Source organism: Lepidochelys kempii, chromosome 1 (assembly GCF_965140285.1).
Source record: "Lepidochelys kempii isolate rLepKem1 chromosome 1, rLepKem1.hap1, whole genome shotgun sequence".
NCBI lineage: Eukaryota > Metazoa > Chordata > Testudines > Cheloniidae > Lepidochelys > Lepidochelys kempii.
In genome coordinates this window covers 270706305-270850483 of record NC_136380.1, presented here as the reverse complement: position 1 = coordinate 270850483, position 144179 = coordinate 270706305, and the positions used below count along the sequence as shown (strand labels likewise).

At 42.8% G+C, this 144179-nt stretch overlaps 2 protein-coding genes across 5 annotated transcripts; both read left to right on the top strand.

Annotated features, from left to right (window-relative positions):
• The first annotated feature begins 22182 nt into the window (after positions 1–22182).
• On the top strand, positions 22183–27378 carry SOCS2 (suppressor of cytokine signaling 2). 2 transcript variants are annotated; one of them, XM_073327551.2, is made up of 3 exons: positions 22183–22270; positions 23258–23526; positions 25196–27378. In XM_073327551.2, the coding sequence occupies exons 2-3, from the start codon at positions 23391–23393 to the stop codon at positions 25651–25653; spliced, it is 594 nt and encodes a 197-aa protein (XP_073183652.1). In that variant the 5' UTR covers positions 22183–22270; positions 23258–23390; the 3' UTR covers positions 25654–27378. The 2 variants fall into 2 exon arrangements, with proteins under 2 accessions (XP_073183652.1, XP_073183651.1); XM_073327550.2 differs by lacking the exon at positions 22183–22270 and adding an exon at positions 22576–22870.
• A 20074-nt stretch (positions 27379–47452) lies between these two features.
• CRADD (CARD and death domain containing adaptor protein) lies at positions 47453–143050 on the top strand. Of its 3 annotated transcripts, none has more exons than XM_073327543.1 (3): positions 47453–47537; positions 50624–50921; positions 142004–143050. In XM_073327543.1, exons 2-3 carry the CDS (start codon positions 50624–50626, stop codon positions 142303–142305), a joined length of 600 nt encoding a protein of 199 aa, XP_073183644.1. In that variant the 5' UTR covers positions 47453–47537; the 3' UTR covers positions 142306–143050. The 3 variants fall into 3 exon arrangements, with proteins under 3 accessions (XP_073183644.1, XP_073183643.1, XP_073183645.1); XM_073327542.1 differs by lacking the exon at positions 47453–47537 and adding an exon at positions 47638–47778; XM_073327544.1 differs by lacking the exon at positions 47453–47537 and adding an exon at positions 47803–48309.
• Positions 143051–144179: the final 1129 nt, after the last annotated feature.

Genomic DNA, 144179 nt, shown 5'->3' with positions numbered 1-144179 from the left:
TTGCCATACTGGATCAGACCCATGGTCAGACCCAGCCAGTATGACCCAAGGCCAGCACCAGCTGGTAGTATAAAAACCCTGCAGTAGGCAGTTATGGGGTAATCTGCCCACAGGCAAAGTTTTCTTCAATTAGTTAGAGATTGCTTTATGCCCTGCAAGTTGTACTGTAGTACTAAATGGCAAAGAGATTGAGGGATAATAGAAGGAGGGATGAATCCCAGCTTCCTCAATGTCACCAGAAGTCTTGCCTTAACCAGAAATAACAGCAGCATAGGAAATGATGATATCCCAAAACTGATGTTCTGACCTAAACCTTTGCCCTTCAGGTTCTGTCCTAATCTCTTTCTACTCCTGATCCCCAACAGGAAGACTCTCCTCACTTAGGAAGGGAAAACAGGATTGGATGGATGGATGGATGGAACTCCTAAACCAGTGACTGATAAGTATCACTATCTCTAGAAATTATAAAGACGCCCAACTAAATGCATGAAAAAAGCTAGAACATAAACACAGTGAGATATTTTAAAATATGTGCAGAGGTTTGTTAAAATAGATACTTGTAAATCTAAATAATCCCATATGAATAATTGGAGATGGGCCTGGCCCAAGCCATTATGACCTCCCCAAGGGCCCTATGGAGGGAAACCAATAGGATTTGGTGTATAGCCCAGAACCACAAAACCAGACTGACCTATAGTGCCATCCCTACCAATGAAAAAGAACTGCAGCTAAAATAATGAATAAAAGAGCTAATATGCAAAAGCAGAAAGCTGTTTTAAAATCCTATGACCCCACCCAAGGCCCACCTTTTTTAGGGAAGGAAGCCAATAGGATTTAGTTCAGGAGCCAGATCCTTTAAACCAATAATTTACATGTAGTGCCAACCCTAGCAATCATAAAGAGCTTCAACTAAAAGTATGAGAAAAGATAAAATGTAAGAAGAAAGATGTGCATATGTACAAAGGAAAAAATACAGAAAAATAAATCTAAATGTTAACTAAAATGCCCCAGTGTGTGTTCACACAGAATAATTGAAGAGAAACAAGCACTGAAAATACAAAACTACATTCTTAGTTGTGGCTGCCCACTGACAAATGAAAAAGAAAACTGCAGACATCTGTTGAGGCAAGGTATGTGGGAGGGCATGCAAGGTCATGTGCCCCCCACCTGCTGCTTGGCTTTTTCTGATCATGCTTGCACAGACTGAACATGCTCAGTAATACTGCTGAAGACAGCTACCCTCACTCTGCCTCCCCACCCACACAAGCAGGAGGCATGGGTCATATGACTGCTGCTTAAACTGTCCCAAACTCCTGAGAAAAGTTTCTTGAAGGGGCAATTGATTTCACTCTTGTAACTTCTCAGAGGGGCTTTATCAGTGATCATCAGGTAGCAGTTTTCCATTATAACCCAGACACCTGTTAAAACTAGTTTTTATAAGGCACAGAGAAAAAGTATTGCTTTCTGAATCACTGGTAGCAAGGGTGCCCAGGTTACCTTCCTATCACACCCTGGTCCCAATTCCCCCTCTCCTTTTCCCCATGTTTTACACCCAGCTTTGATAACATTAATGTAGATAAACCCCAAAGTATGCAGACACACTCATATTTGTTTTTTCAAAATAATTGTATAGTAAAAACACAAACATCCTACTTTAAAAGAAATTAACAGTAAATACCGAATGTATATTTCTATCAGAGAGAGACATTATTCAACTTGTGAGTAAAGAGATGGGTTGAGTAAATTAATGCACACTTTGCTTAAACTATTCTTGGTAAAAGGATTTGATAACATTTTTGCTTGTTCTTATCACAAAGTATCTCCATTCTGCTAACAAACTAACTCTTTCAGAATGGACATTTTAGTATTTGTAAGACTGTAAACACAAACAAAAGGCTTTCTGTAAGATTCAGCTCATCAAATGCTTTAGCAGTGAATATTTTGCTTATGTAGCAAATGACATTCAGAAAACAAAAAGCATGAATCTCTTTTGCATAGGTCTACACTGCAGGTGAAGGTATGATTGTAGACAGAACTGTGCCAGGGTTAATCTAGCCAGCACAGGTAACAATAGTAGTGTAGACATGGTAGCGCATTCTAGCAATCTGAGTTTAAGCAGTCCAGGGAGCCTGCATTGTATACTCAGTTGCTTGCTAGCCTGTGATAAAGCCTGTGTCACCCTGCCTACTATTGTTATCTATGCTGCTAAATTAAAGCTAGCATGAGGTCCGCCTACCCTTGCTACAATCACAGTTTCACTTGCAGTTTACACATAAGGGGTTGATGCTTATTATTTTCTGTTTGTAGTTTGCTACATGAGCAAAATATTTACAGCTAAAGCAGGTAAGATAAGCTGAATCTTGCTACAATCACACCCTTGCACTGTAGACATAGCCTAAGGGTGTGCAATCCAAGGTGTGACTGCAACAGGGGTAGGCAGGCCTGCCTAGCTTGCCTAAAAATAGCAGTGTAGAGGTGGCAGCCTGGGCTTCAGCAAAGATCTGCAGCCATATTCCAGGAGGGTTTGTACAGCCCACACCACATCTACAGTGCTATGTTTAGCAGTGCTAGCATAGGTAAAACTAGCACAAGTATGTCTACTGAGGTGTGGTCACATCTTGGATTGCGCTATACACATCCCCCCAGATACAAACACATACACACTGCTGCAAACTAAACATACGTCATGGCTGATAGTTAACTAGTTTAAAATGAAAACAAATTGCTCACATCACTGATCTTCAGAAAAAGCTGCCTTGCTTTCTTTCTCACTTCTTCTAGTTTGTCAAAAGGTCTGATTGCAAGAGTGCATCTAGCCCTTGTGCCTACAACCAATGAGGCAGAAGTTACAGCCCATACTTGGTAAGCAAGGCACACATGTTTGCGGACTACCTTGCCCCACCCACCCATTCCCTCTCTTTATTCAAAGAGTAGAAAACTGGAGTTTGTGGGAAAGTTAAGGCATATATAGATTTTTACCTAACAGGGCTTTGCCAATTTTGCAAATACATACAGGGACCTCATGAACATCAGCTGTAATAAGGACAAGTCACACAAATAGAAGCACAGAAAGTTAGACATACACATGCAGAGGAACACAAAGAAGCCACTTCCAAACATTTTTTTTAAATTATTAAAAAATACATAAGGCACCCCCACATGTATGCAAAACCAATGTACTCGCTGAGTGAGAGAGAAAGTGCATTGAGCAGGTTAATAAAGTCACCAGACTGCAAAGCGAGCTAGACAATGTCACAGGCCTTCTGAGCCAATAAGAAAGCAGGTCACTCAAGTCCATTGAAGCATTTGTTACCCTACAGTCACATCTTCAGGATACACAGGAGTAGTTGCAGAAAGAGATGTGCCAGAAGCTGAGGCAGAGGGAGGAAGAGGAGAGCTCCAAGAAGCAGCAAAAGGAGGGGGGTAAGACCATGAGGTCCACCTTGTGACTGAGAATCAGTTGCCCAGCTTTGGTGATGGAAGAACAAAAACATGGAGAAGAGAAAGTGGTGAAAGGACACAGTGGAGCTGAGAGGGGAGGTCTTACTCATATAACAATGTGGGTGGAAGAAGAATGGATGGGGGGTTGGTTAAATGAAACCCAAAAGTTTGAGGCAAGGTGATTCTGACCTTAGTAATTGGAAACCCCAAGAGGAGGCTAGATATTGTCACGGTCATTCTCAGTGCTGACGGGGGTTATGCATATTTTGGAAAACTCCCAAAGAGTAGTGAAATAGCTTTATATAAATTTAACCAGTCACAGCCTGACCTTGCTGACTTACTTCACAGGTAGCCCAAGGACTGGATGTTCAAAATATACAGAAAGGTATAAATTATGACATGCCAAGAACCCTTGAAGACCATAGGAGTTGTATGAAGTGCACCAGACACAGTGCTGGCCAAGCTTTGATCACACTGTGGATGCCAAGATGGGGGCTATCAATAAAGATTTACAAGATCTTTTCCTGTCAGAAGTGCCCCCTTGGCTGGAGAATTGACAAAAAGAGTATCACAGAGCCTAACTTTGGGCATAGGAAGACTCTGGGGATGGGGAGAGGTCACTGAATGACTGGTCTCTTTAAGAGAAAGGGGGGTCCAGTGACCTAGGCTGATTATCTGCTCCCCAACTGGGCGAAAGGGAAGGCACCTGGGCCTTACAAAGGAGAAGACAGCTGTAGGTAACCAATGTCTGCAGACACTGCAGGGGCTAAGAAGGCTCCTGCAGTGCCTTGAGTCAGGAGTGGAAAGATCCTAGTTTACGGCTGGAGAAGGCCAAGCCCTAGGCAAGAGGTGCTGGGAGAGAAGGAAGACAGATCCTGGGGAGTCAGCTCAGTAGAAACTAGGAGGAAGCCCTTGTGAGTTTTCTTTTGTAAGGTTTTGTGTAGGACTTAATAAATTGGACCCCAGACGAGGAATGTTTTAAATATCTTGGCAATGTGAACTTTTTAAGGGTTCCTGAGTAAATGGAAAACTGAGTATAGCCTCACCAGAACCATATTTGGCCAGAAGGGAGCACTAGAGGGCAGACATGGCCTCTGACAACATAATAAAGAATAGAGTTCCTAATTTGATATGGACCTATCTCAATCTGTCATACATGGAGTCAGGGTGTCTGGGATAGGAGTAAGAGTGAACTAACAGTGGGATTTTTTGTTTGACTTCCTTTACAGTACTGCACATTCACTGGTATAATAAACATAGCTAAAGACAAAGCATAACAAAACAGTAACTGGTGCAGAACAGGGTAACCTACATATTATTTTAACCTTTAACTTAAAAAACAGGCAGCAGTGTACTCACCTTCTGACAATTTTAGAACAAGACTGTGGAAGCAGGAGAGGTGGAGGTTTATATAAAGGTTCTAAATAGATATAGGAGGTGTTATAAACTTATTCATGACCAAGAATTCACATTTTACTAATGCCGTATGTGGATTAGGATACACAATGGATGGGAAACCTGTAGCCAGACTGGGGCTGCTCACTAAGCAGCCATGACTTGCACTCCTAACAGATCTGCAGTGACTTATTATTCAGGCATGCTGCAACTGACTCATCCTTCAAGCAGAGCCTGCTGCAACTCAGCACTCAAGTGTACTTCAGCAGCCTATCCCTGGGTAAGACCTGGATCAGATGACCCCCAGGCACTGGTATGTCTCTGACCATGCCAGAGCTGCAAGTTAGTCTGCACAACAGCATTTCTTGACCAGGAACCCTCCTGCTTTCTCACAGTGTCACAGACTTCTATGGCTTCCAGCCTGCCCTTGATCCAGTTCCTGCCCAGGCCTTGCCTGAGCTTCATTCATGCCTGCTTCAGCCTTTCCTGTGCCCTACTCTGACTGTTCATGCCCTTTCACAGACCCACTCCAGGCCTGTAGCTGCCTTCTGACCCCAGAGTGACTCCTATCAGGCTTTGACCTTTGCCCTGTGTTTGGACTCTGACTACCATCCTGAATTGGCGCATCTACAAACTCTGATCTTGGTTCTGACCCACAATCTGTGCCCAACCTTGGGTTTCAGCTGCCCTCAGCCCAGTCCCACCGCTACAACCAGCTACAACCCTTTACCTGTTCTTGACTATAGCTCTAACCACCAGAACGGACTGCTTCAAACGCAGACCCTGATCTGTTACCCATCTGTTTTCATTTAGACATTTTTCAGGCTATCAACAACAAAAACTCCTCTGACGAGAGATCTGTCCAAAAGATCAAAGTGATAGAATAATGCTCTTTCGTCATGGATTCAGCTCCCTCTGGGAGCCTCACCACTCTTAAATTTCAGCTATGTTGTCTCTTACTCAGGTCATCCAAATGTGAAGATAGTCATTTTATCTTTCAGCACAGGTGGTACAGTACCCTCAAGGTCAAAGCTACAAGGCTCAGGATCTATCGTTTTGAACTCCAGCTTTTGTACTGATCTAAATACTGGCCAAGGAGCACAGCATAACTCAGGAAGGGACTGCACAGGTGCCCTTTTTGAACTCCCAACTCTGCACTGACTGCGTGCTGGTCTAGTCCTCTGCTCTAGTGTATGTATGTCATGCTGATGGACACAAGGGAAGCTGAGGCGAGCTGAGAAGCAGGCCGCGGCTTCCCGCTCAGGCCCAGGGAGGCGGAAGTGAGCTGGGGCAGGGGGGCGGGAGGAGGGCCGCCTGCACTGCAGCAGGTAACCCGGGGTGGGGGGCACTCAGGGGAACTGCTCCCCACCCCAGCTCACTTCCGCCACCCTCGGCCTGAGCAGGAAGCAGCCACCTGCTTCTCAGCCCTCCCCAGCTTCCCGCTGAACAGCTGATTCGCGGAAAGCCGGGGGGTGGGGTGGGCGGAGAAGCAGAGCGGGGTGGCGCATTCAAGGGAGGAGGCGGAGCAGAGGTGAGGTGAGCTGGGGCCGGGTGCGGGGTGGGGAGCTGCCGGTGGGTGCTCTGCACCCACCAAATTTTGCCCATGGGTGCTCCAGCCCCAGAGCACCCAGGGAGTCAGCGCCTAAGGCGCCACTTTTGATGTGAACAGTGGGGGAGCGGCCGCTCCCCCTGCTCCCCCCCAGTACGTTCCCCCGCCCCTAGGAGCCAGAGGGCCCTGCCAGATGCTTCCTGGGAGCTGCCCCAGGTAAGCACCTCCGGGACTCCCCACCTCGCCCCCCGGGCAGGTGCCTCTGGCTCTTAGGGGTAGGGCGGGGTGGGCACCCACTATGGTGGCCCACAAGACCCTCCTGCCTGGTTCTAGGCGCAGTCAGGGGACAGGGGTCCTGGGAGGGCCATCAAGGGGTGGGTTGGATGGGGCAGGAGTCCTGGGGGACGGGGGTGGGCAACGACCCCCTCGTGGGGTGAGGATGGAACCCGTTGTTAAGATTTTGGCAGCTCATCACTGGAGCCACATATGTGTGGGGGAGCAAATTCCATGCTTTCCCAAGGCTTGCAGTTTGCAAGGGGGGGGGCAATGTCTTCCCTAAACTCCACCCATACAGTACAGTGCTGCTGACACTGGCTCAGAGAATCTATTCTTGGCCCCCTTTTAGACACAGAGACTCCTGGGAGTTTGGCACCTAAATACCTTTGAGTATCTGTGCCAACATCCTGCATGATGTCCAGCCTGTGTCTCAAAAAGTTCATTTAATGGTTTAGTGTCTCTTCAGCGCTTTACCAAAATAAAAACCGTTCTGCAGCAGAAGATGCTGCAGTTTCTTTGGACTTAGACTAATGTGGCCTGAAATTTTACTGTGCCTCAGGCATCTTTCCAGATAAATTATACCTTTATGAATAAATTTGATCGGGCAAGTGAGCTCAGAGACGAAAATGAGTGCTAAAAATCCATAATGCATGAGAATAGCTCAGAGCAGTCAGAAAAGAGATTCTACCAAAACACGTGTGTGCTCACATATGTAGTGTTTTTAAAAATCTCACTTATTTTTGTTATTGTTCAGGGATCTCAAGTTTGCTTGTTTTCGAGTTCATCTTTAAAAAAGACAGTGATGACAATGTCACCTCAACAGCAGGTCTGAATTTGGTTTACACGGGACCAAATGCTAACAACAGTTTACATGGCAATCAGAGATATTTAAGTCCCACATGCCTGTCTACATCAATTATGCTAAGGCCATTACAGCTCAGTAAGTCTAACTTCACTACCAGGCAAATTGATTGAAACTATAATAAAGAACAGAATTATCAGGCACATAGAAGAGCACGTGTTGTTGGAGAAGAGTCAACATGGCTTTTGTAAAGGGAAATCATGCCTCACCACTCTATTAGAATTTTTTGAGGGGTCAACAAACATGTGGACAAGGGTGATGCAGTGGATATAGTGTACCTAGACTTTCAGAAAGCCTTTGACAAAGTCTTGCACCAAAGGTCCTTAAGCAAAGTAAGCAGTCATGGGATAAGAGGGAAGGTCCTCTTATGGATCAGTAACAGGTTAAAAGATAGGAAATGAAGGGTAGAAATAAATGGTCAGTTTTCAGAATGGAGACAGGCAAATAATGGTATCCACCAGGCGTCTGTATGGGGACCAGTACTGTTCAAAGTATTCATAAATGATCTGGAGAAAGAGATATACAGTGAGATGGCAAAATTTGAAGCTGATACAAAATTACTCAAGACAGTTAAGTTCAAAGCAGACTGTGAAGAGTTACAAAGGAATCTCACAAAACTGGGTGACTGGGCAACAAAATAGCAGATGAAATTCAATGTTGATAAATGCAAAGTAATGCACATTGGAAAACATAATCCCAACAGTACATACAAAATGATGGGGTCTAAATTAGCTGTTACCACTCATGAAAGAGATCTGGGAGTCACTGTGGATAGAGCTCTGAAAACATCCACTCAATGTGCAGTGGCAGTCAAAAAAAGCTAACAGAATGTTAGGAACAATTAGGAAAGGGATAGATACCAATACACAAAATGTCACAGTGCCTCTATATAAATCAATGGTATGTACACATCTTGAATACTGAATGTAGATCTGATCGCCCCATCTCAAAAAAGATATATTGGAATTGGAAAAGGTACAAAGGGCAACAAAAATTATTAGGGGATGGAACAGCATAGAGACGAGGAGAGATTAATAAGACTGGGACTTTTCATCTTGGAAAAGAGATGACTAAGGGGAGATATGATAGAGAGCTATAAAATCTTGACTGGTGTAGAGACAGTGAATAAGGAAATGTTATTTACTCCACATACATGGGAACTAGGGGTCACCCAATGAAATTTAATAGGTAGCAGGTTTAAAACAAACAAAATTAAATATTTATTCACGCAACACACTGTTAACCTGTGGAACTCTCTGCCAGGGGATGTTGTGAAGGCCAAAACTATAACAGGGTTCAAAAAAAGAACTTGATAAGTTCATGGAGGTTAGGTCCATCAATGGCTATTAGCCAGGATGGGCAGGGATGCAACACCATGTTCTGAGTGTTCCTAGCTTCTGTTTGCTGGAAGCTGGGAGTAGATGGGAAGATGGATCACCTGATGATTGCCTATTCTGTTCATTCCCTTTGAAGCACCTGGCATCAGCCACTGACAGAAGACAGGATATTGGGCTAGATGGACCATTGGTCTGACTCAGTGTGGCCATTCCTATGTGCTTAATCTAGTCTGGCTTGTGAGTATGATATTCTGTGTCCAACCCTGTCTACAATGAAGTGAGGGAAGTAATCATTTATCTTCTAAATCATTTGATGATTCACAGCACTCTTGTATAATCTTCATCCGCCTGTTTTAGTTATTTTAATGAGAAAGAATTAATTGTAGAGAATTCAGCTTGAAGTTCAACTTATTCAGTGTGCTTGAAACTATCTTCTTTAATACAAGAATTAGAACAGTAATTTAACATTACCATACTCTTATGCAGAACAGAGACCAATGGGTCAGAGACTTTTTAAAGTACTGTCTTTCTCTTACTTTGGGTACCTCCCAGCTCTCTGCTTTGGAACTGTCTGTTGTATGTCCTGTTTTAATTTTCCCTATTAGCTTCAGAGCTGATTTTTTGCCACCAAGCAAATGCTAATTACCCATAGTCTGGCCGGGGACAGGACGACTGCCTACATATTGTCTGCCAGAAAAGCATGTTTCACAGACATTAACTCCTTTCTTCTACTTTGAACAACAGAACTAACAACTGTGAAGAAAAAACGTTTGGGCTCCTTTAAGTGTAAATTCTTGTTTTTTCCTGGCAACTTCTAGAACACTAATGCAGAAATATTGTAATGCATCCAACTGGGCTATCTGTTGGATTTTGGAAGAAAGAGATGTGTGTTTGGGTATATACACACATACAATTCCAAAAATATCCAGAAATTCAAGTAAGTCTATATAGAAGAAACACGATAGTGTCTGTGCCCTCTATCTCAGCCAGAAATACAAGTGCCTGAATGTTACAGCTATACCTCCTTATATTGTGATCTGAGCTTTAAAATTCACATTCAGTGAATATTCACTAATATTTACTTAAAATTTGCTGTTTCCAAGAACATTCTTACCTATGAACTCATTTGCTAGAATATTCAGAGCAACAGAACGTAACAGGGGTGGGAATACATTTGAAGCACATGTATTTAAAAATGTGAACTAAAGTTCACAGACGTTTTGCTGTATTTACCTCCTCTAATGTGTGTTTGTGTATATATGACTCCATGACAGAAAAAAGTCATGGAAAAAAACAGTTACTCACCTTCTCGTAACTGTTGTTCATGTCCATTCCAATCAGGTGTGTGTGCGCTGTGTGAAGGGCAGCCGGAAGATTTTTCCCCTAGCAGCATCCATCAGGTTGGCCTGGGTTCCCCCTGGAGTCGGGCCTCCATGGCACTCAATATAGAGCCCTGCAGACCCGCCACTCCCTCAGTTCCTTCTTGCTGGCTACTCCGACAGAGGGGCAGGAAAGTGGGTATTGGAATGGACACAAACAACACATCTTGAAGAACAAGAGTTATGAGAAGGTAACTGTTTTTTCCTTCTTCGAGTGCTTGTTCCTGTCCATTCCAATCAGGTGACTCCCAAGCCTAAGTTCCGGAGGCGGGGTCAGAGTTCAGATGTCCACCGATTGGAGCACTGCTCTACCGAAGGCCACGTCGTCTCTGTCCTGCTGGGTGATAGCATAATGCAGTGTAAAGGTATGTATAGAGGGCCACATCACTGCTCTGCATATTTCCTGAGTGGGAACCTGTGCCAGGAACCTACTGAAGAAGCCTTCCCCTAATGGAATGTGCTGTGAGTGGAGGGGCAGGCACCTCTGCCAGGTTATAACCCTCACAGATGCAGGACATGATCCACAACAAAATTCGTTGAGAGGAGGCTGGAAAACCTTTCACCATGTCTGCCATTGCCACAAACAGTTGAATGGACTTCCAGAATGGTTTCATTCTTTCAATGCAGAAGGCCAGAGCTCTGCGGACGGCCAACAAGTGAAGCTTCTGCTCTCTGGAGCTCAAGTGTGGCTTAGGATAGAACACTGGGAGGAAGATGTCCTGATTGAGGTGAAATTAGGAGACAACCTTTGGGAGGAAAGCTGGGAGTGGCCTGATCTGAACCTTGTCCTTACAGAACACCATGTAAGGAGGCTCTGATGCTAGGGCCTTGAGCTCAGACACCCTCCTGGCTGACATTAAGAAAGGCCACCTTGTACGAGAGATAGAGCAGGGAGCAAGTTACCAGTGGTTTGAAGGGTGGCCCCATCAGTTTGGAAAGGACCAGATTAAGGTCCCAGGCTGGGACTAGTTGTTGGACATGTGGGTGTAGCCTGTCGAGACCTTTCAGGAAACAGCTGACCATAGGGTTGGCAAAGACCGACCAGCCTGCTGCGCCTGGATGGAAGGCCAAAATGGCAGCCAAGTGAACCTTTATTGACGACATGGACAACCCCTGCTGCTTAAGATGGAGAAGGTAGTCCAGTATAAGTGGTATGGAGGCAAGCGTTGGAGACGGACAGTGTTGCACCAACCAGATTGAAAATCTCCCATTTGGCCAGGTAGGTAGCCCTGGTGGAAGGTTTCCTACTGCCAACGAGGACTTGTCTAACCAGGTCTGAGCAGGAGAGCTCCATCGAGTTCAGCCATGGAGCTTCCACGCCATGAGGTGCATCGACTCAAGGGTTGGGCGTTGGAGAGGTCCGTGTTCCTGAGTTATCAAGTCCGGGAAGAGCGGCAAAGTGACTGGGGCTTCCTTGGACATTTCCAGAAGAGATGTGTACCAGTGTTGGCAGGGCCAGGCTGGAGCTATCAATACCACTGAAGCTTCTTCCCTCCGTATCTTGAGGAGCACCTTGTGAATGAAAGGGATAGGCAGACATGCACATAGGCTTCCCCAAAGGAGCAGGAACGTCTGTGATGGAGCCCAGGCTGTGATTCAGGAAGGAGCAAAACTGCTGGCACTTCCTGTTGCATTGTGTGGCGAATAGGTCTATTTGGGGAAAGCCCTACCATTGGAATGTAACCCTTCTGCCTGTCAGAGTTGGCAGCAACAAGGGCCGGGTTCAGTATCTAGGGGTTCCATTCCAATAACACAATGCAAAACCGGCTCGAGCCCCCACCCAGTGACCTGGGACAAATATATACCACCCCCCCCCGGGCGCCTCCAAGAGGCAATACTTCCCCTCTCGCAAGCACATAGTCTGAGCGTAGCGAAAAGCCTTTTAATAACAGAGAGAAACAATGTGGCATTATGTTGGGGAAACCCCACCAACAGGATTCATAACAGGATTCAAGAATTCATGACCAAAAAAACCCACCCCAAGCAAATTGGGGCATGTCCTTTCCCTTTGGTTCTTGAGTCCAGCAACCCCAAATCACCCAAAGTCCCAAAAGTCCAACGACCCAAAAGTTTCTGTCCCTGGTCAAGGCAGCCCCAGAGTTTAAAAGTTTATCTACAGAGTTTTACCTCCCAACCTGGGTGGAGAATGGGGGGGGGGAAGTTAAGGGGCACCTTACGTGGTCCAAAGCTGATGGCCCCACCTCTCCATGGGGCTCCGCTCTGCCAGCCGCCCCATGAGCTGCTCTAGGCATCCAACAAACTGCTCTGCTCCACCAGCCGCTCCGCGTCCCGCAAACTGATCTGCTCCACCAGCCGCTCTGCTCGCCGTCCCGCAAACTGCTCCACCATATGTCTTCAGGCTCCCCCATGACTTAACACAACACTCAGTGATTTCAGCTCTTAGTAAGTTTAGCTCCTTTATGATTTCAGCTTGTAGTAGGGGAGCCTCAGTGCTGGTGCACCATTAGCCCAAAGTGAATTCAGCTCAGCAGCCTGTAACTAGACTCCTAATGGAATCAAAATTAGCTCTGATATTCCACAGTGGAGGGAGGAGGAAGTGCAATTAGCATGTAAGGCCCTCACCAGGGGACCAATGCCAGCAAGTATTAATATCTGTCCCCAACCTCTCTCCATTCACAGAGTTTTGGAACCCATGTCCCTTGCCTAGCAAGTGCTACTTAGTTGATGGCGAGTCCCTCCATCATAATAAAAGGCCAAGTACAGTTCCACTGTCCTTGATTCCCATAATCAGGGTAATAAAAATTTATTCTTCCTGCCCCAATAACAGAGACACTGGGGATCCCACAGCAGCCACAGTGACCATTTGGGCCGCTATGGCCTCATTCTAGGTGGGATGGGTGTGCCTATGCAAATGAGATCGGCCCCTGAAGTTCTTTTCCACAACTTGCCACACCTCACCACCAGATGTCAGGGTGGAGCTCATCCTGACTCTGCTTACAGGAAGATGGAGTTTGTGACATCCAGGCTTAGGGACCACTCATGGCCATGGAACAACCTGCTGAGATGGTCCACCAACTCGTTCTATACTCCAGGGAGGTACGATGCTTGCAGGTGTATTGAATGCTCCACACAAAAGTCCCACAGCCTGAAGGCTTTCTGGCACAGGGGAGAGGAGCGTGCAGCCCCCGTCAGTTGATATAAAACATCACTGTGGTGTTGTCTGTCATAACTGATACACATCTCTCTGCCAAGTGGGCTCAGAAAGTCTAGCATGCTAGGTGGACTGCTCTCAGCTCTCTGACATTGACGTGGAGAGGAAGTTCCGCCTGAGACCAGATGCTTCCCCTCCTCCATCAGAGCGGAAAACTCAGCACAGGAGTCCTGCAGGAGCAGCTCCATAAACTTAGCCATTGCTCCGCAAGTATTATACCAGTACCTGCTAACAATGGCCTGCTGGTTAGAAATACGGAGCTGCAAGCCGCTGGTCGAGTAGACCTTTCTTCCAAAGATGTTAAGTCTTTTCGCCTCCCGATTCTTTGGGGAGGGTCCCTGGTAGCCTTGGCGCTCGTGCTGATTGGCAGTGTCCACTACCAGGAAATCTGGTGAAGGGTGGGTGTATAAGTGCTCGTAGCCCCTTGAGGGCACAAAATAATGTCTCTCATTATGCTTTGCTGTAGGGGGCAATGAGGCTGGGGTCTGCCACAAAGTCTTTGTGGTGTTAGAGATGGCTTTTATGAGGGACAGGGCAATGCGTGCAGGTCCAGAGGGGATGAGGATATCCACCATGGGATCTGCGTCCTCCAAAAACTCCTCTGCCTGGATGCCCAGGCCCTGGGCAGCCCGCCACACAAGCTGCTGCAGAACGCTGCTGTCCTCTAGGGCCGGGGCTATAACAGTGCCCGCCAGATTCTCATCTGGTGAGGAAGAGGAAGAAAACCCCCAAAGTAGTGGCTGTTCCCATCCCTCCATGCCCCGGGGGTCCTGCGGCACCTGTGGTTTCTGGGACGCTGAAGTCAACCCCAATGGTGCCGTGACTCTCGGTGCTGGGACTATAGAAGCCAGTGCCGGGAGAGTTGGTGCTGACATCAGCATTGGTGCCAATGGCGTCCATGGGATCGGCGACAGTACCACGGGAGCCAACGTCAGTGCCATGTATGGTGGTAACCCGCTATCGGTAAGCGCCAGAGCCACTCCTGGTACTCCCAAAGACAACAGAGCTGGCGGTGGTACAAAGGTAACCGAAGCTACCGATGCCGCTCTAGACTGGGACCCCTGGCTTCGCCCGTGGCTTTGGTGGAAGGCCCAGGGTGTCCAGAAGGGCCACTGCGTCAGTTGTTGCCATTGAGCAGGCTATGGTGCCGGGGAAGCATGATGATCCTGCAGCGACCTTGATCTCCTGCTCATACTCCTGTCTGAACAAATGGATCAGACTCTGACTCGGAGGTCTCTGAAGAGGACTATGGAGGAGCTGCACTGCGGGGCACTGACAGTTTGTGGCATGGGCTAGTGGACCGGTGTGGCTCCTGCATCTGGGCCGTTGCTGCTCCGGGGAGGTTTGGGGATGGTGAGTGCCGTGACATCATCGCTGGCTTTCCCCTTGACGGTGCCGTGGGACTGCCCAGTGCTTGTGATTCGTCCCTTCTGGGAGGGAAAAACGGCACCGTATGGTGTAACAAGTTCTGAGCTGCCACAAATGTCTCAGGAGTCGATGGGAGCAGTAATTGTTGGCTCTGTGAGGCTGGCAAACGGGGAAGGTCTGGACTCAACTGCACCGCCACCAGGGCAGGGGTCGACGCAACCTAGCACATGAAAGGGCCGAGGTGGTGTGGCCTGACTGGGGTCTCACAGCGGCCAGCTCCTTGTTCTTGGCTGGGTGAGAGCGCCCCCTCTCTGGTCTCCTTTTCTTTTGTGGCACCAGCAATTACGACTGGTGCCTGCTCACTGCCTGTACGTGGGAGGAGTTGTGATGGTGCCAAGAGTCTCGAGATGAGTCCTTTCTTGGCACCAATTCCCCTGTAGATGGTGCCGGGATACTCTGCACTGAGGAGGAGGTGCTATGCGCGGGATCCCATGATCTGGAGTCTGACTGGGGCCGGAGCGCAGTGTCCGTAAGAAGGACTTTAAGACGCTGGTCTCTGTCTTTCAAAGACCTAGGGTGAAACTCGCAACAGATCTTGCACTGGTCTTTCTGGCGACTCTCCCCTAGGCATCTTAAACACAAGGTGTGCAGGTCACTTTTAGGCATATACCTGCCAAAGGCCTCACAGGTTTTAAAACCCAGGGACTGTGGCATACCACGGCGCTGGGAGCATTGGCGGGGGGAACCCCCAAAGAAAACCTACCTATATCTACACTACAATTACTAATAACTAACACTAACTAATGTATGAGAACTATATACAATGGACATTGCTAACAGCGCTTGCCAAGGCAAGAGCTATGGGATGTTCCAGCTAACCATCAATGGCAGTAAGAATGATCTGAGGGAGTGGCAGGTCAGCAAGGCTCTATATTGAGCACCGTGAAGACGTGACTCCAAGGGGTGCCCAGACCAACCTGACGGATGCTGCTAGGGGAAAAATCTTCTGTCTGCCATGCACACATGCACGCACACACCTGCTTGGAATTGACATGAATAAGCACTCAAAGAAGAACAGGATTTGCCCCATTATTTGGTAGAGTCCTTGAGATCCTTTAATATGACAAGACTTGTATAAGTGTATGGAATGCTATGATTTATGTTTGATTCTCTGTGCCATCAGATTCCATCTCCCCTGCACCAGCATTTCCAATCAGTTCCCAAAGTATCAAGTTGATGTATGTTTCTAATTTACTTTAAAATGCAGTTAATATAGTTGCAAAACTTATGAAAATACTGAATTTGACATATTTCTTAAAGTTCCTCAAGTATGTTTGTACAGCGCCTAGCACAATGAGGCCCAAACCTGGTTGACGCCTCTAGGTGCTACCACAATATAAACATGATAATATAAAGCATATCATGAGATGAGAGAAGGGTCTTAGTGCCATATCTTCCCCCCACACACTACCACCACCACTAAAGCAGAGGAACAGACAGAGGAAAACAAATTAGAAAGACAAAAGGAAGATGTTTATGTTCAGAGTTCTAGGTTTGCTTGCAACCATTCATCTAGCCATCCAACAAAGGAAATGATCCTTTTCTCTCACCACAATCTCTGCAGGAAAATTATATTTTTATTTTAGAAAGACAAGGTGGGTGAGGTAATATCTTTTACGGGATCAACTTCTGTTGGTGAAAAAGACAAGTTTTCAAGCTACACAAGGCCCTTCTTCAGGTCTTTTTATTTTGTCGTTTAATTTTGCCTTTTAATTCAGATATCTCCTGATCTAGATTTCTTTTATAACTAGAGTCTCTTGACAACTTCAGTGATTTATAAAAGAAAACTGACGGAGTATATTGAATCTATGAGTATTCTCATTTAGCACTTTCATATTCATAAAGAATATTAAGAATTTACATCTAAATAGCTAAAATGGCAGGAAATACTGGTAGCAGCTGATTAACAGGAAAATTTTTTGATAGAAATCATTATTTATTTCATAAAAACATTCTGTTCCTTCAGTGGCTGGAAAGAGCAGGTCAATCCTATTTACGAAAATATTTGTTGTATCTCTGTTGAATTTATTTACATTTTAGGAACTATCTAACTCAATCCATTAAACTGATGGAAAGAACAAAAACAGTTTGTAGAAGAAGCAGCCCTTCTCCTTCTGGCTGCAGTCAGGAACCAAAGGAGTCTTCAGGGGTTCCATCAAAAACCCTGTTCTTGGGCTGGATGTAAAACTTGCAAGGCCTGAAATTTGGCACGCCCATTTCTTAGCTAGGGCAGAGGTGGTCAAACTACAGCCCACAGGACCATCCTGCCTGGCCCCTGAGCTCTCGGCAGGGGAGGCTAGCCCCAGGCCCCTCCCCTGCTCTCCCCTTCCCCTGCAGCCTCAGCTCGCCATGCCACCAGCGCTCTGGGCAGCACGGCGGCATGGCTGGCTGCAGCCAGGCAGCATGGCTGCCAGTCCTGCCACTCTGAGCGGCATGGTAAAGGTGCAGGGAGCGGGGGAGTTGGATAAGCGGCAGGGACTCCTGGGGGGTAGTCAGGAGACAGGGAATGGGGCGGTTGGATAGGCATGGGAGTCCCAGGGGGCCTGTCAGGGTGCGTGGGTGCGGACAGGGGTCGGGGCAGTCAGGGGACAGGGAGCGGTCAGGGTTGAAAAGGGGTTGGGGTCCTGGGGGCACGGTCAGGGGACAGGGGAGGTTGGATGGGTTGGGGGTTCTGAGGGGGGCAGTCAGGGGGTGGGAAGTGGGAGGGGGCGGGGGCTAGGCTGTTTGGCGAGGCACAGCCTTCCCTACCCAGTCCTCCATACAGTTTTGTAACACTGATGTGGCCCTCGGGCCAAAAAGTTTGCCCATCCCTGGGCTAGGGTGTTTGGTTGATTGTTACAAAAGTGGGATAAGGTGGAGGGCTGGTGGTTATAGTATTATTTAAATCAATTCTGGTAAGGAGTTGTCAAAATACAGCAAATAATCAGCAATTGTGGATGCTTGGGAAACAATACTGAACTCTTTAAGAAATATATTCCCTGGCCACGGAGCTATTCCAGTAATTGGGGGTTGTCAGAGTGCAAGGATGTTCTAGTTATGTATCCTGCACTGGGACTTTGAGGGGCAGGGATGGAAAGAATTAGGAAAGGCTCAGTTACACTGTCCATATATTCTCCTTGTTAGCTGGATAAACCTGCTTTACATCTATTTAGCAGCACAAAGCAACCCTAACCTGGCCAATAATCTGAGCGAAGGCCTCTCTCCTCCATTCATTCCATTACACAAATAAAACACTGTGCTAACCTGCCCATAAATTCAGCATAATTTTCAAGAACAAAATAAAAACATTTCCATCAAAGACACTTCATGTTTTTGCCAAAAGCTATTGCCTCCCTCCTTGATTATGAAAAAAAGAATTTTGCTTAAATGAGAAAATACACAAATAAATCCTCCAGTCTCTCACCTCTCCTCTTTGTGAGCACATCACTGAAAGCATGTCTGAAATGCCAGTGTATTCTGTTCCTGATTTTCAATAGCACTTTGAAAATATAAGTATTCTCAGTAGTACAAAAACTATGTTAATCAGTTCAACTATTGGAGAGTGCACTGGATTAAACAAGATTTTTGCATTGTAGAAAGTGTCTGGAAAAGGTTCCCAAGAGACTTCTGAAATTCATGCTTTTAATCTTTCATTGGATGAATTGGCCCTAAAAACTGACTTAACCTGTCTTGAATACTCAGAACTGCTTCAGAATATTAACTAGTCAACACACTCAAAGAACTGAAAGTTTCAGCTGTACATGTATGTGACACTTCCCCTAGAATTGTTCCCATAAAGCACAGAGACAGAAGAATACACTTTTTGGTTTAAGTTGAGATGATCACTTTAAACACCCTGTTTTGTAACAAATTAACTCTTTTTCCCTTCACATCTGTGACTCTTTGACCAGAGGAACCATAGTCAGGGAGTGATTTTAAAATCCTTTTTCCAGTCTGCACTACTCCATGCTAAACTTTAAGAATTGCGTTTACTACTGTTTCTTTTCTCCCCTCTCTCCAATTTTCCTTTTCCTCTAATCTCTATAATTTTGTTGTGTAGGACAGGACAGACCATGTATGCACCTAAAATAGCAGTGTCAAAGAAGATAAAGGGGCACCATCAGCTTGCAATCTAGACAATTTATAGAAAAGAAGTTTAATGTATATACTGTATAGTTTAACATACTGCACATGCCCCCAAATCCCACAGCTAATTTAAATGAATTGTATTTTCCTACATTTAAAAAAAAAGTTTTCTCTCCCCTACTCATTTTGAAAGACTCATACAAGCAAAAAGGAAAACAGACTAACAGATTATAGGTAGGAACAGAGAACTGTTAACTCATCCTGTCAAGCCTACAGGTAGTTATGGGGATCTCAAAACAGTCTATAAACTTAAATATGTACTGAACTACAATAATGAGGCACAAAAGTGTGATAAGAGATCCTGCTGATACACTTTATATTTAATTTTTGTTCTAGCCTTTTTATAGTGATATTTGAATGAAAATAAGTTATTTACTTGTTAAAATTTTCTTTGTCCTTGTGGTTTATTCTCCATCTGAAGTCATAATTTCCTTCTTGTGATATCACAATCATTTTTACAGCAGCCAGTTGTGATTTTACAAACAGCGGATTAGGACTTCAAATGAGAAATAAATAGCAAGAGCAAAGGAAATCTTAAAATACAATTTACATACAAATGCCACTAACAAAACAAGAGAAGGTATGTACAGAAAATCTGTAATAAGGGCAGCTTTTTCTCTAGGTAGGATACATTACAAAGTTTTCCAGCATGAATCAGAGTGGCTTGAAAATGTGGTCCTCATCTGAAAAGCTACCATATTAAAATAGCATTTTCCTGAGCAACAGATCCGCTCCCAGCATATTTTCAGAGACACAATTATTTTAGCAACAAAAATACATTTGCACTACTTTTTTTAAAACTCCTGTTAACAATGCAGAAGCAGCACAGTTCTGAAAGAGTGAGCTAAATCCTATTCAAGTGCTCACATCATCAACATCAGAATTGTTAACTAAGTTCCGAACTATATGGACATATTCTGATCCCCTTCACATATGTGCAGCTGGAAACAAATGGGCTCTACAGGAGTAACAGAGAGTGAATTTGAAAACATTTGAAATTGCATAGATGAAAATAGGAGCAGAATACGGTTTTCAAAATCTTTATTACTTTGTATCACTGGTGACGATGCATGAGTCAGAAAGAAGCCTGCTTGATTTTGAACTCCCATCTTGAATTTGAGATGCTAGCAGTAATTAAAACCATCTTTTTGTTCAAACTAAACAAATGTGATCTGGAATCACTGAAACTTTATGAACATGGAAGCCCATAATGCCATATTTACAGTGTCACTTTGCAAAGTAGATTTTTTCAAAGGAGCCTCATGAATTGTATGAGTGGCCAGCTAAATATTAACAATTCTCTTTGGCAACTAGCAAACTAAACAAAACTAACTCAGATCTTTCTCTCCACTTGTCCACATCCTCCACACAGCTGTTTGAAACAGTCCCCCCTTTCAGATGTTAAAGTAATTGTTTCAGGAGTTACCCCAAAAGAACTCAAAAGACATTTGACACTCCCAGAGCTTTCTCTCTGTATTGATAGTGAATCCATATGCATATTCTACCTACATTCTTTTATTCAGAAGTCATATTAATAGTAAAGTTCACATTACCTTATCACTAGACCTCACCCTTTTGCTTGCTATGCCACAAAACCGAGCAATGTTATACACGTTTGCATCTTTCCCTGTGCCACAGATTTTGAGTTTTTTTAAAAGACACAACTAAGTCTTTTAATGGAGTCTCTAGGATTTTTTAAAAAAATCTTTCTAATCCTTTATCTCATGATACCTAAAAACAATTTTCCATCCCAATTTTGCCCTCTTCTCTTGGGCAATTGGTAACATTTTCCTGTTTTGAACAGAGCTGATATTAATATGGTTATTATTTTGTTTGCTTTTAAATAATAAACAGGGTTGGCAGAAATCAATATTTATTTTATAATTTTGACAGATAATTTTTATTTTTAAGCATAATTTTTCTATTTTTATCAATTTTAAATGTTCAGAGCAGTCAGAAATTATGGTGGATCAGACAATAGGGGGGTTCAATAATAATTATTCAATGACAGTAGATGTTGAGACATAAAGTTATAACTGTTAAAACACTAGCTGTCAACTCACATCAAAATATACAAACTAAATACCCTTAAATCAAACTATAAAAAGTTATCAAGCAGCATTTTTCTTACTTTGCCTATCTGTAAATTTCAGTTATTATCAACGGAAATATTTTTCACAGGTGTCTGTCCAGAGAAATCCACATTTATCAACATTTCCAGGCAAAAATCTAATCCTTACAAGCCTCCTACCAAAACATCAACAGCCCTGAGCAATGCTGAAGGGTGTTGGTTACTTAGGAGCTAATGCAAAGCCAGGGGAAGGACTACAATGCACCATTTTTGTGAGCCCCACCAAAAGCAGTTTACAGATTATATAAAAATGGAATAACAGCCTAGTAGATGGTTGTAATAATGAGATATTTTAGTGTCTGGATGTGTGGGGGCAGGAGTTTCAACTATAAAAACATCTGTATAAAGAGTTGCTAACTCTTGGCAAAAAGAAAAGGAGTACTTGTGGCACCTTAGGGACTAACAAATTTATTTGAGCATCACAGACACCAGTGCCAGCTTCCAGGTCCCAGGGGAGACGGGCCTGCCCCACGTGGCTATCTCTGATGCTCAAATAAATTTGCTAGTCTCTAAGATGCCACAAGTACTCCTTTTCTTTTTGCAGATACAGACTAACACGCTGCTACTCTGTAACTCTTGGCAGTGCCCCTTTAAGCACCTCATGGGCCTGAGACTGATTTCCCCAAAGGAAACGCCGGAGCACTTTTATTACTGCGCAAGGAAGGCTCAGGTGCCGCTACAGCTCCCGAGTCCCGACTTTCCCTGGGAAAAAGAAGCAACATCAAGCGTACAGAGAGGCTGGGACGCCCAACTCCTGAGGCGTGCAGGCAGGGCGAGGTTCCCCACAGGTGAGGGCGACCCGCTTGCTGCGGGAGTCTCTCCAGAAGCGCCACCCGGCTCTTGAGGAGGGACCCTGTTTTGTATCCCGAAAAGCAAGGACTGCGCCGGGCGGAGAAGAGGGTTTCCTGGGTCAATCAGCCCAGGGACAGAGGGAATAGCTAGTATGTGTGGGCTGCAGCCGGCCATGCGACGCTGGGGCAGACGGCGTGGGAGGGCGGCTCGACCCTACAGCGGCACCTGGCCCTGGGCTGCGTCCGCCAGCCACACGGCGATCACAGCAGCCGCCTGACGCGCTGCCTCGCCCGCCGACCCCAGCCTATCCTCCTCGACCTCCGGCCGCGCCCCCGACCGCGTGGGCCCGAGGACGGGGCTCCGCAGAGCAGCGATGCGCCGGGGTAGGGAGGATTCACTAGCCTTGGGAGGCCGGCCCCGGCCCCTAGCACGGCCCAGAAGGGTCCGCGTCGTACCCCAGCCGGGTGTGTCCCCTCCCGGCCCTGCGGGGTGGGAGGGGCGGCTGCTGGGGCTGCTCCACGCCTGGCAGCGGCGGCGGCGGCAGCGGCGGCAGCTCCGGCCCGACTCCCCTTCAGCGCGGAGGCGCCAGAGCTGGCGCTGTCACATGATGCGGTTCCTGGAAAGTTCCTGGAAAGCAGCCTGTGCAGTCACCAGCGCGGGGAGGCGGGGGGCGCCCTGGGCTGAATACGTGCACGCGGCCCCGCGCTGCCCGGGGGCGGCACGAGCCAGCTCCCCTTCGCAGAGGCCTGCGCGGTGCGGCGCGGCAGAGAGGGGCTCCCCGTCCGCCTCCCGCTTCCGCGCGCGCGGTTCGCCCTGGGGGCCCTGCCCGGCGGGGCGCCGCCTGCTCTGCGCAGTAACAGCCCAGAGGATAAGAGTAACCTGCTTGCCCCCCCCCCCCGAGCCCGCCTGGCGGCCCCCACCTGGCTGCTTGTCTCCAAGTCCCCCCGCCCGGCTACTGACCCAGGGACGCTGGTGAGGCGAAGGTAAGAGCCGGGCTCGGTTCCCCGGACGCCTTCCTCTGCGGCCGCCCGGCTCCGGCCGCGCCAGGCGGTTTTGTTGGCGGGGCCGCGTGTTCCTCGACAGCAGCAACGGCGGCGGCGCCCTGGCTGGAGCGAGGCGGCCCCTCCGCTCCTTCCCCGCGCTGCGGACTCGGCCCCTCGGCTCGAGCTGCGCCCCCGGGGCTCCTAGCCAGGTCCGCCGCCCGGCGGGAGGTGAGTCTCCGCGCCGAGTGGGGGGCTGCCCCGTTTGCCTGCGGGCGGCTCCTTCCCCTGCTGGGCGCGGGCCGAGGTCGCTCCGGCACTCGGGAAGCGGGCGCGGGGAAGCGCGGGCTGGGGCTCGGCGGTAAATCTCGCTCTCCTCTCCGCTTGCAGGCTGCGGCGGGCGAGCGCGGCCGGGCGCCCCGGGCAAGGGGCATGTCCGAGCGGTGCTGAGAGCCGGGCGCCGCGGGGCTGGAGCGGAGTCTTCCCGGGCTGTCACCGGCGGGTGACTTCTGCCTCCCCGCAAATGACTCTGCGCTCTTCCGAGTCCTCGGATGGTGCGGAGCGGGCCGGGGCCGAGTGGCGGGGTCCCGGGGCTGAGGTGACCGAGAGGGCGGCGGCGGAGCGCCTGGCCGCGGCCATGGAGGAGCTGAGGCGGGCAGGTGAGCGAGCGAGCGAGGCGGGGGGGACAAGCGCTTTTCCCGGGGAATCGGCCGGGCACATGCATCGCGGCTGAGCCGGGCGACCGCAGGGCTTGGCCCCGGGGCACTTGTCTGCCGCCTGGGGAGGCGGAGGTAGCCGCGGCGTGGAGGTGCCTCAACCTATCGCTGCCCCTTGCAGAGCCGGGCTTGCTTCCCCGGGAGTCTGGGCAGGCGGCCGGCCGGTGGGAGCGTCCCGTATCTCCCTCAGTGGCAGATAAGCTGCCTACTAGCCCAAAGGCTGGGTCACATCCCCATCTTGGCGGGGGCTGGCTTCGCTGCCCTCCCCTCCGACTCCGCGGGCAGAGATGCCGCTTCCTCCGGCTAGCCCCGGCCCGATCAGCCTCTGCGCCAGATGGCGGGGCGCGGGAGACTCGCGAGGAGTCGCCTTGCCCAGGCTCCCTTCCCTCGGGCTGCGGGCGGACTAGCGATTTGTAGCAATTTCGTGCTGATCCGCTCGCCATTGGGTCACCCAGCGCTGCGCGCCCTGGAACCACGTCGCTTTTAACTGCTCGTAAAAATTTTTTTGTTTTGTTTTGCTGCGGTGACTGCTTCTTAGAAACCAGCTCGGGGCGGGGGCTTTGTTTCTTATCTCTCTGTCTTTAGGTAGAGGAGAAGGAAGAGACAAAACCTCAGTTCTGTACGCAGCAATGAACGGGGGAGGAAACTAATCCAATTGTAGATTACTGGGTTTCTATTTTAAAAATAAATAGAAAACTTTTTTTAAAAAATCCTCTAACTTCAAGTTGCCTGTTTTGGAAAGATGGTATCTGGTGGAAAAACTACTCTTACAAATTCTCTGTGACAACCATCTTTTTTGTTAAAGATCGCTTCACTTTATATATAAAAATTAAGCCTTAATAAAATCATGAAACACTTAAATTGCATTGTTATCCCAGATGGAATTCAGAATTACTGTCCAGGGAAAAATAAATGGTTAAAAATAGTATCAAACTTGAATTTCCCAAAGTCCAGAAGAGTTTAGCTTAGCCCTCTGAAATTCCCATGCACTTTTTTTAAAAACCTCTTCAGTTATATTTATATCACTCAAATGTGGAAAAGGAAAAATAGCTCATCATACAGCTGTAGAAATTATTGTTTTTTAAAGTGAAGGATACTTGTAGGTCACAGGACAATCAAAGGCATTACAAAATGCAAGATTTTTATCTTCATTAGACTGCCAGAATGGAAGCCTTGTTTCTCAACATGGATTTCCTCTTACTTGTACTGTCTTATTTCTAATTAATACAGATATCATTTGACTAATAAGCTAACCAGAATTATTAAAAGTAGGATCATTCTTGACTTCAAGCATTTATGTAGTTTGATATGAACTTATTTGGGATGTTGTACACAGGATGGTATATGATGGTTTCCCCCATAGTTGTCAGCAAATTTTGAAATCTAATACTTATTCACACAGGAATACACATGGAAATAGTGACCTGACAGGGTCAGGATGACACATTGTACAATAAACTAAATTAAATATTTAATAGACATTCTACGATGCTTGCTTCTTGGCAAGTTATAGTACTTTTTCTAGTGATAAAGGAAATAAGATACTATAAAAACTTTTTGCAATTTTTGTGTGGAGAAAAAACAACAACCAACCTTCTCCCTCTTCTAACAGGGTGGTACTGGGGCAGTATGAATGTTGCTGAAGCCAAAGAGAGATTACAGGATACTCCTGAAGGTACTTTCTTGGTTAGAGACAGCTCCCATTCGGAGTACCTACTGACTATCTCAGTAAAAACATCAGCTGGACCAACCAATCTGCGTATCGAGTATCAAGACGGCAAATTCAGACTGGACTCCATTGTGTGTGTCAGATCTCGGCTTAAACAATTTGATAGTGTGGTCCATTTGATTGAATACTACGTTCTTACATGCAAGGATAGAAAAACTGGGCCTGAAACTCCATCAAATGGAACAGTGCATCTTTATTTGAACAAACCTCTATATACTTCAACTCCATCTTTGCAACATCGCTGTAGAATAACTATAAACAAATGTACAAATAAGATCTTGGAACTGCCTTTACCAACAAGATTAAAAGAGTACTTGAAAGAGTATCAATACCAGGTATAAATATCTTTTCTAAATATGTCTCACATAGAGTAACTTTGAATGCAACTATTAAGATCAGCCAAAGAACTGAGTATCCAGCTGTACAATTCAGCATGGAATTTATTATTAAAATAGGGTCAGTCGGGGGGGGGGTGGGGTGGGTGAAAAGGGAAGGTTTGGATTTTAAAATGCCTCCAAATAAGGTTCTGCACAGAGCCTTCCCAAATCATATTTTTGATGGGAGTAGAGGGGGTGAGGCTGCAGTCTCTTTAACAAGGTATGTTGGCATCATATTAACTTGTGAGGACTTGGGATCCTGTCCAAAATATAGTGTTATGTTTGAAGAAAATGGTGTAGAGCACACTAATGGCCACCATTGGTACATAAAATAGCAAAGATGATACTTGTATTGCAGTAGCTCCCAGAAGCTGTAAATGGGATGAAGACCCTACTCTCATAAGTGTGTGTGTGTGTACACACACATATGTAATTTAGACTGAGGCACAGATGCATTTGCGCACACGTGTGTGTGTGTGTGTAACAGTAGGGTAATAGAAATATGTGTTTACATAGGGGAACTGGTCCACAGTTTGTTGCTCAGTCATCACTTTTATAAACAGGCAAAGGATTAAGATTATCTTAATGTCTGCTTTTTCAAATAGAACAGAGTTTGAACAAGGACTGCCAAGACTCACTATAAGCTAAACCTGCCCAGTTTGAAATGCTGCAAAATAAACTGGGGTTCTTGTTTTTGAGCAAAACTCCTTTATGCTACTGTCCAGACCCAATATCCACTAATCTAAAGAGACTTCAGTCTATATGACAAGAATCCCCCAACTCATGCTCCAAGGCCCACTTGAAGCATTTTTAGAGTAGCAGTTTTTCTTTTTCGTTGGGTTTTTTTTTTTTTTCCTTTCTGTATTTGATTTCCTAGAAGTGCGCAAGAGTAGAGCTCTCTGATCCCATCATGCCTTCTTGATCTAACCACTGGTCTGTTTTTTGGGGAACCCTAATTCTGGAGTACCTTGGGACCAAGGCCTCATGTATGGCATGCTGGACCTGGAGATTGCTGCAAGGCTCTGTCTCCCAGTAGCAAACCAGAACATTTGGCAGCAGCTACCAAAGCACAGTCTCCCTCTATTCTGCTATTTACTTGTTTCATGTATATTTTCAGTATTTGCAGATTCACTTGTATTGAAAACCCATGACTGCACTACCGTTGTTGGCTGGAAATTTGAGTTGGGTGGGGGATAGTTTTAGCCCCAGTGGCATTTAGTGCTTTCTGTCTCCTCCCTTCTCTTCTTCTTCACCCCCGCGCGATCCATTGAGAGATGCTACTACTGCCAAAAGCAAGATCTTATGCTTGCTGATAACTAACTGCTGGTGGTGTGGTTTGTTATTGTTTTTTTTGCTTTTGGCAAATGTGATATTTAATGGTCATTTGGCTTCAGGGATGCCACAGGGTGGAGGGGAGGTATTGTACTAAGTTGTGGGGGGAGGGGAAGGAAAGACTACACACTCCTAAAGATAGTCCTTACCCCCACAAAGAATGGACCATGTGTTAGAAAAGTGGATCAAAAAATTAGAGTTGTTTTGGGGAGTAGGGTTGTTAGGAGGCAACAGTAAGTTACTGACTTAGTACAATGAATGTGAGTCATGGCTTGCCAGTGACAATGGGCCAGCAGGTGTCTTGTAGGTCTCGCAGCATAGTTAGATGGGTTTTTGTTGGAGGCTTTTCAATATATATGGGTCAGCAAAAGAGAAGGTGAAGACTGGGAATGTCAGCCAAGTGAAGGAGACAGTACCTTATTATCCTATCAATCAGCTAGGTAGGGTGGGATTAGAAGTGCTCCTTGGCAGGGCTGGATTAACCTTTTGTGGGCCCAGTGCCAAACATATTTGTGGGCCCCCATGGAGGTAATGGAGCATGGCGCGGGGAGGTCAGTCCCCAGAGCGAGGGGCCAGCCAGAGGCAATGGGGCATGCCATGGCAGGGGTGGCCCTGCTCTGCCCAAAGCGAGGGCACTGTTTACAAACTGGCAGTTGCCAGATGCACAGTGGCCTGCCTAGCCCTATGCTGCCAGGATGCCCCTTCCCCTTGGGGGCAGGCCCATGCCACACCACACAGTCCCCCTGCCCAACAGCCCCGCAACTCCCTATGGCCAGACCCACCCACAAATGCATAGCACCCTGCACAACACTGCCCCTGCCCACAGCCCCACTACAACTGCCCAGCACTCTCCCTAGTGCCCTAACACACACACCTTCCCCACCCCCTCACAGCCCAGCCCCACCCACAGCCCCCAAGAGACCCACTCCCCCACACCCTGCTTCCTGGCCACACTCACTGGCCTGCTGGGAGGCAACTGTGTCTGCCAGGCTGAGCTGGCAGCGCAGCCAAGGCTGGTCCCAGGGCCAGGAATTGCTCTGTCCCTTCAGGAGAGGTGCAGTCAGCCAGGCCAGGCCTGCCCTGGCTAGGCTCTCTCAAGATGCACTTGCCTAGAGGGGCCTAGCCAAGCCCCCCCCACATTGTCCTCCTGCTGCGCCCTCTCCCTCCTCCCCTCCTCGTCTGAGACTGGCCAGACTTCTGCACCAGCTCAGCTCTGGGGAGACGGGAAGGGCCCCACAGGTGGTAGGAAGCAGAGAGGCGGAGGTGCACTGGGGTCCGGGCAGGGGCCTGAGAGGGGCAGGGGGTGGGGCCAGGGAGCGGAGAGGAACCCTTTGCCACCTGGCGGGCAGGCCAAGAGGAGCAAGTGGTGGGCGGGGGCGGGGTAGCTAGCGGGGTCTCGGGGCGCAGTGCAAGTGGAGCAGGCCAGGGCCCCTTCTGAGCATGGGCCCGGCTCCGTGGAGCCACTGGCGCTATTGAAATCCGGAACTGCTTCTTGGTAAAGACAAGCAGCTTGTGCTTAATGTACTGGAGGGACGTAGTGGTGGTGGATGTGATATGCTTTGAAGAAACAGCATTTTGAATAGATTTGAGGGCAAACATCCTCCCTATGAAAGCCTAGGTCAGTGGTTCTCAAACTTTTGTACTGGTGACCCCTTTCACATAGCAAGCCTCTGAGTTTGACACCCTCCACCCCCTTATAAATTAAAAACACTTTTTAAATATATATTTAACACCATTATATATGCTGGAAGCAAAGCGGGGTTTGGGGTGGAGGCTGACAGCTCAAGACCCCCCCCATGTAAGAATTTTGCAACCCCCTTAGGAATCCCAACTCCCAGTTTGAGAACCCCTGGCCTAGATCTTGTCTACATTACGGACCTTAACACTGGTTCAGCTAGGCTGGTGCAAGCCCCTGGTGTAGACACAGTACACTGGTGTGACTTACCACAACTTGAAACCAGGGTTAATTGCACCAGTGCAAGCCCCACTTCATACTCATACAGTACAGCAGGCTGTGGTAAATTACATTGATGTAAAAATCCCTCATGTAGAGATGTTCTTCGATTCTAGGGCACAGTCATGAGGCAAACTTCTTAAAAAGCAGTGGGAGTAGGGTGGCTTTGTGGATTTTGCTGCAATGCTTAGAATGTTAATCTTTAAACTCATAGCTCTCTCAATTCCAAATCTGACTCTAACTGCTGTAATGTTGCCTTGAATCTGTAGTAGGCTCAAACAGACTGAATCAGCATTGCTAATCCTAAATGCTCAAAAAATGAGAATCAGAACACAAATCATGAGATTGCATTAAATCAGGAGACTTAAAAAAAAAAAAAAGTGCTGGGTCTTGTTTGCTTTTTTGAGCATTGAAGTTCCATATTTTCCAGTTCTTCCCTGCAACGGTAAGGGCTAGAAACTTATTATTTTTAATTAATTGAAATCTGAGATTCTCTCAATTGCAGGAGGGTGGAACTTTAAGGAAAAAACCCCTCCAAGTATTGAAAGACTCATGATGAAAATTACAAGTTGGCAATACAAATACCGAGTGTACTAAAACTCCATACTGAAGTGTGAATTTGGAGGCTCCACCTTTAATTGTTCAATATGGAGGGTTTCAGTGCTGCTTATACCATAGGCAGGGAGAATAAATGGCTCATCTACAAAATGGGTGGATGGGGTGGAAATGTAACCAGGCAGTTGTATCCATCCCATTAAATTTTAATCTGACCTCTTTAATATTGTAATTTATGTAATATTCTGAGTAAACACTCCTATAATTACTGTGTGGAAGGTGTGGAGTTGAGAGGGGAAAATAGTGTGGTCTTCCGTTCTAATGAGCCAATCTTACTTTGCCCACAGCATGGAAGTATAAGAATTAGCCCTTCCTAAATAAAACAGGATGGGCAATGTTCTATTAGTTACCCACCTCTGTCATGGCTCAGACAAACTTCCAGTAGGTAATTTCCTTTACTACAGAAGCTTATACCTAATAGTGGAGTTAAATGAAGCATCTTCCTGTTTCAGCCCAATTAGTTTTATAAGTTTGTTTTGCATACGTACAAAAGGATCTATTGATATTATTCCTATTGAAGCCTTCTCAGTATATGCAGGATTTATTGTTTTCTTCTCCCCTCAAAATATTTGATAGGAAGAGAGCATTTAGAATTGGGTGTCTTTCATGAATAGTCTATTCATGTTTTAAATATCATTGCCTTTCTATCAATAAAATAAACTCTAGGCATTATACTGATGCAGCCAAAATGCATAAATTAAGTGTTTAAAAGGGTTCTCTAATTTATATTTGTGATTTGAAACCCAAATAAGTTTTAAGAAACCTTTTTGTGCGAGAAGAATGGCTTGAACAACGTTGTAGAAATTGTGATATATTCTATTGCATAAAAACATTCCTTCAATTTCCAAACCAGCAGTATAATTAGAAACCACCTCAACGAGTGAGCTAGCCAGTCCACACAAAGAAAGTGGGTGTGAGAATACCTGTTATCTTTATCTGAAGGTCATGAAAACCACCTTTTCATGCTGCCCAATATTGTCTGATTGTTTCCCATCTGTCTGTATCCATCTGTTGTCTCTTATATTGTATGGTCGTTGGAGCAGGGACTGTTGTTTTGTTCGTTGTTTGTACAGCACCTAGCACAATGGGGTCCTGGGCTGTGACTAGGGTTCCTAGGTACTATAATACTAATAGTGCAGGTGGAGAGTGAGTTTAAAGATCTCCCGGAGAGGTGTGGGTGGTGGGGGAAGAGAAGAAATAACTGAAATCCATATATGGCTTTGCCTGTAAGTCTGAACTTAAAAGACAAAGCACATGGTAAAAATATGTGGCTGTTGGGTTCTCAGCGGGGCCAGAGGGCAAGGACTTAATTGATTAAGAAATACAATAAATACCTAATATGCTGAAGAAGAGACAGTTTACATAGAGCCTACATATTTCCAAGGAGAGCTTTAGAGAGCAATAAGAAACAAAGAAACTATCAGACTTACAATGTCTGACTTCAGTGATAAACCATGTGGCTCTTTATTGCAGTCAAAAACCTAAAAGAAACCCTATTTAAAAAGGAGAGGGTCGTCTTCTCCCCCGTTCCCTCCAACATGCACCCTTGGGACCAACCAAGAATGAATGAATAAATTGAAAAATGCTCCAGAAGCTGAATGCTGAGGCAACAACATTAAGAAAAAAAATTTAAACTACAAGAACAAAAGCTGTTTATTTGTAAAGCCCTGCAAATCTGTAGCTATCTACTTTATATCCACAGACGATGTTTGCAGATACAAAATTTGTTATCAGCACAGGACTCTCTGTAGTTGGGGATGAGCAACAAGCGGAGATTTTATTAGAAAAGATTGGGATGGCTATTATGCAGGAAGTTTTCAGTGTTGACTCTGATACACAGAGTTAAAATAAGAAAACAACCAAATTAAATGTGTGCCTCTATTTTTCTTTCACTGGCATGGCTTATGTAAATGATTATTTTGTTTTGGAGCAAATTGGCTTTCAGCATTACATAATTGAGGCTTAAATTCTGCCTGCTGCAGAAAAATAGATGTCTGAAATATGCTTCATATAGGACCAGTCCAAAGTCCATAGAAAAATTCCTATTGACTTCAATAGGCTTTAGATCAGGCTCTATAGTCTCTGTGTGAGAAACAGTTGCATGGTATTTATTGCTTTGTCAGAACCACTGTAAGATAACTTTAGTTTTAACAAATACAACCACATTTAAATATACATGTTCAGGCCCCAGTCCTACAATCAGATGGAGTCAGTCTTTCATTGAGTTTAATGGGCTTTGGATTTGTTCCATAGTTCAGGGTGGGCTTTTCTGTTACCCTGCAGTACTCATTGCTGAAAATTTCCCTCGTAATATCTGAATCTCCACAAAACCTCTACTTATTTCTCATCCCATAATACATAGCACAGAGGTTCCACATGTACAGTTCTAACTCTGGAACTGTAGCCATAATCAATGATATAATGGGACAACTTTCCTTCTCCTCCCCAGCAAAGATGGACATAATTAAAATACCATCTTTAGTAAGGAAAAAGTCATGGACCATTATTTCTGAGATTTATTTTTTGTTTTGTTTATGGAATTCCTTGTTGTTTCACTTTCTTATATGAAAAGCAGTTTTATACAGGACTTAGCCTTTATAAGATACAATCTATGTGTGCTTATATGTAAGGATTGTGAAGGTTTGTATTGTTAATTATTACATTTTTGTTAATTGTTTTAACTCAGTTATACTTTAATAATACCTGCCATGAATTTAAGCTACAGTGGTGGTAATGTCTTTATATGGGTATGCTTTGATGGGGAGAGATGAAAATAAGACACCAAGCATCATATGTGACTACATTACACAAGCAATAGCAACAGAATGCCTGTCTGAGGAAAATTAGTTGAAGTACTTCAGAGGGACGTTATCTGTAAAGAAAATTACTTGCATTAAGATCAGTGTTTTGAAGACCTTCATCTGCTCTTTCTCTTTGCTCCCTGATTGTCTCTGACAACATAATGAATCCACAGCAATGTCAAAGAAAACAGTAGTTTCACTACAACCAGGGAATAAATAGAGTAGTAGAGAATTGGAGGAGCCCGGTTTGTTTTAAAATGGATCCTGTAGAAAATGACAAGTCTCTGAATACACTACTTTGCAAAACTTTCTATGAGTCATGAATGTCCTCTTAAAATGTACCCTGAAAGTTTTAGCCTTTTAAAAATGTAACATATATTGATTTGGCCATTTCAAAGTTGGGATAAAAAATATAAGCTTACCAAAATAACGTACTTAATTTCTTCCTTTAAATAATAAAACCAGGTTTCTAATCTTCCCTGTATTTAAAATGCCAGGCAACTAGTTTTATGTTTGATATGTTGTAATTTGTAAATAAAATAGGGCTGAAACTGTATTTCAAACTCAACCTGACTCTTAATTTTCTTTCCCTTATTGGTCAAAGTCAGATGTTTAGGGTTAGTTTGTTTATGTGGTTCCATATGTTTAATTCACACACTATTAAAATAATTGCTTTTCATTTTAATTTTTTTCTGTAAGCCTGAAACATTAAACATTGAGATTTTTCAATATTTCATCCATAAAGGTACTTTTCAAATTCAACTTGTAGGTTCACTGCACAAAGAACATTAAAAAATGAAATTTACAAATAATTATGTATGTACTTTAAACAATGAACTAAACATTGCTTAGGTGGAAAATATCTATCAGACTTTGCAAATATCTGTGGCAAATGTTTATTGCCATGCATTCGAGGGATTTCTTCCTGTAAGGAATATGCTATATGTGCACACTTGAAGGTTGTTCTGCTCTTAGACCTACACAATATCTTTTTTTGGCCAGAGATTATCCATACCAGATTAAATATAATTAAGAAAAATTCCTTCCAGTACTGTTCATCAAGAGTTACATTTTGTAGAAATTATTTTAAATTTAGGTATTATATGAACAGTTCAAGCTTTATTCATGGATTCTAAGGCCAAAAGTGACCACTGTGATCATCTAGCCTGACTTCCTGTATAACACAGACCATAGAATTTCCCTAGAGCATATCTTTTAGAGAAACATCCAATCCTGATTTAAAAATTATCAGTGCTGGAGAATCCACCATGACCCTTGGTAACTGTTCCAATTATTAATTACTTGCACTGTTAAAAACATATGCATAATTTCCAGACTGAATTTGTCTTTGTTCAACTTCTAGCCATTGGATTGTGTTAAACCTTTCTCTGCTAGATTGAAGAGCCCATTATTATATATTTATTTTCTGTGTTAGGTACTAACCAAATCACCCCTTAACCCTCTCTGTGTTATACTAAATAGATTGAGCTCCTTAAGTCTATCACTATCAGGCATGTTTCCTAATCCTTTTAATTATTCTTATAGGCCTGCTCTGAATCCCCTCCCATTTATCAACATCCTTGAATTGTGGATAGCAGAACTGGACACAGTATTCTAGCAGCAGTCCAAATACAGAGTTAAAATAATCTCTCTTATACCTACTCAAGATTACTCTGTTTGTGCACCCCAGGATTACATTAGTCCATTATTTTACACTGGCAGCTCTTGTTCAGCTGGCTAGCCGTTACAATCCCCAAATCTTTTTCTGAGTCACTGCTTTCTAGTATAGAGTCCCCCAGCCTGTAAGCATGACCTACATTCTTTGTTCCTAGATGTATATGTTTACATTTAGACATATTAAAATGCATATTGTTTGCTTGCGCCCAGTTTACCAGGCATTCAGATCACTTAGTATCAGTGACTTGTCTTCATTATTTACCACTCCCCCAATTTTTGTGTCTTCTGCAAATTTTTATGTTTCCAGGCAGGTCACTAATAAAATGCTAATGCACCTAGGGCCAAGAACTGATCCTTGCAGAATTCCTCTAGAAACTCACCTGTTCAATGATGATTCCCCATTTACATTTTGAGACCTATCAGCCAGTTTTTAATCCATTTACTGTGTGCCATGTTAATTTTATATTTAATCTAAATGTCATGCAGTACCGAGTCAAATGTCTTATAGAAGTCTAAGTATGGTACATCAACACAACTATCTTTATCAACGAAACCTGTAATCTCAAATAATTTGTTTAAGATATATTTTATCAACTTAGTCTGTCTGGATCTATTTTCCATAAACCCATGTTGATTGACAGTTAATTATAAAACTTAAACCATCTATTGTCCTTAACTCTCCTGGCTATAGCTTTATGTCCCTTTGCCTCCCTTATCTATTTTCTATGGTTACTAGTTTAGTTTATTTTCCTTACTGTCAACTTCCCCTTTCTTCCATATTACTGTTTTTTATAGCTGCCTTCACTTCCATTTTAGTCCAAAGTGGTTTTTTAACAGCCATCTTCCTCGATTGTGGCCTTGGGGGCATCTAGTGAAGATTTCTTAAAGAATTCCTAATTATTATTTACATTTTTCTGATTTAAATTCTTCCTCCCAGCTGATTTTTGGCTCAGAATTGTTTTCAGCTTTGTGAATTCAGTCCTGTTAAAGCAGTGTGTATATATATACACACTTTTTTTATTTTATTTATAAACACTGGTCTGAACTTTGTACATTAAAAATGTCATGATCAATTTGTACCTAAAGTACCATTAATTTTTATATATCACTAAGACATCCAGCACATTTTGAGTTAAGAAACTAACCTAAACGTTAGAAATTCCAAGGATTTTTTTTTTAATGGCTGCATGAGATTTCAAGCATATATCACTCAAATTGAAGTCCTCCATGATTATACAGCTTTTTGCTATGGAGCAGAATCTCAGGCCTGGTCTATACTACAAACGTAGGTCGACTTAAGCTGCGTTAAGTCGATCTAATAATGTACAGATGCTCTCCCACTTACGCAATCATTCTGTTCCAGAAAGCCTTGCGTAACTTGAATTTTGTCTAAGTCAGAAACGTATACCCGAACGTTACGCCAAAAAAACACCTCTTATTTCTAGCTTACAGAACTTTTTCCGTAAGTGCAGATTTGCGTAAGTCGGGTCTTGCGTAACCTGGGGAGCGTCTGTATGTGTCTACACTACCAAGTCCCTTCCACCGACTTAAGTGGCTGTAAAGTTGACTTCTGTACTCCACCTCTGCAAGAGGCATAGTGATTGATTTGACATCCATGGGTCAACATGGGGATAGTGTAGACACTGCGTTGTGCAATTTGAATGAATTGATCTCCAGGAGGTGTCCCACAATGCTCTGCTGTGACCGCTCTGGAGAGCGCTTTCAACTCTACTGGATGTGAGCCAGGTACACAGGAAACAATCGCTCCCTGTTAAAGCCCTGGAAACTTTGGAATTTTCAGTTCCTGTTTGATCAGTATGGAGAGCTTGCCAGCACAGCTGATCATGGAGACTCAAGGCCGCAAACCCACTCCAGCATGGAGGACACAGGAGGCGGTGGATCTTATTGCTTGGGGGGGAGTGGGGGGAGGAGAAGAGTCTGGGTAGGCAGAGCTTCGATCCAGCAGAAGAAATGCTGACATCTATGCCAAGATTGCACAGGGCTTGGGGGAGGAGCACTATACCAGGGACATGCAGCAGTGCTGTGTGAAAATACAGGAGCTTTGGCAAGCATACCAAAAGACAAGGGAAGCAAACAGTCATTTTGGTTCTGCCACTTTTGTGACCCTACCACTCCCCAAAATGCTCTATGGATACCTCCCAGGGGTTCTTCCCCACAGACATGCCACTTTTATGAGAAGCTGCATGCAATTCTCAGCGTTTGTTTTTTTTAATGTGTGGTCACTTGTAAAGTCTGGCATTTTGATCTCTAGTAATCCATGTTTAAAGAAAATAATAGCATTATCAGCGTGGGAGGCTGAGCAGTTTGCTTCCCACAGATTTTGACAGGCCACCCTAATCTAGATATTTTAGCCAAAGGAAGTCATGCAGTCCTGAAGTGTTGCTTCTGCATTCTTGCCCTAACTACAGGGGAAACACAGAGATAATCAACTTCCAACGTCTGTTGCTGCTGATGAACTTAAACAACCAGAACTACATTTACTATTTCCAGTTATTGCTTTATATTTAAAGAAAACACCAAGACAAGCACGTGCTTTGAATGGATTAACCACATGATCATCTTGATGTTGCTCTCATTGTTTCCTGCCCCATCTTCTCCTGATTGTCATTCCTACTCATTGCTTCATGTCTACACTTACTTTGGCCAGGAAGGATCTATGAAGGGACTTAGGCATCGCATCACTGAATGTTGCAGTATCTAACTTTTAGGCACCTAGAAAAGCACACGAACAACACTGTGATCCAGAAAGCTGAGTTAGATACCTAGCCTCCCTATATAGTGTTTGAGGAGAGACAGGTGCCTAAGAATGTGATCCACAAAAGGCAACACACTAGGTGCAGAGCCACCTAAGGTAGCCAATGGGAGATGCCAAGAAAAGGGTGATAGGTGCTGGGGAACTGGATCCAGGGTCTCCCACCTCGCAGGTGGGTGCTCTAACCATGGGATTATAGAGTCATTCTCTCTTGCTTGCTCTCTCTGAGGCCCAATGACTGTTCCACTGTGGATACTTACTTAAATGGTCTTTGGACCAGAGTGAGAGAGAGAGAAACTAGTCCAGTGGTTAGGGCAGCCACCTGGGAGGTAGGAGACCCCTGGCTCCAGTCCCCCAGTTCCTATCACTTTCACTAGTTAGCCACCAGGGAACAGCTTCAACAGGAGAGACTGAGGGAGTCCCATAGCATGGAGTGCCTGAGATGGGGGAGAAGCCTGTTTAAATCCTTTCTCCCCTCTGATAGAAAGGGGAGAAAGTGAATCTAGGTCACCCACATCCCAGGTTAATATTCTAATCATTGGGCTAAACTTATAAGCTGGGCCTCATCACTACCTCCAGCCATTTTGAATGGCATCTGATCCCATAGGAGTGTTCAAAGGCTACCTACTGGATCAGGCCCCAGGCATGACTATGAATGCCTATCTTTCCCAAGTCTGTGATTTGCCCTGGGGCTTAGGTGTGACATACCTAGAGGGAGGCAGCAGCACTTGTGCCCAGAGGCAGAAACAATCACTTATGGAACTTCTACCCTGAAAACTGAGGCGCTGAATGAGTTTAGGCACCTACAGAGTTTGGTTGGGGTTTTGTGGATCGCAGTGGAACCTAAAACTGGGACTTAAGCATGTAAGTACCTTTGTGGATTTGGGCCTAAGCTCTTTGGGTCAAAGACAATGGGTAAAATCCTGGCATGACTGAAGTCAGTCAGCTTTGCTATTGACTTCAGTGGGGTCAGGATTTTACTCTATGAATTTCTCTCTCTTCTGTGAAGTACCTGTGACACTTCTGGGCACTATACAATAAATCAAAGTAATAGTTTGCATCATGCCAAGGAAGGCACAGGTCCAGTCAGATGTTCATTTTTTTAAAATTTTCAAATGTATGCACGTTAAGTACAGTGGTCAGGCTTCCAGTGCTATAACATTCCAGGTCTCAGTGTTTGGTCATCCCAGGCCTGGATAATATGATTCCTTATGTTCTGTATACATCTGAGAGAAACAACCAGGCCACCAGAAAAGTGGAAAATTGTGAAGGGAGGCTTTCAGAGACCACATGACTCTGCTCTGAAGAGTGACTGTATAAATGGATCCTGAGGTTCCTTGTTTATTGTTGTCCATGATTCCATGTCAGTTTTGCTCTGTTTACAAATATTGGATTTCCTCACTGCCAGCCCTACAAACTCTCCCTGGTATCTGAAAGACTGACAAACATCTCAGTTGCATTTTAGGTACAATTATAATATACCTCTTTCGGGTCACTGGTGTTGCTGCACAAGAAGGAAAAACTTGTCCATTTGTGTGATTGTCTACCTCAATAAAATACACTAATGTGTAAATGATATATTGGTACACCAGTCTGAGTCAAGTAGTAATGATTTTATTAATCTCAATGTCTAGTCTTGAAAAACTGACAAATCTGTACATGTATGTAAGGTAAAAACATTCAGTCACATTTACGGAAGTGTTAGAGTAAGATGCTATTTAACCATTATTTTAAAATAATTTAAATGCCTCACATTGAAATAATCCCAGAAAATGGGCATGCCACTTTTTCAGGGGCTGACTACTTTCAAATATTCTTTTAGATTTGCTAATAGACTGCCTCTCCAGAAATGCTACCTAAGTGATAGTATATATACTGATAAAATATATTGTAACTCTTTTAAAACACTTCTCAAACCCAGTATACCTTGAACCTTGCCTTTTAGGTTGTAATGTGTCCTTGGCCCACATAAAGTATTAACTTTGCTGTAAGCCATACATCAGTGAAAAAATTGAAGGAAAAGAGGCATGGAGGTTTGTTGGGTTTTTTTTTAGTCAGACTCAACTCGATAATGCAAAATACACCTAGCATATGCAGTAATTAGCTCTAACCAATAATACTTTGGTTTATATATTCTTAGCTTTGTCGCAGTTATTTCTGGAGTACAGTCTCCAACAAATAGCTGAGAAAAGTTTCCATAAACAACTTCAAATATGCTTAATTGTCTGAGTGATTTAAACTGTATGTACAAATTAGATTTGCATAACAAGGCGGCAAAATTTTCAGGAGCAGCTGCAGCAGCTGCTATTTTTGTTTCTTAAAGGAGAGTTCTCAGCACTCAGAGCAGCTGGTAGCAGGCTCACTGTGACTGCCTACATCTTCAAGGCAACGCATTCTGGTAATATAGCCGCTCTTTTCTTTAATCCCTAGTGCAGTCCCCAGATACAATATGTGCTGCAAACCGAGTTTAAAAAATAAATTAGGTTATAAAAAGCAAGCACCTGTCATCACTCAAGCACACATGATGTCGGACACCTATCCTCACTCAGAAAAAAGTACTTTGATGACATGTGACAAGAAATGACATTAAATCACACTATTGGATCTATGGATCATAGGCTCCTGTTGTTTAAGTATTACATTTTCAACTATCTAGATAAAACAGATTCTTGAGAAAGATGTTCATATTTAATAAGATACTATTAATAACAAACAAGTATTGGTTTGTATATGGCATCTGAAGTACAGTAAATACAATGTAAAAATACCAGTGTTTTTGTTGAGATGGGTCCTAGTTTACCAATATTTCTCTTATATGGGAAAGTTTTTTTCATTTGTTTTAAGTTTTATGCAGCTGTTCAAATGAGGTGCAAAGTAGGTAACTGTGTATAATACTGTATACATTACAGCTCTGGGTGTGGTACTTTCATGTGGCTGAGCGCACACTTACGATGGAAGTCAATACCTCCACTGAATAATGAGTCCAAATGGTTGTTACAAAACCCCAACAGATTTCAGGTAAGTAGATTTAAAAGAAAGCAGAAATAAAAAGATCCATGAGGACTAAATATTGTTGTTAATCGTTTAGAGAAACATATTGATAGACCCCCCCCCCCAAAAAAAAAAAAAAAAGAAAGAAAAGAACATGAACCTAGGCCCAATCCTATGTACTTCTGAGCACCTTCAATTCCCATTAAAGTCCACAGAAGCTGGGCAAGTGCAGAACTTCTCAAGATCAAACCTAAAGTATATTACAGCGATAGTTCACAAAAAATATAAATTGGCTAGTACAACTAACCTACTGCCCCATGTTCAAATATGAAACACACAGAATCATTCAGTTGCACGGGGGGAAAGAATGCAATAAATACTACTACTAGTGGTCCTATTTTTTAACACTTTGAGAGTTTTACATCTTCAAAGAATTATGTAAACAATACATAATGTGATGATCAGAAGACAGGAAATTACATACAGCCTTCTAATTAGGAAACAAGCATGTAGCAAGGCTTTTTGAAAGTTTATCCCCTCGTGCTATTATGAGATCATATTTATTAAAGTTATGTAGCATGTAGATATCGAATCCTTTGGGAAATCTTTGTTACTGTTTTTTTCTGGATATCATGTATCAGGCTGAACACAATATATTGCTTTCTGCTTCCAAAAGAGGAGTTTATAAATGAAGATATATTCTGGATACAAGTTCAGTTTCAACAAAAATTCACTTCTCATATATAAGCTCCCCACCAAAATCAGTTTGAAGTTTTGAGTGGGTTTCTGTACTATTGAAACTAGTCACCGTTTTTGTTAAATGTGGCTCTAGACAAGGAGGGTAAGGTAATATCTTGTACTGGACCAACTTCTGTTGGCTCAAAGAAGAGCTCTGTGTAAGCTCATCCTCTCACCAACAGAAGTTGGTGCAATAAAATATATTCCCTCACCTACCTGGTCTCTAATATCCTGGGACCAACATGGCTACAACAACATTGAATGTTCTAAAAAGTTAACAGGAGACAAGAAGTGTTTAAAATAGGAAGTTTAGAATGTTTGTTGAATGTCTTAGGGAGAATCCAAGAAGTTGGCTAACGAATTTCACTTGAGGGAACACTTGTACCCCATGAGCAACTATTTATGTAATGGAATTTTGTACTAACATAGGTAAAATAAGAATAACTTGCTGAAAATAGGTTTCTCAAGTACAAGACCCTCCCCAAGTAGCAAAAAATATCTTTTAAAATTGGGCAGTCTAATTTAATCTAATAGTAGTAATATCAACTAGCCTGTAAACAGAATTTTGAAGCAGCAGTAGAGAGCCATTCCTCCTAGAACAATTTTCTTGTTATATGTGGTATTTATATTTAATACTATTGCAGAAGCCAATTTAAGATGTTTATTCCCAGGCAATGTATTAGTCAATAGGAAATGCTGAAGGGAGATCTAAAAACAGTGAATGGAGACTAAATTGATTTGCAATGTTACTAAAGAAAGGAAGAACAGTCAAAAGACTGGGAAATTGCTTTCTCTAGGTCCAACCATTTTGGTATTCTATAACTGAAGAGCAACCCCAAATTGCTCCTTGTGGCCTTGATCCTGCATCTGTGTCTCATAGGCAGACTAATGGGCCCGACCGAAGCCCTATTGACTTCTCTCTTAGCAGTATCAAAAAAAGAGAAAGTATGGACATCTGTGGAATATTTTACCTGACTGGTGTTGAAGGACTGCTAACCTGGGGGAAGGTATCACCATGTATCTCTGTGCAGGGGTATAAAGATCCCACCCCCAGCTACTCCAAACAGGGTGTGTATGAAGATTCTGCTACTGCCTGCTCTCTCTACCCCTTCCCAGGGGTGAGATGAAAATTCCATTGCTGGTGAAGAAGTGTACAGCAGTGGCTGCCTCAGTGGGCTACGTCTCAAGACAAGACTGCTTCTATGAAGAGCAACAGGTTAGTGGCTTAATGCTTCCAACCCATTGCCCAAGAGCACCATGACAATCTTGTGCCCCTACCAATCACAAAACACTAAGGGGATCTGACACACACAAAGGCGAGAAATAAAAATTAGGGCTGATATATATATATATATACACACACACACACATTTTGAAAATGGTCAGTAAGCTAAAAATAAGTAGAAATAATAAATGGGAAAGGGCTATGCAAACAAATGCGGGGTGGAGGGGGGGGGAGGTTCTGAACTAGGAAAGGGTTCATAATAATTTATAACAAAGTAAGCAATGAATGAAAAAATTAAGAACTAATAGTGGCCAGCCAGAGAGGCAGTTGGGGATTTTATATAGACATATAAAAACATTAAATTATATAGAATATATAAACATATATTAAAAAAAAACAAACAAAAACTAACAATGACATAAACCCAATGGAACTAACCAAAGATGTCAGTCATCACTCTCATCCCTTTGCTTGTTTGCTATATCCTTTTCTCCCACCTTCTTCATTTCCTTTAGGCCCCAGTACTGCCAGGAGCCCCTTGCAGGTGCACCCACGAGCCTGCAGAGAGTTTCATTGATTGTAATAGGACTCCATATGATCACTGAAGTCTCCCTGCAAAGATCTAGTGCAGGTGTGACACTGCACCCCATATTCATCATAGTAATGTTGTTATGATAAGATTATGACATAATTATGATGAATTTTGTACAAGATAAGTCATGAGGTATCATTGAAAATGTTATGATTTGATGAATATGATTATCCTTTTTGTATGTTTGTATAATTTTTGTATCTGAATTTATGAATATTGACTACTTATCTGTATTTCAAATGTAGTTACACCTGGGTAACACCCACTAGACAAGATGCTTTCAGTCTAGATCTGTGATTGGGAAGGGCCTGATCAGGGAAATGGGCCATTAGGAAAAACAATAGGCCTTCGGAGAAGCTTGTCCCCTACTTGGTGAGCCTTCTTGAGAATGCTATAGACAGCCTGTAAGTAATGGCTGCTATGACTCTACAAGGACATGTGACAAGACCATATGATGCTGGACTCCCATCTTGGGATGTTAATATCTTTCCACAAACTGGTCTGGGAACCAAGCTTTGAAACAAAGGGTTCCCAGCATATACTAAAGCTATATAAAGCAGGGAGTGACATCATCTGGGATTCTTCACTCCTCATACAAGAAGACTCCTGGAAACACCTGAGGAAGTGGGGGAAGTGCTGGATCCAGGCTAAAGGGATTTTCCTCTGTGTCTGAAACACCTGGGGATTCCAAGCTGCAAAACAAGTGTAGCTTGTGCCATAAGAATCTACAAATCTGCCTGTACCATCAGTTAGGGTGAGAATCTGCTGTTCATATCTAGTCTTTGTAGTATTTTAAGTTTAGGTTGTGCTTTTGTTTATTTGCTAGGTAATCTGCTTTGATTTGTTTGCCATCATTTATAATCACTTAAAATCTATTTTTTGTAGTTAAATTTATTTTATGTTTTAATCCAAATCAGTGAGCTCTGACTGGAGTGCTTGGGGAAAATCTCTGCTTGGTCACCACAAGTGTGTGTTGTTCTCTTCACGTTGAGGGAGAGGCAGACTGGGTATTAAACCCATACCAATTAAACTGACCAGATTTGACCAGGGTAGAATGGTACTGCTCTGGGGTCGTAGGCTGGGAAGTTGGTGGTTAGAGAGCCTGTGTGTCCCTATTTGTGTGAATGCTGGTGAAAGTGCAGGCTGGAGGGCTTGGCAGCTTGTCACAGCAGTACAGTGTGAAAGGGAGCCCAGGCTGGTGGGTTAGAGGGCTCGGGGTACCCCAGTGCCAGGTGGCACCCTGGGGGTAACCCATCACAGTGGCATAGTTGGCAGGATTAAATGCACAGCTTGTTGTTCTGAGTGAGCACTCTATACACTGGTGGTGATTTTAAGTGAGTTTTAAGTGTGGTGGCTTGAGATCAGTCAAAGAGGTTACCAGTTTGTTATTTTCTGTTTGCTTATTTTGGGAAAGGGAAGTAGGGACAGAAAAGGAGCAAAATGAGTGAAAGTGAAACTAGTAAGAAGCTGGCAGGGCTGCTGATGGGAGGGGCGCAAAAGGGGCAGTGATGACCCGGCAGGCCCACTGATGGGGGGCACAAAAGGGGTAGCGATGTTAAAGCCCCTTTAACGTTATTGTCCCTTTTTCCCCTCCTCGGGCTGCTGACCCGGGGAGTGGGGGGAGAAGTAATTCCACTGAACACCTGAGGAATAAATGTCCTGTGCTGGGAGGGAACAGGCAGCAAGCAACTCATGTGAATGTTGCCACCCAGAGCACAGAGGCACCTCAGGCAATTGCCACTGATCGTACAGGGTTTGTAAAAGTAGCCTTTTCACAGACGGGCATAAAGCACATGAAGGCTGTCAGGATTAATGGCAAGGAATGCCTTGGGTGGGAAGACGGGGGCAGAAATTTCTGTGGTTAGAAGGAATGTTGTACAGGAAAGTGACTTATTGCAAGGACAGATGGCAGAGCTTTTATTAGTAGGAGGTTATAAAATCCTTGTGCCTTTGGCTAAAGTGTACATAGAAACTGAGAATTTGGAAATGGAAGCTGTATTGGCTGTGGCTGTGGTAAATGATAACCTGATTGCCTTGTTGCTGGGGAATGATTTCTTCTGTGTAGCTTGGGCTGTCAAGGAGAAATGTTATGCTTGAACCCCAGAGAGAAAGGGTAGAATCTCAGGAACTACTAGAAGAATGGGAGTGTCTCTTTAATTCCTCTGCAGCAGTGGAAAACTGTATGCTTCCTGGGGTGGGTGTGGTTGAGATCAGCTCCTGCTGCCCTGTAGCTAAAGGCGGCATCTCCTCCTGCGGGGGAAGGGAGCGTGTTGCCTCTCAATGAGAAAGCTCTCCAGGTTGCTGGCTCCCAGCACGTTGCAGGTGAGCAAGGGACAGACCTCACTCTAGGATGCATAGAGAGATGAGTCCTAGAGCAGGGGTGGCCAACCTGAGCCTGAGAAGGAGCCAGAATTTACCAATGTATATTGCCCAAGAGCCTCAGTAATATGTCAGCAGCCCCTCATCAGCTTCCCCCTCCCCTACTCCCAGCGCCTCCCACCCACCAGCAGCCCTGCCAATCAGCACCTCCCTCTCCCTCCTCACACTTCCTGATCAGATGTTTTGTGGCATGCAGAAGGTTCTGGGGGAGGAGGGAGGGCACGGCAGGCTCAGGGGAGAGAGCGGGAAGGGGTGGAGTGGGGGCAGGGCCCGTGACAGAGCCAGGGGTTGAGCAGTCAGCACCCAGCACCCACTGACACATTTGAAAGTTGTGTCTGTAGCTCCAGTCCCAAAGTCAGTGCCTGTACAAGAAGCCGCATATTAACTTCTGAAGAGCCGCATGTGGCTCCAGAGCCACAGGTTGGCCACCCTGTCCTAGAGGGAAGACCAGTGAAGGGTGATGGAATCGTAGAGACCACTGAGGTGGGTGACGGATCCATTGATTCTGTAATTGGAGGCAAACCCAACTCCGAGAGGGAGGAGGGTATAGTGCTTGCCAGTGAAAGAACTGTTCCGGCTGTTAGCTGTGAGCCCTTCACAGCTGAACAGGGGATAGATCCCACTCTAGAGAGCACAGAGATGTGTGTCTTACCCGGGGACCCAGAGAAGGAAGCTGAGAGAATTGGTGGGAGTACAGGAATGTCTCCTCACTGATTACATGCGGGGGGGTTTGCCCCGGGCAGAACAGCTGTTCCAGCATCTGTGGACCTAGGCACCCAACCAGTGGGTCAGGCTTTGAAAGGGAGCTGTGCAGCTGATCTCCCAGAGGGAAGCAGTCGCACAGCTAACCACTTAGGGATAGAGAGACGGGTGACAGAGGGTATCCCTATCCTGGTCCCACTTTTGCAAAATGCTGTTCCTGATGTACTTGTGGAAACTAACTCTGTCTCTGTCTCTTTATGACAGAATTGGAATCCTACTGAAGACTTAACAGATTCTGGTTTTTAGATTGTTGTCTCCCTAAGTGCTTATACAACACCTACCACACTTTGGTACATAATATATGAATATCACACTAGTATATGGGCAATTGTGCTGTGAGGACAGACTTCTGTGGCTGACAGCAGCTGTGAATCATTGGAATCCAGAAGGGAAAGTCCTGGACACTGTAGGCCTTGAGAAGCTTTGGAGGCATAGGAGCCAACAGAGACTGAATGGGTTGGGTTGAGGGAGACAGATAGACAGGCAGAGAAAGCCAGCATCTTTTTAGCCAATCAGGGTCCTAAAGGAATATAAAGAATGGCAGAGAACAGGCATTACTCCATCCTCTCATTCACAGACTTGAAGATGCAATCATAGCACATTTATGCATCACTTCCCTCTTATTCCCTTTCAGATGTAGCCCTATCAGAAAGTTTTAGTACTAGAATGCAGACACCATTCCCACTCTCCTGTGTGCATAATCATTTCAGTGCTACAGCCATTCTTCCCATTACTTGTGAAACAATGATCATTCATTAAAACCTTAAAAAAAAAAAAAAGGAATTCCCAGCATTTTTGGTGCTTGTTTTTTTGTTGTAGGGTTTGTTTGTTTTTTTATTTTAAAACAAGGTTGCTAAATTCATCTCCATTCACAAAAACAGTTGTGAAAGAACATTACAGGTATAAAAAAAAAAACCCTGAACACCCCAAAGTGAGTTTGTCCATAAATATGAATTCTCACTATAGTCACTTGGTAAATTTAGTAATACCAAACTAATTCTGGAATAGGGAGCCTTAGTTCTGTCTATCTCAGTTTAAAAGGGGCACTTCGAGTGAAAAGTCATGTGGTGTGAGGAAACATTTTGTTTTGCCTATGGACTCCATCCTACAATGCAGAAGGGGGCTCTGCTGTGCACATGCAATTGCAGGCTCACTGATGGCCCAGATCCTGTAAAGACATGTGCTTACTTAACTACTTGCCCTCATTGTCGTTAATGGGACTACTCACAGTGAGTAAAGTTAAATATGTGTGTGTGTTGCAGAACTGGAGTCTGTATTACTAATAATGACATCTTAGATTTTTAAAACTGACAACATTTTAAAAACTCAATTTGCTTTTCTCTTACTATGTTGTTTACTTTTTTGAATTTCCCTCAGTTTGGACAATCAAGTCAATTTCACCTTTGTTTACAGTCAGTTTAATTTGTACATTTTTAGTACTGCATTTTTTGAGTTGTAATCACTGTAGAAGTTTGTTTAAAAAAATTTTCCATTGGAATAAAACGTAGCAGCATTTGTAATAAAGGAAGGTTTTCTTAATTTGTGCAAAATCTAAATATTGAGCCAAACTGTTCCCTTCCAATGGATTTTTTGATATTATAATTATACTTCTATAGATTTTACAGTTTGCTATTGATTAAAATTAAATGACTGTACTTTAATGCATATGCACAATGGGGCAGAATTAAGGTTACATGTTCAACCTTAACTATCACAGTTCTGACTTTTGACCATTTTAAATAGTCATCTTGTTTCATGGATGGACATATGAGCACTGTAACAAATCAAGTTGGCTGCTAATGACAAAGACCAATCTTCCCCCCCCTCCCCCCCGGCAGAAGTGCTCTGTGTAGCTAGAAAGCTTGTCTCTCTTACTAACAGAGGTGTGTCCAATAAAAGATTTTGCCTTTGCACTGGGACTGCTAGGGCTACAACACCGCTCCAGACAAAGAACAATCTCTCAGGGGTAGCGATTACAACTCATGTTACACTTACATGGCATGTTCTAGGTAAGTGCTCTCTGCTAGTCTAACACTTGGGAGTGCCTGTGTCCACAACACTGATGGCTGCTGCGCTTTCTACGGCAAAGCATTTGACCTCAACAAACATGGCTGCTGCATTTCCTCTGGAGGACTCGTCCCCTTAAGAAGGATGGAGGCAGGGCATTTCCTGTTCAGCCCTTTTGCCTTCAACAAAGATGGTGCCTCCAGCCCCGGGCCGGGAGCGTGTGTAATCCCCGGCTTTCCGGCTGTAAGTACGCTTCAGTGAGCGGGGAGAGAACGCCGGCTCCGCAGTGCTTTCCCCAGGCGCTGGCTGGGAGCCCTGCTGCCCCTGCCCTGGGGGCTGGCCTTGCACGCTCCTTTCCTCCGGCCTCTTGTCTAGCCCGCTTCTTATGATCTCTGCACCTTTCCTGCTGCCCCCAGCGGCGCTGGCTTTGGAAGATCAATCCAGGCACTTACAGGCACACGCACACACCAAGGCAGGTCCAGCCATGGTAGGCTGTCCTCCCGCAGCAGCTTCCACAGGACTGACGCATCCTGCTACCGGCTCAGTTTATAGTGATGTGGTGGCTTTGCGGAGACACGCAGTGCTGCTGTGATTTATGGTGCTGCTGCTGCTGACCCGGGTCTCCGGTTAGCACGGGAGGCTACAACGCTCCTGCCTTGCACCCCTCAGGGCATGAGATCCACTCCTACCCAGCTACCGTAGCTACGGGCTTTGTCCTGTCTGTTTTACGGACACACGGCTGTGAAAAAACAGCCAGACTCAGTCTGATGTATAGTAAGTGTAATTTGTTGGTGGATTCCTGTGTTGCTAGAGTTAAATTACCAGCCACCCCAGAACCCCTGAGACAGTTTCATCTCCTGCGGAAAAGCTATAAAGTTCTCAATGAATTTCAGGTGGCGTTCTGGAGCTATGTGTATTTACACAGTGTCTGAGACAGTAGCCGCATATATCGATTCAATGAAACGACAAATGTCTCCCTACAGCTTTATGACATTATTCCTCTTGCATAAAGTAATCATGAGGAGGGGGGGAACCCTAAATCTTACCTGCTAGATTAGATGAGCTACAGAAAATACTAGACGTGCAGCGCGAGTAATATGAATGGCAATAGCCAATCTGTTTGTTCTTTATTGTAATGGATGCACCTGTTTTCTAAATTATGTATTGATAACTTCTGAAGTGTGAATCTATGTCGTTTATGGAGCATTTTCCAACTGAAAAAGCTGGGAAAAACCTTCCAGCCCTGATAAGATAATAATGAGGCCGTTTGGAGTTAATGGCTCACATCATTCCTTCCTAACCAGGCACTAACTTCCCTATTGCAACGTGCCAGGAGTCCTAGGGATCCAATCCAAATTATTATTGACTTGCAGAGAAACCAATTAATATAATATCTATTAAATCCGGGGAAAAGCTAGAGTGTTTATTTCAAAGGTTAAATAAATGGGTATGAGGAAGCTAGTCAGAGCCAGATTTTCAACTTTCACTTCTAGTGTGCTTCCACATCAATGTATGCATGCAAATAGTGATTTCCCCTGTGTCTATAGCAATACCAATGTGCAAGTCAGGGACTGTACAAGTACCACTGAGTTAGTGAATGTTTCTTAGTCTGGTCCTGAAATTGAAAAATCACAAATATTTAGAAATACTTGGGAAATTTTTGACTTTACTGTAACTTTGGTCTTCTTGCTTGGTGGACAGCAGTTTTCTGTAATAGGGATGATGTGGTGTTTCTTCTCTCTCTTCCCCTCCACCATCACTATTATTTACTTTAAAAAAAAAAAAAAAAAAAAGCCTCCTCTAGCTTGATCTTGGATCCCTTCCAGACAGTGGTTATAGTAGATTGGAACAGGAGGGGGAGCTCTCACTGCAACAGTCAGGAGGGGGAAATTAGTGAGAAAGGGGGAGCTCTTTGCTTTTAGTTGTGCTCCATCTTTAAACTCTCCTTCTAGGCTGATTTCACCTCAGGAATGGATCATGGTAAGTCTCCAGGTCTTCTGCTTGGTTCCCTGTCTAGCGCCTTCCCCCTCCAAATATCTAGACTTTGGGAGCTCTCTTCCCAGCCTGAAAGACACTGGTATTTAAGCATCATTTAAAAACACAAAGGGGTTGTTGGTCCTTTGTAAATATCTAAGACATGTACACACCTCACTCCATTTCCCCCTTCCCCCAGCAGCTCTTGGCAAGGATCAGGACTGCTCATCAGTGCAATCTTGGCTCCTCTAATCTCTTACAAACAGCCTGAGTGGCCTTGGCTTTCTGGAAGGGAGCCATGTGGGAGGGGAGTTGTGGAATGTTATATGCTGGGAAGATGGGTGTGTGTGCGGCAAAAAGAGTTCAACTGAGGTTGAGAGGAGAGGAAGCGAGAGCAGCACTAGCTTTTTCTTCTCTCAGGAAATGGTTGACTCCATGCAAAAACTGTCTTTCATATAGGAACTACCAGGTTAATCCTTGAAATATTTTGGTTTATGGGGCACCAGGAGTGTTTCTAATGGGTGTCTTGCATTGAGTGTACACCCAAGTAATTAAAGACAACTAATTCTATTGTTTTTAATACAAGCTGAGCTGTTTCAGATACAGAAAAGATCTTGAGCTCTTTCCTTTTAAATCCTTTCGCAGTAAGTCTGTCCTGCCCTAATTCTCAGTTTTTCACTTCCTGCAAAAAAAGCAATTGACTCAGAAACATGCTATTTTAATCTCAAGGCCCCAAGCCTGCCAGTGATCCAGCTGCATCCCTGTTCCAAGGAGTTTACAGGATTGTGGCCTTAGTGTTTCAGTTCTGCTCCCATCTAAGTCTACACTAAGGCAAACACACATTAACTTCAGTGGGAGAAGGATCAGGTCCCAAATTCATGGCCCCAGGTGCAGTCTGAGAGGTAAGAAATCAACTCGCAGCTGAGGCGGTACATGAAATCCCAGCAGAAAAAAAGGTGTCTGAGCAGTGATATATGGTTCCCACTTTGGCTGATCAGAGGGTGGTTTTCTTTTTAAACACTTTGAACAGTAAAATAGCTTTCTTTGATCTTAAAAACTGAAGCATTTTAATATCTCACGTGTCCTGCTTCTTCTCTCACACGCCTCGTGACAGATGGATGCCAGAGACAAGCAGGTTCTGCGTTCCCTGCGGCTGGTGCTCTGCTCAGAGGTGCTGGTGGAGGGGCTCATCATTCACTACCTCTACCAGGAAGGCATTCTAACAGAAAACCACCTTCAAGAAATAAAGTCCCAAGCCACCAATCACAGAAAAACCATGATGCTTCTAGATATCCTTCCTACCAGAGGACCCAAGGCCTTTCGGACGTTCTTAGATTCCTTACAGGAGTTTCCATGGGTGAGAGACCAGTTGGAGAGAAAGCGTAAGGAAACTATGGCAGAGGATCTTGTAGGTAAGACCAGAACTATCACTGTGGTTTTGACAGGTTTCAGAGTAACAGCCGTGTTAGTCTGTATTCGCAAAAAGAAAATCCACAAGTACTCCTTTTCTTTTTGTGGTTTTGACGTTGGCTTTGATGTTAGTAACCAAAGAGCTGCACTTTCTTGACTGTGTTGATATCATCATTTGGGATGAGAGAGGCAGTGCCACGTAGACCTGATGCATGGTGCCCATGGTTGGCCACAGACCATATTTCTTGAGAGTCTGCTGAGTGAGAGGAAGTAATGCAGATCCTGTGAGATGAGCAGAGGCTAGGCTAGGTTCCTAGGTCCTGATAGGCAGCCCAGCAGAGGGGGGAAAAAGATGAGCGTTGGTTCAGGAGGAGCAGAATCTGGAGGGCCCAGGCAGGAAAGAATCAGGGGGTTAGAAGAGTCGTCTAGGCTAACCCCCTGTCAAGATGCAAGATTTGTTGTGTCTGAACCATCCAAGAGAGATGGCTATCCAGCCTCCTTTTGAAAACCTCCAGTGAAGAAGTTTCCACAGCCTCCCAAGGAAGGAGACACTAGACCTCCTGGCCAAAAGAGGACTCTGCTGTAAGCTTAGGAATGGTGTTAACTAGCTGAAGAACAGGTCTATAAACCACCTCATCAGTCACAAGGGTTCAGTCCATAAAATATATGTTGTGTGCGTGTGTGTGTTTTTTTTTTTTTAATAGGGGTTTTATTCTGTTTTTTTGTTTTGTTTTAATGGATGGATATTTGTTAGCTTTTTTGTTGTTTACTGCTTGATAAACTACCTATAGCATTACAAGTAGACTCCAACAGCCTCTATGGAAGCATAAAAATATGATAGTGACACAAGAACAGCTAAGAATGCAGCAGGTCCCAGTGAGATCAAATGTACATTAGTGTTTAGTTTTAGGAATGATGCAAACTTGATTTTGGGTTTGATTCTCATTTACACTAAGGCTGCTTTTCCCCCACTTTGACAGTGTAAGGAGGTGTAAATGTACGTTTATGTCAACTTTAAGTACCCTTTACGCTCCCAGAGCAGTGTAAAGTAGGCCTTGGTGTAAATGGGACTCATGCCCTCCATCTTAAATATCTAGGACCAGTCCCGCAAACCTCCTGTCCATTGCTCAATTACAGCAGGACAAGGAGCTGAGAGACATTAAAATTGCACAAATTTGTATTCTAACCCTTAGTGTCTTGACACTTACCAGTATATTTCCAAAACCTTCTACTTCCAGTCTGAAATTTTCTAGGGTTCAGCTTTGCTTGAAAGTGATTAAAAAAAAAAAAAGAAAAAGTATGTATGAAATTATTCAAATATTTTTAAGTACAAGGAGAGTGAATAAAATGCACTTCCCTCATCATAAAAAGACACTGGCAACATTTTTTTAACAGCTGTAGTGCCAAAATGGTGTGAAGTTAGCAGGGAATTAGTCCTTACTTCCGAGCCTTTGAGCGTTTGGCTGGAAACTGGCCTTGATTTGGCCATGTTACAATGCACTGAAAGAAAAATGTTCTGTGCAGGTAAGTTTTTTCACAAGATTTTTCTCTCTACACTTGTGAAGGTGCATAGCTAAGGAAGGCTACACAGCAGGGGTGCTCCCAGCTGATTTAGCTACACAGTGATGGATATTTATTGAAGGTACTCAGTGAAACTCCTCATTCGCTGCACATCTTACGGGTGGAGTAATCAATGAGGCAAAGCAAAAAACATTTTCCTCGTTTGTTGTGCACCTTCAGCATAGGCCTGATCCAAAGGCAATAGAAGTTGAGTACATTTTTCTACCTTGACACATTTCCTTTGTATTGTATAAGGCAGTGTTTCACAAAAGTGTGGCACTCGCTGCCCTGGGAGGAGGTAAAGGGCTAACCTGGTGGGTGGGGAGAGCAGGGCTGTCCCTACGGGGGTGTGGGGCCCGGGACATAGGCACCAAGTTTCTATCTGCTGGGGGGTGCTCCCACCCCCGGCTCTGCCCAGGTCCTGCCCCTACCCCACCCCTGCCCTGCCTCTTCTCCACCCAGTTCTATCCTCTCCCCAGCACCAAGTCCAGATGCTACAAAACAGCTGATTGGCGGTAGGCACTGGGAGGGAGGGGGAGGCACCGATTGACGGGGCCAGCTGGTGAGCGGGAAGCTTAGGGGGGAGGGGAAGGTTGGTAGGGGGGCTCCTCCTCCCCCCTCCCTGCCCGCTGACTCCCGCCTCACCTCCCTGCCCGCCTCCTCATGAAGCGTGGGTCCCCACAAAGCGGGGGGCCGGGGCAGTTGCCCCAATTTGCCGTGCCCTTGAAACGGCTCTGGGGGAGAGGGTGCAGAACAATGTAAATTTCCCCCGTGGTGCCCTTCTAACATGGTGGGATTGAAGTAGGATGTGCAATTGGTTTCATTCTCTTGAAACTTTCCAAAGTTTGGAAATGAGCTAAGGTGGAAGCAGCACCATTCCTAAAAGTTACAAGATGCCACAAACGTGTATCTGAGTTTTGGGGACGGGGAAGGGGCATGGAGAGGAAGGAATGATAATATATGGTGGAGGTTGAGAACCATTATGTGATTAAAGATTTTTGAATGATTCTTTGACTTACACCGGTGAAAGTGCATTGGTTCAGTGGTGTTACCCCTGATTTACACCCATGTAAGTGAGATCAGAATCAGGTTTTGTATCATCATACATACATACCGGGAAGTAGATTTTTAGCATGAATGTGCAACTTTAAATTTTGGTATTTCTTGATTTTATTTTTTGAGTGCTAAATTTGCATAATTTAACATTCTCATCATATTCCATCAAAAACACAGTCACTTTTTTTGCTGGACCTGTGTAGACAGCATTTTATGCTTTCTCTCTTACTGCAGAAATGGCTCAATAATGTTCACCATTTATTGAGAATAAAAAACATATATAATGGGTGGGCATGAGTTGTATGAGCTATAATCACAGTGTGTACCTGCAGTATTAAACAGTGTTGAAAAATGCCTCATTGCTCTGACCCATCATGGTAATATTTTTGCTTGTTGTAGATTAGTGGTATATACATTTGCTACTTATTTATCGTCTGAATAATCTTTACAGTTACATGCATTGGACCCTCAAGTATGTTCAGCAGCATCATACAGTTTGATATTAGAAGGACAGTTGCAGATTCGTATTCTTTCTTAGATTGTTTTTTTCTTACAGTAAATAGTTTGTGACTAATGTATTTTATCTATGTACATTATGTTGTTTGGTTTCAAGTGGTTGCCTCTGCTTGATATTCCTATTGCCAAACTCTGTGTGTAATCTAGAAAAGGGCTCCAGACTAGATTAGTGTGCCTTTTTATTTTTATTGTAGCAACACGGAATATGAAAACAAGATAGCAAGCAAATAGCCATACCTGATATCTGATTCTGTACTGCAGGAGTCCGAGAACAGAGCACCCATCGCGCCTTAAGCAGCGGATACCCTTAAAATAGGATGCTAACTGTGGTGACCTCTCCAGTGCTGCTTGTATGCAAACAAAGACAGTTTGGCATGAATAGCCTTGTTCTGTGTTTTTAAACAACAAACATTCATTTCTGTTCCATTTAAAAGTCTAGAAAGAGAGAAAAACCCTACGTTTGCCAAATGAAAAAGAAGGAATTGTTAGAGGAGAGTATTTTCCAAGCTCATTAAATGAGTATCAAGAACCATGAAAAATAGAATTATCCTATTTAAATTATATGACACTATATACATTTAAATACTTTGTACTGTTTAGAATAATAAACTTTAAGCTCATCTAGAATGGACTTTTAAGGAGTTTAAACACAGTTCCTGCTAAAATGATTTCTGAAGTGGTTTGGCTGGCCAATGTGGAACCCTTGAAGTATAGTTTTTAAATGTGGGTTTGAAATAGTATGGAATTGTCCACACTGGTTGGACAAAGCACGTTAAAACTTGGAATGCTGGGACCCTACTTAAACTGACTGTGGAATGGTTAAAAATCCAGCATGGATGGGGGTCAAAGACTCATTTACTGTTTACAGCTGTTTGGGTGATCAGGATGGATAGCGCTGCCACTGACTTGTGTGTCCATGGGCCCCAGTCCAACAAAGCATGTAAGCACATAACTAGTTCTTGCTGACTTAACGTTAAGCATGTGCTTAAGTGCTTTGTTGGATCAGCACCTATATTTCTCTGCCTTGGTTTCCCTGTCTGTAAAATGGAGATAAGATCTTACATTGGTGTGAGGTTTAGCTTGTTGGTATTTTTAAAGTACTTTGAGATGATCAGCTGAAAATTGCTTTAGACATGCCCCGTATACTATAGCTAATGTTTCCTTAAATCTGTTATGAGAATTTTAAAGAAATTATGTTTTTATTTGCCAGCTTCCTAGTTCTTTCTGGCCTGAAACATGCAGTCTCTTCCTGTTAGGTAGTAAAGACAAAAGGTATTAACAGAACAATTGAATATTTTCCTATGTGATTCGTAGTCATGGAGGAGATTAGTTTTGTGGCTAAGGCACTGGACTGGCACTTAGGAGATGGGGTTCCTACTCTAAGACTATGTCAGACATTCTGCATAGTCCTGATAAATCACATAATTCCTCTGTTAAACCTTCTGTAAAATGGAGATAACAGCACTTCCCTCCTCTCAGGCTGTTGGCTGATGTTTGGGAGCTGCACAGATCCGATGGGGAGAGACGGGGGAGGGACAAAGATAGATTTTGATGAGATGTAAAAAGTATTCAGGAGGGGCAATACCACCAGTAGCAAAATGCTCTGCAGATCTCTGCAATCTATGGTTGCCTGAAGTTCTTAATATATTTCTACTTCGGTGTTTTAGGTACAGCAATTCACATTGTTGGGCATTGCTTCGTTATACTAAAATCTTGATTGTTCTGATGAAATGACGTGTAATGTCTTATTTTCACTTTTTGAAATTTCTCTTGTAATAATTATGGAGTATAGAAAACAAGAAAGTACTTTAAAGTGACTGATTCAGTTCAGTTAGGCCATGATTAAGGAGAACATTTAGGCATGTGTTCAACTTTACCCATGTAAATAGCTTCATTGCAGTCAATAAGGCTTCTTGTGCTTCAAGTTAAAGCACATGTTTAAGTGCTCTTTTGTGTCAAGGCCATAGTAGGTAAGATCCTGAGCCAACTCCTTTCAAAGTCAATAGAAAGACTCCCACTGACTTTTGTGGGAGCATCATCTGTGAATCATAGTTTGTTAATGACAATATGTTTGAGAGAATCTGTCTAAATGAAAAGAACCTGCAGTATATGTATTTAACGTTATTTACACTCTGATCATTTGAAATTCATTTTATGAACCAAATCCTTTATTAATAGGAGAAATGCTTACCCATGGAAATAATCCCACTCAAGTCAGGATTTACCTGGATTTTGTTGGCTCAAGCCACATAGCCCCAAACTGTGCAAAGCTTGTTGGCATATAATAATTTGTTCCTTGAAGGCAGGTTGAATTTCATAGCTGATCAAGATTTGTTGTTGATCATATTTAAGACTGCTAAATTCAGTGTACTAGTCTCCCCCCATCCAAAGAAGCAAAAGAGTGAACATTGTTAAATATCTTGCTAAGCAGAACTCTGAATTATTCAACATTTTGTTTCACTAAATCAACCTCATTCTATCTCTGACTCAGTTAGGAAATGCATTCTGGTGGTTTCATGGTCATAAAAGAGTGCTGCTTCAATTACTGAGAAGTTGTTTTATTATTTTTCCCCTTTCCAAGTAAAAAAATTTTTACAGGAATTTTAGAAGAACAACTACTATTATAAGATTTGTAGTGAGGTTTTCTAAAAGCTCTATAAGTGTACTCTAGTGGACTGAGTAGCTGTGGAATAGAAGCCAGGAGTCTGAGTTTTAAACAAGACTCTGCCACTGACTCATCGTGTAGCATTAGGCAAATCACTCTGAGCCAAATTATGTAGTGATGTACAGCTCTTATAACTCACTGTGATTAGTAGTGGAGTAACTACACAGAATATAGCTGTAGGTCATTACAGAATTTGGCCCTATATGTCTGTTTGGTCATTTGTAAATAAATACAAAAAAATTTGCAACACCTCTGAGTTTTAATAACATAAGGGAGTCAGTTAACTGACAATTCTGCTTGGAAATATTTTACCTACTGTTGTTACTAGAAACACTAAAAGGCCCCAGTCCTACGACTACATAAGAAAGGGGGGTATCCCCACTGCATGCTTGAGTTTACGTATGTGCGTGCCTGTAGGTATGGGATTGGGGGGTCTAAGATTGCTAGACCTGAAAGACATGAGAAGAACAATATATTTTTCTCTCCCCGTCCCATCCCGTTTGTTTACTTTGGGCATTTGACAGCCCTTTGTGAATAGTTAGTTTCCTCTGTAGGTTTTTTTGTTTTTTGCTTTTTGGTTTTGTGTGGATATATCATATGGCAACAAACTTTTTTTTTTGCCCCCCAAACGGGAAGGTATGATTGTAAAGCCAAAAAATCAGCAGAGAGATTCAGAGTCATGTAGTTCGGTTGCTAAGTTAAGTTGCTGATGTCATTTCTTGTTTGTAAAGTAGCTAGGGTGAAACAGTTCACCCCTGGGTGGAGCACTAGCTCAGGGCTCATACATCATTTAAACACGCAAGGGGTGAAGTCCGGGGTGCTGGAACAATTTTTATAGTGGGGGTGCTAAGAGCCATTGAACCAAACTGTAAACCATATATATGATGGAAACCACTTTAAGCACCCCCTAGTTCCAGCACCTATGGGTGAATATCACCCTTTGAACAGAAAACCCACTATTGTGCTCAGTATTAAGGACAATCTAGTAGGGCTATTTTGTAAGAAAAAGGCTTTTTTTCTACTGTGGACAATGTTATGGCTTTGTCAAAAGTGTAAATCTTCTATATAATGTTTATGATGCCTATGAAAGGCTACAGCTGTTGGCAACAAAATGTAATTCTTTCTAGGAACAGCAATCCGTTACCCAACGTGTGTTTATACAGAATGGAAAATGCATGTTAGGGAGGGGATTTGTTTGTTTGATAGAATGTTTTTGTATTCTGGTCTCTGTTCAGGAATGTCTTCTCTTTATTACATTTTTCTCTATATTTTAGATGTTTGTGTAAAAATTTATTTCTAAAACCTCTTTTAACCCACTTCTCTTCAGTTTGTTTTTTGTTTGTTTGTTCCTGGAAGAACCTGGCGTATCAAAACAGATAGAAGTCTGAGGCTGAAGTTGGACTTGTGAAACAGCGATTGCTAACCTGCTATATTGGCTTACGTTACTGAATTTTGGAGATGGAGTCAGATTGTGTTTCTTCCCACTAATAAAGGAGGTATTTTCTAATGCATGGTCTGTTTGCTGAAGTGTGTGATCAGCAAATTGTGTTTGGGTCTTGGAAATTTGGATGTATATTTTTTTCTTTTGAGTTGCAGTTTTGCCTTGTGTGGGATGTGTGTCCTTGTATGTATTTTAGAGTTTTGGATAAAGCCTATACATTTCAGAAAACAAATTTGTTGCTGGTAAAGATCTTCCCCAGCTCTAAAGTTTGTTCTCCACATCAAAACTGTGCGTGGGTCACACACTTTGGGAGAATTCCAATTCAGGACCAGTCACATTTGGGCTTTGTCAGGTTTACCTTCTCTCCTTACTTTTTGTGGGATGTTGCTGCTGCTAAGTACTTCTCACCCTGTTCCTGCCCTGCCTTGGCCCACCCATGGGGTAGTCAATGTATACCTTCAAGTCAATGGCACTGCTATGGGTACTCGCATGGCCCCACAGTGTGCTAACATTTTTATGGCTGACTTAGAACAACGCTTCCTCAGCTCTCGTCCCCTAATGCCCCTACTCTACTTGCGCTATGCTAATGACATCTTCATCATCTGGACCCATGGAAAAGAAGCCCTTGAGGAATCCCACCATGATTTTAACAATTTCCATCCCACCATCAACCTCAGCCTGGACCAGTCCACACAAGAGATCCACTTCCTGGACACTACAGTGCTAATAAGCGATAGTCACATAAACACCACCCTATACCCGAAACCTACTGACTGCGATACTTACCCACATGTCTCCAGCTTTCATCCAGACCACACCATACGATCCATTGTCTACAGCCAAGCTCTAAGATACAATCGCATTTGCTCCAACCCCTCAGACAGAGACAAACACCGACAAGATCTTGATCAAGCGTTCTTACAACTACAGTACCCACCTGCTGAAGTGAAGAAACAGATTGACAGAGCCAGAAGAGTACCCAGAAGTCATCTACTACAGGACAGGCCCAACAAAGAAAATAACAGAACGCCACTAGCCATCACCTTCAGCCCCCAGCACATCAAAGATCTACAACCTATCCTGAAGGACAATCCCTCACTCTCAGATCTTGGAAGACAGGCTAGTCCTTGCTTACAGACAGCCCCCCAACCTGAAGCAAATACTCACCAGAACCACACCACAAAAACACTAACCCAGGAACCTATCCTTGCAACAAAGCCCATTGCCAACTCTGTCCACATATCTATTCAAGGGACGCTATCATAGGACCTAATCACATCAGCCACACTATCAGAGGCTCATTCACCTGCACATCTACCAACATGATATATGCCATTATGTGCCAGCAATACCCCTCTGCCATGTACATTGGTCTCTATGCAAAAGAATAAATGGACACAAATCAGACGTCAAGAATTATAACATTCAAAAACCAGTCAGAAAACACTTCAACCTCCTTGGTCACTCAATTACAGACCTAAAAGTCACAATTATTCAACAAAAAAACTTCAAAAACAGACTCCAGTGAGAGACTGCTGAATTGGAATTAATCTGCAAACTGGACACCGTTAAATTAGGCTTGAATAAAGATGGGGAGTGGATCATAGAATGCTAGAATATCAGGGTTGGAAGGGACCTCAGGAGGTCATCTAGTCCAACCCTTTGCTCAAAGCAGGACCAATCCCCAACTAAATCATCCCAGCCAGGGCTTTGTCAAGACTAACCTTAAAAACCTCAAAGGAAGGAGATTCCACCACCTTCCTAGGTAACGCATTCCAGTGCTTCACCACCCTCCTAGTGAAAAAGTTTTTCCTAATATCCAATCTAAACCTCCTCCATTGCAACTTGAGACCATTACTCCTTGTTCTGTCATCTGCTACCACTGAGAACAGCCTAGATCCATCCTTTTTGGAACCCCCTTTCAGGTAGTGGAAAGCAGCTATCAAATCCTCCCTCCCCCCCATTCTTCTCTTCCGCAGACTAAACAATCCCAGTTCCCTCAGCCTCTCCTCATAAATCATGTGTTCCAGTCCCCTAATCATTTTTGTTGCCCTCCGCCAGACGCTTTCCAATTTTTCCACATCCTTCTTGTAGTGTGGGGCGCAAAACTGGACACAGTACTCCAGATGAGGCCTCACCAATGTCAAATAGAGGGGAAAGATCACGTCCCTCGATCTGCTGGCAATGCCCCTACTTATACAGCCCAAAATGCCATTAGCCTTCTTGGCAACAAGGGCACGCTGTTGAGTCATAAGAAAGTCATAAGATGAGTCATTACACTAACTAAAAACTATTTCCCCATGCTAATTTTCCCCCTACTGTTACACCTTCTTGTCAACTGTTTGAAATGGGCCATCCTGATTATCACTACAAAAGTTTTTTTTTTCCTCCTGCTGATAATAGCCCACCTTAATCGATTGCTCTCGTTAAGAGTTGGTATGGCAACCCCCATTTTTTCATGTTCTGTGTGTGTGTGTGTATACCTACTGTATTTTCCACTGCATGCATCTGATGAATTGTGCTTTAGCCCACAAAAGCTTATGCTTAGATAAATTTGTTAGTCTCTCAGGTGCCACGAGTACTCCTCGTTCTTTCAGGAAACAAGGTTGGTCTTCTCCTCAATGCCTATCTTGAGATCACAAAGGGTAACAGCAGGTGGTTTCCTTCTCTCACTGACAGGCATTAAAGTGGTGGGGACAGTAGGGTGTGTATTCTCTCTCTCCTGTTTCTCCCCCACCTCTCCTCTTAATTGCATGGTCAGGTGGCAACAGGGTTCATTCCTTCTCTCTGTCGTCTCCCTATAAGTGCTGGAACTAGGAGTGTGGGGGCTGCTGCCACACCTCCTGACTTGAAATGGATTCCATTGTATACAGGGTTTACAGTTTGGTTCAATAGCTCTCAGCAACTCCGCTATAAAAATTGTTCCAGCACCCCTGCTTCCCCCCACATGTTTGGAGGAAGGAGGTGGGCTTTGGCCTCACTGGGTTGATCTTTGTCAGATCAAGAGCATTCTGTTTAGCGCTACATTGTATGCCTGAGGGCTGTAGGAAATGATCCTCTCTCTCTGTTGAGAGGATCAAGTGTACTCTTTTAGGAGCACTTCCCTACCTCTTCTCCACATCCCAAACCCGCCTGAAAGCTAGATATGACATTCAGGGCTTTGACTTTGGTTCCAACTGCAATGAGATATGTGAAATCTGACATTACGATCTGTACATGCACTCAATAAACATTTATCGTGATATGGACAAGTGACTTTCTTAGGGCTGCAGGGTGTTCCATTTGAATCATGTTTCAATTTAGTGTGTGTGAGTACAAACTTACGATCTTTTTGTAGCTAAAGGAAGTTTGTTTTGTAGCTTTTGTTTTATGTAGTTTCAATAAGCAGCTGTGTTTACATTTCTGTCTCCCTTTGAAAAGCCTAGAGCATTGACAGCACCAATAAGAGCTTAAAGAATGTACTGTGCTGTCTTAAACTATTTCCTCTAGTTAAGTGACCGGAAAGATGTAACCATACTTGGTCAACTCCAGAGAAACAGATAAAAATATTAGTTGGGGGGGAGGGGAAGAATGATGGATTATTTGTAATAAAGTAAATTTAGTGATGAAGGGTCCATTTTGACTCCCCTGAAGGCCTTTTATGTATCCACAGAATAGGTACAGCCTGGGCAACAACAATGCAAGCTTCCTCACACTGTCCTATCATCATCCCTTCACGCTGTCTTGGAGGGTTTCCTCCCAGGATGAGAGGGAGGATACTTACAGTGTGCCATTGTAGTCAATGGGAGTTGGATGAGGACCTAATGCTTTAATCCAGAGTTTAGCTGGTGTTGAAAACAGGAAACTTTTTGGGCTAATGGATGTAGTAGCCTTGCCCATAAGCACAAGCTGTCTTGGTACCATGTTTCTTCCTCCCAAAACATACTGTGCATATTTATATGGTGGCAGTGATCTTACAAAAAAAAATTAAAAGCTTGCTTCTGTTAAATTTAAGAAACAAAACTCTCCACTTAAACTATTGTACAGTGCTTCTCTCCCCCCATCAGATGTATCCATTTCTAAATAGCTTGCAGATTGTATTACCTATAATTTTCCATCAGACTGTGTTTTCATAATACTGTCTTGGGTCCTTTTTCCTTCTTAGCTTTCACCAAAGCTGTTGGGCATAAAATGATAAACTCATGCCAGAATCTTGTTTTATTTTAAACAAACATAGGCCTGTGTGATCCTGGGGATCCATTGTTAACTTGCTGCCAGTGTCTCATTGTTGCTCTTGTCTTTAATTGGATATGGAAAATGAGCCATTGAAAATTATTTGGATAGATGGCAATAATTACATTAAAAAAAAAAAAAAAGATTAAACTCTCTCTTTAACCACCTGCTCTTAGAGACTGATTAAGGTAGCAAATGAGCCTGAAAAGGCTGGAAAAAGTTACTTGGTCTTATGCATACATACTGCCACATCCTTGATACTAATATCTACGCACACAGGGGTCAAAGTGACCCAGAGAAGTCCTTGCTCATGATTTTCTGGAATTTATTTCATAGAATTTTTCATCCCCAGTATTGAATATTTTCCTTCGTAATGGCCAGCTGTTGTTTCCACCTCCTTCTGAATTGCATGGGGTACCATCTGATGATGATTTTCATCTTTGTTTGTATTCCCACTGCTGAGAAAGAGGCAACAGGTCTTCTAAGTAATGAAGAAATTCAGTTTGAAAAATACGAAATGTTGTGAATGCTGTTCCGTTTGTTTTAAAAGCAAGCGTATTGTATGTGGGTGAAAATTCAGGGATGCTCTAAAGCTGACTGAAGCCAAGGAAAAAACTGCCAACTACTTCAACAGGCATTGAGTCCAAGCTCCTATGGCAACTGAAAATTGTGCCATGTATCCTGGGGTGAAATCCTGGCTCCATTGAAGTCAATGGCCAAGCTCCCATTGACTTCAGTAGGGCCAGGATTTCACCCCTGGAGACTGCTGTGGTCTGTTCATCCACAGAACAGATACAGCACAGGCTTCCTCGCACCAACACGTCAATATGCCACCTTGACCTTGCATGTAGAAAGACCATCTCTAAGGGTGAAAGGGTGTTAATAATTTAGTTTATAGACCCATTCAGTATGTGTTCTCTCTCCTGAGGTTGTCAACGATCTGACAGTCTCTCATCTGAGAACTGGACTGAGGTCACAACTCATTTGACACAGGTCACCGAGCTCCCATAAGGCAGTAGTAACTTTGGTCATTATAAACCTGGACCCCAAGCCTGCAGTGCAGTCTGCTCTCAAGTTCAACCCACCCCTGCCACTACTCTTTTTCTGGTTCTTTTTTATGTATTTTTAATTCAGTTGGTTGTATATCTGTGATTAAAAAAAAAAAAAATTAGAACAGATACCCAAGTGTATTTCACCTCAATCGCACCAGGATTTGATTGCAGTTTATCCTGTTAGTACTGTGAACGGTTTATATGCAAGGCTTTTTAAAGCAATCATTATCTATTTGGCAGTGATTATGTAAGCAGAAAACCTATCTTGTTGCTTCTATGAGACATTTTTCTGATGGGTTGTTTTTTCTTTTATTTTGAACTTTTTTCCTGATTCTTCTTTGTCTGTAAATAGATTTCTATCAACTCATGTACTGACACGTTGCCAAGCAGTTATGCATGTACTTTGCAAAGCTCTCTTAACTCGTAATATCTAGAGCAGAAGATAAGACGTTTTCAGTGTTCCTTCATATTTGCCTTTTAGGGGAGCAGCTGGTTTGATTTTTTAATTTTTTAAGGGAATCAGTGTTAAAGCCATGGGGCTGAAGGGAATAAATTGCCATTAATGTACCTTTTATTCAGAATGCTCTTTAATCTCTGCATTTAACCACCTCAAGTGGGATTTTCAAACTGATCAGTTGGCCTAAATCTGCTGCCATTAACGTCCATGGGAAAGCTCCCATTGACTTCAGCAAGGGCAAAGTTAGGCCAACACTGAGCGCTTTTGGAAATCTCACCCTTCATTTGTAATTTAGTGTGTGTAGAGATATTTAATGAACAGCCCAGTTCCTCTCTCTCCCTCTGTATCCACAGCAATATGTAATACAACATTTGATAGGAGGAGGTGAAGGGATTTAGGTTATGGCAGGTATGGAGTTAATTAATCAAGTAGCGAGCCAGCCCTACACTTTTCTAACCAGCTCTAGTTGCAGGTAAGCCTCATTAATAGCAGGCAGCTAATTCTCTAAGTAGCAGTATATGAATCCCCAGGGAAAGAGCTGCAAGAAAAAGAGGGCTGGAGCTGAGAGGAGAACCAATATTTTTCCTCCCTGTTGTCTGAAGAAAGCTTCTACGTATACATTTATTTGCTATCCTTGATAAAGCTGTTATTTTTACTTGGCTATTTAAAGGAGCATGACATTTACATTTACTCCGTTTTAAATTAAACAAATCACACAGCTGTCTGTATTCCATTTCTGCCACCTCCTGCCTTAGATTATTTCCCCCTTTTTATCCTCTAGCAGTGATTGTATGCTCATAACTATCTGAAATGTTCACCTTCAGTGCAGTTTTGTTTTAAAAGCAAGCTGAGTTCAAAGACAATGTTTTATGTTATTGTAGGAGCTGGTAGACCCTTTTTTTATAGGGGAAACTAAATAAGACCCTGATCTTGCATTTAGATCCACTAGCACTGACTCTAAAACTGTGTGGTTACATTTTATAACAGTTAGGCTTGAAAGGATTAGATTTTTATCACTAAATGTCGGTAAATGTCTATTTCACTGTACACTTTCAACCAACGAAAAAAGTTCTATATTAATCCAAAATTTACACATAGACAAAACAAGAACAAATGCTGCTCAAGAAGTTTGATTTCATATTTACTTTGTATGTTTTGACATGTGATGACAATTTGTGTTTTAATGGTTTATAAAGCTTTAACTTGAATCTCAATGTCTGCTCTTATTAAATCATTGTCTGACCCACCCACCCCCAGTAATTTCCTACAACTGAATATCAGACTATTCCGTAGCTCAGGGGTTTGAGCACCCACCAGAGAGGTGGCAGGTCCCTGTTTAAATTCCTTCTCAGACAGAGAGGGGACTTGAACTGGGGGGTCTCCCACATCCCCTGTGAGTACTCTAACCACTATAGACTACATTTTATAAGGGGAGAGGTTCTCCTCTTCTCCCCACGCTGTTTTATGTGGAGTTAGGCAGCTTCTGAGCATGCCTAGCAGACAGGGCCACACACATAATTTAGTATTCTAATCCTTCCCCAGGTTAGAATCACTCAGGGGCTTAGTCAGGAGATGGTGCCTGGACTCCTAGAGAGAGACAACAGTGTGCATAGTCAGATGCAGAAACCTAGGCACCGAGGGAACTTGTACTTCAAAAATTTGGGTAGGGTTGCCACCTTTCTAATTATTAGTAGCTGGATCCCTGAAGCCCAACCCCCTGCTCTGCCACTTCTCCCAGGCTCTCCCCCCTGCTCAGCCTTTCCCCCCACCCAAGGCCTGGCCCCTGTCTCTCCTCTTTCCCACCTCCCCTCCCCATCAATCGCTGGATTGTCTCAAGGAACCTGCCTGCAGGTAGGAGGTGGCCCCAGCTGAGCAGGTGCTGGTGCGAGTTAATGAGTCGGTACCTCCCTCCACTCCGCAGTTACTGGACTCTTGGTTTGGGTGCCATTTAGGGCTGCCAGGTCCCTGAAAACCAGATACCTGGCAACCCTAAATTGCACCTGGACACAAGTCAAAAACTGGACTGTCTGGGTAAAAACCAGATTGGTAGCAACCCTAGCGTTGAGTGACTTTAGGCACCTATTGGCAGGTGGCAGCTGAGAAGGAGTTCCGTGGATCACAGTGGAGCCTGAAAATGGGGCTTGTTTAGGTGCTTAAATATCATTGGGTACCCTTAGCTGGCCCGTGCAACCTACTCGGGCTTGCGAGGCCCAGGCTGCAGGGCTCTTGCATTGCTGTGTAGACTTCTGGGCTCTGGCTGGAGCCCGGGCTCTTGGGGTAATGAAACAGCCCCTCAGCGTAAGCCCCAGTTGGCTGGCACTGGCTAGTCGACTGTTTTTCTTTGCTGTGCAGACATGAGGTTTGTGTCTCAGTTTCTTCCTTAGTATTATCCTTATTTTACAAACATACCTAACAGGGAGATTGTTGAGGATTTGATTAATCAGTTAATGTTTGTATAGCATGTAGATGGCACAAAGTGCTCTGAATGTATACGAAATTGAGTTGGTTGCCAAATGGAAACAAATTATTGCAATTTTTTACCAATTTTTTACTGTTTTGTTGAAAACTCATCTTGAAGGAGATTTTCTGAACAGCTGTAAGATTAAGTAATATTGCAAAATAAATCTTATTAGAATCAGCATCCTATAATTTGGACATCGTAATGGTATCTAGGCAGTACTTCTAAGGACACAGTGACTGCATATACCTTGTCCATGTTTTACAAATCAGTATTACTGCTAATAATAAGGTAATCTCTGGGTGTATATTTTTATATATAGCTACAAATTGCTTGTTCAGTGAACTTGTTAAAAAAAGAAATAATTCAGACTTGCTGTTTTTTCTTGAGCCACAATTTAACATCTAAAAATATCTTAATTAGGAATTAGAATGCATTTGGAAGCAACTGTTCAATCAGTTTGGTTGAATATGCTAAGAGAGCTATATGTGAGGGCAGAATTCTAAAGAGCTAATTTTTTTATCTCAAGGATTGATGCTCACTAACTGTTTTTAATTAGATCTCTTGTATTGTTGGGAGGGATTTGCTGGGATGTATAAAAAAACTTTACTAGAAAAATTCAGTTTTTTTTTTTTTTTTTTTTAATATATAAGCTAAACAGAAATGGGAATTAACTTCCTGGAAAGAGTAGATTTCTGTTTTTATAAACTGAGTATTCTTTATGGACTTCATAGTTGAAGGCTCTGAGCATGCTGGCCCCAATCCAGTGAAGCATTTCAGTACATGCTTAATTTAATCACATGAGTAGTCCCCTTGCAGTAAATAATAATATAGGCCCCATTCTTCAACCAAAGGAGACAGCAGTGTCTTAGGAAGGTTGTGGGACTGAAAATGTGCTGTGAAGGAGCTGAAATTACAAGAGAGAACTTAATCAACAGTGAAGTGAATTATAGCTCCAAAGATTCATTACAGTGCTTAACTACATTATTGCTGCCAGATTATTAGGTATATCAATTAAAATGCACTTACTGTGTGCCACCTCCCCGTCCTCCATTTAGTGGAGTGGATTTTTTCTTAACGTTTTCAATTTAAAAAATTCTGAAAAACATTGTTTTTGGGTCTACTCATGATTTCCCCCTCTTTTTGGCATCATTATTCTTATTTGTGCTAGGCAAAGAACAAAAAGACAGCTAGTGAACCAAATTTGTTATTCAATACAGCTCTATTGCGTCTCCTGCGTTTCACTTTTTCTACCTTAAGTATTATGTATTGGCACCCATCATCTCAGTGTCTAAGCAATTAAATTTCAGGTTTGTTTTTAAACCCTATTATGGCTAAAGCAAAACTCAAAGTGAAACTGGTAAGCTTTGTATTGCATGTGGGTTTGCCAGGGCTTTGTAATAATTCCTGCAATCTATAAAACCTATTTATTGGTAAGGTTTTATTATGAAGGCTTGAAACATAGTCTAAAAAGTTCATTCCTGTTCAGAGATGTCAGAACTCCATGAGAAACTTATTCCTAAAAGTTTCATAGATGCTAAAAGCTTGTCAGATCTACAAAAGGTTTGCACAGCTCTGTTGAAAAGGTGCTGTTACTGTATGCTAGTCGCAGTTCTCAAGTTCCCCTGCTCTTCCCCCACCATATTCCCTGTCTGTTCTTGGGGGTTTTTTTTGTAGACCACCAGAAAAGCACCAATAAATCATTGTTGGAATCTATCCTTTAGCTTCTTTGCCAAAGGCTTCTCAGTAATACTAGTATGCTTCTGGGAGCTACTCTAAACTGTCTCTTCTATTTCTGTTGTCCTTTTTTAATGGGATCGTTTCTTAGTTTGATTCAAATAGTGGATTGTAATTTGTTACAGAGAATAAAAAACTATGCACATGGGCCTCTTTCAATATTGACATGAAGATCATTTGGCTTCCTTATATTTTTATTTGAAAACCTTTACTACAGAGCTGTATACAAACTATAATGTGGGAAAGGTCAATAAATCACCTTTAGACTTTAATTACTATCTGAACAATATATTTATAATTATTACTTGGTATAATATCTCAAGGTGTGGGTGCTAAATTCCAAACCAAGACTAAACTGTCCTAAAAGAAATGCAGGCAATAGGAATTTGAACTTCAGGCTGTTAGTGTCACACAGGTCACAGGTATCTGAGAAAAGAAACATTTCCCTTATTGATACCCAGAAATTAACAAGAGCACCCAAATGCTTGGCAAAGGATCCTCACTTTTATAAAAACAATTGATTATAAAGCAACAAAAACTAGCCTCCATCTTATAGGTGAGCAATGACACTTGTGTTTCCATAACAAAAGCTCCCAAACCATTGCTGTTAAACTAAACCAAAAATCCTTCAAAGGTTTGGTCAAATAGAGAAGTCCTATCTTTTGCCTTCAATCTTTTTATGATGGTTTGGATTTAAAAGGAAATACAAGTAACCTTTGGAGATCGCTGTTGCAAGATATCACTGAGACCAGGAGCTCAAGATGATTACAAAAAGGATTAGCCTTAGGGCAGGGACCCATTCCAGAGGTGAGAGCTTCGTTGGAAATACCCTCACTGGCCATGGGAGTTAAATACCAGGAAGGAACTGAGAGCACCAGAGATGCAGGTGTTTGTAACTTCTGCTGTACGAGATACATGATCTCTGGTAACTCTGTCCCAGATTATGAGGGTTTCAGAGATTGTGACCAACACCTTGACTTGCACTTGGAAATAAATAGGTAGCAACTATAGAGCATAAATACTTATTTTACTGAGCTTTTGTTCTCAATACCTATGTGAAGCACAGGGGTTTTGTTTGTTTTGGTTTTGGTTTTTTTGTTTTCCTTTCACAGAAGTAGTGTGGATTTCACCTTACCAGTTACATGCTTCCTAATGTTTTAGCCTTTATTTCAGTTTCCCTGCAACTGAGGTTAGGTTCTCTATTAGTAACACCTGGGGTGTAATTGTCATGGTCTGCCTGGATGTACCTATTTTTAAAAACAGGCACAACATAAATGACTTTTCAGAAACAGTTGCTGTTTTAAAGGTTACAGTATGCTCTGTTTCAGTCTGCATCTCTGCTGTTTGACATCTTATCTTCAGAAATCTCCTAACAATTGCCACTTACACCTGGTGATTTGCAGCACTTGAGTTCTGTCTAATTTAATCCATGGACAGTTTAACCTTTGTTCAGGTCACACTGTTTTTCTAAAAAATTGTGTTTGGAAAAATTATTTCTCCTTCAGATTCTACAGTAAAGAATGATATAAAAAAGTTAATTTAATTTATTTGATGCTTCTACATTCTCTGTATATATTATCCCTTCTTTTGGATAGCCTAGACTGTTTTCAGTTAAGCATGGAACCTTCTTGTTTCTAATACTTTGAAAAAAGTTATCAGAGAAAGCTATATCTTCTAAATGATTATGTACATTCTAGTAATGCTAGATGATCCAGCCAAGACTGGGACTCCATTTGGCTAGGCATCATAAAAGCACTTAGTGAGAGAGTGTTCCAGACCCACAGAAATTGCAATCTAAATAAGACAAAGGGTATGAGGGGAAACAGAGTCACAGAAAGGTGAAATGACTTGTCCAAAGTCACAGAGCTAGATAGTAGTAGTGCCAACCCAAGCATACAAAAACAGGAATCAAGCCCACCAAAATAAAGAGATTTTTAAAACAGTCCATTTGGGGTTCTTTTTGTTTGTTGCCTTATTTTTGACCCTTTAGGAATCAGATTTTCAAGTTTTTCCTCAACCACTAGAACTAGAAGCTTTTTAAAAAAATGCAAACTGAGAGTCTGATGTAATAACTCAACTCCAGGAGTTGGGGCTTTAAGAAGAACACCGAAGAGTGTGTGACTCATAATAAAAATCAGAGTTGGCAACACTGTCGGGAATAGAACACAGATCTCCTGACTTCTGGTCCAATCCCCTGTCCCTCAGGCTAAACTGCCGCCTGTGTCTTAATTCTTTATAACTGTCTCTCTCATTCACACCTGGTGTGGCACTGTTAATGTTGTGTGGATTGGGCAGGATTTCTGTTTTGTGAAGATGCTTTTGTAGCTCTAACAACTAATGTATTTCTCTACTTATTAGGTACACATACCATTCTCCTAATGTATTATTCTCAAATAGCTCCTAAACTGATTGTGTTTTTTGGAATTTTCGCTTTGCTTTACTCTCAACCATTTACCTGAAGGCTGAACATATGCCCTTTGCAAAGTTTGTCTGGGCGTTGCCTCAGGGCAGTTGCTTCCTACTAAGCAAACAAACCTAGCTGTGCACTGACTGCTGTCACCCACCTTTTACTAGTGCAGTCATTCTACTGTATTAACTCCTGCCTCTTAAGACACAGTTGGGGGATCCTTCATTGTAGGCCCCAAAACAGGCTGGGTTGTTTATGAATTATAGTATCAATAAATGACTTCCCCAAACCATGCCCTGATATGCCATCCATCCAGGTAACACTGGGGTTGTTAAACTCTGTCAATATTATGATGCCAGCAAATTTTGCAACATTTTGAAGCTTGTGACATGCAGTCTCATTATCCGTATTCTAGTCTGGGAATCTGCAATATAATTTTACAATTACTATTTCTGGTACCTGAGATTTTAGATCTAAATAGACTCTACATTGAAATGAAGTATCTGCAGAACATTCAGTTCATCTTTATATAGGAACATAGGAAATGCTGTACTGGATCAGACTTATGGGCAGCCATTGTCTGTAATATTGGCCAGTTCCAAATGCTTCAGCAACAGCTGAAAGAAACACCATAGGGGAGGTTTCTTAACTGACACCAGTTAATGGTTTGCTAATGTCAAGAAACATGAATATGCTTATCTTATTTTTAAAAAAAGTCCTATCAGATGTAACAGTGCGTGATCTCTTGGCATGAGTGATATCTTGTGGCAATGAGTTCCACAGAATAACTCAGCATTGTGTGAAAAGCTGTTTTCTTTCATCAGTTTTAAAATGTTATCTTTTCAGTTTTACTGACTGTTCTTGAATTATCAGAACAGGTCAATGTACTGTGCCAGGCCCCTGAAGTAACTCTCCCTGCCTATTCCTCCCAATCTCCCCCAAGTAACCTTAACCTATATTTTCTGTATATCTTATAGCTGAGGTTCTCTGATGATTTATGATGGCACCACATATCTGAGCCCCTACTTATGTCAAGTCCTGCTTCCCCTTCTCTCTAGCCCTGTTACCATGCCAAATAATCCAGCTGTCCCATTTGGGGTTTTAAGACTATAGAATTATCATAAAGACATGTATAATTTTTATTCCAAATAGTATAGTATAGCTTTTACTATTAGCCACATGCAACTGAAACCCTGCTGTTGCTTGGACTGATACATTGATGCCCCTTGGAAATTACACACTTCTCTTTTTGTGTCCTCCACCACTCACATTTAGGAATAGAATTGAGCGTGCGTTCCATGGCACCTTCTAGTTTTGCCACAGCTCCTAGCGGAAATAGTCTCCCCCTCTAAATCTATTAACATTGTCTGTAGTCTGGTTTATTTGAGTTGCAGTCTAGTGGATTGTGCAGGGAGCAGGAAGACAGGTCCACCTGAATTTTAATCCCAGCTCTGCCACTGATGTAGTGCATGGCTTTGGCAAATCAACCCTGTGTCTGCTTCCCCTTTTGTAAAATGGAGGCAATGATACTTATTCATTATCCCTCCATGAGCTACTCAGATGTGCTACGAATAAAAGGAGAGAATGGGCCTGCAGGAACTGCAGTTACCTAATTATACTGGTTATTATGGAGCTTCAGTGGTTAGCATACTTGTAAATCACTCATTTTTATTGTCCCCATCCCATGCCAGATGAGTTTGAAGTGAGTTTATAATTCTGAGAAACTGGAGTGCTTTTTCATATCGTTACATTTTTTGTGTGGATCAGGTATCCCACTAAAGGAGTCAAGTGGCTGGAACCTGAAACATTTGAAAGTTACACATAGCAGAAGGTTCCAAAAGAGGGCCAGATGCATGATTCCATTCTGGGAGGAAGAAAGAATGAGACAATTGCAGAATGAGGATCTACCTAATCTGAGTATTTATATATTCCCCCGTCACTTGTAGTATATCATGGTGTCTCAAACAGCTCTTTAGTATTTTACTCTGAATTAGGTTTAACTCTTAGTGGAAATTATGGCATAAGAAAATCAATCAAAAGAACCCTGGAAAAGCTGGCAGACTTTGTTCAGGGGAAGGACCAGTTTAAACTGGAGATTGAATTACCCTTCCCCCAGGAGAGGGCTGTGCCTCACCAACAAACAGAAGAATACTGAGGTGATTGGTGGCACAATATTGACATTGCAGTTTCCCTCTGTTTTCTCTGGATAAATGGAGGATTTCTGTTTCCACCACTGCCAGACTCCTAAACCTCATGAACAGCCTCAGTGATCCCCATAATTGTATCTCAAATAGGCAGGAAAAGATCATCAAGAGATTATTATGAATTGTTTTGAAGTATGAATGCTGCTGTTCATGCCTAAATACAGGTGCTTAAGTATCACTTACCATATGAACATGGGTTTGTCACTTACATAGTATGCCTATGATTTCTACATCGAACACTAGCTCCTCTCCCCCCTTTGCATTTTATTCAGTGAAGAAGTGAAATGAAAGGGTTGGGGGGCCTGATCCAGCTTTACTGAAATCAATGGGAGTCTTGCCATTTACTTCAGTGAGTGTTGGGTCAGGCCTTGGATATCTATATTCATGGACAAAAGGTTTGATGTTTTGCTTCCACGTTGAAGTGGATAAAAGCAACAATTTAAATCAAAGAGCAATGAGATTGAAAGAGCTTTCAAAGAATAGACCCCTAAAGCTGTTCTGCATTTAGTGATGTATTCTTCTGTTGGATCAAATCCTGAGCCATTTAATAAGAAATAAAAAGGTGCAACCAATGTATAGAAAAAGATGGAAAGACAGACAGGAAAGGGAATTTGGAAGCACAGGCAAAACCATCCTCGGACTTGTGCCTGGGTGGAAAGTGAGCAGAGTCTGCAACAAAATGTTAGTGCTAGATTATAAAGAGCTTATTAGTCGTGAAATGTGCTAAGCTAAAATAAGAGCCCCAGCGGTAGGTTAAATAACGTGAGGTGCTACGGGCTAGGCACAGGCAATACCAGTATTCCTCAGGATACCCATTAAACTTGATGGTAGTTAGGTACTTAGGTCATGTCTACACGGCAGCTGAGAGTGAGCCTGGCTAGACGGACTCTCACTAGCAGGGCTCAAGCTAATGCGCTACAAAAAGCAGCGTGGATGTTTGTGGCTCAGGTGGCAGCTCGCTAGCCCAAGTCTCTGCCGAAGCCACGATGTCCACACTGCAATTTTAAGCAGGTTAGCTCGAGCCCCACTACCATGAATCTGTCTAGCTGGGCTGGAAGGCTCACTCCCAGCTGCTGTGTCGGCATATCTTTTGAGGTAGGTCTACTTATGAAGAGTGCTCTGTAAATACTAAGTATACTGGGTAACATTTTCAAAAACACTGAAGGGACTTAGGAGTCTTTAATTTTTACCCATCATGCATATATGGTGAGAGGAGCCTGTCCTAGCACTGTGTCCTTTGATTTGGTGCATACAAAGGGTTAAAGTTTGCAAGCATTGCTCTGAGACAGCATGCCCTCCCTTATTGACATTATGCACTTTGTAATATAAAACAGAGCTATCAAGATGAAATATCAACAACAATCTATAAAACTTTCTAGGAAAAGATAATTAAAACCATTAAAGGCCGTTTCCCATAACTCTCTACGGTGTATTATTGACTTCTGTCCTATTGTTGGAGTGATATTACTGACTTCAAGTATGAGTTCTGTTTATTTTAAAATGAAAAAAAAAAAGTTGTGAAAGCAGTGGTAGTATTTATTTTAATAGAAGTCTTGTCACCAAAGCTGAGGATTATATAGCACGGGTTAAAAATTCATTGATTCTTAGATTCCAAGCCCAGAAGGACCACCGTGATTGTGTAGTCTGACCTCCTGTATAACACAGGTCATAGAATTTCCCCAAAATAATTCCTAGAGCAGAACTTTTAGATGAACATCCACCCTTGATTTACAAATTGTCAATGATGGAGACGCCACCATGATCCTTGATAAATTGTTCCAGTGGTTAATTACCCTCTCTGTTTAAAAATGTACATCTTATTTCCAGTCTGAATTTGTCTAGCTTCATCTTCTAGCCATTAGCTCATGTTACACCTTTCTCTGCTAGACTGAAGAGCCCATTATTAAATATTTGTCCTCCCACACAGATATTTATAGACTAATCAAGTCACCCCAGAATCTTCTCTTTGATAAGCTAAATAGATTGAGCTCCTTGAGTATATCACTGTAAGTAAGGTTAAGATTTTGTCATGGTTATTTTTAGTAAAAGTCATGGACATTTTGTGGGCAAGAAACAAAAATTCACGGGAGCCCTGACCAGTGTTCCCTCTAATTTTTCCCACCATGTACAAAATGAATTTTGTTATGTGCATCATCACCTCCATATTGGTGTACATAACAAAATTCATGTGGTGGAGTGGGGCCAATGGGTACAGAGTGTGGGAGGGGGCTCAGGGCTGTGGCAAAGGGTCGGGTGTAGGGGTGTGAGGGCTCCAGCTGGGGGTGTGGGCTCTGGGGTGGGGCCAGGGATGAGGGGCTCAGGGCTGGGGCAAAGGGTTGGGGTGTAGGGGTGTGTGGGCTCCAGCTGGGGGGGTAGGCCTTGGGGTGGGGCTGGGAATGAGGGGTTTGGGGTGCAGGAGGGTGCTCAGGGGCTACAGCGGGGAGAGAGGACTGGAGCATCAGAGGTGGAGCACCCATGGAAAAATAATAGTGGGTGCTCAGCACCCACTGTTGGGGTCCTCCTCCCCCAAAGTGTCTCTGGGCAGCGGTGGGCCCCACCGATCAATGCCTCCCACCCATCACGATCAGCTGTTTGGCAGCATGTGGGAGGTGCTGGGGGGAGAGAGAGGAGCAGGGGGTAGGAAGAGGAGGGGAGAGGGTGGGGCCGGGAAGGGCTGGGGGTTGGGCTGGGCGATGCATGCCCCAGATGCCAGGGAGCGGAAGGGGTAGGACCAGCTCCTTCTGGCCGCTAGGATGCTGTTCTGCAGTGTGGTGGGCTGGTGGCTGCCTGAAAGAGCTTGGCTGGGGAGGCGGCTTCTGCTCCCAGCCCAGGCTTGGATGCCAGGGGCAAGAGAGCCAGAGCCCCCCTTCTCTCTGCATGTTTCCGGCTTGCTCAGCTGCAGTCCCTAGCTGCCGAGCCTGGGCAGGGAGTGGAAGCTGCCTCCCCGGTTAGGCTCTCTCAGGCAGCTGCCGGGCTGCAGAGCAGCGACCGGAAGGGGCCAGCATTAGAAGCATCTCCCTCCCACTCCCCACTTGGGTTTCCTCCTGCCAGGAACGTGTCGGGGCGGGGTCAAGCACAGAGGGAGGACAAAGCACACCTCCCCCTGCTGGTAACATAGGTCAGGGAGAGCACGGTGACCCTGGGCTGGGCATGGGGGGGGCACTTCACCCGGGGGACATGTGACTAGGCATGTGACCTCCCCTTTAGATCATGACCCCCCAGTATGGAGAGGCACCAGTTTCCATGGGGCGCCCTTGTGGAGGGGGCAGGAAGAGGCGGGGCAGTGTGGGGCCTTGGTGGAAGGGGTGGAGTGGGGGCAGGGCCTGGGATGGAGCAGGGGTCAAGCACCCCCCGGGAAATCAGGAAGTCGGTGCCTATGAGAGAAGGAATGAGAGCTGCCCCCCACCCCAATCCCACCACCACAGGGGGGCACAGCCTTGGCTGCAGCCCCAGGCAAAGCAGCGAGGGGTGGGTACACAGCCCCAGCTTGGGCCACAGTTTTTCCTCCAAATATAGAATGGACATATTTATTGAACATTTCTGCCTTTTCTGCATTATTACTGAAAATTGTACCATTTACAACTAGTAATGGATCAATACCATTATCAGGATTCTTTTTGTTCCTAATACAGTTTAAAAAACTCCATCTTATTATCCTTAACTCTGCTGGCCATGGATTTCTCCCTGCGTGCCTTTGCTTCCCTTACCAGTTTTCTGCAATACGTAGTTTCTGATTTAGATTCATTACTATCAACTTTTTATTTTTATTTTTTATTAATTTTTATAGCTGTCTTCAGTTCCCCTCTAAACCAGGTCTGTTTTTTAACCAACATGGCCACCTTTCTTGATTGTGGGAGTGTAGGTTTTGGGCATCTAGTCAAGTGTTCTTAAACAATTCCTAATTATCATTCACATTTTTCTGATTTTAAATTTTTCCTCCCAGTTCATGTGGCTTTATAATTATGAAAATGGCCATTTTAAAGCATCAAGTATTTATATGACTGATTTGGACTTTATTCTGTTTGGACATTATAAACGTGGTGAATTTATGATCCATTGTAAGCTACCATTAATTATTAATTCCGTGATCAGTTCCTCTCTGTGTCAAGACAAGGTCTAATATAGAATTTTCCTGTGTTGGTTACAGCACTTCTTGAGTTAGGAAATTGTCCTCTATAATATTTAGTAATTCCAAGGAAGTTTTAGTAGCTGGTAGCATGAAACCCTCGGCATATGTCAGTCAAATTGAAGTTCCCCTTGAACATGCAGATTTGTTTTCTGCATGTTATAGATAGGTGCGTAAGTTCCATAGTGGGATTTGGTGGTCTGTAGCAGATGGCAACTAATACTCTTATCTTGTGCTTTGTGTACATCGGTATAGCTCCACTGATGCAGTGCAGCTATGTCACACCTCAGCTGAGGATCTGCCCACTGTATATAACCAAGCAAGTCATGATTTTTCATCCTGAAGACTACTATTAACAGTATTGCTTTTGTTTTTATTGTCAATATGCATTGGCTTATTTTCCTACTAAGCATCATTAATAGGTTTTTTAGTAAGAAGCTCATTAAATTGTTTAAAACCATTTCTTTCCTGGTTTCAGAGTAGCAGCAGTGTTAGTCTGTATTCGAAAAAAGAACAGGAGTACTTGTGGCACCTTAGAGACTAACCAATTTATTTGAGCTTAAGCTTTTGTGAGCTACAGCTCACGTCATCGGATGCATTCAGTGGAAAATACAGTGAGGAGATTTATACACACAGAACATGAAAAAATGGGTGTTTATCATGCACACTGTAGATGCAATGAAGTTTGATTTTTTTTTTCCAATTCTCCTCCCCAAAGCATATAGAAATTTTATCATGTAAGATCTAACTAATGCACCAAATGACATTTAACCAAATACATAATTTTCATTACAAATGTATTTACTATATCCTAATAAGTTTTTAAAGCCTGTTATCATATCCTCTTGTAAAATAATATCTATATGGTTTTAAATTAGATATCCTTTTATTACATTATTGAAATAATTTATTCATTAATATGTCCTTATTCTGAAGATTTGTGCTTGAATAGCTTTATACATGTTCATATAACCCTGTTACTGTAGCAATTTGCAGTTGTTATACAGACATTAATATACAATTGCTTCTTCAAATACACAGAAGTTGTGACAGTTGGACAAGAAAATCATTTCTGAGACTACTTTTGTGTGAATGTTAGGCCATGTCTATATGTACAGTGCTACAGCAGTGCAGCTGTGCCGCTTCAGCGTGAGTGGTGAAGACGCTCTATACCTATGGGGGAGAGCTCTCCCGTAGGCATAAAAAAGACACCTATGCAAGCAGAATAAGCTATGTTAGTGGGAGAAGCTCTCCTGCCAACATAGAGCTGCACACACTAATGCTTATGTCGCTCAGGGGAGTAGAATATTCACACCCTAAGTGAGGTAAATTTTGCTGACATATGCAGTAGTGTAGACATAGCCTTAGTATCTTAGCCATTAATGGTTCTCTCACAAATATACCATTATTCCAAATAATGAAAGGAGCCAGAAGACTATAAAAAGATAATCATAATTTAGTGGGTTTTTTAATGGATATAATTTCCCATACACTGGGCCAAATTTGCCCTCAGCTACATTAGTGCAATGTTCTGAAGTCACTTATGTCACTAAAATTAATACTGAAATTGAATAGGTGTAAATGAGAGAATTTGGCTAATTGACTTTAAAACTTAGATTGGATTGCACACTGCATTGGGTCTACTTGTTGCTAGAATATGATATTAATAATTAGGGCTGTCAAGTGATTAAAAATTTATTGTGATTAATTGCACTGTTAAAAATAGAATACCATTTATTTAAATATTTTTGGATGTTTTCTACATTTTCAAATATATTGATTGCAGTTACAACACAGAATACAAAGTGTACAGTGCTCACTTTATATTTATTTTTGATTGCAAGTGTTTGCACTGTAAAAAGACAAAAGAAATAGTATTTTTTCAATTCACATAATAAAAGTACTGTAGTACAATCTCTTTATCATGAAAGTTAACTTACAAATATAGAATTATGTACAAAAATACTGCATTCAAAAATAAAACAATCTAAAATTTTAGAGCTTGCAAGTCCACTCAGTCCTACTTGTTCAGCTAATCGCTCAGAAAAACAAGTTTGTTTACATTTGCAGGAGATGATACTGCCCAGTCCTTTGTTTACAGTGTCACCTGACAGTAAGAACAGGTGTTCTCATGGCACTGTTGTAGCCAGAATGGCAAGGTGCACTAAAGATTCATACGTCCCTTCATGCTTCAACCACCATTCCAGAGGACATGCGTCCATGTTGATGACAGGTTCTGCTCGAAAACCATCCAAAGCAATGTGGACCGATGCATGTTCGTTTTCATTATCGGAGTCAGATTCTTCCAGCAGAAGGTTGACTTTCTTTTTTGGTGGTTCGGGTTCTGTAGTTTCCGCATCAGAATGTTGCTCTTTTAAGACTTCTGAAAGAATGCTCCACACCTCGTCCCTCTCAGATTTTGGAAGTTACTTCAGATGCTTAAATGTTGGGTCCAGTGCTGTAGCTATTTTTAGAAATCTTACATTAGTACCTTCTTTGCATTTTGTGAAATCTGTAGGGAAAGTGTTCTTAAAATGAACACCATTTGCTGGGTCATCATCCAAGACTGCTATAAAATGAAATATATTGCAGAATGTGGGTAAAACAGAGCATGGGACGTACAATTCTCCCCCAAGGAGTTCAGTCACAAATTTAATGAATGCATTATTTTTTTAACTAGTGTCATCAGCATGGAAGCATGTCCTCTGGAATGATGGCCAAAGCATGAAGGGGCATACGAATATTTAGCATATCGGGCATGTAAATACCTTGCAGTGCTGGCTACAAAAGTGCCATGCAAATGCCTGTTCTCACTTTCTGGTGACATTGTAAATAAGAAGACTGCAGCATTATCTCCTGTAAATGTAAACAAACTTGTTTGTCTTAGCAGTTGGCTGAACAAAACTAAGACTGAGTGGACTTATAGGCTCTGAAGTTTTACATTTTTGTTTTTGAGTGCAGTTATGTAAAAAAAAATCTACATTTGTAAGTTGCACTTTCACGACAAAGAGATTGCACTACAGTACTTGTATGAGGTGAACTGAAAAAATACTATTCTGTTTATCATTTTTACAGTGCAAATATTTGTAATTAAAATATACACTTTGATTTCAGTTATAACACAAAATACATGATATATATGAAAATGTAGAAAAACATCAAAAATATTTAATTTCAATTGGTAGTGTCTTGTTTAACAGTGTGATTAAAACTGCAATTAATCACGATTAATGTTTTTGAGTTAATCACGTGAGTTAACTGTGATTAATTGACAGCCCTATTAATAATATAACTTTAACACTGTTTTAACAACATTTAGCGATGGGATTATAGTAGGTTTGATGGCCTAAAAGAGTCATTTGTCTTCTCATATCTTGTTTGGTTTTTTGTTAGTTTATATACTTGTCAGAGCAATGAGCATGCCGAAATCCAACTGAGGTCAATGGGAACTGCAGGTGCTCAGCACCTGTGAAAATCCAGCCCTCAGTGGCTGTCTCACAATTATACTGTTTAAAACAAACAAACAAAAAATTCTTAAAGAAATCAAAGGAATATAAAAATATATTTTGTGTGAATTATTCTAAATTAATTCAGAGCAGAATTGGAATATAGTTAATCAAAATGAGAATAATTTCCATCCCTTCCAATACCTTTTTATATTATGATGACTTAAATGGTATATTTGTGAGATTAGTGGACAAAAACACTCTCTCTGTAAAGATTTTTTTTCATTGTGCTGTCAAAACTGCTATAATTCTGTGGCTGAATTTTTAAAATAATATCTTGAAGGTTTCAGAGCCAGTGTCCTGTTTTGTGACTAGTCAATATCATTTGAATGTCTGACTGCAGTTTAATCTGGGTGGATAATAGAAAATGTGAAAATGTTTGTTTGTTCTGCAAGTCATTTAAAATTACCTCCAGATTCTCATCAGATATAGAAGATGTGGCTCACACTTGACTTTCTGGAAGGATTTTCAAGTGTTTTATTATTGAGTGGAGAATGCTTTACACTATAGATATTTGATCAGTGGTGTAATAATTGTATGACCTGGTGTTAATCTATTTTTATGTGATGCTAAAATGATGTGAAAGAGAACACACAAATACTTGTGAATTTTTAGAGTTTTTGTGCAAACTACATCAGTTCATGTCACTTGTATTTTTTTGTATATGTCTGACGTTAAAAATAAATAAAGGCTGCACAGTTTGACTCCATGCTGGTGTTTATTCTCCTTAAATGAAAGATGATTCTTTTAGCTGTTTGCCAAGATGAATCCACAGAGGATTTTATAAAACTGTTTTCCCCATATTTTTAAACAAAAATATTTACAGTTTAAAAAAAATCTGAGTAAAGGTTTTCACTCAGTTGCTGATATGTGTATTCAATTTCTTTCAATATTCCTTCAATCTGTGATATGTGATTTTTTTAAGAGATAATATAAATTTGCCCAGCATTATGCTACTGGGGAAGTGTATCTCTATTAAAACTTTTGTTTTGTGATTTGATATCTGAGTGGCATTGGGAAATTAAAACCTAACAGACAACTGTTACGAAAAGACAGTAAGAAAGGCAAACTAATCCTGCCCCTCACCACTCCTTTTCACTGTAAAGCAGTCCCATTCTGCCACGTAACCATTCAAAGCTGGAAAAGGCTACCTTTAATAAATGTCTTATGTGTTCATAAAGCTGCTGAAGTCAATTTTTTGTCAAGGTCTGCTTTGTTGACTTTGTAAGCTCTACTCTTATCTATAGTATATGGGAAGCTTTGCTGCATATCTTGAATATCTATTACTGCTTTTACACAGGCAGTAGCATACTTTTCAAAGTACCCATTAATATTTCCTGTATCTCTAGGATTAATATAGAGCCCTCTGATTTTGCGTTGTTATCCCACCTTGTGACACTGTTTGGGTTTTATATAATGCTCTTGTGAGTTCAGAGGCATAAGCAGTTTTAATGTACAGCAGTGGCTGACTGTGGAGACACCCCAAAAATTCCCAGTAACAATTTATTTCCAAGAAGGGTGTTAAATATTTTGCTATCAAGAATCTTTTGTTTTTCCTCTTTAACAGTTCTTGATGTCATCTGAGAATGCCGGGAGCTTTCATTTCAGCTACTTAAAATATTTAAACGTGAATGTAAAAATTGCTGCAGATGATGTGACCCAGGAGCCTTAATCCTGTGGCCATCACCTAAATTTAATTCCCATTGTATTAAAGGGAATGTTGCCTGCAACTGCAATATTAGATTCGGAGTCCTAGATGTATTCAGTCTTCTGCAGTATGGTTCTTATTAGATAGTACTAGGCAACAGATATGTGACTATGCTTACTCCGAGCTTTACTGTGTATGCTCAGCTAGACAAATTCAGACTGGAAATAACATGTAAATTTTGAATAGTAAGAGTAATTAACCACTGGAACAATTTACCAAGGGTCATGGTGGATTTTTCATCACAGACAATTTTTAAATCAAGATTGGATGTTTTTCTAAAAGATCCGCTCTAGAAATTGCGGGAAGTGCTATGGACTCTGTTATGCAGAGGATTGGACTAGAAGATTACAATTGTCCCTTCTGGCCTTAGAATCTATGAGATTACCTTTGAAAGTGAAGATTATAAGGTTAAATTTCAGAGTAACAGCCGTGTTAGTCTGTATTCGCAAAAAGAAAAGGAGTACTTGTGGCACCTTAGAGACTAACCAATTTATTTGAGCATGAGCTTTCGTGAGCTACAGCTCACTTCATCGGATGCATACCGTGGAAACTGCAGCAGACTTTATATACACACAGAGAATATGAAACAATACCTCCTCCCACTCCACTGTCCTGCTGGTAATAGCTTATCTAAAGTGAGCATCAGGTTGGGCCATTTCCAGCACAAATCCAGGTTTTCTCACCCTCCACCCCCCCACACACAAATTCACTCTCCTGCTGGTGATAGCCCACAATTCCTGATTCAAAGGCTGAAGTAGGTTAATGGCCTTGGGGTATTTGTTCAGAACTCATCTGCTTTCCTTTTAAATCATTAAACTATCAGTAGTTTTCAATGTACTTTTAAAAAAAATATGGTCAAAGCAAAAATCAGACTGAAATGCATTTGGAAATAGGACATTCCTTAAATCAAAAATGTACATACTATGCATTTTCCAACAAGGATTGTTTTGCAAAGTGAGGAATGGTTAATGATTGTGTCATGGTAATTTTCATGCAAACGCAGACCTTCGATGTCTCACAGGAGCCTTAGTAACAGTGCAACAAAATGAAGGTGAAAAACAAACTGAATTAGAGAGAAAGTAAACATCATATTTTATAACTGAAAATAAAATTCTTCAGCAGCAACCAGTCCTGTAATGTAATCCAATCTGTTTTAATCCTGAGATTTTTTCCAAGAAGGCAGGAAACAGTAAAGGGTAAGGCTTTCAAACCTCTGCTGTTTCGTTTACAGATCCCTTGTGTTAATTTAATGTTTCTAGGGAACCAGGACTTTTTTTTCTTTTTTTTTTTTTTTTCTTTCTCAGAATCCCTTCTCTAGGAAATACGGAGCATTGGGAAGCAGTCACGGTTTACAACAGATAAGCCAAAGGGCCTGGCTTCAAATACCACACTTTTTTTGAGAAAACAAAACACACCAATGTGTGTTCTTTTTAACCTTCTCTTATGCAGTTCCCATTTCTTTGCTACATGTTATGTAAAAGTAACCTTTGAAAGAGCTCATATAGGCAGCTTTTTTTTTAACCATTTTCAGTGTGTGTCTGCATCTAATAAGTTTGTGTAATATGTCACTGGGAGACAGAGTCCAAAACGTAAACATTAGACAGTTGTGTCTTTTGAAGCACTGTCTAGGATTTGGTCTATACTTAATGACTTTTTCCAGCATAACTATGTTGGTTAGGAATATGATTTTTTTCAAATTCCGAAGGCCTAATGTAGATGCAGTTAGGTCAGCAAAAGAGTGCTTCTGCCAGTATAGCTTATTTTATTTGGGGAAATGGTACAAGCTATACCAACAAAAGAACATCTTTGCCCATGTAAGCTGCATTTCCATTAGGAGGCTATGTCTGTACTAGAAAGGGTATCCCAGTATAGCTATACTAATATAGGTTTTGGTCTTTTAGTATTACTTTTTTTTTAAATTTCTGTTGGCTCAAAAAAAAAAAAGGCTATATGGAATGAAAAATTAATACAAAGTATGACTTTTGCAGGGGGCGAGGGTTACTGGGGAAAGTAAAGACAGAATGAGGGTGGGTGCAATAGTTTTCACTAGGGTTGGGCATTTGACGGGTTAAAAATAATTGGGCATTTGACCAAATGTAAAAAATGGTCAAATATTGTAAAGCACTGATTTATTAGAACAGTATGTACACACACACACACACACACACACACACACACACACACACACAAAAATAAGACTTTATGGTCTCCAGTAGGCCTTACCCTTGGTAGATTATTATGCCTAATTCCAAAAAAGTTACTTGTGAGCTACTGTAACTCAGAAAAATAGATTCATAGATAGATTCATAGATATTTAGGTCAGAAGGGACCATTATGATCATCTAGTCTGACCTCCTGCACAACGCAGGCCACAGAATTTCACCCACCACTCCTACAAAAAAAAACCTCACACCTATATCTGTGCTATTGAAGTCCTGAAATCGTAGTTTAAAGACTTCAGGGAGCAGAGAATCCTCCAGCAAGTGACCCGTGCCCCATGCGACAGAGGAAGGCGAAAAACCTCCAGGGCCTCTTCCAATCTGCCCTGGAGGAAATTCCTTCCCGACCCCAAATATGGCAAATCTGCTAAACCCTGAGCATATGGGCAAGATTCATCAAATCGTTCACAGTGAGACTATCATCTTCCCACCAAGAGCCATATTGCCAGTTAAAAGATCTGAACTGCAAATCATCTTTGTACAGAAGTGGAAATCAGTCCTCTATTAAAGACTGTCAAATGGAAAATGTCATTTTGCTATACAGAAAGGGAACTGATTACTTTGGTTTTATATATAAAGTGCAGTTTGAGATTTCTACAGTGAGTGTTATCTTGCTGAGGACATGCTACCTTGTTCATCGTTGTGTGCATACTTGTAATGAAGACTAGACATGAGGAAATTTGAGGGTGTTTTTTTTTTGTTAATATTACCTCTGAGACAGCAGCATCTGTATAGTAGCTTTATATTTTAACACCGAGACCAGTGAAATGAAGTTCAAAAAATGAACACATAATTATTACCATTTTTAGCAACATTAGGTTAGCATTTAAATGTGAACGTTATTCAAGATTACAAAAGAAAAGAGAAATGAAATTAAACAAATAAAACATGCATAGCAACTGTAAAAGAAAGTCATTTTAAAATGCACTTATGCTAGGTAGGCAGCAGGCCAAATCTTCAAACTGCTTAATGGCTGTGCATCTATTCTCTTTGTGTTGCAGGAGGAGATTTAATGGCGCTGAACCTTCCTCTCCCTTCCACACTCCCTTATGAATGAATTTCTGCATGTTAGTCCACTCAGTTTATAGATTGGTTTCAGAGTAGCAGCCGTGTTAGTCTGCATTCGCAAAAAGAAAAGCAGTACTTGTGGCACCTTAGAGACTAACCAATTTATTTGAGCATAAGCTTTTGTGAGCTACAGCTCACTTCATAGGATGCATTCAGTGGAAAATACAGTGAGGAGATTTATATATACACAGAATGTGAAAAAATGGGTGTTTATCATGCACACTGTAAGGAGAGTGATCACTTAAGATGAGCTATTACCGGGGGGGAGGGGGAGAAAACGCTTTGCATTGATAATCAAGGTGGGCCATTTCCAGCAGTTAACAAGAACGTCTGAGGAACAGTGGGGGGGGGGAATAAACAAGGGGAAATAGTTTTACTTTGTGTAATGACTCAACCACTCCCAGTCTCTATTCAAGCCTAAGATAATTGTATCCAATTTGCAAATTAATTCCAATTCAGCAGTCTCTCGTTGGAGTCTGTTTCTGAAGTCTTTTTGTTGAAGAATAGCCACTTTTAGGTCAGAAATTGAGTGACCAGAGAGAATGAAGTGTTCTCCGACTGGTTTATGAATGTTATAATTCTTGACAGCTGATTTGTGTCCATTTATTCTTTTACATAGAGACTGTCCAGTTTGACCAATGTACATAGAATCCTAGAATATCAGAGTTGGAAGGGACCTCAGGAGGTCATCTAGTCCAACCCCCTGCTTAAAGCGGGACCAGTCCTCAGTGTTTGCCCCAGATCCCTAAATGGCCCCCTCAAGGATTGAACTCACAACCCTGGGTTTAGCAGGCCAATGCTCAAACCACTGAGCTATCCCTCTCCTCCCCAGGGGCATTGCTGGCACATGATGGCATATATCACATTGGTAGATGTGCAGGTGAACGAGCCTCTAATAGTGTGGCTGATGTGATTAGGCCCTATGATGGTGTCCCCTGAATAGATATGTGGACGCAGTTGGCAACGGGCTTTGTTGCAAGGATAGGTTCCTGGGTTAGTGGTTCTGTTGTGTGGTGTGTGGTTGCTGGTGAGTATTTGCTTCAGGTTGGGGGGCTGTCTGTAAGCAAGGACTGGCCTGTCTCCCAAGATTTGTGGGAGCGATGGGTCGTCCTTCGGGATAGGTTGTAGATCCTTGATGATGCGTTGGAGAAGTTTTAGTTGGGGGCTGAAGGTGATGGCTAGTGGCGTTCTGTTGTTTTCTTTGTTGGGCCTGTCCTGTAGTAGATGACTTCTGGGTACTCTTCTGGCTCTGTCAATCTGTTTCTTCACTTCAGCAGGTGGGTATTGTAGTTGTAAGAATGCTTGATAGAGATCTTGTAGGTGTCTGTCTTTGTCTGAGGGGTTGGAGCAAATGCGGTTGTATCGCAGAGCTTGGCTGTAGACGATGGATTGTGTGGTGTGGTTAGGGTGAAAGCTGGAGGCATGTAGGTAGGAATAGCGGTCAGTAGGTTTCCGGTATAGGTTAGTGTTTATGTGACCATCGCTTATTAGCACCGTAGTGTCCAGGAAGTGGATTTCTTGTGTGGACTGGTCCAGGCTGAGATTGATGGTGGGATGGAAATTGTTGAAATCATGGTGGAATTCCTCAAGGGCTTCTTTTCCATGGGTCCAGATGATGATGTCATGAATATAGTGCAAGTAGAGTAGGGGCATTATGGGACGAGAGCTGAGGAAGCGTTGTTCTAAGTCAGCCATAAAAATGTTGACATACTGTGGTGCCATGCGGGTACCCATAGCAGTGCCGCTGATTTGAAGGTATACATTGTCCCCAAATGTGAAATAGTTATGGGTTTAGATTGTGAGCTCTTCCTGGCAGGGACTATCTCTTTGAACTTGTTTAATGTGCTTTGTAAACCAACATATACATTGATGGGCTGGTGTACAAATAAAGATGTAATCTTTACAATATTCTAGAAGATTCCAGTCAGTCAGCTTCCAGTTTATCTTTCTCAACAGGTAGCATTACGTAGTAAAGTGAGTGATCAAGATATGTAAGTAGGCTTGCTAACAGATGGCACTGTGTTGCAATCCAAAAGGTAAACTGCCACCTACCTCAGGGCATTCTTGCCAGAATATTTGACACTATTTTACCATGGTCAACTAACGGGGGTTCAACTGACCTGTCAGTTGACATTATTTGGCTGGTCAACTGACTGTTTTGCTAAATCTAATCTTCAGCATATCTTTGATTTAACTGCTATCTGGCTGCTCTGGGGAAGATTTTAGAAAGACTCTTGTCAATATGATGCAGATCATCCCTCTTTAGATCCACACGTAAAGGGTTCCCACTGAGCACAGATCTCCTCAGTACTGGGTGGAGGTGCAGGAGGGGTCAGCCACCTTTATAGCAATGGTTCCACCCCTCCTCCCTTCCAAATCCTGTGAAGTACCTACTTCATGACTGTGGTTCATACAGAAGGAAGGAGTAGGTTGCGTAGGACAGAGGGAAGAGAGCTGTTGGGGCAGGGCTAGGGCATGCACTTTTTGACCCACCCCCGTGGAGTTTAGGTGAGAGAGAGAATGCAACCAGGGGTGGTTGTATATTTAACAAAGAGAGCAGCCTCTGATGATCAGCAACCTTTTGGGTTGTCACAGGAACTGCCAATTTATAAATGATCACTGCTCCACAGGGTTTCCAGCCTGTCTCTAGTCCTAATGATTGCATTACCTATGGGCCATGGCAGCAGGTGTAGGGTCTCGGTAGGCCCCAGTACATGGTCCTGTTTCTGGAAAATCATTTCTTGTTCCCTAAAAGCCAGGCTTTGATTGGGGATCATCAGATGGAACCAGAGTGTGTCTTGGGGAATAATGTATTCCATGCAAACAGGACTGTTACCAGCTCAATCTGAGTACGGAGATGCTAAAGGAGATAGAGTGCTATGTTCACTGTACTTCAGCAAGATCATTAATGACATAGAAACACATCTCTACCTTATTATTTAGGGATGACTCATTCCAAATGCACTGAAATGGTGTGATTTACCAATTTAGGTCATGCAAGGGACACTTGATAATGCTATCTGTCTAGAAGCACCGTCCATACCAGTTATGGAAACAGACTCTGGAAAATAAATTTGTTTTGTGTCTTGAATTTACAAAATAAGCATGTGCTTCCCCCTCCTTCCCCCGCCCTTCAGATTTTTCTTTATTACAGGCTCAGCACTGAACAGCCTACACACAATGGGAAGCAAGACAATCAGAGATGCAGGCTGCTAGTCAGTGTTGTCAGAGCTCCCTGGTGTGTTAAACATCTGCAACAGCATATATCATGTTTAATTTTTTTACAGTGGAAGATAGGATTACAAATATATAGGTTTTCTATAACAGCAGGAAGATGTGATTGGATTCTATGGCTTGAACTTTTGGATCCATATTTTTGTTACGACAGGGTTATTTATGCTTTTGTGCTACCATATGAAAGGTTCCTTCTGCTCCCAAATCACGGAACTGATACTGCAGTGGAACCTTCTTGTTGTAGCTCAGGTGACTTAAAGGAGCAATGATGGTTTACACCAGCTAAGGATCTGGACCTGTATCTCCATTTTAATGACACCTAACATTGTTTTAAACATATGGGCCTCCGTCCTGCAAGGAGATGCACATAGGCAACCCTGTCCCCCTCTCCCCACCGCCTGTGCTAGTGCAGTTACTGGGCCTCTGCTCCGGTGCAGGGTGTGTCGGGTTTGGTCACAGAGACCCCCTTGGGACTGCCACCTGATGTGCTGAGAACTACCTCCTGAGCCCGTTTTCCCTACCTTGTTGAGCCAGACACGCTAGCCTGCTGCAAACACAGACCCAGGTCTGAGCCACATGTCCTAACGCTGCAGACTTAACTGAAACCAGCTTAAGAAGTGCTCCTGTCTCCAGCACCCAGATACCCAGTTCCCAGTGGGGTCCAAACCCCATATAAATCCATTTTACTCTGTATAAAGCTTATTCAGGGTAAACTCATAAATTGTCTGCCCTCTATAACACTGACAGAGAGCTATGCACAGCTGTTTGCTGTCCCTGGTATTAATTGCTTACTCTGGGTTAATGAATAAGCAAGTGATTTTATTAAATATCAAAAGTAGGATTTAAGTGGTTCCAAGTAATAACAGACAGAACAACGTAAGTTACCAAGCAAAATAAAATGAAAACACGCAAGTCTAAGCCTAATACATTAAGAAACTGATTACAGATAAATCTCACCCTCAGAGATGTTCCAATAAACTTCTTTCACAGACTAGACTCCTTTCTAGTTTGGGCCCATTCCTTTCCCCAGTACAGTCCTTGTTCCAGCTCAGGTGGTAGCTAGGGGCTTTCTTATGACTGCAGCCTCTTTTCTTCGGTTTCACCCCCTTATATAGCTTTGGCACAAACCAGGAATCTTTTGTCTCTCTGGGTCCCCACCCCTCCTTCTAAATGGAAAAGCACCAGGTTTAAGATGGAGTCCAGTACCAGGTGACATGGTTACATGTCCTGTGAGACCCCAAGCCTTCATTCTTCCTGGCCTGACTCACAGGGAAGCTTGCAAGTAAACAGAGTCATTTACAACTCTCACAAATCTTGGGAGACAGGCCAGTCCTTGCCTACAGACAGCACCCCAGCCTGAAGTGAATACTCACCAGGAACCACATACCACACAACAGAACCACTAACCCAGGAACCTATCCTTGCAACAAAGCCCGTTGCCAACTGTGCCCACATATCTATTCAGGGGTCACCATCACAGGGCCTAATAACATCAGCCACACTATCAAAGGCTCATTCACCTGCACATCCACCAATGTGATATATGCCATCATGTGCCAGCAGTGCCTGTCTGCCATGTACATTGGTCAAACTGGACAGTCTCTCTACGTAAAAGAATAAATGGACACAAATCAGATGTCAAGAATTATAACATTCATAAACCAGTTGGAGAACACTTCAGTCTCTCTGGTCACTCGATTTCTGATCTCAAAGTGACTATCCTTCAACAAAAAATCTTCGAAAACAGACTCCAACGAGAGACTGCTGAATTGGAATTAATTTGCAAATTGGATACAATTAACTTAGGCTTGAATAGAGACTGGGAATGGTTGATGCATTATAAAAAGTAACCTATTTCCCCTTGTTTATTATTTCCCTCCCCCCCAACTGTTCCTCAGACGTTCTTGTTAAACCCTGGATTTGTGCTAGAAATGGCCCACCTTGATTATCATACACATTGTAAGGAGAGTGATCACTTTAGATAAGCTATTACCAGCAGGAGAGTAGGGTGGGGGGAGAGAAAACCTTTTGTAGTGATAAACACCCATTTTTTCATGGTTTGTGTGTATAAAAACATCTTCTGTATTTTCCACAGTATGCATCCAATGAAGTGAGCTGTAGCTCACGAAAGCTTATGCTCAAATAAATTGGTTAGTCTCTAAGGTGCCACAAGTACTCCTTTTCTTTTTCTGAATACAGACTAACACGGCTGTTACTCTGAAACCTGAGTGTTGGTACACTGGCGCTTTACAGCACTGAAACTTGCTGTGCTCAGGGGGGTGTTTTTTCACTCCCCTGAGCGAGAAAGTTGCAGTGCTGTAAATTACCAGTGTAGACAAGCCCTTAGGTATGTTACATTGTCATTGGCTTTCTATCATATGCAGTTTTATACTACAAAATATTAGAGAGGTAGTCAGGTAGTTTAGGCCCAGAAAATAAGTCTTGGATATATATAATTCTTGTAGTTATTGCATAGCTTATTCTTTGTAGACATATATATGTGTTTATATATCCTTATACATATGTATGGGCCTGATCTTGCAGATATTTGTTTGTATGAATAGTCCGGCTAGTCAAAATGACTACTTGTGTGTGTAACTGCTATTCATGTGAGTAAGGGTTTGCAAAACATAGTTGTGTGTTTGTATATACAGGCCATGATAAATCATAAACAATGCTTTACTTAATGACAGGTTTCAGAGTAACACCCGTGTTAGTCTGTATTCACAAAAAGAAAAGGAGTACTTGTGGCACCTTAGAGACTAACCAATTTATTTGAGCATGAGCTTTCGTGAGCTACAGCTCACTTCATCGGATGCATACCGTGGAAACTGCAGCAGATATTATATACACACAGAGATCAGGAAACAATACCTCCTCCCACCCCACTGTCCTGCTGGTAATAGCTTATCTAAAGTGATCATCAAGTTGGGCCATTTCCAGCACAAATCCAGGTTTTCTCACCCTCCACCCCCCTACACACAAACTCACTCTCCTGCTGGTAATAGCCCATCCAAAGTGACAACTCTCTTCACAATGTGCATGATAATCAAGGTGGGCCATTTCCTGCACAAATCCAGGTTCTCTCAGCCCCTAAGCCCCCTCCAAAAACCACACACACAAACTCACTGTCCTGCTGGCAATAGCTCATCCAAGCTGACCACTCTCCAAGTTTAAATCCAAGTTTAACCAGAACGTCTGGGGGGGGCGTAGGAAAAAACAAGGGGAAATAGGCTACCTTGCATAATGACTTAGCCACTCACAGTCTCTATTTAAGCCTAAATTAATAGTGTCCAATTTGCAAATGAATTCCAATTCAGCAGTTTCTCGCTGGAGTCTGGATTTGAAGTTTTTTTGTTTTAAGATAGCGACCTTCATGTCTGTGATCGCGTGACCAGAGAGATTGAAGTGTTCTCCGACTGGTTTATGAATGTTATAATTCTTGACATCTGATTTGTGTCCATTTATTCTTTTACGTAGAGACTGTCCAGTTTGACCAATGTAAATGGCAGAGGGGCATTGCTGGCACATGATGGTATATATCACATTGGTGGATGTGCAGAAACTGCTGAATTGGAATTTGTGTGTGTGTGTGTCCCGGGGGGGGGGGGGGGGAGAGCCTGGATTTGTGCTGGACATGGCCCACCTTGATTACCATGCACATTGTAGGGAGAGTGGTCACTTTGGATGAGCTATTACCAGCAGGAGAGTGAGTTTGTGTGTGTATGGGGGTGGGGGGGTGAGAAAACCTGGATTTGTGCTGGAAATGGCCCACCTTGATTATCATGCATATTGTAGGGAGAGTGGTCACTTTGGATGAGCTTTTACCAGCAGGAGAGTGAGTTTGTGTGTGTGGTTTTTGGAGGGGGCTTAGGGGCTGAGAGAACCTGGATTTGTGCAGGAAATGGCCCACCTTGATTATCATGCACATTGTGAAGAGAGTTGTCACTTTGGATGGGCTATTACCAGCAGGAGAGTGAGTTTGTGTGTAGGGGGGTGGAGGGTGAGAAAACCTGGATTTGTGCTGGAAATGGCCCAACTTGATGATCACTTTAGATAAGCTATTACCAGCAGGACAGTGGGGTGGGAGGAGGTATTGTTTCATGATCTCTGTGTGTATATAATATCTGCTGCAGTTTCCACGGTATGCATCCGATGAAGTGAGCTGTAGCTCACGAAAGCTCATGCTCAAATAAATTGGTTAGTCTCTAAGGTGCCACAAGTATTCCTTTTCTTTTTGCGAATGCTTTACTTGGTACAAATAGAAAGCAACCTTCATCTTGGCTCAGCTAGAAATTCTAGTGCAATTTTTAAACACTATGGTGACCTCTGTCTATCCTAGGTTTTTTAAAAAGTGCCTATCGTTGTGGTATGTAACTGGTTCTCTTTCAATATCTGAAGAAAAAATCAGATCCATTTTTGGGAAAGAAACCAGGTGTTTTATTTAAATTTTAAAATTCTATCAGTCTGCTAGTTGGTGGGAGTGGGAGGAGAAGCCGATTTTTCAGGAGTTCAGGTTACTGTGGGTGGAAGTCCGGGCATGGGCAGCAGAATTGGGAGTGGAGAAACCAGGCTGTGATCATAGAATCATAGAATATCAGGGTTGGAAGGGACCCCAGAAGGTCATCTAGTCCAACCCCCTGCTTGAAGCAGGACCAATTCCCAGTTAAATCATCCCAGCCAGGGCTTTGTCAAGCCTGACCTTAAAAACCTCTAAGGAAGGAGATTCTACCACCTCCCTAGGTAACACATTCCAGTGTTTCACCACCCTCTTAGTGAAAAAGTTTTTCCTAATATCCAATCTAAACCTCCCCCACTGCAACTTGAGACCATTACTCCTCGTTCTGTCATCTGCTACCATTGAGAACAGTCTAGAGCCATCCTCTTTGGAACCCCCTTTCAGGTAGTTGAAAGCAGCTATCAAATCCCCCCTCATTCTTCTCTTCTGCAGGCTAAACAATCCCAGCTCCCTCAGCCTCTCCTCATAAGTCATGTGTTCCAGACCCCTAATCATTTTTGTTGCCCTTCGCTGGACTCTCTCCAATTTATCCACATCCTTCTTGTAGTGTGGGGCCCGAAACTGGACACAGTACTTCAGATGAGGCCTCACCAATGTCGAATAGAGGGGAACGATCACGTCCTTCGATCTGCTCGCTATGCCCCTACTTATACATCCCAAAATGCCATTGGCCTTCTTGGCAACCAGGGCACACTGCTGACTCATATCCAGCTTCTCGTCCACTGTCACCCCTAGGTCCTATTCCGCAGAACTGCTGCCTAGCCATTCGGTCCCTAGTCTGTAGCTGTGCATTGGGTTCTTCCATCCTAAGTGCAGGACCCTGCACTTATCCTTATTGAACCTCATCAGATTTCTTTTGGCCCAATCCTCCAATTTGTCTAGGTCCTTCTGTATCCTATCCCTCCCCTCCAGCGTATCTACCACTCCTCCCAGTTTAGTATCATCCGCAAATTTGCTGAGAGTGCAATCCACACCATCCTCCAGATCATTTGTGAAGATATTGAATAAAACCGGCCCCAGGACCGACCCTTGGGGCACTCCACTTGATACCGTCTGCCAACTAGACATGGAGCCATTGATCACTACCCGTTGAGCCCGACAATCTAGCCAGCTTTCTACCCACCTTATAGTGCATTCATCCAGCCCATACTTCCTTAACTTGCTGACAAGAATACTGTGGGAGACCGTGTCAAAAGCTTTGCTAAAATCAAGAACAATACATCCACTGCTTTCCCTTCATCCACAGAACCAGTAATCTCATCATAAAAGGCGATTAGATTAGTCAGGCATGATCTTCCCTTGGTGAATCCATGCTGGCTGTTCCTGATCACTTTCCTCTCATGCAAGTGCTTCAGGATTGATTCTTTGAGGACCTGCTCCATGATTTTTCCAGGGACTGAGGTGAGGCTGACTGGCCTGTAGTTCCCAGGATCCTCCTCCTTCCCTTTTTTAAAGATTGGCACTACATTAGCCTTTTTCCAGTCATCCGGGACTTCCCCGGTTCGCCACGAGTTTTCAAAGATAATGGCCAATGGCTCTGCAATCACAGCCGCCAATTCCTTCAGGGATCAAATGATGAGGGATCAAAGCTGGGTAAAGGATAAGCTGAGTGGAGGAAACCAGGCTGAGGAAGAGCTGAAGCAGGAATCAGCACTGGAGAAGGAACAGCATGAGATGTCAAGGTGAAACAAACTGGGGCAGAAGGAAAGATGGACCTGGGTGGCACACAAGAAAAAGGGGAATCTCAGAACAGCACACCAGGGAAGAGGCCTGATATTTTCCCCCTGGAAGATGTGCAAATGTAAAATTTTGTGGTTTTTTGGCAAGCTATAAGTATGTAAGTTCTTGCAAATTTTCATCTCTGGCTTTTCTATGGTCTGAGGTAGGTAAACCTGCCTGCACTCTAGCCATGCAGCTGGTTCCCTGCAGAGAGGCATTTGTGTGAATAAGGGAATGAGGTCATGGAAGGGACATTCTCTCTTCTCTCACCTTGATCTGCTGCCTTCTCCTCCGCTGTGCTTCTAGGGAGGTGGAGAGGGTGTTTGGGTTTTGAAGACATAGCTCCACCCATTCTCAATTTTATGACATTAAATAACATTGCAAGTTTAAAGCACAGGAGGGTTGCTTGATGCAGATAAAAAGTAGCATTTAGTATTAACTGATTGATAACATTCTTTTGTTGTCATCATTTTTTCCTCCAACTTTAAAACTTCCCGGAACCCAGTCTTATACCTCCTCTCCTTGCAGGATCTGTGCAAGGGTTACTGTAGTCATCCCCCATCAGCCCCATTTTGGTGTGGGGAAGAAGTGTGTCAGGATAGATATGTGGCTTCCAGGGGTGATTGAAGTTGATGTGCATGTTTTCCATTCCTGCACCAAGCAGCTCTGTCCCTGCCACGAATGGAATGGGGGTTTCATGCAATCCCCTTGTGCAGCTAGACCAGCCATCCTTAAATCTGGTCAGGCTACAGTACAGCATCTTTATGCAGTCCTCTGGGGTAGTTGTGCCCTTTAGTGGTGTGTAAACAAGGTTGCCAATTTTGGTTGGATGCATTCTTGGAGATTTCATTACATGACTTAATCTTTAATTCCTGGAGACTCCCGGCCAATCCTGGAGGGTTGGCAACCCTATGTGTAAACAAGGGTCAATAAATAAACAGACGGCTTGCTTTATTCACAAAAGGTCAAAGTCTGGCCCACCACATAAAGGAATCCAGAACAGTGTTAATGTGAGTGTCTGTATTCTGGCTGTCAGTGGCCTCATGCAGAGCATGAGTGGTTAGGCCTACACAGAGTAGGATTAATCTGCAGTATGTGCGTATATCTGCATAATTGCCATTTTGGGCCAGGAGGTGCATATGCACTGATGTGGGGATTGCAGTAGCCCAGAGGTTCTCAAACTGTGGGTCGGGACCCCATGGGGGTCGCCAGGGCTAACTTACTCTTGTTGGGACCCGGGGCCGAAGCCTGGGGCTGAAGCTCTTGGGTCCACACCACCTGGGGTGGTGGGTCTTGGGCTTTGGCCCACCCACCCGGGGCAGTTAGACTCAGGCGGGCTCAAATTTTGGTCCCCCATCCTGGGGTCATGTAGTAATTTTTTTTTTGTCAGAGGGGGTCGCGGTGCAATGAAGTTTCAGAACCCCAGCAATAGCCTGATGCCTAAGCCCCATGCTAGGCCTCTCCTTTGTGGCTCTTGTACACAGCAACTTTACCTCTTTGTGGGTTTGTTGGGAGCCAGAATTAGGATGTTAAATTTTGCCTGGCTGTGTTTCAGGCAGACAGAGTTTGGCCCAAAATATACTATGTAAGGCATCTTAATTCACAGTTGCTGTTTTAAAATTAAGATGCTCATGGGTATTTAATTTATATATCAAATAAAACAATTTATGATGTCGCAATTTGGGCTCTGTCACTGTATGCTAATATAGTGATCCTTATTTCGACACAAGCATTTTAAGAACTGCAGCAGGGTTCTGGTTATTTTTTGTTTTTTGTTTTTTAATTACACATTTCAAGGTTATTTCCCCCTCATGGTTTATGTTTTTTTATTAGGTGGTACTGAAACCGAGAATTTCTAGGCTTTTTTTTATTTATTTTTTTAAAGAGAGTGGGATTTAAATGTAGAATATATTTTTGTAAAAACCAAAGATGATGGGAGTCTGGAGCTAAAATTGGGTGAGAGCTGCAGCTTTACTGTCACTTCAGTGCATAACAATATGGCTGAATTTGGCCTCTTGACTTTTTAGCACTAGGCACTGTTCATTATGGGGGGTTGTGACTGCGACTGAAACCATCTGAAACACGGTTATGTTTGTAACATGACTTTTGTCTATACTTGATACACTTACAAATGATGGTACCAGTCCTGCAAACTGAGCCACATGAGTCGACCCAGATGCCCATGTAGATCAGCTTGCAGAATTGGGGCTCATGTTTCTGACACTGTTATACTATGTTGTAGTCCTGCAGGGGGTTGAGTTTATAGCAGAGCTTGGCAAACACTACAAACGTTTTCCATAAGCATTTAAGCATGAAAGTGGCTTTGTTTGAATCACGCTTAAATGTTTTCCCTCCCCCTTTTGAGGTTTGCTCTCTGTGAACATTCAAGAACGGCCATACTGGGTTAGACCAAAGGTCTATCTCGTCCAATATCCTGTCTTCCGACAGTGGCCAATGCCAGGTGGTTCAGAAGGAATGAATAGAATGGGTAATCCTCAAGTGATCCATCCTCTGTCACAGATTCCCTGCTTCTAGCAAACAGAGGCTAGGGACACCATCCTTGCCCATCCTGGATATTAGCCATTCATGGACCTATCCTCCATGAATTTATCTAGTTCTTTCTTGAACCCTGTTATAGTCTTCACAACATCCTCTGGCAAGGAGTTCCACAGATTGACTGTATGTTGTGTGAAGAAATACTCCCTTTTATTTGTTTTAAACCTGCTGCCTAATAATTTCATTTGGTGACCCATAGTTCTTGTGTTATAAGAAAGAGTAAATAACACTTCCTTATTTACTTTCTCCACACCTGTCATGATTGTATAGATCTCTATCATATCCCCCCATAGTCATCTCTTTTCCAAGCTGAAAAGTCCCAGTCATATTAATCTCTCCTCATACGGAAGCTGTTCCATCCCCCTAATCATTTTTGTTGCCCTTTTCTGAACCTTTTCCTAGTCCAATATATCTTTTTTGAGATGGGGCAACCACATCTGCATACAGTATTCAAGATGTGCATATACCATGAATTTATACAGAGGCAATACGATATTTTCTGTCCTATTTATGATGCCCAACATTCTGTTTGCTTTTTTGACTGCTGCTGCACATTAGTGGATGTTTTCAGAGAACTATCCACAATGACTCCAAGATCTCTTTCTTGAGAGTAACAGCTAATTTAGACCCCATCATTTTGTATGTATAGTTGGGATTATGTTTTCCAATGTACATTACTTTGCATTTATCAACATTAAATTTCATCTGCCATTTAGTTGCCCAGTCACCCAGTTTTGTGAGATCCCTTTGTAGCTCTTTGCAGTCTGCTTGGGACTTAAATGTCTTCAGTAATTTTGTAGCATCTAGAAAAGGAGTACGTGTGGCACCTTAGAGACTAACCAATTTATTTGAGCATGAGCTTTCGTGAGCTACAGCTCACTTCATCGGATGCATGCCGTGGAAACTGCAGCAGACTTTATTTATACACAGAGAATATGAAAAAATACCTCCTCCCACCCCACTGTCCTGCTGGTAATAGCTTATCTAAAGTGATCATCAGGTGGGCCATTTCCAGCACAAATCCAGGTTTTCTCACCCTCCACCCCCCCACACAAATTCACTCTCCTGCTGGTGATAGCCCATCCAAAGTGACAACTCTTTACACAATGTGCATGATAATAAAGTTGGGCCATTTCCTGCACAAATCCAGGTTCTCTCACCCCCCTCACACCCCTCCCAAAAACCACACACACAGACTCACTATCCTGCTGGTAATAGCTCATCCAAAGTGACCATTCTCCCTACAATGTGCATAATTAAGGTGGGCCATTTCCAGCACAAATCCAGGTTTTCTCACATCCCCCCCACCCCCATACACACACAGACTCACTCTCCTGCTGGTAATAGCTCATCCAAACTGACCACTCTCCAAGTTTAAATCCAAGTTAAACCAGAACATCTGGGGGGGGGGTAGGAAAAAACAAGAGGAAATAGGCTACCTTGTATAATGACTTAGCCACTCCCAGTCTCTATTTAAGCCTAAATTAATAGTATCCAATTTGCAAATGAATTCCAATTCAGCAGTTTCTCGCTGGAGTCTGGATTTGAAGTTTTTTTGTTTTAAGATAGCGACCTTCATGTCTGTGATTGCGTGACCAGAGAGATTGAAGTGTTCTCCGACCGGTTTATGAATGTTATAATTCTTGACATCTGATTTGTGTCCATTTATTCTTTTACGTAGAGACTGTCCAGTTTGACCAATGTACATGGCAGAGGGGCATTGCTGGCACATGATGGCATATATCACATTGGTGGATGTGCAGGTATACGAGCCTCTGATAGTGTGGCTGATGTTATTAGGCCCTGTGATGGTGTCCCCTGAATAGATATGTGGGCACAATTGGCAACGGGCTTTGTTGCAAGAATAAGTTCCTGGGTTAGTGGTTCTGTTGTGTGGTATGTGGTTGTTGGTGAGTATTTGCTTCAGGTTGCGGGGCTGTCTGTAGGCAAGGACTGGCCTGTCTCCCAAGATTTGTCGCTATCTTAAAACAAAAAAACTTCAAATCCAGACTCCAGCGAGAAACTGCTGAATTGGAATTCATTTGCAAATTGGATACTATTAATACTGGATTATTAATATTGGATACTGTCTCTAAGGTGCCACTAGTACTCCTTCTATTCACTGGATCACCCTTTTCCACATGCTTGTTGACCCTCTCAAATAATTCTAGTAGATTGGTGAGGCATGATTTCCCTTTAGAAAAACCATGTTGACTCTTCCCCAACAAATCACGTTCATCTATGTGTCTGACATTTCTGTTCTTTCCTATCGTTTCAACCAGTTTGCCCAGTACTGAAGTTAGGTTTACCAGCCTGTAATTGCCGGGATCACCTCTGGAGCCTTTTTTAAAAATTGGTGTCACATTAGCTATCCTCCAGTCATCTGGTACAGAAGCTGATTTAAATGATAGGTTAGCAGTTCTGCAATTTTACCTTTGAGTTCCTTCAGAACTCCTGGGTGAATACCATGTGGTCCTGACTTATTACTGTTGAATGTATCAATTTGTTACAAATCCTCTTCTAATGACACCTTAATCCAGGACAGTTCCTCAGATTTGTGACCTAAAAAGAATGGCTCAGGTTTGGGAATCTCCCTCACATCCTCAGCCATGAACGCCGATGCAAAGAATTCATTTAGTTTCTCGTTGAGTGCTCGTTGTCCAGTAGCACCACTGGTTGTTTAGCAGTCTTCCTGGTTCTGATGTACTTAAAAAAATGTTTTGCTATTACTTTTTCAGTCTTTGGCTAGCTGTTCTTCAAATTCTTTTTTGGCCTTCCTATTATATTCAAGACATTGCATTTCATTCTTACAGATGATGTAGATAGCCCCTTTTAAGCTCACTCATGTGAGTGTTCGTATATGGAATGAATTGCTACTTGACACACCAGGGTAAAAGGATTCCCAAACCCAATGACAGAGCCTGGGCATTGAAATGAACTAAACAAATGAACTAGACAAGGATCTGGTTACACCCCCACTGCAAATTGGTCTGCAAATGCAGTTATTATGTATGAGTGTGAATTGAGTCTAATTTAAATGTGCTTATGTCTTTATCTAGTCAAAACTTACAGTAGACTATTTTCCCCCTAGGAATGATGCCTTAGCCAAGACCTGTATGGCCCCAAAAGAGAGAGTTCAACATCTGCCATCTTGGATTACCTCCAGAGCTGAAAGCATTAGTCTCTACACCTTGAGCTAAATAGCCCAGCTCTGAAGCTAGGGACTGTAATACACTTGCCTTCTCTGAGGGTTGGGTACAGAGGGGAACAAAGCACACTGAACTGTAGGTCACACATGCCTACTTATTTCCTCCTTGAAAGGTTCAAAGCTCCTGGTCAGATTCTTCAAGTGTTGCAACCATCCATTCTGGGGATAGGAACATTGATTTCTATGACAAGTCACAACTAAGCAGCTTGAATTTAGAGTGGTATTGTTCATGATCGAGCTACAGACTTAAAAAAAAGTGTACAAATATTCCAGGGATCAGTATCTGTTTAATTAAAGCTATTGTAATAATTGGATTTCTAAGATTAAACTCCTCCAAAGTTGCTCTTTCAAGTCCTTTAAGGTTCTCTGAACAAAAGAGTGGGGAAAGCACTAGTTGCTTGTTGTGCAGGGAACACGTAAATCACCAGCATGTACATTTTCTAAGCAACCTGCTAAAATAAATTTAAAATTTGCTGGTACAATAGAACTTCCCTATTTTATTAGCTCAAGAACCAATGTTCTTGCCTTTCTCAGTACATTTAAGTTAAGTGCTCACTGCAAAAATTGTGAACAAGGTTTTACACACATGACCATTGTGTTTGTGTCAAAAAAGAGCCTTCTCCCTTCTAGAGACAGATATCTGAATGTTAGACTCCAGCAGGTGTTAAGGATAGATATGAAATTATGTATCTGAATTTTCACTATAAATCAGGAGTTGGAGACAGTGGATACAACTGAAATCAGTAGTTTTGGAGTGCATGAATTTTCACCTGTCATAACGTTACTTGTTTTTTAGTCACTTGTTTTGTCATTTTTAATATATTAGTATTTTAATAATTGTCATTGTTTGATAGTGAATAAGTATAGAACTTTGGCTTGCTGCAATTAATTGTAACTGCAAATGGAAACATGACTATTATGGTCAAATGGCATATACATAATCTTACTGTTTGCATCCTGCAAATGTACCATGCTGCTTTTCACAAACAGATTTTACTTTAAACAATCTATAGGCATGCATCTGTAAAAGACATGACATAATGACTAGTCCTAAATTGGTACTCTAAGGTTCAGTAAACAAATTTGCATTTAACTATGCAGTGGTTTCTGTCTCAAAGAAAACACATACTGTAATCAAGCTAGTGGCTTATAAGAGTGGCTTAAAAGAGAGACTTACATCAAGGAATTGAAACCAGTTGTAGTAAAAGTTGATGATGCTGTCTGGATTTAATCAACCTAGCTATTTATTAGAAAAGCCACTGGCTGATTTAACAGTTCACATGAAAAAAAAAATGTGCACCTTTCTGGAAGAAAAAATTTCTTAACTGCTTGATTTAATAATACAAATCTACTGTAAAGTCTTAAGAATGTTTCTGGCAAGTCTGTTTTTTTTTCTTTCACAAAAAAGGACATCTTAAAGCTAATTAGCTCTAGTACAAGTCTTCAGAAAAGTCTAGTTACAAGAGGGAAAGAACATGTTTTTATTTACTAGATTTTAGTAAAATAAATGAATGAACACATGTTTCTATCACAATGTTTCACAATGGATCACAATGTTTCTACATCTGAATTAAAATTAAAACCAAAACTTATTTGTTATCATGCATTGCAAATAATTTACAATAATCCTTTTGGGTATTTATAGCAAATAATTACCTTTTTTAAATAAGCCTTTGTGTTGGTGGATTTTCAGCTTTAATCTTGGTAGTGGTAAATCCTATTATATCTCTGCACTGTATTTTGATTGTGGGAGATGTAATTCTGAGCATCTGGAAGATCATTATATACCCAGCAAAAGATTATTCTAAAAACAAAAGCATAGAAACATGTATTTATTGATGACTCCAGCCTGAAAGCTGAATATATGTCCAAAAAGTATGTTGAAATTTCTAATACTCCCTGGAGCTATGAAATTACGTAGGTTGTTATAATTGTGTTACAGCTGCTATTTGTTGTGCTTTTGTGGTTCCTGGTTTCTTCTCAGTTATTCTTAGTGTTTTCCAGGAACCCTTGAACTGAGAAATGCATTACTTAGAATTTGAAAACTTGGAGCCACTAATTCAGAGGGTTTTTTTTTAAGTTTCGAAGACCTGTGAAATAGAGATTTGTAATGCGTTACATAACATGCTACCTTTTATAAGCATGTTTAACCAGAACAGAACCACAAACAGTAATTGCAGATATAATCGTGGCACTGAGAAAAAAAACACTACCCATCTGAAGTAAAAAGTGATTCCAGTTACAAACAAACAAACAAGAAAAAAAATAAAGGGAAGGAGTGGGTGAATGAATAAATAATAAAACTAATTTTCAGAAAACATAAAAATAAATGCTGTAATATTTTTCTACATTCTTTCCTCTATTCCTGAATTGCTTCTTTTTTATTCCTTTTAGATTTAATGGAAGGGATAATAAGTTACTTGTTTCCATCTGATTTTGTTTTTCCAATGAAACAATGCCATAACTTGTGACTTCCTGCCCTCCTCCTCCTTTTTCTTTTTCTTCTTCTTCTTCTTTTCCTGCTATTTACTCAGCAGATCCTATTTTGTCTCCTCTGTCTTCCTCCCCCCTCTTCCCACACACACACTTTTACTCATTTTGCTGAGTGCCCACAAGACTCCATTGAAAGTCAAGACACAGATGGCTTTGTCTTTGTGCTAGAGGGCAAATCTCTGTTGCCGATCATCTGCAGCACCAGATATCATATGTATTATAGTTTTGATTCATTCTACCAATGAAACCTGGGTTTGTGGGTCTGTGATGTTGGGAGACCTGCCTGGAGCTGGGTATGGTTTCAGTGGTACAACTCTCCCACAAACCCACTCCCCTGGCAAGTGTGATTAGGTCACTAGTGCAGTTTGTGGTTTGTAACCCTGTCACCTGAGTGTTGCACTGGGCAGACATCTGCACCCCCAAATAAAAGGTTACACAATTTAAAAAATGTATTTGGCCATCATCAGCCATGGAGAAATTAATTGGAAAATATCCCTTTTCTCCTCCCCCCTCCCCAAACCCCCCTCCTCCCCCGGTAGCTGAATTTTTAAAAAATTCAGGTTTATTGTTAGTGACTATTTTAAAAAAACAAAACAAAAAAGGGAGGCCAGGGATCAGGAATAGACTTACCATGCAAGAGAGAACATAAAGTGTGTCATACTGACACAGACAGAAATGAACTGCAAAAAGAAATTGCCCAGTTTCTGAGGTAATGACACCTCTGTCTCTTTTGTGGTCTCCTTGAGGGCACCTGCAGTTTTGATTTCAGGCTTTCTGTCACCTTTCTCAGGGTTGGCTATCATGATCTCCTCCCTCCAGACTTGGGGCTTGGACTGCCAACTCCTGCAATTCATTGTGATTATCTTGGCATGTCTGGGATGGCCATGGAGTCATCCCTCTTCTATGTGGATCCCCTACGAGGGCCTGAAGCACTTTTGCTCTTTCTATAGGGCCTGGCTCTCTTGATCACACTTTGTTGTCAGTTCTTGGATGGAGTGACAGTGACTCCTGTCCCTTCACCGGAGCTTTATACAGTTTTAAGTTCTTTGTCTGCCAGGCCTCTTGAATCAAGTCAAACCAGTATATGCTATTTCCACACACTTGTTACCTGCATTAGGGATTTGTATTAAGTACCCAACAGTGATTTTAGTTCCTACAGGAAACATAGTTTAGCTCATTCATTGAGCCAGGAATATAATACAAGCCAGCCCATAAAGATACATATATTATTTATATAGTTAATACAATAGGCTTTGACTGTTCTATGTGTCCATAGCATTGGTCACATCTCAATATAATAGTCCTTGAACATTCCCTATTTCCAGAGCGATGCATCTATCACAGGAATCACAAACACAACAAAACTCAGCATGATTTTTCAGGAATGCACAACTCAGTAGTCCGACTACCTTAGACATTCTTTGACCAAGCTTCGGATTATTTTTTAATTTTCTAACTGAGATCCATTGTAGTTCCCCTCTTGTGGATTTCAGAGTAAGGAGAAGTTTCAGAGTAGCAGCCGTGTTAGTCTGTATCCGCAAAAAGAAAAGGAGTACTTGTGGCACCTTGGAGACTAACAAATTTGTTTGAGCATAAATTTTCGTGAGCTACAGCTCACTTCATTGGATGCATTCAGTGGAAAATACAGTGGGGAGATTTATATACATAGAGAATGTGAAACAATGGGTATTACCATACAGAGAGCAGCTGCGGAAGATACAAGGTGGTACTACACAAAAGCAATCAAAGCAAAATACCAGACAATTAGTAGATTAGTCACCTAGTGGTCTTAATACCTAGTGGTCCTAGAAGAAGTGTGGCAGTACTATCAAATACATATCACATCCAAATCTGACACAGGCCCAAGATGGTGCAGTTCTGTAAAATTAGGATATTGGAGCATATTGTTGTAACTCTTCTTGGTATGAGTGTTTCTGGAATGAAATAATTTGTGTTAAATGCAAGAAATAATAGGTCAAATCACCAATTGACATAGTTCCATCAGAGGCAATGGAGTTACACCAGTTTACACCATCTGAAGATCTGACTCAGAATCTGAAGGAAATAAATACTGGCCTTGGGCAGTGAATGGATACTTGAACTGTCAATTGGCACATTGACTAAAGGCAAGTGCTTTCCCAGTAGATAATGGATAGTGTCAGGTGATTTATTCCTAAAGCCAACAGGTAATATTTTGTAAGTAAAGGACAATAATGTGTGCAAAGAGGAGCCTTTTTGTCAAACAGCCTCTGTGGGAGAAAAGTAGAAGATTGGTAGTAAAATTGGTTGCCGCCCAGTGCAGGAAATAATAGAAGTGTTTATTTGTAGGAGTGAATTTAATTTTCAACTGACTGACTTTTGAAAGCCATAATCTGATCCTGCAGACTCATGCTAATGTAATCTTTACTCAGGTGAGTAGCCCTACTTTCAGTAAGGATTACTTCATTAATAAAAGCTTGCAGGATTGGGTTTAGTGTTTGTCTTTTAAATATAAAATTCCCGACTGCTGCCAGCATTTGATTTCCTCATTTGCATGGAATGCACTGCCTATATACTGGGAGTGTTTATCAGAGCAAGTCTTATATAAGGGGTATGCAATAGATACATTTCTTTCAAGTTCTGCAACAGTCACTTAAAAAATAAATGTATGGGTAACCCAATGTAAAGACATAGTGCTTCCAAGGTGGATCGGTTCTCTGGCCTACCAACCTTGATAGTTTCTTCCAAAGTGCGGCCTTTGGGCTGGGGCCAAGGGCTTCACAGTGTGGGAGGGGGGCTCCGGGTTGAGCCTGGGGCACGGGGTTGGGGTGCAGGAGCGGGTGAGGGGTGCAGGCTCTGGGAGGGAGTCTGGCCTCCTGGCTGGCACAGGGGCTTGGGGTGCAGGAGGGGGTATGGGGTTCTGGCTCGGGGAGGGGCTCAGGGTCAGGGCAGAGGCTTGGGGTGCAGGAGGGGGTATGGGGTTCTGGCTCGGGGAGGGAGCTCAGGGCTGGGGGTTGGGGTGTAGCCTCCCACCGGGCAGCACTTATCTTGGGTTGCTCCTGGCAAGCAGCGCAGTGAGGCTAAGGCAGGCTCCCTGCCTGCCCCGACCGCATGCCACTCCCAGAAGGGGCCAACATGGCTCCACACACTGCCCCTCTCTGCAACTCCCATTGGCCACAATTCTCCGTTCCCGGCCAATGGGAGCTGTGGGGGCAGTGCTTGCAGGCAGGAGCAGTGTGCTGAGACCCTTCCCCCTCCGCCCCCCAAAGGGCACGCTGGCTGCTTCCAGGAGCAGCATGGGGCCATGGCAGGCAGAGAGCCTGCCTTAGCAGCAGCCCCGCTGCACCACTGGAGATCACGATCGACTGGGAGAGTCTCTAGGATCAACCAGTCGATCGCGATTAACTGGTGACCACTGCTTTAAGGCTAGAAGGGACAGTCATTATCTAGTCTGAACCTCCTGCACATTGCAGGCCACAGAGCCTCACCCGTCCACTCCTGTTATAGACCTCTAACTTCTACCCCCCACCCCCTCCCAAAGCTGCCCATCTTACTCCCTACGATACAGACAATGTTCAGCTATACTCCTCCACCAACTCAGTCCAAACTGCTGGACAGATTCTCATCCCCCTTGTGTTTTAGGTGGGGGGCTTGCAATCCTGGCAGCTATGTTAATTGAAGGATGCATTCACATCCAATCTGAAAGAGATTTGTGACTCATGCACTCACCAGTACCTCTCAGCATAATAGTCAGGGTGAGATAGTGTTGACTATCCGATGAAGTGAGCTGTAGCTCACGAAAGCTTATGCTCAAATAAATTTGTTAGTCTCTAAGGTGCCACAAGTCCTCCTTTTCTTTTTGTGAATACAGACTAACACGGCTGCTACTCTGAAACATGTTGACCTGATAGGTCCCTTGTATTATTGGGGTGGAGGGGAATCCCACATGCTTCTGCCAAGTCTTTATTTGTTATAATTACAGTTTTTCAATTACATGTGGAAGTTTTTTTCATAGTATAGCCTGAACCAGAGTAAAATGTGGAGTCTGTAGTCATTTTTAAGAGTGTTTTGCTTTTCAGGGTTTTCTGTTACAGCTGCAATTGAATTTGCTACTGAACCACTCTGGCAGTTAATCATTTATAAGTATTCATTAGTATACCAGGTTTACAGTGGATAACTTTGGATTGGTGCTGGCAAAACCTTTTTTTTTTTTTTAAACTCTTAATGTGCTCGGAATCTAGTTATGGCTGTAAGTGAGTCCTGGCGTGAGTGAGTCACAGTGCATGATTAGGCCATACAGGGATGTCTCATCTACTTTAGTCTTTCTAAAGCTATGTCTACACGTACCGTGCGGCATGTAGAGTACAGGTCCTGCATGTCCCACTAGCACTGGTATAAAGAGCAGTGTAGGCTGTGAGGCACTGCTTAGGTGAGCACCCGAATCTTAGGGTATATACCCTACATGGCTCTCTACTCACCCAAGTAGTGCCTTCCACATCTACATTGCTATTTTTAGTAGTGTAGTGTCCTGCTGCTAGAGCCTTTCCCTGCTGCCTCCCCATTGCCATCTGTAGTGACACATCACAGTGTGGACACAGCCTGCTTTTCACTCCGGTGTGTAGCTATGTGTACTGTAAACACCACCGCCAGTGTAGATAAGGTCCAAGGAAAGAGATGTCTGCCTCTAATGTTCTACTCCGATTAAGGGAAAGAAGAGGAGGTGGGGTTCAAGCCTCTGTTTTGTCTGATCTGTGGTTGGTAGTTGTAGATGTGACCCATGTGCCACAAAAAGAAAAGGAGGACTTGTGGCACCTTAGAGACTAACCAATTTATTTGAGCATGAGCTTTCGTGAGCTACAGCTCACTTCATCGGATCACGAAAGCTCATGCTCAAATAAATTGGTTAGTCTCTAAGGTGCCACAAGTCCTCCTTTTCTTTTTGCAAAGACAGACTAACACGGCTGTTACTCTGAAATGTGCCACAAAGAGATTTAAGAGCTCAATCTGTTTAGGAAATCAAAAAGAAGATTGAGAGGTGACTTACCTACAGTGTATAAGGTACCATCATAGGAAGAAAATATTGGATAGTAAAGATCTCTTTAATCTAGGGGAGAAAGGCATTACAAGATCCAAAGGCTGGAAGCTAAAGCAAGACCTGGGGCAGACTGCCCCATCTGTCTCCTATCTTGTATCAACTTCTGACATGTTCAATCAACCCTGCAAACCTATAACCTTTTAAAGCCATTTCTGCCCCTAAATTATAGAAAAAATCGAATTTGGAGAACCAATCTGCTGGTTAGAGAGACCTGGGAGTGGGAAACAGGATATAGGAAACCTGTTCATAGATTTTTAAGGCCAAGCTGCGACAATTATGATAAAGTAGTCTGACCTCCTGCATAACACAGGCCAGAGAATTTTACCCAATAATTCCTCAGTAAACCCCATAGCTTCTGGTTGAGTTGAAGTATATAAAAGACACTGCCTCATCTGCTTTGAGTTGCATAAATTCTGTGCCCCACTATGCCACTTGTAAAATGGAGATAACACTGAGCTACTTCACAGGGTTTTGCAATGTGTGTAAAGTACTTTGAGCTCCTTTGATGGAAGGTGCAACAGAAATACAAATTATTATTTCTCCATCACCATTAAGCATGCATGAGGCTTTACAGATTCCAACTGAATGTTGTGCTTGTGAATTAACAAATGTGGACAACAGTTACTACTACTAAATTTTATGGGCTTCTCCATTTATTACAGCAGCATAATGTAGAGTGTCTCAAATACTTGGACTATTCCAGCTACATCATCATGCTGTCATAGGGCTTGATCCTTCTGTTGAAGTCAGTATGAAATTCAAGTTCTTAGTACCTCAAAGGATCATGTCCATTTAGCCATGAACCAATAATACCTGTTTGTGTTAAGCCTTAAAGCTGAGACTTTCAAGGAGCCTAAGTGGGTCAGGTTCCAACTCTGAATGAAATCCAATGGGAACTGGAGACCTAACTCCCCGTGGGTTTCTTTGACAATTCAAAGCTAAAAGAATTTCTAAGCGGATCACCAGCTGCTGACTCGCTTGCTGGAAATTCAGACTGTGAACAAAAGTAGTTCATGCAAGTAGCCAGCTGGCTTATGAACAAGACTAAAATCACAGTACAAAAAGCAGTAAGTTATTGTTCATCAGCAACCCTGTAATTTCAGATTGTAAATTAGCAGGTGATCATAGCTAAATACAACTTCATCATTTACCCATACCCATACATTTATAACAGACTTATGATATTTATTGAACAGTTACCACAAGAACACAGGGAGCAATTCCAGTCTATCATCTGTGAGGGCCAGTTGTTGGCTAGAACTGCTCTTCAAGCATCCTTAGATGCTGCAAACATTGCTGCCAGATCCATCTCCATGGTGGTGGTGATGTGCAGAGCGCCATGGCTTCAGTTCTCAGGGTTTCTGAGAGACAGTATAGAACACTGTTGAGGACTTCCCCTTGGATGGTTATAAACTCTTCTCAGAAACCACAAATGAGTTCCTGCACACACTGAAAGACTCGAGGGCTACCTTAAAATCCCTGCATATATATATATATATATGCATCTGCAAATAATAAGAGGTTTAGTAGGTCAGAGACTGCCCAGAGGTCACGTCCTACTCAGTTTTCTGGACTCCATGGATCTTCTGAACTGCCAGAAAGAGAGAGAGATTTCAGGGAGAGAAAGAGCCACTCAACCACCCTCCTTGGCCACCCAGGCCTCATCCAAGCAGCAGTGTTGATAGTTTGCTTGAGGATTTGAAGCTTCCTTTATCTCTGGACTTACAGTTGTGCCCATTGGCCTACCTCCTCCACTTTGGGGACCATCTTTCTTGTTTCCAGAAGCTTGGAAATAGATCAACATGGACAAATAGGTCATGGAGGTCATAACGTTGGGCTATACCATCCATTTTACATTATCCCCCACCCCCTGCACACTCTTCCCTGTCCCTCTTCAGGGACACCTCTCATGAGCTTTTGTTGAGACAACAGCTGGACTCTCTCCTCTGGTTAGGAGCAACAGAACTGGTTCCTGGTCCCTTCTCCCCACAGGGGCAAGGGGCTCTATTAAAAATATTTCCTGGTGGGGACAGAGGGTGGAGGCTGATCTTAGATCTAAGACTCTTCAACAAGTACGTGAAGCCTCAAAAGTTCAGGATGGTGACTCTGGCAACTATAATTCCCTTACTGGAGGAAGTGGATTGGCTTTTGGCCCTCGACCTACAAGATGCCTATTTTCATGTATCAATACAACGGTCGCACAGGAAACACCTGTGCTTCACCGTAGGCCAGGCTCATTTTCAATACTGGGTACTTCTCTTCAGCCTATCATCAGCCCCCTTGGGTGTTCTCAAAGGTTTTAGCAGTAGCAATGGCTTACTTTTAGCAGGACGCAATCTTAGTCTTTCTGTACCTTGACAACTGGCTACTCCAGGGTTGCTCCTACAAAGTAGTGTTATCATCCACCCACTGGCTCCTTGCTCTGTTCCAAGAGTTGGGCCTGCAGCTGAATGTACAGAAATCCATACTGATACCCATACAAGGACCGATCAAGCAAGGCTGAACCAAAATTGACTCAGATCAACCTATTCCCTCCTTAAGGACATCCTGGACAGGCAGCTGATGGTTCCCCTGCAGGTAAAAAAAATTCCCTAAATTGGTGGAAGGAACAAATCAATGTCTGCATGGGCATCCCTTTCTGTCTCTTGAGCCCATCAGTGACTTTAACAACCCCTGTTAGGATGGGGAGCCCACCTTGATGCTCTCCTGATTAAAGGCAGAAGAACAGCCCAAAAAACCAGGCTACACATCAATCTGTTGGAGCTCATGACTTTCAGGAATGCTTGCCGTAATTTTCTTCCCAAAGGCAAAGCAATCAGGGTTATAATGGACAACATGTCTTGCATATTCTACATCAACAAACGGGGGGAGCAAGGTCCCACTCCTTGTGTGACAAAGCCATGAAGCTCTGGAACTGGCATATAGCCCATTAGGCCCATATTTCAGCTGTCTACCTCCCAGGTATTCAGAACACTGCAGCCGATGCCCTCAGCAGACGCTTCTCACAGGACTGTGAATGAAAGTTGGACACTCAAATTCTCCGCAGCGTATTCCAAAGATGGGAACTGGCACAGGTCAACCTTTTCACCATCTCCAGAAACAGGAAGTGCCATCTTTTCTGTGCAAGAGTGGGCCTGGGTCACCACTCTTCGGGAAAAGCCTTCCTTCTCCCTTGGAAGAAGGGTTTGTTTTATGCATTTCCCCCATACCATTAATTCTATGGGTTATGCACAAGATCAGACAGGATGGAGCCAGAGTTATCTTGACAGTGCCAACCTGGCCGAGACAACTTTGGTACTCATATCTGCTTCATCTGTCTGTCCAACCACTGTTCAAGCATCCAGTCATTCCTCATCTCCTGTCTCAGGATGTAGGTCATGTGCTTCATCCCAACCTAGCTGTTCTACGCCTCAGGGCATGCTTCCTCCATGGTTCTCTGAATTAGAGGCTTCCTGCTCTGCGGACGTACAGCAAGTGCTACTAAACAGCAGAAAGATCTACAAAAATGGGCAAGATTCTCTCATTGGTGCAGACATTGCTCCTTCTGGCCTTATTCAATTTCACTTCCACTCATCGTGGATTACGTGCTGGATCTGAATAAACTGGGATTGTCCTTTAGCTCAAGTAAGGTACATTTGATTTCCATATCAGCCTTTCATCCCCCAGTGGGAGGGATTCTTTGGATTTGCTCACCCAGCATTGTCTAGAGTCATTAAGGGCTTGGGCAATTTCTTACCCCTGTATTAGCAGCCTACCCCTACTGGGATCTCTACCTGGTTCTCCATCAGTTTATGAGACCACCATTCAAACCAGTGGCAAATTTCTCCCTGCTCCATTTATCTATGAAAACTGTTTTCTTAGTTGCCAGCATGTCAGACCATAGGACTGTGGAAACTGGAGCCTTAATGGCAGAGTCTCCCCACTGCCGCTCCTTAGTATTCTTCAAGGATAAGGTCTCCTTATGCCCACATCCTAAATTCTTACCGAAAGTTCTGTCAGATTTTCACCTTCACCCATCCATCTACCAGTATTTTTTCCCAAAAAACTCGGTTCTCAGCAGGAATCCTATTTCCAAACCCTGGATGTTAGAAGAGCTTTAGCCTTCTGTTTAGGTAGGACCAGACAATTTCAAAGGTCACCTAGGCTCTTCATCTCCATCACAAATAGATCCAGGGGATTCTCTATCTCTACTCTGAGACTATCGAAATGAATATCTGGTTGTATTGTAAATTGTAATGAGACTGCAGATGCTCAACATCCCTTTCCCCCGTCTTTTGCCCCCCCCCCCTTAGGGTGATAGCACATTTGGCCAGCTGTCAGGTAACATCTGTGGCTGTACTGAAGAACGTACTGATTTTTTTAAATTTGTAAGGCCACTACATGGGCTTCAGTATATACCTTTATGAAACATTACGCCCTTATCTGTACTGTCAGGTGTGATGCAGCACTGGGCTCTGCAGTATTATCTTCAGTTCTGGACTCTGTTCCAAAGCTCCCTCCTCCTTCTGGGGATACTGCTCAGAAGTCACCTGAAGTGGAGCACCCATAGGGACACTACTCGAAGAAGAGGTTACTTACCTTGTGCGGTAACTGCAGTGCTTTGAGATCTGTATCCGTATGGGTGCTCAACTACCCGCCCTCCTTCCCCTCTGCTTTGGACTGGGCCAGGGGATGCTGGGGAAGAGAAGGAACCAAGGGCGGTTCTCCTGCGGGGGGCCCCCTTCCCCCATATAGCCTTGGTGTCTGGCATGAGGAGGTTTAGGGCACATGCATGGGCCAAAAGGACACTGATAGCTGAAAATCTCTGCTTCAGGGCTCAAGAGGCACATGTGCACCTGAAGTAGAGCGCCCAGCAGGGGACACATCTCAAAGAACCACAGTTACAGCACAAGATAAGTAACCTGTTCTTCATGTCAACATACCACAGACAGGTGCCTTAGATTTCGGCATTTGCCTACACTGGAGCACTCTATTTAACTTCCAGTATATCACATATGAAAATGTAACTGATAGCCAACTGGCCTTTTTCTCTTTTTAGAGGGCTATGGAATGCTTGATCAAACAATTAGAAACTAGCCAGACTGAAGTTAGTCCCATAAGAGCTCACCCCCAAGAGGAATTCTCTATTATTTGAGAACTCTTGCACCAATGGAAGACATCCCTTAGATAGAAAGCTTTGCCAAGCCCTTATGAAAACATTCTAACTGGAAATGGCTGACTAATTGTCTGGGATTTTACTACCAAAGCCAAAAATTGTTGTTAGTGGTAATGGTGTTTTAACCAGGCTGATTTTGAAACATAAGAAATTCCTGGCCATTCAACTGACTATGCTTACCTGCCACTTCTGGCTACTGTTATAATTGCTGCAACAGGAAGTCCTTTTATGTTCTGTTATGATTCAGACTACTCTTTCCCACTACTCAGTTAGGCCTTCCCAATCCCATGTAATCCCTTTTGAAGTCAATGGTCCTGAGGGAGAATTTGGCTCCTTAGTCACAGCAACTGATGTCTTCTTCTTGCTCTCTGCTTTATGGCTAAGTTATAAGAACTATGCAGCTCAGTGTGGGTCTGTTCTGCCAACCAGCTGTGCATCCTCACGCCCATTGAAGTCAGGGGGAGTTGTAGGCACTTGGAACCTCTTCGGTTCATAGCCTCATCCTTTCCAGAGCACCGTTGATCACTTCTGAGTGAAACCTTACATGCATCTTTTTCTTGTAACGTTACGTTTCACTTGACACTGTCAATTTTAAGAGGTCAGGAGATAGGTAATGTGTCCCCTCAGAAACCAAAGAGGTCAGGCTTCTATATTTAAACAATTAATCCTGTTTAGCTGAATGCTAACATACAATACTCACCTTCCCTCAGTTTTGATCCCATCCAAAAATGCCAGTATACATCCCTGGAGTTTCTCCCACCAGATAACATGGCAGATACACACAACTTCTGTGGGAGTTACATGTGCTCAGCTAAGAGTAACATTTTCCCTAAGTCCCATTAGCCTCAGGAGAGTTCAGCTTTTTAAAGCTGGTTCAATACTCAGAATATTTCCAAGTTTTCTTCCAAACTAAATCTTTCCTGCTCCACTGCTGGCTGTTTCATCTTCAGGTAGGGTCACATTCCTGTAACACCTGCCAAGGAAGGTTGGAATTGCCTTCTAATTGGTTAAGGAATCTTTCCCTTGACTACCCTCAGTTAGGTGCTATATCTTTGAGGCTGTTTAATTCTTAACCCTTCAGTTACTTATTCGGTGGTGCAGGTATCCATCTCAAAGAGCAGCCCGGGAGAGAGAGAAGTGGTCTTACCGATTTAATTGCTATATTGTCCATTTCAGATGTCTTCTAAGGGGATTGCAGTTATAGAATCCATCATGGGCAGCATGTCTGCTTTAAATTTTCACAGTTCTCATCACCATCCTTTTTGAGCCTCTGATTCAACCATCTCTTTTGTATGCTTCTTACCTCAAAGGCTATGGATATTGCAGTTGGGTCTGAACATTCCCAAACTTTAGGAAAGTTTGTTTCACCTACCTCTAATGAATGTACAGTAATAATACAGCTGAATATTGCCAGATGTGAAACATGCTGTTAGCTAGGATACAGTGTTCTTAAGGCTAGACTTACTGCTACAAATTATTCTTGCAAACATAGATGCCAGATTCTATTTTTGAAACCTTAATGGCAGACTCTGAGTCTACTGAGAGCTTTGCAGAGTATGTCTGATAGCATGATTCATCTTGGAACTGATAAGATTTTGTTTATGCAGGACAACGTGCTAAGCATAAATCATTATATTTTAAATGTATACTATATTTAAATGTACTATAGTCATAATATTGTAGGCCTAAACTGATATGTTAAAACATGTAAATATCAGAGCTTTTGGTATAATGAAGATATCTTTGTATGTTCTGTAGAGACACTGTCAAGTTAAAAATCATATATTTTAACACAAATGTCTGTATATTTTTTAATAACACCTTACATTACTGAAACAGAATTATACAGATATAAACCCAGGGTGTATCTGATTCCATGGGAGTGCTTTTCGTCGCTAATAATGTTTTAAGTTTCATGTTCCATGAACAAAGGAAATAGATTGGTCAGTTTGACTTTTCTTTTTAAAGTCCAATTTTAACAAGTTTCACTTTCTGGCTCCCCTCCGCTAGACCTGTGGTGCAATGTTTGGGTTACAAATGCCGCATTGGAAATGTTTGAAATCCAAACAATTCCCTTGCACCCTGTTTTCATTAAGGCTATGTCTAAACTTGCACACATACCTGAGTAGTGGATCATGAAATGTTCTTGCGTGCTTCCCATACTTGCACCCAAGTGTCCCTGTGTGCTGTGCTGGACATGGGTATAATGCTTTGTACACGCATATACTTGCATCCACACTGCCACTGTGGTACGCAACATTAGCACCATTTTTGGGATGGTATCCCAGGGTTCTGTGCATCACAAAGAGACAGTCTAGGAACTACTTTGCTGTGTTTTGTTGGCACTGTCGTCCCCCTTTCACCCTTTTGCCAATGGCAATTCCTGATTGTGTAAATCCTTGTTGTAATTCCCTGCAGAACTGGATGGAAAACCATGGAGCAATGGGATGATGATCCAGTTCTGGTCCTGCTCCTGGTGGGACAAATGTTTATAGAGTTTAGTGGGCACTCAGTGAGAGGCTGGTTAGAATTCGAGCAGCATTTTATGACATGTCAAAGATGTCTGACCTTTGCTTGCTGACCATTGCTTCTGTGCAGGAGAACCAGTGCAGTGTGGTGGGATCGCATTATTTTGGAAATCTGGGGTGAGCAGCAATGGCTTCAGAAGTTCTGAATGAGGAAACAGACTTTCATGGAGCTGTGTGAGGAGTCTGTACCAGCCCTCCAACGCTTGATTCAGAGAAGCCATACCACTTCACAAGTGGGTCGCTATTGCCCTGTGAAAGCTGGCTACACCAGACAGATGTTGGTCCATTGGTCCAAACCACTTTGGGGTTAGAAGTCCACTGTCAGGGTAGTGGTTGTGCACATTTGTAAGGCAGTTAACATGTGATCTGTCCACAAGTGGTTGACATTAGAAAAGTTTCAGAAATAATAGCAGGAATTCTGAGGATGGGGTTTCAGAACTGTACAGGGGCCATTGATGGCACCCACAGCCTAATACTTTGCCCACTACAAGGGGAAAATGAATATGTGAACTGAAAAGGTTGCTACTTAGTTGTTTTGCAAGGCTTAGTGGACCCCAGAGGCAAATTCCTGAATTAAATGTGGGAAACACTGGAAAGGTTCATGACACCATGAGGATGGTGACTCCACCCACACATGGATCAGCACTTGGGTGCGCTTAGCAGGCCAAGCTGCTGCTCTCAGAGCTGGATCCATTTTCACCTGTAAAGAGTGCAGTGGAAAGCTATTCTGCTGGATGCTACTACCACTTCTCAGAGGAACAGGGGCCTATATTGTGTCAGGGTCAAGAAGAATAAGGTTCAGTGCATGATAGGAATGAGGGTGGAGAACTAATGAAACTCAATACCTGTTACGTGCCCCTTGACCTCTTTCACACTGCAAAGTGGCATGGGTACAGGGCAGTGGCACAGCCTAAAGCATGTACTCACCCACATCCTTCAGGCATGCTTGCTTGCTCACCCTCTATTCACCTTGAGACATGTGCTTCTGGGGTTTAAGTGTGGACAAGAGGGGGGTTATGATGGCACAGACCTGCACATGGACACTTGTAGAGTCACTAGCGTAGACATATTCAAAATCTTTTTGTTTCTTTTTGGATAGGTAGGAAGGCTCCAATTTTTCCTTGATGTCTTTTAAACAGACGCGGCTCAGGGTTAATAATTGCCGGTCTGACTGATGGGGATGAGAAGAGGGATTTTCAGGGGCCTTCACTCCCCTGTCACCAAAACCATAGTAAATCCTTCCCTCTGCTACAGTGTCTGAAAATAGACCTTCAGGTTGTGTTAATAAACAATTGACCTACTAAAATTTTCTGGCATATGGAAATTTTCAGTAATAACGTCTCCTTTGTATTTCCTTAAGCGTGATACAGAGAGCCCTGCAAATCCGCAAATATCTGCTTTATATCCGCAGATCATTTTTGCCACTCACAGCTCAGAGGTAGATACAAATTTTGTATCCATGCAGGGCTCTGCAGCACATGCTCACCCGAACAGAGCGGCTGTCACCCAGCTCTCAGGCTGTAGTTTGGCTCTGAATCATGCAGCAGCAGGCTGCGATATGTGCCAAAAGGCTGCTGGGCGCTCTGGACGTTGTAGCCCCCAGATTTCTTGGATCGAGGAGGTAAACTACAGCTCCCGGAAGGAAGCGCGACCATGTTCTCCTATACAGTGAGCCAAGCACCATTTTGAAAGAGGCATGGTTGTACTTTAAACTAGCAGGCAACAACAGCAGAGAGTTGCTGTTGCCGCTGTCTGTCCCAGCTGGGTCTGCATGTGTTAGAGCTGTTGTGGCTGCATATGGGTGTCTGAGCCTCCACACTGGGAGAGCCCTGGAGGCGACTGGGGGCTTGGCAGAGCCCTGCATCACTGTGGGAGAGATAGCTCAGTGGTTTGAGTATTGCCTTGCTAAACCCAGGGCTCTGAGTTCAATCCTTGAGGCGGCCATTTAGGGCTCTGGGTCAAAAATTGGGGATTGGTCCTCCTTTGAGGAGGGGATTGGACTAGATGACCTCCTGAGGTCCCTTCCAACCCTGATATTCTATGACCCATGGATTGCGGATATCCACAGACGGTTTTTGCAAATCGGATGCAGATACAAATGTTGTATCCGTGCAGGGCTCTAATGATACAGCCTCTTTCCTTTTCAGACTGAGGACATATTAGTCTTTCTGAAACTGTGCAACTGGCCTTCCAATGGAGACACAAATAAGCTCTGAGAGTGTTGTTGTTTTTTTTAAAGGGATATTTTTCATTTTTGTAGGAAGTTTGGCAAAAACAGAACAAGATATTTAAGTATTCAGTGATAAATACTTAATGGTAGAGTCCTTATTTGCTGAGCCCAAAGTAGATATGTCCCAGAAAGAAAAAATAAAAAGCCCCTCTCCCATGTGATTAAAACTGCTTTCTCTTTTCCTTCAAGAGACAAAAGTTTAAAAAATCTGGGTGACTAAAGTTAGGCTGTTACTTAAGCACCAAAATAAGTGGGTGAGTTTTCAAAAGTGTGCCCAGAAGTTTCCATTAACTTCAGAATTTTTGAAAATTTGCTCATGTATTTAGATGCTTAAGTATGAGCATAAGAGTCCAGCTTTAGGCACCCCCCCCCCGCCTTTTATTTTTAAAATCAAATGATGGCCCAAAGTTTTCAGTAGGCTTTGGTTTAGTTTACTGCATTATGTTTTCCATTTGGTGAAAATCTATGATTAGATCTAAATATTCAGCATGGATACACTAGGCAAGGAAGCAAAAGCATAATTCTAAAACATCCCTTCCTCTCCACAACTCATGGCATGACCAGAAGTAAAGAAAAGATGTTGATGATTTATTTGTATTACCCTAACACCTAGGAGCCCTAGTCATAGAGGATTTATATGACAGTATCCCTTGTGAACGTGTGCTGTCCAAACGCATATGAAGACAACCCCTACCCCAGGAAGCTTAGGAGGGAATATTGGCTTTACAAGTCACCTCCGTGTGCATGGTTGTGGAAGAAATAGATAAAATGATGTATTGAGGCTGATGGCATTGTGGACTAGGCAGGGCTGATGCAATAAAAGAGCTGGATAAGCAGGGAGGCGCCAAGTTACTCAGAGTCTTGAAGTCAAGGAAAAGAAGCTTGAATATAATGTAGTGAAGGGGGTGCCCTGGGGAGGGACTCAAAAGCTGTGAGGGTGAAATAGTTGTAGCTACCATCAAAAAGATGGTTTAAGGGGCTGCAGTTTGCTCAGAAAGGAGCAGGGGAAAGTGGGAGTCAGGGAGACTAGTGTGGAATGAGGCTGTAAGGTTTGATAAAACCACATTCCTAGACTCCTAGGGACCGTCTTTTAGTTCTGTGCTTGTACAGCATCTAGCACAATGGGGTTCTAGCATGGGTGTAGTTGGGACATGGGGGCATTGCCCCCCAAACTGCAAGTCTCAAGTAGGTGCAGAATTTGCCCCCCACACATGTCCCTGTTGGCCTGACTGGAGCTACCCCCTCCAAACATAGAAGTCAAACTACACCTGTGGGCTTTAGTCCATGACTGGAGTTTCTAAGTGCTACAGTAATACAAATAATAATAAATTCAGTTGTAATAATTGTGTAGCCCTGCTTCTCCAGCAGTTGGTGGTACTTCTGTACATTTTTCAAAACTCAATCTTGCACTTACTTTAAACACCAACATGCAAAACTACCTTTCCCCCTGCTCATACAGTGCTCACCCACTGCACATGGATGGAGATGCCAAGAACTCACCTTTTGGGGTCTTTGCAGAGCCACTTTATTTAATTTAGAAATTCTGAAATAAGCAATTTGCTTCGAATAACACAGCTGGATAAAATATGCATTTAACACACAGTTTGAGAGACAGTATATTCTGAGGGCTAGTCTACGCTGTGGGGTAATGTGCTCCACAAGAGTTTGATTTCTGAGGCACACTGTGTTGCTTGTAAATTAGCCTGTGTAGATTCTGCTGGTGTTCTTTAACATAGTGCTGTTTGAAATAGTACTATGTTAAAGTGCACTAAGGACCCTTTAATGCACACTGGGGTCTACACGGACCAATTTATATATAACATGTGAATGCACTTTAGAAATCACACCACTGTAGAATGCATCATACTACCATGTAGACAAACCCTGAGAGTTGTATTCCTGGTACGACAGTAATGAATTTTTCAGAAGTATTTGGTTTGAGTTGATGAACCTGAGTGCACTCAACTCTGTTATTTTATTTTCAGCTCTTTGGCACCAGTAGGTAATAAACTTGATTCATTACACTATCCAAGAAAAATACTACTGCGATGGTCATGAATGTTTCAGATCAAGATGTCTTAGAAAAATCTGGACATTCCTGCAAGTCTGTCCATTTTAAATATTTGTGTGTTCATGAAGAAGTGTGGCAAAATTTGAAGTATTTTTTTTAAAGTATTTTATTTTTTAGGCTGTATTCCTTCATTTTTACTACTTCCTGACATGCTAACGTGCCTGGGATGTAGATTAGCTCAACAGTAGGAGCCAAGTGGCCTGCCGACTCATTCTTATTTTGTGCAGAAGTCTTGCAAATTGCATATTTTATTAGCTCATTTTCCAAAGCACTTCAATTACTGGCATTTTAAAGCGTGTTAGAGGAAGAGTGAAACAGTTACAGCTAACCTGAAGCTATCTGTCCTCCCAACTCCATCCTATTTATTATTTTAAAGCACTCAGTAGTATGCCAGCTGCTTTTCAGGAACAAATAAAGACATCATCCCTGCAATGAAGAGTTTATAGTCTAAGCAATCCTAGGATCAGAGAAAAGGAGAATGGGACTGGCCACTTCTCTGTTCAGTGAACCTAGAAGTACTGTGATGTCCTCCACCCTTTTATTGCAAACCCAGCCTCCACCCCAGACCTTCTGCTTCTGGACTGCTTCCAGTCCTGATGATTCTCTCTTATCAGCAGTTACTGCAGGAAGCACTGTAATGAGTGCCAGGGCTGCAGGTGCTTCATCTCATCTGCTGGCAATGTTGTGTGCGAGCGTTTGTTTAGTGCTGCTTTTATCTATCCCTCAGTTTCCCTCCTCTTTGTTGCAGTGACAGGCAGGAAAAGGAACGGGACTGGAAATAAGGAGGAATTGAGGGAACAAGTAAGCTTTTTGAGGCAGGGACCATGTTTTTGTTCTGTTTGTATAGTGCCTAGCACAATGGTGTCCTGGGCTGTGAGTAGGGATCCTTGACTCTTCTACAGCAATACACATGACAATAAACCTTGCCCAGATCCACACCTTTTGGGCACTGTACATTGCTCCATTTTCTTTCTGGCAAGTGGGCAAATATATTAGTAACGTACATGTTCACAGAATCCTAGAATATCACGGTTGGAAGGGACCTCAGGAGGTCATCTAGTCCAACCCCCTGCTCAAAGCAGGACCAATCCCCAATTTTTGCCCCTGATCCATAAATGGGGGGAGGGATAGCTCAGTGGTTTGAGCATTAGCCTGCTAAACCCAGGGTTGTGAGTTCAATCCTTGAGGGGGCCATTTAGGGATCGGGGCAAAAATTGGGGATTGGTCCTGCTTTGAGGGGGGGGTTGGACTAGATGACCTCCTGAGGTCCCTTCCAACCCTGTTATTCTATGCTTCTATATCAGACCAGTGTTGCAAATCCAAGCACTCAGAAATCATGAGATTGGTTTAAAAATTATTAGATTTTACAAATCAATAGATTTTTTTTTCCTGGTGTTTGAGCTTGAGAGTTCACCTTTCCAGCTTTTCTTTGCAAATGAAAGCTGAGACTCACACTTATTCACATGACTCCAGAAGCCAGAGCTATCAAAAAAAGGTCACATATCACAAGACTCTTGATTTTATCAAGAGAGTTGGCAACACTGTTTTTTGGGATTGTTTTTTGTTGTGTTTTTTTTGGCTTTGGTTTTAGTTTAAGACTTTTCTCTCTCATGGTTGTGGAGAAAAGCTTGGAAACATGACCGAAGTATAATCAATGCAGAGATGTCTGCCTCTGTCTGAAGACAGTCAGAAATTATATCTCAGAAAGTCATGCATTTCCCCATGCATCTCAAGGGGGGGTTAGCTCCAAGACCTGTTGACCTGAAAGCTCTTCCAACACCACCCCAGCAGAACACTGTGTGGCTGGAGAAGAACAGTGCAACAGGCATAGCCTGCTCACCCAAGAAGATAGAGCCTGACTGCAGGGGTAAACATTGGGAGTCTCTCCTGCTGCCACTGCTGCTTCTCTGGAGGGTAGAGAAGATTTTTGTTGAAACGTATATTTGTTCTGAGTGGGAGAAACTTTGCTGCTATCCCTAGGGGAAAGAAGGGAACTCCACTGAGATGAAAAGCTCTCTGTCATCACCAATCCAAGTGGGGTTGAGGTGAAGCTGTGGGGATAGAGTCATGTTTTTAATGTGATTCACTTGTGTCCTTTGGGGATCGACAGATAGCAGGGAGGGAGGCAGGCACTGGAGGAGTAATGGTTTAGGACCAGGCATACGAGGTAAGGCCAGCAGTGGGACAGATTGGGCAGAGAACTATTGCTATCTGCCGCTGCCTGAGAGAGAGATTAAAGGCAATGAGATACCAACAGAGCAAGCATATAGGCTGCCAGTGTTGTTAGTGTTCCAGGGGGGTTAATCATTTGGAGCCCTCTCAATGTAGCAGAACCCAGGACTAAAGAGATTAAGTGACCGTAGATGTCTAAGTAATAGCACTTGCTATCTATCTCTCTGGGTTATTCTCACTCACTCACTCTCACACACACAAAATTAAACTGTTTTCAGTATGCCTGAAAACCACTGGTTTGTAGTTTTCCATCACCAGCTGTTATACCAAGATTACAATTTACTTTGGAAGATATTGCAAGGCTATAATTTTATAGGTGGGTTTTCTGTGCTGTCGTAACTCATCAAAGTACATTTCAGTTAGGTCAGTTACTGGAATTCTGTGGTGGAGAAAAACAGTGTTAAAAAAACAAAACCCCAACGTTGGCATTAACAGTTTTTCAATATATTGCATAATAGGTTGACTTCAGTAGCGTTTTGGCTCTTCACCCATTGGAATAAGTTTTTGTGGGCAGAAATCCAAACTACTTTTAGGGATGCGACCTTACTGAATCCAGACTACCCCCAGAATGGGGAGAAAAGAATAAGAAAAGAATGAAAAGAATGGTGAAGCTCCTGGGTCAGGAGACAGAAAACTCAGGTGTTCACATGGAAGAGAGGAAGTTTTGTCACCTGGGACTTAGGAAACCTGGGTTCAGTTTCCAGCTCTGCTACAGTCATGCTGTGTGACTGTGGGCAAGTCACAATCTCTCTCTCTCAAGGTCCCCCAGCTGTAAAATTGGGGCTTTTAGGTGCTACTATAATACAAATACAAAATAAAGTCATATGTGTACCTAGGAAGCTTGATTTGTGCCAATAGTTCCATCAAGGTTGAAGCTAAAAGGAGATGTGCTTTAGCAACAAGTGCTGCACAGAAGCTGATGAAATTATGGACTGATAAAAACATTGCATTTGGTATCAATGTGAAAAATTATCAAACCAGTGTTCTGACAGTATTGCTCTATGGTCTAGTAGCAGCTGCATTAAATGAAACAGACCTCAGAAGGCTGGAGGCAATAGAGATGAGAGTTCTTCAGAAGATGGCAGGTGTAAAGTGGAGTGATTTTAAGACCCATGAGAAAGTTACAAGGAGAGTAGAGTGTATAATCAAGGAACAGGACTGATTGCTGAAAAGATTGAAAGTTGAAAAGGTTACAATGGCGGGGGAAGGGGATAACAAGATAGAAGGGTAGAAACAGATAACAAGATACTAAAGAAAATTAATGCAAATGCAACCAAGTACAGTCAGATCATCAACTAGATGGCAGGACATTTCATGCAGGGACATGACCAGGTTGAGCGTAACGGGTTGAACAAGCCATCGACAGGCATGAATGGTGACGCTTTGCTGCTGCCCATGTCTGTAAAGATGCATTGGGTTGAGAATTTATACAAATAATTAATAATAATATACATACAAAACCCTACATTATGCTTTAGATTTCACAAGCACACATGTCAAGAAACACAAGGGTATGGTTCCTGTTTCAATTGTCCGTCTTCTCTTTATCGCATGTAAGCTCTTCAGGGCAGGGAATATCTCGTACTATGCATTTGTACAGTGCATCATTTGCACAGTGGAGCCTCAAACTGCCACCACACTACAAATAATGATGTGTATACCATTCACGTGGACTTATTTCGATATGTAACATGTTCACATGCCATAGCAATAGGCTCACTGGAAAATGTTTCATTTTTTCATTATGGCAAAAAACTTAGAATAAAATGAAACATTTCTGTGGTGTTTGGAAGTTTTTGAGGAAAACATCGAGCCTTTTTCTTTTTTTACCGTCTCCAGCCCTAACTCTCTAAAATCCAAGCCTACAAACCTCTCAGCCCTAAGCCTCCCTGTGCTACCTCAGCTCACTTATCCCAGACCAAGTCACCTGCTCAGATGCAGCCTGGAGAAATGGGTGGGCTTTGCAACATGCCCTAATGGTCATCAGACTTGGGCCTCTATCCAACCAAAAGTGGTAGGTGTGGGGAGAGGACTGTGTTCCAAAATCTGGGGCCCTTAACAGAAAATACCCACTTACCAGCTGAACACGTCCAGGAAGTGTGAGCTCAAGTGAGTCCATTGGTTTCAACGACAAGGAGGAAATGCAAGGAAGAGAAGCAGTCTGAGTCCCAAACCATAAAAGGACAAATTCTGCTCCCCTTACTCATGTAGATGATGCCTCATTGGGCAGTCAGACCCATAGATTTCAGTGGGACTATCTGTGGTGAAAAACTACTCTCCATATGAGTAAGGGTATCAGAATCTGGCCCAAAGGAATTTACAGATTAAAACCAACACCCTGAAGTGCATCTGGAGACAAAATTGGAAGTTGGTGCAACCTGTGGAGCACAAGTGTAATCTGCACCTCACAGGAAGCACTGCTAAAGTGAGCTGGCAGCTGCATTCTGTGTCCGCTGGAGTTGGAGTGGTCACCAAGTAGCTCTTCAGAGAATGCACTGCAGTAATCTAGTTTAAAAAAAAAAAAAAGAATAATTGTGGTGAAGTCCACATCCAGGAGGAAAAGGTGCCAGATGCCCACTGGGGCAAAAAGCATTGCTGTTCTCTCAGCATCCATAGCCTGTTTCAGATCCAGCAAAACCCTCTAATTGAAAAACCTGAGTAACAAGAGGTAGACAAACTTCTTCATCTGTGGCAGCAGATATTACACGTGCCATCTCCTCTGATTGTTCTCCCCAGGTCCAGCAGCTTTACCTCACTTCTTTCTTATTAGAGTTGATCTTAACCCAGCTAAGTATTCTTCTGAACACTAGGCCTGGTCTATACCTAAAACACAGGTCGACCAAACTACATCTCTCAGGGCGGTGAAGAATTTCATGCGCTGTGTGACAGTGAGGTCGACCTAACTTCCACTGTAGATGCAGCTAGGTCGATGGAAGAATTCTTCCATCGACCTAGCTAATCGCCTTTTGAGATGATGGATTTACTACAGCAATGGAAAAATCCCTTCACTCGCTGTAGTATGTGTCTACACTATAGCACGGCTGTAGTGCTTGTGGTGTAGATGTACCCTGAGGCTCAGCAAGTCACTGGGGAATGTCTAACAACTGCACCATGTGCATCTAATACAAAACCAAACAAACAAGTTGAGTGTCATGTGCATTCTGAAGACATCCCAGTCCATGCTACTTCACTGTCTCTGCTAACAGCATTACACTCACAGCAAACAGAAGGGGCAATAGCATGAATTTTTTTAAACAGGTTGATTATATATGATGAAGATTGAATAGTAGATAGTAAGTCAGTAATGATGCAGCTCTGATTGGAATGTTTGGATACTTACATTTGTGAAAATTTACGAGTTCTCAAATGTTCTCACAAATAACCAGGTGCTCACTGGAACAGTTACAAACAATGAAGCATGTGATCCAAGGAACAATATCAGAGCAAACTCTTAGGCTTGATCCTGCAATTTACAGTACAATGTGTGGGAGGCCCTCTGGGACTGTGCAGAGCCTCATTGACATCAGTTGGGGTGGGGCTGGGGACATAGAGGTCCATCTATGCATAGTCAATTGCAAGATTGGGCCTCTTGTTTATTCAGAAAAATATGTATGTATTATTCTATCAGCTGTAGCTCAAATAGCTAGCTGCCGAGCTAGTAAAATAGCCATTTCAGTCTGGCACCTCAGGTCAATAGGTTAGTGGATTTGCCAAATATCACTCCCAAATTTCACACTACAGATGACTAGGAACAATTTATTATTTAAACTCTTGGAGTCTAATAACTTAACTAGTCTCTCTTATGAGCTAGCTTGCAGATGAATTTAATCAAATCAAGTAAAACAGAGAAATAAAAGTAGGTCAGGATTCTATCAGAGCCCTACATTAAGCATGTGTGGAAACCCTGACAATAACTAGAAGAGGCAGCAGTGTCCAGTAGTGCTTTGGACTGGGAGTCAAGCTATGAGGTTCTAATCCCGGTTCTGCCACTGACCTGTTGTGTGATCATAGGCAAGAAGGAACAGTCTCACTTCACTAAAATCTAAAACTCAGTAAAGCATAGTGTATACAATGTTAATTTTGGTTTGACACCTGTCAACCAAAATAACTTTGCCACCCAAAAGCGCTCTTCTAAACTGAGGTCCAGCTGTTACATAGATCTTTAATTTTGACTTCTTAAACCAAGGCCAGAAAAGTAGCCAGTTCTGAGGAAAGATCTCTATAAGGAATGAATAGTTTTATCAAGGCTAAACAGAATAGCCTACAGTAATACTTGGTTTAAATCCCGTAAGAAGGAAAAGTGAGATTAACTGCATTATAAAACAAAACAGCACTTAATAACTGGCAGTGTTACTTTTGTTGTTGCAAGAAAGAAACAGCTGCAGCTAAATCCAAAGCACTTGATTTTTCTGTTGAAAAGTTGCATGTATCCTTTGGAAATTTCCCTCTCTAGGAATGTCACTAATAAGAATTTCACTCTGCTTATTAAGAGTTTTTGTTTGTTTCTTCGAGTTAGGAGAGAAACACACTGTCAATTTTTATCATGATTTTTCCAGGCAAAAGAGCAATCAAATAGTATGTGCTCAACAGCTTTGAGAGGAGAGCATAGGCCTTTTGAGATGAGGGTTCAAGGTGGATAGAAGTGATTTCCAAACCCCTGATGAAAATCATATGATGAATTTGTCACAAAATGGTTAAAACAATTATTCATCACTTCAGTTTTCCCTAGTTTACAATATACATGGGGGAAACATACTTTCAGTGCAGCCACATCTACTTGGTGTGCACTGACAGAAGCTAAATATGGTTCCAGTGGAACTAAAAGATATCTAGTGCAGATATGCATGTACTTGATGGTTATCATGACAAGCAGCTGCTGACTGCTGTTACTATTTCTTATTTGTATTGTGGTAGAACCTAGAGGGGATTTGATGTGGGGGATAGGGTAGATTGGTTTGGGGCCTAATCTGGGAAAGGGTTGAACACCTCCTGAGTAACCTCAGTTCCCACTGATTTCATTAAGAGCTGCAGAGCTTCCAGAATCAAGCCCTAATTCATTGCATAAATGTATTTTCACTTAACTTTATTTCATTTCATAGCTGTTGCATTAATTTCGCATTATGTCTGAGATTTTAAAATGCTCAAATGTCAGAAAATTCACTTGTGGGCTCCATACTAACTATAATGTAACTTCCTTGCACATGTGTTTAACTTAGTACTAATGTATATCAATAATACCTAGCTCTTGTAATCAGTAGATCTCAAAATGCTTCACAAAGCAGAGAAGCCTCATTATCCCCATTTTACAGATGGGGAAATAGAACCAAAGAGAGGGGAAGTGACTGGTCCAAGGTCACCCAGCAGGCCAGTGATAGAACCCAGATCTCATGAGTCTCACTCCAGTACTCTGTCCAGTAGACCATACTGCCTCCTTCTAATACAGAGCTTCATTTATTCTGCCACAAGCTGGACCTCTATTCTCATGGAAAAGTTAGCATTTTTTTTTTCAGCACTCCGGGGCTAAATTCTGAGGCAAACAGGAAATGCTATTGTAGCTTTAAGCACACTAAAAATGGTAGGATTTTTTTTTTAATTAAATATAAAATGAGTAATATAATCTGTTCAGTCTTTCTTGTGTTACTTATTTTGAGATTAAATTCTGTTAATTTTACACTGCCTCTAATATTCAGTTTTCAGTGTGCCACAGAACTTGGTTGGGACCAACATGACAAGCTCAAACATTCAAAAATTGTAAGTCAGGCCCCAACAATCATGATTGTCTTAAAAATCATGATTTAAAAACAAAATGAATTTTGGGTTCTGTTTATTTTAATTTGCTTTCTAGCCTGCAGTATTCACATTTCTAGCTTTTCTTCACAGCCTTAATTACTAGAAATTCCCTTTCTCCCCCCCCCCCCGCTTTTTTTTTAAACTAACAATGAGATTCTCACATAAGCGCATGATGCCAGCAGCTAGGGAAATACCCACACGGAAATGGTGATTTCTCAAAAACAGAGCCATTGCACATACTAACCAACTTGGCATAGTTCTAGACAATTTCACCAAGAGGCCCATGTGCCAAACCATACCGTATCCCATGGTAAGGTCAAGGAAAACTAACACCAGTCTTCAGCTTATGTTGGAATCCATTTTTGATGGAAGTTGTAAGTGCCAGCACTTGATCACATGTACTACAGCTGTGGCAAAAAACAGCTTGCTCTGGTACCAGTATGCCTTCCAGAGATGGTCAAATTCTTTCTGAAATCAGATGCTCAAGCACCTTAAAGCAGATGCTTAGAAGTAAATTGGTTTATAGCTCAAAGGCAAGTGTGGATCTTTCCCTGGTTTCAGCAAGGCAATCTTTGTTTGGCACCAGATTCTAGGCAGTTTAGATTCCCGCAGAACTCTGTTGAAAAACCAAACAAGCCATTCCTGAGCTCAAGATCCCAGATGTTTCATGAATTCAGGCGCAATTCTATCGTATCCGGGAACTGTACACGTTTTTAAATTATTCGGCACTTTATACAATTCCAGATTAGTGAATGTCTCCATTTTACCATCAACTGGATTACTCCTTAGGAAACATTGCCATTCATCATGTACTTGTCATTTGACAACTCTGTCAACAGGAGCTTTGGTGACCTTCAACAGAAGACTGGCAATCTGATTTGGAGTAACTGCTGGCCTGATTAATGCACATGGACATTGAGCCATACCTGGATGATGAATTCAGCTCCAGCTTTTCCGGCTTGATTACATAAAGTCAAGTGCCACTCTTGCTTCCTCCCATTAAGCCTGGCAAGTGGCATCCAATGATTCTATAAAATGGTCCACAATCTCCGGATCACTTGACTGCTCATACTGCCTCAGCAATTCTTCACAATCCTCGTTCAGACATAGAATGTACATTGGTCAGAAGCTGCGTGGAATTGTTGCACTTGCAGCTTTAAAAATGGCACAACAGAAACAATGGTTTGCATCTTGCCCGGAGATGATGTTTAATAGGATGGTTATAATCTGTTGCTCCGTTCTAAGTATCTGTAAAGGAGTCGCAGTCTGCCTCCTGGAAGTTTGATCTAGGCTTCAGTACACTCCCTATAATTGGAAGATGCATTCCCATCTGAATCAATGACAGACAATGTTGGCTATATGGAAAATCATTAAATACGGTACACGCCACTTGCTGTGTGTGATTGGCATATGAGGTGACCCAGCCCTGGCCTGGGCAGTAGTCCCTATTCCAGCATGCTGAATGGAAGATACCACGCTGCTTAGGGTCATGGACCAATGTGAGATCATTATTAGTTGCCAACTCCAACAGTTGTTCGCTGTTTTGGGTCTGCGGTCACAAAACCCCACTTGCTATGATGACTATTAAAGTTACCAGCGTTCACTACCAGATGCTTAAGGTTTGGGAGAATTTGCGGATCCTATGTAGAAGCATTTCAAAGGACATGGCAAACCATATTTTATTTTTTGTCTTCCATTTTTATTAGCAGCTTCAATCAATCAGTTACAATACATGGAAATACTAAATATCATATGGATACTTGTCAGTGGCTGTGATTTCTGGTATGATACATATTCTGCATTTTAATGACTTTTTTGTTTGCAATCATCAGATTAGAAGCTATCCAGTTATATAGGCTTCATACCATCCTGAATTAATTCAGACATGAAAACAAGGGCTGCAGAGCAAAACTATACGTACAGTATATACCTAACTCAGCAGTATCCCAAACTAGCATAATTTTCTCATTAAAGCCTGTGCTACTGTAGGTTTGAGGGAATGGGGAATAAACAGGTAAGTGCTAACTGAACCTGAAAAGTATTATGCAAGTTTTGGAAGACTTGTGGTGTTTTCCTCATTCTGCTCTTGGTACAGATTCCATATTGCAGTATATTTAATAGGCCAGACTCTGAGCTTGATCATACTCTACAGCAGGCAGTGGAGTTACTCTGGATTTATACTGAGGTGTTACTGAGAAAAGAATCTGGTCCCTAGTTTCTGCAGATAGCTTTTCCATCACCAGAATTTTCCAAAATACTGATTCCATTCTGTAATTCAAGGAAAAGGGAGTTTCCACTTACAGGTCAGCTAATTCTTGGCAGCAATTATGAGACAGGACTACAAGTAGATGTCCTTGTACTGGGTTATGAGGAGAAGGCGAGGCTAAGTAGTGAGTAAAAACCTCTTCCAGGGGAGCAGTGGGGAGAGATTAAGGCAGGGCCTGCCAAAATCTTGCATCATGGACATGTTCTCCCAAGGTGAAGAAATGTTACTCATTGCTCATGTGTGTAACAGCACAGATAGATTCCTGTACACAGCAATGCTTGCAGGGGGTTCTGTACCTTCTAAAGAACGTTCTAATCTATATTACTTCAATTGACTTTGATAAGGAAAACTTTCTAACATATCCAACCTGTTTGCCTAAATTCAAATATTACAGCATCTAAATCTATTTTCCTTGATCCTTGAAATACTTTTCCAAAACCCATTGATGCCAGTGGAAAGACCACCATTGATTTGAATGGGCTTTGGTTCAGACTCTTCCATCCTGTTAGTAGACAGGGTGGAAAGGGGGTGGTATGTACATAAGTAATAGCTTCCTATTCCAGAATATATGATTTATTTGGAGCTGTTGCAAAGTGCCATTCTTCCTCCCCTGAGCAAGTTCAATGTCCAATTTGCACAACGTCAGAAATTGGGAAATGGTCTGGGTAATTTATATGACCGCATCAATGTTGAGCAATCTGAGCCCATGCTTGTGCTTAAATGAGAGCAGGATCTGACCCCTTTGAAGTTTAGAATAACTGTAACATCATTGTAATACTTCATTCTCATTGTCAAGTATTTGCAAAGTGCAAACAAGGGTCTTGGTGCTGTACATAGTAAACATTCACTGTGCAGGGCTGCTAAATATCACGCATATCTCAGAACATGTATCTGACAGTCCAGTCACGTATTCCCACAGGGCAGCCTTGACCTCACGTATTTGGATATGCTGCAGGGGGCTACAGGCATTTGCCCATAGTTCTGCCTGATGGAATGGGGTCAAGAAGGAGCAGCCAGGAAGAGAAGGTGGGAAGGGTGACAGCACAAGAGGGAGGCCTGATACCGGCCTCAGGTTGCCCTCAGTACAAACCAAGCTAAACTACCCCATCCTCAACCTGCCCCCCACTCCCAGGGAGCCCCAGAACCTTCTATTCCCCACCACCACCTCTGCCAAGTGCCCCCACTTATGAGCCCCAACATCCTCTATCCTCCGGCTTCCAGAGCTCCCAGCTCACTCTATCCTACCCTGCAACAAGCAGCACAAGTACCTCTTACCTCCCTGAGGGGTTCCCTGTCCCTGGGAGCCCTAGCACTCTGCTCTGCTGCAGCACCAATCCTCACACCACCACCTCCCCATGCTTCCCACTCAGATTTCACTGCCCCCACCCAGCTACCAGTCAGAGCTGCCAAATTCTGTTCCAGTCTATGCCCTGAGTTTATAGCTACATGCAAATTATTTGCTAATAGGAACATTCACTCTTTAAATAATTTGTGTAATATATCACACCTGGAGCAGGACAGAACCTGGCAGCTTTGTGTGTGCCAGTTTGGTACCTGCTGTTAGAGCTGTGATGTGTTTCAGTTAAGGAAGTGTATAGGCCTGTAGGGGGCCTCAGGGAGAGCAATTTGGTGTTAAGTTCCTTTAAAAAATGAAACGTGTGTTCCGAGTGTGACAGGCTGTTGGCTCACTAGATTTGTCAAGTGAGCAGATTTGCTATGGAGATCACTGAGAGATGAGAAATGTTGAGCCTCAGGCTGCCTTTTTTAATTTAGCACTTTTCAGGGAAGAACTGTGCTCGGAGTGAAGGCAGGAGGCTAAAGTCATCACTGAGGCTATTGATACGCTTGCTATGAACTCTGTGGGAATTACGCACTTCCTAATGACTTCCAACAATCTTGGGAATGGAAGACCAGATCCTTGGCCCTAACGAGTGGCACAAAGCAGCGCTAAAGCTGACTGACATGGCCAGCTGGGGAGTCCCCTGACATAAGAAAATCTCAAGGTGGCATAAAGCCTGCTTTGGTTAGTTTTATGCCATCTCCCCTCACCGCCCTTGGCATCGGGGCATTACTGGAATGCTCCAGTGACCCGGGGCTGTTCAATGGCCCATTTAGTCTGCTGTAAGTCAGAACAGCCCTGAGGAACAAGGGAATTCACAGGTAGCATCCTGCCATTTTGCTCCACTTAAGGTTGTGCTGCTTGGATTATTAAGGGAGAGCCATGTTGTGTCTGGGTACGCATCTATGGTCTGTTCTGCTTAGATCCTGATTCTGTTGGCTTTCTGCTTTCACCAGCATAGTACCATCCTCCTGTCTGTGCACTGGTCTGGAAGCTCAGGAACACCCCGCCTGATCCTGCAGCATTAAAGTCAATGAGAGCTTTGCCATTTCGGTATAGAGCGTCTTCATCATATGTTCTACAGCAGCACAGCTGCATCACTTCTAATGTGGACTAGCCCTTAGAAATGGGAGCAGACAGGGCTTTGGAAGGTGCGATACAATTTGCATGCATCAGGACTGAAAGAAAAGGATTATGAGTTTGATCCTTGTTCATTGAAATTTGCTATATGGCCCCAACACGTAGGCTCACTAGAGCACACTGAAGTAGTATTTAAGGGGATACTTTGTAGTTACTACAAATTACTTGTAGTATCTGAACAATATGTTAAGACTAAGGCCTCAATTGTATAGCAAATTTCACCCTCAACTGAAATGCCTTTGCTTTTGTAAAACAGTAATCTTAATAAACCTCAACCCTCTTTTATGTAACTTAGAATCTAAAGTGGCCTATTTAAATATTTCTCAATAAAGATACAACAGTTTTTATATATCTAGATAACATCTATCTATCTATTTATCTGTCCCAAATGTTCCAAAAACTGTGCTACTATATATGAAAAAGAATCAACACAGAGTATAGAATGGGACTCAGATAACAATGCTTTGTATTAAATATAACATCTGGCTAACATCCCAGAAACATGTACACCCATGTTGGATTAAATGGAAGATTAAAAGATTTCCTGGATGGGTTTTATATATGATGATGATGATGATGATAATTTATTATTAAAGGGCTGATAACATGCTCTTTACATGCTGAGGACAGGCAGGGCAGAAAAGGTGGGGGAGTAGCACTGTATGTAAGGGAGCAGTATGACTGCTCAGAGCTCCGGTACGAAACTGCAGAAAAACCTGAGTGTCTCTGGATTAAGTTTAGAAGTGTGTGCAACAAGAGTGATGTAGTGGTGGGAGTCTGCTATAGACAACCGGACCAGGGGGATGAGGTAGATGAGGCTTTCTTCCTGCAGCTCACGGAAGCTACTAGATCGCATGCCCTGATTCTCATGGGTGACTTTAATTTTCCTGATATCTGCTGGGAGAGCAATACAGCGGTGCATAGACAATCCAGGAAGTTTTTGGAAAGCGTAGGGGACAATTTCCTGGCGCAAGTGCTAGAGGAGCCAACTAGGGGGGGCGCTTTTCTTGACCTGCTGCTCACAAACCGGGTAGAATTAGTGGGGGAAGCAAAAGTGGATGGGAATCTGGGAGGCAGTGACCATGAGTTGGTTGAGTTCAGGATCCTGACGCAGGGAAGAAAGGTAAGCAGCAGGATACGGACCCTGGACTTCAGGAAAGCAGACTTCGACTCCCTCAGGGAACGGATGGCCAGGATCCCCTGGGGGACTAACTTGAAGGGGAAAGGAGTCCAGGAGAGCTGGCTGTATTTCAAGGAATCCCTGTTGAGGTTACAGGGACAAACCATCCCAATGAGTCGAAAGAATAGTAAATATGGCAGGCGACCAGCTTGGCTTAATGGTGAAATCCTAGCGGATCTTAAACATAAAAAAGAAGCTTACAAGAAGTGGAAGGTTGGACATATGACCAGGGAAGAGTATAAAAATATTGCTCGGGCATGTAGGAATGTTATCAGGAGGGCCAAATCGCACCTGGAGCTGCAGCTAGCCAGAGATGTCAAGAGTAACAAGAAGGGTTTCTTCAGGTATGTTGGCAACAAGAAGAAAGCCAAGGAATGTGTGGGCCCCTTACTGAATGAGGGAGGCAACCTAGTGACAGAGGATGTGGAAAAAGCTAATGTACTCAATGCTTTTTTTGCCTCTGTTTTCACTAACAAGGTCAGCTCCCAGACTGCTGCGCTGGGCATCACAAAATGGGGAAGAGATGGCCAGCCCTCTGTGGAGATAGAGGTGGTTAGGGACTATTTAGAAAAGCTGGACGTGCACAAGTCCATGGGGCCGGACGAGTTGCATCCGAGAGTGCTGAAGGAATTGGCGGCTGTGATTGCAGAGCCATTGGCCATTATCTTTGAAAACTCGTGGCGAACCGGGGAAGTCCCGGATGACTGGAAAAAGGCTAATGTAGTGCCAATCTTTAAAAAAGGGAAGAAGGAGGATCCTGGGAACTACAGGCCAGTCAGCCTCACTTCAGTCCCTGGAAAAATCATGGAGCAGGTCCTCAAAGAATCAATCCTGAAGCACTTGCATGAGAGGAAAGTGATCAGGAACAGCCAGCATGGATTCACCAAGGGAAGGTCATGCCTGACTAATCTAATCGCCTTTTATGATGAGATTACTGGTTCTGTGGATGAAGGGAAAGCAGTGGATGTATTGTTTCTTGACTTTAGCAAAGCTTTTGACACGGTCTCCCACAGTATTCTTGTCAGCAAGTTAAGGAAGTATGGGCTGGATGAATGCACTACAAGGTGGGTAGAAAGCTGGCTAGATTGTCGGGCTCAACGGGTAGTGATCAATGGCTCCATATCTAGTTGGCAGCCGGTATCAAGTGGAGTACCCCAAGGGTCAGTCCTGGGGCCGGTTTTGTTCAATATCTTCACAAATGATCTGGAGGATGGTGTGGATTGCACTCTCAGCAAATTTGCGGATGATACTAAACTGGGAGGAGTGGTAGATACGCTGGAGGGGAGGGATAGGATACAGAAAGACCTAGACAAATTGGAGGATTGGGCCAAAAGAAATCTGATGAGGTTCAATAAGGATAAGTGCAGGGTCCTGCACTTAGGACGGAAGAACCCAATGCACAGCTACAGACTAGGGACCGAATGGCTAGGCAGCAGTTCTGCGGAAAAGGACCTAGGGGTGACAGTGGACGAGAAGCTGGATATGAGTCAGCAGTGTGCCCTTGTTGCCAAGAAGGCCAATGGCATTTTGGGATGTATAAGTAGGGGCATAGCGAGCAGATCAAGGGACGTGATCGTTCCCCTCTATTCAACATTGGTGAGGCCTCATCTGGAGTACTGTGTCCAGTTTTGGGCCCCACACTTCAAGAAGGATGTGGATAAATTGGAGAGAGTCCAGCGAAGGGCAACAAAAATGATTAGGGGACTGGAACACATGAGTTATGAGGAGAGGCTGAGGGAGCTGGGATTGTTTAGCCTGCAGAAGAGAAGAATGAGGGGGGATTTGATAGCTGCTTTCAACTACCTGAAAGGGGGTTCCAAAGAGGATGGCTCTAGACTGTTCTCAATGGTAGCAGATGACAGAACGAGGAGTAATGGTCTCAAGTTGCAGTGGGGGAGGTTTAGATTGGATATTAGGAAAAACTTTTTCACTAAGAGGGTGGTGAAACACTGGAATGCGTTACCTAGGGAGGTGGTAGAATCTCCTTCCTTAGAGGTTTTTAAGGTCAGGCTTGACAAAGCCCTGGCTGGGAAGATTTAACTGGGAATTGGTCCTGCTTTGAGCAGGGGGTTGGACTAGATGACCTTCTGGGGTCCCTTCCAACCCTGATATTCTATGATTCTATGCTGAAGGCAAGATACTTGTGTGATGCTTCCCAGGGGTACGAGTTGCCAAGCATCTCACTACTGCATCTGCCCTTAGCATGAGGAAGCCTTGTCTGTGCCTGGCGTGGGTCAGCTCCCCAACACCACCATCAACTCAAACACTCCCCTTTAGTCTTTGCAGGCCCCACTGCTACTCTGCAGAAGTAGCAATAGTTGCTCTCCAAACCTTGAGCCCTCCAATCCCCCTGGAGTGTCCAGCCCCTCGTCCACTGGACACTTGCAGTATACACAGATTCACTGTTTCCAAAGAAACACTACATCCCAGCTTTCCAGATCTACCTTGGATCACCACTCCATGTAATGCACAGCAATTAGCTGTTTATAATTAAGGACCTACCAAATTCACGGCCATGAAAAACACGTCACTGGCTGTGAAATCTGGGCTCCCTCCCTTGAAATCTGGTCTTTTGTGTGCTTTTACCCTATACTATACAGACTTCATGGAGGAGACCAGCATTTCTCAAATTTGGGGACCCTGATCCAAAAGAGAGTTGCAGGGGGGTTGCAAGGTTATTTTAGGGAAGTTGCGGTTTTGCCACCCTTACTTCTATGCTGCCTTCAGAGCTGGGTGGCCAGAGAGCAGCGGGTGTTAGCCAGGTGCCCAGCTCTGAAGGCAGCGCCCCTCCAGCATCAGCACAGAAGTCAGGGTGGCAAATCTGTACAATGCCATCCTTACTTCTATTTTGCTGCCTTCACAGCTGGGCAGCTAGAGAGTGGCGGCTCCTGACTGAGGGTGCAGCTTTGCAGGTAGTAGCTCAGACGTAAGGGTGGCAATGCCATACCAGGCCATCCTTACTACTGTGCTGCTGCTGGCAGCTGCGCTGCCTTCAGAGCTGGGCTCCCGGCCAGCAGCCGCCGCTCTCCAGCTGCCCAGCTCTGAAGGCAGCGCCGCCTCCAGCAGCAGCGCAGACGTAAAGGTAGCAGTTACCGCAGCCCCCCTAGAATAACCTGGCGGACCTCCCCCCACAACTCCTTTATGGGTCAGGACCCCTACAATTATAACATTGTGAAATTTCAGATTTAAATAGCTGAAATCATGAAACTTATGATTTTTTAAATCCTCTGTCCGTGAAATTGACCAAAACGGACTGTGAATTTGGTAGGGCCCCATTTATAATGAAATTAAGTATAAGTTTGTTTAACAAAGCACAGAGACTCAAGTAGTAGCAGGGGAAATAAATGGTTACATATAAAACAAAATCATAACACTCATCCTAAAAAGTAGACTTAATTACTAAGATATTCTCGTGTCTTAGAGCAAATGCTCACCCCAAATCCTTGCAGTGCTTTACAACCAGGCTTGTCTGTAATCCTCCTTTCATGAGACAGACAACTTGTCAGCTTGTCTCCTAGGTCAAGGATGACTGAGTGAGTTTCCTTGCCCCCCTGGATGTACCACTCCCATCCTTTTTCTACATCCATAAACAGGACACTGCGCCTGCTGTATTTGTTTCTGCCTGTAGATTTTCTCTTTTGTAGATTTTGTAGCTTTTTGACTGGCACCTGGCTCAGTATGCACATAGGCCTCCAGTGTAAGGCAGACAATACACAAATGATCAGACAGGGATATAAGTGTCTGCTACCTCCTGCCTGAAAGGAATATGTCCAAGGTATGTCTCCTCTTGGTGACCTCCCTTACTCTAAGACCTTAAGAACATAATTTTCAGTGTAGATACGTAACTCCTTAAATATTATCCCTACATACATTTTGCAATAGTTATGGCAACCAGTGGGCTACCGGCTCTCGGTAGAGACCTTTCATGTCACCTTCTGGTGAGCTATCATGCAGATATCTGACCCAGGAGATCCCTATAAAACCTATCCAACCCCCTGTGCTTTCCGCTATTTGACACCAAGGGTTCCCTGGGTCACAACTAGGTGTAATCAAATCTGTTTAATATTAGAGAATGGACGCGCAGGATAACGTGTTTTTGTTAGGCCTCCTGCATTATCACATTTCAATATCCTCAGCATAAAATCATCTTATTGCTAGTGCCCAGAAAATGTAAACAGTTTGGTATAAGAGCAAAGATCATAGGAGGTTGGCAGATAACAGTTCTTTGGGGGGAGGGGAGCAGTCATTGTTTTATATTTAGTAGCTAAGCATAATAATAACTGTATTACCATGAGATATTATCGGCCAGAGTACAATATAACCATAGTTATACTGTACCATATCTTTTTAATTTTAGTTTTAGTTAAATATTTGTTCACGGAGGGTTCAGATTAACAGTTATGGAGACAGGCCTCTGATTACCTGCAGAGCTGGGAAGCGGCAGTACAGGCAGCCCCACCAACGTTGTCTTAACCCTTTTCTGGAGAGACCCCCTCTACTGATGAGAGGGTAGTTCAGTTTTCTTACCCATTTCATCCTTGATGCCTTTGTTGAGATTGCCAACAAAAGGCATGACCCAAAGCTTACTGAAGTCGGTTGAAAGACATTGATTAACTTCAGTGGATCAGGCCCAAAATAATCCACTTTTGCAAACTGATTGGAAATTACATCCACTGTGATCTGGACTGAGACCACCAACTCATTTCCCATAAGCCACTAAATGGCCAATTGGGGGGGGTCATCCTGTTCAGCTAGTACTGACTTGGGCTGGGATTGTACTGGTGACCTAAGGAAGGCAGGGTAGCCCATCATTAGTCCTCTGTTAACCATCCAACCCCCCAGGGCTCTTCTAGTGGTCTGGAGACATAAAGATGAAAGCAGCCTAAAATATTTTTCAGACAGTAACTATTTATTTTATTCAAAAGAGCTCTTGATAGTGTACATCAGTCTTGAATGACCCAAATGATCTGCAGGCCCTGGATTTTTTATGCCAAAAATATTTTACAAGAAACTTTTCGTGATGCAAAGGGAGTGCTGCATTTTCACTGTTGTTACTGTGTTACGCTGATGGAGACTGAGCATGATATTGGAGCTATGAATTAGATTTCACAAAGCAGCTCTTCTGTAGGGAGCTGGCTGCTTATTCATTATTGAGATCAGTAGGCTATAATTAGCACTCTCTTGGAGGGTATTTATCTTCCATTTTGATGCAATCCCCCAGGCAACAAATTTAGAGTACAAAATTCATTGGCCTGTAGCATCAGGGTGTAATCTCAAGGGACAGTTAGTATCTAAGGATGACTAGGTTTCATAGATATGTTTGCAATACCTTCTTTCTAATTGCATCATTTTCAATGTAACTAGTATCAGCTGTGACTTTAGAGGCAAAAGACTGTGTCTCTGAACAGCACATTGAGATCTAAAATATCCTTTTCAGTTCCTTTGAAATTACAATAAGGAATACTCAGGAAGGCCCCCCAGGTTAACCGGAGGTTTTACGTTCAATTCCTTTAACATTTTAAACACTGTTAACTATGGTAACCTATGCACTTCCGCAGGTGGCTGTATTGGGGGATGGACTGTATTGGTACTGTAGTCTGTGACTCTGGTAGTAAAATCTTGCAGTGCATTGGAATTTTCTGAGGTGAGCAATACATGCCTGGATTTTGCGGGAAGCACTGGGGAGCTTGGACAAAATTCAGGAGCTAGCCACAAGAATTGTTTTGGGACCATGGGACTGGAAGAAATCCCATGAAAGAGATTTGAGGAAGGCCAGATGAATGGAACTGGGTCGGGGAAGAGGGATTATGGGAAACTATTTGTAATGGGAAGGAGATTGTGAATGAGGAGAGGCCAAATAGCTCAGTGAGATAAGGCGTTGCAGGTTGGGATTGTATTGGCAGGAGTGGAGAGGAGACATGGGCAATTTGGTGAAATTGATTAAAAACTGGCTAACTGCTAGATCTTAAAAAAAAAAAAAAAGGTAACTGTAAATGGGGGATCACCATCCACTGGGAGCATTTCTAGTAGGATCCCACAGGGATCTTTTAATGGCCCTCTGTTATTCAATATCTCTATCAGTGGTCTGGGAAGGAACTATAAAAGCATTGCTGGCAAAATTTGCAGATGACAAAAATTGGTGGAATGGTAACTAACGATAAGGACAGGTCAGTTCTATAGAGCAAGTTTGATTCCATGGTAAGCCAGGCTTATTTGAAGTACATGTATTTTAATACAACTATATGCATGAAAGTTAGGTCACGCAGAATGTAGATCAGACTCATAGAATAGGGGACTATATTTTGGTAAGCATCAACACATAAAAGACTTAGGGGTACTTGTAGAACGCCAGCTGAATATGAGCTCACAGTCCAATGTGATCATTGCGCATATAAGTAGGGGAAGAAGAAGCAGTATGGAGATTTTACTATCACTGTATAAAGCCTTAGTGAGACCATTACTGCAATACTGTGTCTACTCATCATGGCCACGCTTCAAAAAGGACTTTGACAAATTGGAAAGAGATCAAAAATGAGCAACAAGAATGATTTGAGCATGCCTCTTAGTGAGACAAAAGAAGCTCAGTGTATTTAACTTAAAAGAGGATGGTTAAGGGATGATCATGATCTATAAGTAACTCCATGGGGAGAAGATTTCTGATAGTAGATGGCTCTTTCATATAACAGACAAAGGCATAACAAGATCCAATAGCTGGAAGCTGAGGCGAGACAAATTTAAACTAAAAGTAAAGAACAAATTTTTAACTATGTGGTTAATTAACCATTGGAACAAGTTATCTAGGAATGTGGTGGATTCTTCATCCCTTGAAGTCTTTAAGGTTGGATATTTTTCTCAAAGATATACAGTAGTTAAACCAGGAATTATGGGCTTGACGCAATTACGGGCCAAAATTCTATGGCCTGTGTTTATGCAGAAGGTGAGACTAGATGACCATAATGATCCGTTCTGGCCTTAGCAACTATGACATAAACTCTGGCCAAAGTTTTCCAAAGTGACTGGTGATTTTGAGTGCTCAGCTTGACACCTTAGAGGAACCTGCTTTTCAGAAAGTGCTGAACACTCACCCTCTGTTCAGGAATCTCAAGTTAGGCACCCAGTACCACCAGTCAGTTTTGAAACTCTTGGCCTCTTAGAGTATGTGTACTAGTCTGTGACAGCAAGCTTCCCAGCCTGGGTTGACAGACTCGGGCTAGCAGGACTTGTGCTAGCCCTCTGAAACTAGTTTAATAGATTCATAGATATGAAGGTCAGAAGGGACCGTTATGATCATCTAGTCCGACCTCCTGCACAACGCAGGCCACAGAATCTCACCCACCCACTCCTGTGAAAAACCTCTTACCTATGTCTGAGCTAGTGAAGTTGCAGTTCGGGCTCTGAAGCCTAGGAAGGGGATGGAGGGGGCTTCAGAGCCAGAGCTCCAACCCAAGCCGCAATTTCAAAGCGCTGCCTACACAGCTCTTTTTGGAGGGCTAATGTGCGATGGAGCTGGAACAATTTATATAGCGGAGGCACAGAGAGCCATTGAACCAGACTGTAAACGTTGCATATGATGGAAACCACTTCAAGCCGTGGGGCGTGGCAGCACCCCCAGCATTCCTAGTTCCAGCACCTATGCTAGTGTGAGCCCTGCTAGCCCACGTCTGTCAGCCCAGGCTGGGAGGCTTGGTTCCACAGGCTGTGTAGACGTACCCTCAGTAGTATCACTATGTCTAGGTCTTTTATTTTCCTAAATCTCAGAGTCCTATAACAAAGTTTGTTTAGCACTTTTTTTTTGTAATGAATCCTTCTGTTTTATATATGTTTTGTTCCCTAAATTAATTCAGTCTTTAACCATAAACCTTAACCCTTTTGTTGAAGCTTCCGGCTGCATTAACCTTGCCCATTTTTTGCCCAAAATATTGCCTAGTGATGTATGTATGCTTTTTGCTTTTTTCCAGGTGACGGGTTAACTGGAATTCCACCAGATGTTTTGAAGAACCCACCAACAGATCATCAGATTAACAAACTTGCCAGGAGTCTGGGGCCTGAGTGGGAGCATATTGTACTGTCCCTGGGTTTGTCACTGAATGACATCTACAGATGTAAAGTCCATCACCCTCACAATGTGCAGTCACAGATTGTGGCTGCATTTGTCCTTTGGAGACAGCGTTTTGGAATCAAAGCAACAATCCAAAATCTGCACACCAGTCTGATGGCCGTAGAAGTGGATCCTTCTGTGATCCAGCATATGCTTGAGTGAAGTCTTGTTATTGATTGGTGGCTCTTGAGTTTTTTGCTAAATGAAATCAATTGGATTCATTGAATCACTTATCAGTGTTCTGATTTCTCTTAATTAGAAATCGAGGAAATGGCAGACAAGCAGCTTGGTAATTTTATTACTCTGTTCTTCCTTGTAGCTTTCAGTTTTCTGTGGGAGCTTTTGATGTCTCTTATAATTATATGTATGCCAGATGATTTTTTAACATGCTTTAAGAAATTATCGTTCTTTTTGTTCACTTTTGGTAGGTAAACAGTTTGGGTCCAGAATTTTTAGATCAATTTATGGGCAGCCCCTCAAGAAGACTGACTCATCTCTAGAGCCAATGCGGAACATCCTCCTCCCCCAGGTTCTGCCCAATATATTTCAGCACTCTCACTTAAGTCAGAGGTCTTCATAAAGTTTTTGGGGGTGAGAGGTTTTTTTGTCCTGTACCCCCATAAGGTAAATTAGGGAGGAGAGGGCCATCTGAACAGTCTGCTGGCTGCCCAGTTTGCCATGGTTTTCTGGACTCCTGGTACCTGACAGTATGGTTTGGCAGAATCAGCTCATTCAGGCCCAGAAACAATCTGCTGGTATTTTATTTTTAGTCTTCTATAATACAGTCCCGACCTTCAGCCATTCATGATCCTGTTACACCTCACTTATATCTTAATTAATTATATCCTATTATGGTGTATGAAAGCATAATTCTATCAACAAGTCTCAAATAAACAATGTAAATCAATTTGAGCTTTGGAATTTTTTTTATAGATATAGCTATAGATTAGATATATAATATTTTGCTGTTTCAAACTGCTTGTATACATGTATATGTTCTATTTGAGTGCTTAGCTTGACACCTTAGAGGAACCTGCTTTTCAGAAAGTGCTGAACACTCACCCTCTGTTCAGGAATCTCATATACATGTATATGTTCTATTTGAAAACAATCTGAGTGTGGCTTATGTATATGGAATTGCGTGAGCATAAAGATCATGGGCTAATTCAGCCAAATGTAGCCTGGAGAGGGGAAGTGCAACTCCTGGAGGAATTTCTGGGCAAAATCTAGAAGTGATATAAACAGTGGTGTTAGCTACATGTTAGGTGTACGTGGCAAAAGAGGGTGACATACACCTGCTGCATCCACTCCGGTGCCCTAAGTGAATAAAACTTAGACAGGGAGCCGGAGAAGTTACTAAGAGCATGAAAGATTTCTTTTTTTTTTTTTTTTTGCAAAGCCCCTCTCATGCTGTTACACACCCACACTATACATTGGTCTCAAAGGGAGTTGAATCTACCACACCAGGCAGAATTTGATTCTCAAGGAATACTAAACCAGTACAAGTGGAAAAATAATGTAACATACCCCACCACTTTATGCCACTGTTGATAGACTCTTGAGTCAGCTTCTTTGAATCAGGTAAACTTTGTGTTTTACATTCTGCACTGAAAGGTCACCGTGTAGGGTTAAACATAATGAACACATCCAGAGTTAAGTTCCAAAGTAAAGATTAAAACAAAAAATGTTTGCAAGCGATATAAACCCTCAGGGCTTCAGGGCTTTAGCCAACATCTAACTGATAGGGGTTAGGAAGAAACTTTCCCTGTGGACAGGTTATCCCATAACTATCTACTGCATTGTTTCTTGCACCATCCTTTGAAGCAGCTGGTGTCAACCACTACTGGAGAGGACACTGGACTACATGGTCTGATCCAGTATGGCATTTCCTATATAGTTTTTAAAATAAATCTCCTTACCTATTTTGCAGATAACATTTGAAGGTTACATCCTGCATTCCTAGAATTCCCAGTACTACCTTAGGAAAGGAAAACAGAAAATTTTTAAAAATCTTGTTCACTTGCCGCTATTTATGC

Excerpts from the sequence above, each read along its gene's own strand:
- SOCS2 (XM_073327551.2), top strand. The coding sequence starts at position 23,391 with ATGACTCTGCGCTCTTCCGAGTCCTCGGATGGTGCGGAGCGGGCCGGG. Across the intron at positions 23,527-25,195 it reads GGAGGAGCTGAGGCGGGCAG|GGTGGTACTGGGGCAGTATG; the intron begins GTGAGCGAGCGA and ends CTCTTCTAACAG.
- CRADD (XM_073327542.1), top strand. The coding sequence starts at position 47,680 with ATGGAGGCAGGGCATTTCCTGTTCAGCCCTTTTGCCTTCAACAAAGAT. Across the intron at positions 47,779-50,623 it reads TAATCCCCGGCTTTCCGGCT|ATGGATGCCAGAGACAAGCA; the intron begins GTAAGTACGCTT and ends GCCTCGTGACAG. Across the intron at positions 50,922-142,003 it reads TATGGCAGAGGATCTTGTAG|GTGACGGGTTAACTGGAATT; the intron begins GTAAGACCAGAA and ends GCTTTTTTCCAG.